Source organism: Sciurus vulgaris (assembly GCF_902686455.1).
Source record: "Sciurus vulgaris genome assembly, chromosome: 10".
Lineage (NCBI taxonomy): Eukaryota > Metazoa > Chordata > Mammalia > Rodentia > Sciuridae > Sciurus > Sciurus vulgaris.
In genome coordinates, this window is record NC_136470.1 from 59031588 (window position 1) to 59175766 (window position 144179).

The 144179-nt window shown below is 36.6% G+C and overlaps 1 pseudogene across 1 annotated transcript; it reads right to left on the minus strand.

Moving 5' to 3' along the window:
- Positions 1–14451: 14451 nt before the first annotated feature.
- On the minus strand, positions 14452–65679 carry LOC306637632 (myosin-15-like; annotated as a pseudogene). Its single transcript has 7 exons — positions 65578–65679; positions 57371–57486; positions 32930–33049; positions 31322–31454; positions 17736–17991; positions 15638–15876; positions 14452–14620 (listed from the first exon to the last, which is right to left on the minus strand). The product of its transcript is annotated as a myosin-15-like (transcript).
- Between the last annotated feature and the right edge of the window lie 78500 nt (positions 65680–144179).

A 144179-nucleotide genomic window follows, 5' to 3' on the forward strand; every position in this document is an offset into this window, starting at 1 on the left:
AATTCATACAAGATTGGTTGAATTGATAATGAACCTATCAACAGTTTTGGAATTTTATTATTTCCTACTAATATTTGCAGAACAGAAAAGTTCCTAAGAATGAGAAGCACAGTAGAGGATGGAGAGAGTGGGGACTTCTAGGGCCTCACTTGAGATGAGATAGGATACACAAGAAGCCTATAGGAGCTAAAAAATGTTCAGTGCTCAGGGAAGGACAGAATCCTTAGGAAATACAGAATACAGAAGAGATAGAGAATAAAGAAAGGTCTCAATTCTCATTAGATTTATATTCTAAACTAATTGGGGGAGGGTGACAGGGCACTGTTCTGAATGTGTTTCCCCAAAATTCATTTGTTGAAACTTAATTGCCAATGGATAATAAGAGGCACACCTTAAAATAATTTCCTGTGCTTCATGTTTTCACCAACATGACTTTTATTATTCAAGAAAACTAGTCTTATCGATATGGAAAGAGCTAACAACAACATAAAGAGAGGGATCTTTAGTAAATGATAAGTTGTGAATGAAAAGTCCCCATGAATGCGATTATTGACCTTTTTATAAAAGGGGCACAAAAGAACATCCATTCATTTTCAACTTTTGCCCTTTTGCCATGCAAGAATATGCATAGTAAGGAACATCATTAAAGCAGAGATTCCCTCACTAGACACCAAAGCTACCATGATCTGATAGATTTCCCAAAATCCAGAACTGTCAGAAATTGCTTGTATTTATAATGACTCAGTCTCGGGTATTTTGTTTTAGCAACACAATCAGACTAAGATACAAATTGATACCACAGTAGGGTTCTCATGAAAAAATACCTAAGAATGTGAAAGTAGTTTAGAAACCAGTGTAAGCAGAGGCTGGAAACAAGTTTAGAAGTATATACTAGAAAAAGTCTACATTACTACGAATGGAGCATTAAGAGTGATTCTGGTGAAGGTTCATAAAAGAACTGCAGAGAGAGAAACTTACAGATTACTGAAGTGGTGTGATCAGAATGCTGGTAAAAATAATAGCAAAGCCCATTTACAATGTCTAAATAGAATCAAGGAATATATTTTAGGAAACTGGAGGGAAAAACCATCCTTGTTACAAAAGGGCAAAGATTTGGCTGAATATATCCCTGTCCTAATACTTGTGTAAGGCAGAACTTAAGAGTAATGAACTAAGATGTCTCCAAAGTATTAAGGGTGCTGCAGGGTTTCTCTGTACATCTTGTAGTTAAACACGAGGAAAGAAATGAATAAAATACAGAATTTATAATCCAAAGGGAAGCAAATTTATAATCCCAGTCACTCAGAAAGCTGACATATAAGGATGCCAGCAAGGCCAGGCAGGGTAACTTAGCAAGACCCTGTTTAAAAAGGGCTGGGGGTGTAGCTCAGTGGTTGAGCAGTCCTGGGTTTAATCTTATACAACAAAGAGAAAGAAAGAAAAAAAAAGAGAAAAAAAGAAAGGAAGGAAGGAAGGAAGGAAGGAAGGAAGGAAGGAAGGAAGGAAGGAAGGAAGGAAGGAAGGAAGGAAGGAAGGAAGGAAGGAAGGAAAGGGAAAGGAAACAGAGTTTACAGATTTAAAAAAATATTCTCTGCCCATACAGATTATAAAAGGTAATACAATGTGAAAAACACCAGTGATATGACCAAGGAATCATTCAATAAGATTAGAATGAATACAAAGAAGCTAGATGCTATTTAACAAGACAATGTAAAAATGACCCCCAAATGCATGTCTGAGATCTATGTAGCTGCCCTACCCAAGACAAATCCAGAATGCCAGGGCCCAGAGGGCGGAACACTTTCAAAAGGTCCGGGTTGCTCCTGGTGCTTCACTCCCAGGGTTGTCTTGAGCTTCTGCTCCCTGAAGGCCCCCAGTGCAGCGCTCCTCAGCCACCCCAGCTGTGGCTCATAAAACTCTTCCAGAAAGCACAGCTGTAAACCTTGATGGCATCCATGTGGTGGTAACTGCAGGTGCACAGAGTAGAACTGCAGAGGCTTGGCTATATCCACCCAGGTTTCAAAGGATGCATTAGGGAGACTTGAGATCCAGTCAGAGAACTGCCATGTGGGCTGGACTGTTTCTGAGAATCCCCAGTAGGGCAATGGGCAGGGCCCAGGGCCCACCCACACCCACACTCCCAGACCTGCTGAGCCATCAGTATTCAATGCCAGCCCAGCCTGGAAGAGCCACAGGCAATCAACTCCCATCCCTGAGAGCTGCTGCACGGGCTGTATTCAGCAAAACCAGAAGTCGAGAACTGCCTCCAATACTCACCTTAGTGTGTCCAGAAGGCAGGATGTGGGGTCAAAGAAGATGATTCCAATTTTCAAGATTTAATGTTATTTGCTGTGTTATGTTTTGGACTTATTTTGGACCTATTACCCCTTTCACCTTTCCTATTTCTCCCTTTCAGATGGAAATGTTTGTTCTATGCCTGTCTGACCATTGCATTTGGGAAGGGCATAACTACTTGTTTGATTTCACAGGCTGGAGAGAAAACTTGCCTTAGAAAGAACTGTAGTTTGGGTCTACAGTTCATACCTGATCTCGTATATTATTTAGATTAGACTCTGTACTTTAGACTTGAATTAAGACTATAGTGAATTAGGGCTGTTTGGATGGAATGAACATGTTTGGCTTATGAGAACATGAATTTTGGTAAGTCCAGGAGTGGAATGGTATGGTCAAAATTCGTATGTTGAAACTTTAACTGGCAAAAAAATGCAGGGTGACAATTTCCTTCTACTCAATAGGGACTTTAAAAGAAATTAATATTGAACATTTTAGAAACCATTATATATCACTGAAGATAATCTACATCTTTTCTGTCCATAGTCCATGGAGATCAAGTTCCCCCCGCCACCCCATGGGTAATGTCTTTTGCAGATAAACTTATAAATCAGATAACCTTATAAATTTGGTTCAGAAGGAATAGGAGTTATAGCAACAATCTTTTGTTTTGCTTAACCTAAAACAAATCTCCTTTCACATGACAGAAATTAGGATTGCTATTATCTGTGATGTTAGTACCCATTTGAAATGGAAGCTTACATCATGTAGATTAGTAGGCTCAGCTAAGAAAGAACGTGTGACAAAACTTTCTTCTAGTTCTAGTTGGTTAAAGAGATGCCAGAGAACATAAAGAATAAAGTTTCCTCTTCTCAGCAAGACATTTGTGTCTACTGTTCATTCAGAAAAGCTCTGGAATTATCTGGGTCACCCCTAAAAAGTGCTCCCAACACAGTCATTCTTCAAGAAAGATATGGAGTGCTTTGTTTTCTATCCCACTTACTTATACCATCACCAGAAAGATTCATGAAGAACATGTACTAGAATTCCTATAACATCAGAAACCATTTCAGGTCACATTCAGATGATGCTGTGTGATCTTAACAATGACCAACTGAGGTCAGGCCTGATCTAGTCAGTCTCAAGAACGATAGCATTCATTATCCAACACCTCTAGTCATCATTCTGACTCTTTTTCCCTCCCTTCTCCCACCTACTTCCATGTTCCAAAGTCCACAAGAGACTTTGGACTTTTAAGTCCACCATAAATCTAGTCATCTGCCCAATATGGGTCAGGAGGTCATTCATTTCTAATTACAAATCACTCTTATCTTTTTCCAGTTTCTATTTGATATTCTGTAGGTTTTCTGCCTGGCCTTGGAGCTCAGTCAGGTTATCTGCTTGTCTCTTTTTTCAGAGAGATAGAAGTTGCTTCAAAATGCAGTGTGGCCTCCTCTATGTCTTGGCAAGGTTTCAGAAAGAAACCTTGCTTCCTGTTTCTTGGTCATGTCCCACTGAGCCAAACCAGCCCCTCCTGACTCCTCTAGCCTCTCATTTAAGTCCTCTAGGTCTTGGGTGAGGTCAGCTCTCTCTTTCCACCTTGACTCGAGTCACCATCTTCCAGTTCTTTCAAATTCTGTATGAGTCTGGAGCCATAAATAATTTGGGCTTATAACAGATACTTGGAGCACACTCTATATTATATTCAAGAGCTTTATAATAGTCATTTTTTTTTCTTTGTTCTCACATTCAAAAAGCTAACATGACATGTTTGGTTCCCAATTTATAATTAAAAAGGTACATAAAAGTTATGTGATTTTTACCAAATCATGATTAGATCTTATAGTTCTTTCAGGTCTCTCAGTCCATAATGATGGGCAACATCACTAAATTATACATGTAGATGAAAAAACCCTGATAAAGATCATTTCACAAAGGAATAGGAAACTATCTTCATATAAAAAGAAAAATATTTAAAACAATTTATTTTAAAAAATGATGAATTTTACATATACAATCTTATTCATCTGGAATTCATTTACCTGACAATCTCAATTATCAGGAGCTCTACAAAATCTGATCAATAGAATAAACATGAAGTTCAAGCAACTTAAGAAACATCATAGGTTTACTTTTACACACATTTTACACACACTTCTAATGAGTTTGGTTACTTGGTTTCCTAGTTTGTGAGAGGTTTCAAGAAGTGGGAGATTTGCAGTGAAAAGTAAAATTGATGGAGGAATCATAAATACTAAAGTGAATAGATGTCTGATACCATTAGAATTAGGATTATTAGGGGGGGAAACTAGAGATAAGAACCCTCAGAGTCCCTACCCCTTTTAGTATAGGAGAAAAATGGCTCTATAAATCTTGATAGCATCATTATATTATTGTACAGTGAAGCCATTGATATTTATTGATATCACCTTAAGTAATTAGGCTAGGTTACCATATGGGAGAAAAAAGGATAATCTAGTTTAGAATGTTTTCCTTTCTATTAAATAAGTACCATGGCTTAGAGAAAGCTAATATCTAGATCACACAAACTAAGTAGTCTATCAATTCTGTAGATGAAGTGTGAAAGCAATGAGACTGGTATTCTCATTTGGCTCAAAATGTTTCAGAAGAATTAAAAAGGGTTCCAAAAGTAATTTGAGTAATGTCTACATTACTGAGATATTGGCTCCAAAGGGAAAACATTCATCTGCATAAATATGTTCATGTGCATATATGTGTTCAATTACTTTATATGTCTTTATTTTATAACATGGTGACATGGTATAAAATAGTCACAAGGCCCAAGATTTATAAATAACTATCCATTTTCAAATAATGTTTTCAGCCCACAAATAGCTATAAAACATGTTGATTTTCAACGTAACTGCCTTTTAATCACAAAGAATAATCATAAAAATTATATTGTTAAAATTCATTAACAATGAATGCATACTATCAGTCATGCAATGCGCTTACCACTTAAAAGAACTCTTGCATTTAATAATATTAATTCAAAAGTTTTCAGGATTAATGAGAAAAAAAATTTCAGAATTTTGGCACAATGCCTATTCACAGCAAACATCCAACAAAAAAAGTTACTGATTGCTATCATCTTCATGATAACGGAATTTAAGCTTAAAAAGTCATTTTCCCTAAGGTCACACCAACTGAGGAATGCAATATACCTTCTTACTCATTGCTCTTTTCTGTCTGTAGTTGGATAAAGGTATGAACACCTTGACAGACATTTGGTCATTGAAACATCCATCATCATCCAAGGATTTAAATTCAGGTACACACAGGTATTATCTGAAGCTCTTTAAACATCTTCCAAAGCTGATTCATCAGGCTTTTCCCATTCTCCACCTTTGAATTCATCTGACCCATTTCTAATTCTTTCTTATTTACAAAAAGATACAAATTAGAATTGTTCAGGATAAAAAATATTTTTTAAGTATTCCTTAAAGTATAAAAACAACACACAAATTTGTTCTTTTTAAAAATTCAACATAAAATCTACTTCTGAAGCCTTCTTTGCTATTAACAACCAATCACTGTTTTCTTCCAAAAGGGAAAAATCTATTACCCCTTTGGTGTGAAACTTTTCATACTTTTTTCTAACTACCAACATATGTTTGTGTTTATGCATGTACATGTAGTTGTAGAAATAATTTCATTTTCTTTATTGTGAAAGTTTTAATATTGCATACCCTATAACTTGTTCTTAACATAGTAGTACATTGGGGCTATTCTATATAGGCCAACACACAGGTTGCTTCATGTAACATGTATTTCATGACTAAGACATCCTGTAGTTGATTTTGTAAATTTCCATATTAATAAGTACTTAGGCTTTTCCCATTATTTTGTTTTGACAGTTAGTACTGCTCATATATATGCTCCCTCGAGAATGTTTCTCTGGAGTGGATACTGTGCAGGGAATTGCTGGGTTATGTATAAGTACATGCTTAAAAGCATGTAGTAACCCTGCCCTTTGCTCTCTAATAACAATGTAAGATCATTGCTTCTCTCCATTTTCTCTCAATATCAGTATATTTCTAAATTTTTATTACAGTATAGATTAATATTTTATTGGTTTATTCTGAATTTCTTCACTAACTAGTGATGACAGCATCTTTCCAACTATTACTATTTTTATATGACCAAGAAACCAAAGGAACTGCCTGTTTGTACTTTGCCCATTTATTCCACCAGATTGCTCAGCTAGTTATTCAATTATAGATTTTCTTTCAATTCTTTTTTGTTTTTTGGCACTGAGTTACCAAGGGGCACTTGACCCCTGAGCTCATCCCTAGTCTTTTTATTTTCTATTTTGAGACAAGATTTCTTTAAGTTGCTGAGGGCCTTGCTAAATTGCTGAGGCTAGCCTCAAACTTGGAATCCTCCTGCCTCAATCTCTCAAGTCACTGGGATTATAGGCATGTACCACCAAGCCCCACTCTATTAATATTCATAATATTGATTTTTGATAATTTGCTGCAAATATGCCCCTCATTTTATAATTTGGCTCTGCTTTATTTATGTCATATTTTGCCACATAAATGTTTAAAAATTTGATGTAGTCAAATTTAACAACCAGTTTCTTTTATGTCTTTGGACTTTTGTGAGAACTGATCAACTCCCAATTTCCTGAGAATTATCACCTATATTTTCCCTATTATTTAGCCGTAATAAACACAATAAGTATGAGATCTACCCTCAACAAATTTTTAAGTGCAAAATACAATACTGTTAACTATAAATACAATATTGTTGAATAGATCTCTAGAAATTAATCTTCTTGCATAACTGAAGTTTTATATCTGTTGAATAGCAACTCCCCATTTCCCCCTACTCCCAGCCTCTAAAAACCCCCATTTCCATTCATGTTGTTTCAAAGACAGGATTTCATTATTTTTATGGCTGAAGAGTATTCCATTGCATAAAGATACCATTTTTTAATCCATTCATCCACTGAAGGTCATCCAAGTTAAATTATGTTTTGGTTATTGTGAATAGTGTGGCAATAAACATAGGAATGCAAAGATTTTTGGTATAATGATTTCATCTCCTTTGAATATGTACCCAGTAGAAGAACTGTTGGATCCTCTGGTAGTTGTATTTTTAGGGTTTCTTGAGGAACCTCCATACTGTTTTTCCATAATGACTGTACTAATTTACATTCTCATCCACAGTGTGCAGGAGTTCCCTTCTCGCTGTATTCTCACCAACACTTGCTATTGTTTGTCCTTTGGTGACAGCCATTCTCACTGGAGTGAAATAAGTTAAGATTTTATTTGCATTTCTGATGATTAGTGAAATTGGCCATTTTTTTCATATACTTGTTGGCCATTTGAATGTCCTCTTTTGAGGAGTGTATGTTTAGTTCCTTAGTCCACTTTCAAAATAGATACTTTTTGGTGTTCAGTTTTTTAGTTCCTTATGTATTGTGAATATGAATCCCTTGTTGCATGAAGAATGTATAGAATATATTAAGTATTTTCTCCCATTCTGTAAAAATTCTTTGCACCAAGGATTAAACCCAGGAGTGGTTTAGCACTGAACCACATCCCAATTCCCAGGCCTTTTATTCTTTATTTTAAAATAGGGTCTCACTAAGGTGCTTAGGGTCTCACTAAATTGCTGAGGCTGGCTTTGAACTTACGATCTTCATGCCTCAGTCTCCCAAGCTGCTGAACCGTGCCTGTCGATTACTTCTTTTGCTATACAGAAGAAGCATCTTAGTTGGTATAATCCCATTTGTATTTTTTACTTCTGTTACCTGTGTTTTTGGGGTCCTAGCTAAAGATTCATTGCCTACACCAATGTCTTGGAGTATTCTTAATATTATGTTCATATTCTGATAATCTACTAAGCTGGTCAGAACGTTCCAGTTTTCTCTGCATTTGTGTTGCCAAAGTGATACAGAGGTTAGTGTAATAGATAACAGATATAATATGGCTTTTTTATTGATAAATTTACTTTATAACAATAAAATACAGTTTCTCTAACTAGCAAAAGATAAGAAATTCAAATCTTGTTGGGGATATTTCTGGAAGGTATAAGTAAAACCTGGCTTTAGTGAACTTAGGTGCTACAGAACCTAATGTATATTTCCTCCCAAATTTTATATGTTGAAATCTTAACCTTCAAGGTGACAATACAAACAGGAGGGAACTTTGGAGGTAAATAGGTCATGAGGACAGTCCTCACGAATAGGATTAGTGTCATTATAGGAGACCCCAGAGAGGTCCCTCACCCTTTTCATGTGAGGACATAGCAAGAAGATGTCTGTGTATGAACAGTAAGTTGATCCTAAAGCAGATGCCAAATCTACCAGTGCTTTGATCTAGGAATTTCCAGTCTCTGGAGCTGTGAGAAAGAAATTCCTTTTGTTCGCAAACCACCAAATCTATGATAGTGTTGTTACAGCAGTTCAAATGGACTAGAAAGCTAAAGAGAATGTGTGTGTATATTCACACATGTGCACATATAAACCCATAATTTCTTTTTTTTATTTAATTTTTTTGTATTTTTACAGACGGTATTTTGATTCATTGAACACAAATAGGGTACAATTTTTCATTTCTATGGTTGTACACAATGTAGATTCACACCGTTCATGTAATCACACATATACATAGGGCAATACTGTCTGTCTCAGTCTACTATCTTTCCTTCCCCCACCCCCTCCTACCCCATTTTCCTCTACACCATCCATAGTTTCTTCATTCCTCTCTCCACCCCCATACCACCCCTTGTTATGTATCATCTTCCATAATTTCTTATATTGAGGCTTTGTGAAATAGGCAATTAGTGGAAATGGAAGGTAAAGGTAAAAAAGCAACAGGTGATAGAGAAAACAGAGACAGCAACAAAAAGCAGATTATTTTTAAAAAGACCTAACCATCCATGTCAGTCATTTTATAAAAACTAAGCTTTGGGGCCTAATAAGAAAATGATAAATATACTCTGAGAGCGGAAAGGGATAAAGAATCATCAACCTACACACTGAGACTGTTATGAAATATTTTTATTACATGTCAAGACAAGAACAGGCTGCTACCTTTAGAATCTCATATTTTTCAATAGTGTAGGTAAAACACAGATTGTGACTTATATATCTTTTAATGATAAATAAACCTCAATACACCACCCAAGATACAACATGGTCTTTAAAACCAACCTCTTAACACTGGTGTTTTAATCAAGCTGTTGCATAGCTCTGACCAAAATACCTGACAAGAGCAATGTACAGGAGGAGAAGTTTATTTTGGCTCATAGTCAAAGGTTCAGTCCATGGTCACTGACTCCTAGTTCTGGGTCTGAGATGAGGCAGAGCATTAGGGTGGAAGGATGTGGTGGAGTGAAGTAACTCAGAACATGGCAACAAGAAAGCAGAGAGAGTTCCACTTACCATGAACAAAATACAGTCCCAAAGTCATGTACCCAGTGACCTACTTCCTCCAGTCACACCCAACCTGCCTGCAGTTACAACCCAGTTAATCCATTTGTGGATTAATCCACTGATTATATTACAAATCTCATAATCATTTCACCTCTGAAAATGCTTGCATTGTCTCATATGTGAGCTTTTGCGGGACACCTCATCTCTACACACAACAGGTATCAAAGAGTACCAGCAGACGTATGAAACAAAAACTAGCTTCTGTGGGAGTATGGGAAAAAACTAGCCACTCAGAGCCATGACCTTTTATTATTCAATTCAATGTTCTTCTCCCACCACCCAGAATTGTATGAAAGCTGCATTTTTAAAAATTGACAGATGGAGGCCAGGGATGTAGCTTAGTGGTAGACCACTTGCCTAGCATATATAAGGCCTTGAATTAATTCCCAGGACCACCAAAACAAAAACAAAATCAAAAAATTTACAGAGTATGTGTTGGGCCTCACACTGTAATGATTCAGTTTATGCTAAAAAATAAAAATTAAAAAAACCTTCATTTCTAAATAATGAGGTAAACACATGATGCTATTAAGTTTTCCTGAAACTTTTAAGAGGAATTAACTGGCTGGAGTCAAGATGGCAGAATAGGGGAGGTTGATTTCCTGGCTGTTCCCTGGCATGAAACCAGAAAAGCAGATAGGCAGCTTCTCAAGGAGATGTGTGGTAAAAAAGAAAAAAGGAATGACTTTACAGGGAATTAATACTGGATATTCAAAACAGATCTGTGACTCAGGAGGTTGGATATAATAAATAAGGAAGAAATCCCCCCACACTACTAATGCCACTGCCAATCAGAGCAGACCCCTAAAGTCAAAATGGAGGGATAAGGGAGATAAAAGAATCCTTAGGAGGCCTGTGGCATGTCTTGGTATGGAGCCATCAGAGATCAAAGACACTGCTGAACCAACCTGAAAGCCATGAGAAAGAAGCTGTATCTCTCCTAACTTCCGGTGGAGGACAGAGGAAGAAGCCATCTTGTAGTTGTGCCATGGAGGCAGGAAGCCATGGGAACTGATTCCTGGCAAATCCAAGTTGAGCTCAATAGTCAGGCTGGGTGATCCCACACTGCATTACATAGAGGGTGCCCAAGCAACCAGGAGAAAATCAGATGTGAAGAGAGATTTATGCAGGGGGATACAGGTCATGGAAACCCACCGGCTTCTCCCTCCCCCTTGAGTCTGGCTGGTGCAGGACTAGCTGGGAGGAACTCACCCAGCAGGCAATTTGAAAGGGTGTGGGTGGGAGTGACTGAGTTTGGAGACAGAACCCAGGAGACTAGAAAACACAGTGTCTGTAGCTGATCAAGGAGAAAAAGGATTGGCTCCTCTACCACATGAGTGGAACCCATGGGAAATTCCTGGGGTACAGTCTCCCAGCATGGACCAGAAACTGCTGGGCTCTGAGGTACACTTATTTAAAATCCTCAAACCAACTGCCATTCAGTGAAGAACCTGGAGCCTACCTAGGCCTAAACCCCACCTCCAAGGGCTCTATCTACAGGATCTCCTCTCAAAGAACACTCCAGCAACCCCACCCTAAGGATGGAGCAGACCTTACACTCCAGCTCACCACCCATAGCACTGCTGAGAATTGAAGCCAAGAATTTTTTGAACTCCAGTGGAAACAATTCTTTAACTTCTCATTAAGAACTTTTTTTTTCCTGTATTTAATTATGAGCTGAGTGGTTCATAGACACTCATACATATTTGTTTCTTTTTCTCATTTTGAGCATTTTTTGAATGCAGTTATTTTTCATGACTCAGTCTTTTGAGGGCTAGGATGATTAACATGATTTCAGTTTTCTTTTGTATTCTTTTTATTTTTTGATTTTTATTTTATATATACATATTTTTCTCACTTACCTGTTTCCCTTGATTCTCTTTCTCACTTTCCTTCTGCTCACAGCCAAACTATTGTTCTCTCTTTCACTCTTCCTTTAATTTTTTACTTGTGCTTTCTCTCCTCCTCCCTCATAATCATCACATCCTACATCTGTTCTGCTCTCTCCCTGTTCACCATTCAAAATTATAAGCCCTTTAGCAGACTGTTTTTAGAGTGGGCAATAACCAATCACATCGTTTCTGTTTATTGTGAAAATTAACATTGTAGATGTCATAGTAGGAAGTATTTGTTTTAATGTTGTATGTTGTTTGTATTCATTGTTGTTATTAATTGTCTTCCCTTAAACTGTGAGGTACTGGAAACTTTCAGGGACACTATAAATCCACAGGGTAGTCTACTGCCTCAGATTAATACTGTTAGATGGGTAGACACACAAACATGAAAAAGCAAGGGAACAAATCACCCCAAACCAAAATACTTCAATAACAGAATCCATTGACACCATAGTGGAAGAAATGTCAGAAAAGGAGTTTATAAAATTCATAAGGTGACCTGTGAGGTAAAGGATATGAAATTAGAGAAAAATACAAGAAGTAAAAGATCACTTCAGCAAAGAGAGATTCTGAAAAAGAAAATCAAGCAGAAGTCCCCCAAATGAAGGAGTCAATAAACCAAACTAAAAATTCAATGAAAGTTATCACCAACAAACAAGACCATTTGAAAGACAGAGTTTTAGGCAATGAAGACAAAACATATAATCTTGAAAATAAAGTTGGCTATGGAGAAAAGAATGGAACTTCCAAAAAATATGGGATAACATGGAAAGACCAAATTTAAGATATATCAGGATAGATGAAGGCTCTGAAATATATACTAAAGGAATGCACAATCTTTTCAATGAAATAATATCTGAAATTTCCCAAGCCTTAAAAGTAAAATAGAAAATCAAATACAGGAGGCATTCAGGACTCCAAATATACAAAATTACAACAGACCCACACCAAGGAAAATTATTATGAAAATGCCTAACATACAGAATGATAGAATTTTAAAGGCTGCTGGAGAAAAATGACATTTAGAAGTAAATCAATTCTGATCTCAGCTGATTTCTCAACCCAGACCCAAAAAGATAGGAAGTCTTGAAATAACATATACCAAGCTCTGAAAGGAAATGGATGCCAACCAAGAATATTTTGCCTTGCAAAATTAAGCATCAGAATTGACAATGAAATAAAAATCTGCCATAATAAACAAAAATTTTTAAAAATGCACAACTAGAAAGCCTGTACTACAAAGCATAGTCAATAAAATATTTCATGAAGAAGAAATGAAAATGATAGGGAATAAAAATCATTTCTCAATAATAACACTGAATGTAAATGGCCTAAAATTAATCAAAAAACAGACTGGCAGATTACATTTAAAAACAAAATGCAAAAATATGCTGTCTCTAAGAGACTCACTTCATAGGTAAAGACATTCACAGACTGAAGGTGAAAGGAGGTGCTGGAAAAACTGAAAATCCATACACAGAAGAATGAAATTAAACCTCTATCTCTCATCCTGCATAAAATTCAACTCAAAGAGGACTAAAGATGCAGGCATTAGACCAGAGGCCCTGTACCCACTAGAAAAAAAAGTAGACCCAACTCTCCATGATGTCAGCTTAAGAACTAACTTTCTCAACAAGACCTCTAAAGTGCAAGAAGTGAAATCAAGAATCAATAAATGGGATGGTATAAAACTAAAAAGTTTCTTCACAGAAAAGGAAACAATCAAGAATGTGAAAAAGAGCCTACAGAATGGGAGAAAATCTTTGCTACTTTCACTTCAGATAAAGCATTAATCTCCAGGATATAAAAAGAAATTAAAAATTTAACACCAAAAAAAATCAAATAACCTATTCAATAAATGGGGAAAGAAATGGAGCAGGCACTTCACAGAAGAAGAAATGAATATTCAACAAATATTTTTTAAAAGTTCAAAATCTCTAGCAATTAGAGAAATGCAATTAAAACTCACTCCAGTCAAAATGGCAACTATCAAGAATACATGTAACAATAAATGTTGGTGAGGAAGTAGCAGAAATGGTACACTCATACATTGCTGATGAGCCTGCAAATTGGTGCAACCATTATAGAAAGCAGTAAGGAGGTTCTTCAGAAAACTTGGAATGGAACCACCATTTGACCCAATTATCCCATTCCTCAGTATTTACCCAAAGGACTTAATATAAAAGCAGTATACACAGCACACATCAATGCTTATAGTTGCCCAATTCACAATAGCTAAGCTATGGAACCAACCTAGGTGCCCTTCAACAGATGAATGAATAAAGAAAATGTGGCATATGTATACAATGTAATATTATTCATCCATAAAGAAAAATGACTTTATGGCTTTTGCCATTAAATGGATGAAACTGGAGACTATCATATTAAGTGAAATGAGCCAATCACAAAAAAACAAAGATCAAACGTGCTCTCTGATATGTGAAAGCTAACACCCAAAAAGGGGTGGGAAGAGAGGAATAAAAGTTCAGTGGATTGGATAAAGTAGAATCATTGGAAGGGAGAGGGGATGAGAATGGGAAAGACAGTGAAATGAATTGGACATAACTTTCCTATGTTCATGTATGAATATACCACAGTGAAACAACACATCATGTACAACCCCAGGAGTGTGGTCCTAATTAGAATAAGATACACTCCACGTATGTATATGTCAAAATATCCTCCAATGTCATGTACATATAAAAAGAACAAAAAATGATAAATTAAGTAAAAATTAAAAGTAGGTATGTATGTACACAGATTACTAACTAGCTACATCCAGCATTACTTACCTCATCAATGTGGTGTTCCAAGTTCAGATTTTCTTAGGTTGCTCAGTTTCTCCTCTGCCATGTGCAGGCAATTCTGCATCTGCTGATATACCTCCTGCAAAGCACTGATTGCTCTATTAAGTTTGCTGATTTTTCTCATTTAGAGATTCCACCTCCCCAGTCAAGTTCTTGACCTATGGGACAAACACAAACAGAGCTTCATTAGAGTCAAAACTAGAAAGTTGGGCATAGAACTAACAGTCTTCTTCTTTTGATAGTCCAAAAACTCATGAGGTATCCAATGTCATCGAGTTTCATTTAACTAAATTAATGATATACTTTTTAAAACTGAATTCCCCTTTTCCTTCAGCAGCAAAACCTGATCTATTATCTGACACGGTCAGGAAATGAAGTGTTCTGGTCAAATATTATCAATATTGCTTATTGGATGAACAATTTACAGAGTATCAAATTATTGTAAAGCAAGAACACTACCACTAAAGGTAACTGAGCTTTCTTTTGAAGATTCAAGGGGCATGCACTGATCATGTTGTGCCTCAATGTCTGAGAAAAGAAATAGCACATGTGAAAATGGAATTTAGCAATATCTAGCACATGTGCTTTTGATGAAAGATGATCAACAGAAGCAAGAACTGCTTTTTAATCATCAAAATAACAGTTTCACTTTGGAGATCATTATCAAATATTATTATTATCATTGTTTGGAGATTATTATCAAAGATTGATAAAGACTCCTCACTAATGTCAATTCACAAATAGGTGCAAAAGCCAAAGTCCTTAACTGAAATTTAAGCTAAGCCTTCAAGGTCCATCTCCAAATCATTAGCAGAGGTAGGAATACAAACATGTTCCAAATCATTTTTTATTAAACCACATTATGTTTGCTACTTGTCCAAAAGAGATACTTAGAGGTCCTGTGAAACCATTTTGCCCAATCAGATTTTACATGCATTATGAAACAAATGAAAACATTCCATGTGGTAGATTACCTGGGGTTCTGTAAATCTGAACAGCAAGTTTGCCTTGGGATAACATATTTCATCAGAGTCTTCATTTTATTTGGGTTCTGGCACCCACCACTGTAAAGTTGCAGGTCACTGTGTTAATTAACTTAAACACAGCACATTTCTGGTACCAAAGCCTGATCTGGGAGTGAAATCCAGGTATCTAGGCCTTCTTAACATCTTAACCCTGCTCTCTGAAGCACGCTTCTCTGTCTCTGACTTCGCTAATATTGTTTCCAGGTCATCGATTTCTTTCTTCAACTCAGAACATTCATCTTCGAGTTTCCGCCCCCTGGCAGTCAGTGCAGAATTTATCTCCTCTTCTTCCTCCACCCAGACGGCTCCTAGACTCTGGCCTCCAGCTGGATCTAGGATTTAATCAGCGACTCGCACTGCTCTTCAACATTTGCCAGGGTCTCTCGCTCCTGCCATGATGAGGAGAAAATTGTTGCCAACAGCTGGAAGTAATTTATCAGTTAGGCGAAAATGCTGCTTAACACATAGCAAAGAGATAATTGCCTGCCCTCCGCCCAGCACTTTCACCTACCTTTCCTAGGCAGCTGAAATAATATTCCCAGGTCCCTGATGCTGTTGTTGAGAAGTGGAGCAGCTGCTTGTGTTTGGAGGCAATTTCCATCTTTCAGACCCATTCAGTAGATTAAATGACCTCTTCTAAAGCACTTAATAGAATCCTGTGGCCTAAAGGAGCTCGCATGCCTCCAATGATCAGTGATGTGCAGCTTAAATCACAGCTTCTGGAATTGATGATGTAGGCACATACTTTGAAGTTGATACCCACTTAGAATATGGGAGGTTTTTGTGGTTGGTTGTTTTGTTGGTACTGGGAATTGAACCCAGGAGCTTTCAACAACTGAGCCACATCCCCAGCCCTTTTTATTTTTTATTTTGAGTCAGGGTCTCGCTAAGTTGATGAGGCTGGCTTTGAACTTTCCATCCTCCTGTGTCAGCCTCCCCAGCCTCTGTGATTATAGGCATGTACCACCATGCCCAGCTTGAAATATGGTTTTTAAGGATAAATGTTCTTAATATTTATATTATTTGATAAATGCCCTAATGGACTTGTTTAATATGTATGAATATATATGCATATATATGTGTATATATATATATAATTTATATATAATTCAGCTGTTGGGTAGTTTTTATACATAGGCTGAATTTAGAATTCATAAGGTTACTTGTAAACAACTAGATTTCACAATTTGCTTTTATGTTAAATATGTCTCAGAAATGTGGGTTTTGGCATAAAATCTTACATGAAATATGGTCTTTGGGACACTGGCACAGCCCAAAATAAAAAAATAAATAGTTTGGACCATTCTAAAAGCACCAAGTTTTCTGTTTTCACAGCTTAAAGAAAACAAGAAAACTCTAAAAATAACTATTTAAATGTAGTATTATTCAACTTAGTACTGTGCTAAGTGGAATAGAGAGCGTAGTAAAGATAATGTTTCAATTCTACCTTTTAAGAGATTTTGGAACCACGTGTTCCAGGTGATTAAAGAAGGATGTGAAAGGGAGTGGATAATGGCACATAGGCATCAGATTGGAGATGGAGACTTGATTACAAAAACTAGTAGTTAGAAGTCTAAAATGTACATATTGCAGGATCCGAAGGTTGCTCATCATGGAAGCAACATGATTTCTTTAAGACCTGATTGAATATCAGAATCACTCATATAGATTCTTAGACCCACACATGGTCTGCTTAATCAAAATATTTGAGTGGAATCTAGACATTTCTTCTTTTCATTTTTTAATACTTCACAAATGTAATTGCTACAAACTAAAGTTTGAGAACTGTTCTCTTAAGAACTCAGCTCATTAGTGATAATGATTTGGACTAAGAAAGAAGTATATAAAGCAGTATATATAACTTGGAGTACACTGCAATAATCTTGAAGACATCAGTCAAGTTTTTCTCAGAACCTGCTAAAATCCTGCCTGCTGATTTGCTGATTGGTCACTCTTAGTTAATGTCCAGAACTTTCTGGCTGCATGATAGATTATGGTGCTGTTACACAGTAAACACAAATCAGAGTTTCTCTCCTTTTCAAAGAGAAATTGCCAATGGAATTACTTCATTATGAAACAGGGTGTTTTTTTTAAGTGTTCCTATTGTTTATGTTTGATGGCAGCCTGTGTTATTCCAAAAGATCATGCTTCTGTTTTGTGTTTTTTGTTTTTCAAGTCCACACAGCCAGTAAAACAAGTGAGTCTAATTACAACCTGGATGTAAAGACCAAGTGGTGGAACCACTCACAGCCTGCAGCTGAAGAAGCAGGTCATGCTTTTCCTAGATGAGGGAAACTGGCTTTGCTTTCAGTTCCTCTGTCTGAGACTCTGAATTCTCCAAGGCTCTCTGCAGTTGTGCATACTCTTCCTTCAGCCCAGCTACCTCCTACCCCTCTCCCTTAGATTTAACAATAGGCTTGATCTTGAAGAACAGCTTCAAGCAAGACCAGTTCACAACAATCATGAAAGCTCTTGTGTTTCATTGGATCAAAAGAAATCCATCCCTAGATCAAGAGTGAAGAAGAGAATAGTAAGTTAACCAAATTATAGGAATGCATTTACATAATAAAAATCCTTAATAAGTATACCTTTATAAGATTATAACACATTTTCATTTGTGTTTAATGCATCTCTGTATTTGGGTTGTCATTTGATTCTGACAAAAATTCTATGAAGGATTTCTGGGGTTAGCAGCATTGTGTACTAGAGGTCCTGAAAAACTCACACCACAAATATCTTTTAAATGAGGGATCAGACTGAAAGATAATAAGAAATTCAGGGAAAGCCAAAAACCTTAGCAATAGGTAGATCCATACATAGTTTGGTTATAGTCATGGTTGGAGCACCCAGTCTTGGTATTGTGATGGTTTGTATTTTCCTATTAATAAAAATAGAGAGGCAAGGCAGAGACCTTCAAAGATTTACACCCTTAATGAAAAGGAGGACGTAAAGTATCTACCCATAGTAACCCCATTGTCAGTGGAGGAACATCTATATTTGAAAGGAAACTAAATAGAATGCATAAAACTGAAAAACACAATAATTGAAATCATTAGTGAAATAATGAAGCAGTTGAAAAATAATTCTAGGGTTCTAAGAAGAGTAAACCCCACAACTCCAGGGTCAAGGTTAACCACATGGCCCCATGTTCCAGGATAGCCCTTACAGTTCCATGTGCAGGGCACACACCAATGCCAGACCATGTATGCTGCTCCATAATGCAGGCTTGGCCCCAAGCACCCAGGTTCCAGGTTTGCCCCTATGGATCTGGGTATTAGGTCTACCACAATAAAATTAGGCAGCAAAGCAACCTCCACAATTCCAGGTTCCAGGTTCATAACCATGGGCTCAACTACAAAAACTTGTAAACCATGCAAACCCAAGCTCTCAGCCTGTCCCAGTGGATACTATATCCTGGCTCACCCTCAAATACCCAGGTACTGGTGACTGAGCAGTAAAACTGGCACAAGGTTACTACGACCTAGGATTCCAGGAGCAATCACACACATTCAACACAATCAACTGACCTGCTCAGAATGTCTAACTAAGATCACTAGTGAAGGTTTTTCCAGCTGAAGCCAGCCTGTGAAGAACGGAATAGGTATATATTTTTTTCATTTGTGCAGACACCAATACAATGTCACAAGGATCATGAATAATCAGGAAAACATGATACCAACAAAGAAAAAAATTAAGCTCTAGTTCTGAACCCTAAAAAGGTGGAGATCTCTGATCTGACAAAAATCACACACAGGGACCAAGAAATTACAAGGTCTTGAAATGAATGGAAAAAAAAAAAAGTGGACACATGAGGCAACTTGGAAAAATATGACCTAAGATTTCTAGCCAGCATATCTGCTGAAGTTCTTTCCCAGTCAAACCTAGCCTTTGAATACAGGAAGGGATGTTGTTTTTTCAAATGTGTAGGTACAAATGCAAAGCTACAAGAAACATGAAAAGTCAAGAACATACAATAAACAATAAATAAATCTCCAGAAAAGGAATTCAAGGTGGCAGATTAGAGGCACGCAGTACCCTCCTACTTCTCCATAAGATAGAATCAAAACAATTGAAGAGCAACCGCACCTCAAGTGGGTGTCTGTGAAGAATGCTGAAGGTCAACAGCAGACAGAGTTGCAGAAACTCTGAGATCTTAGGTAGTGGAATAGAAGTGAAATAGAGCACTCCAGCACTGAAGACACGGAAGCACAGCAGAGAGCAGGGTAGATGTGAAAGAAAAGAGAGCCAGTGAGCATTACTAGCACAGGAATTGGCACCTTGCAGATGTATAGTCTAACCAGACCGTAAACCTGCTTAGCAAACTGGTTCTCAAGAAGTGCTCTACACTTCCAAGCATATTATCACAGTGCTATAGCAGAAAGAAATCTTGAGGTCTAGTCTGAACTTATTACATCAGGAGTCAAAGGCCCCTGCATTTTCCTGTCTCTGAGTCTCCACAGCAATATCACTACCCTGACTCAGCAGGCAGCTGCCTTGAGAATCAGTTTGGCTACAGAGCCTCTGACACAAACCCACTGAGAATTCTATGTGGTGGAAAACAAGACTATGGTGCATAAAGAAATGGAGGACATTTCCCCGGAAAGAGCTTCTGAGGCTAACTTCAGAAGTCTGGTGGAATGAGCAGTCACCTGTGAGTTCACGTGGGAGCTAAGTCCAGGAACACCAGCATCATGGACTGCAGCACACCATCTGCCACCCTTTTCCTCTGCACCTCAGCACAGAAAGCTGGGATTCTGTAGCTTCTTCCTGCACTCAGAGTACACAGTAAAAAAGGTGCTGAAGGTCTCGACACTGCAGTGTCTAACATCAGCACTGTCCTTTGGGAGCACAGCACAAAGAGCACTGAAAGGAACGTGTACCAGATGAGGTCCACATTCAGTGCTGGCTTAGTGACATTGACATCTGCCCTGCTCTCATAGTACATGGTCCAAATAACTTCAGAGTAAATCTTTGCCTTGGAAGCTCTGACTTCTACCCTATCTCATCCCTGGCATGAAAGGCAGTTGAGAGGTATTCCCACTAATGCCAGTTATAAACCAAGTGATCACCTGGTGAACACTGCAAAAGAAAGAAGAAATGGGTGAATAACTCCCAGGCTTTGCTGTCTCCAAGGACAGACAGGCTAATAAAACAAAGAAACTCTGACAGACAAAGGATGTGAAAATTCACTATTGCCTTTGCATTCGAGCACCTGCATAGAAATAAAATTATACTTGTTATTACTGGTTTTTTCATTATGGCTACTTTGGTTTGTATACTTTCTTTTCTTTTCCATTTAATATTTAATTTTTTTCATTTCTAATTTTTCACTTTTTCCTTTTCTTGTGTTTTTTTACTTTTTTTAATCTTTCTTCTGCTCTCCCCCTTTTCTTTGTGTTTCAAGTTTTTAATATTTCTTCTTTTTTCACTTTTATTTTTCTTTTCATTTTAAATTAATTTTTATTAGTTTTATTTTTATTCATTTTAAGACTTTCACTTTATTCTATATATGTCATGGCTGGTAAGGTGCAACCAAGCTCAGAATAACTGCACCTTACTAGCCATGACCTAGCCCTATTTGCATCTTGGCAGATATTTCAACTTACAGAGTAAGGAAAATTAAAGCCCATAGCCATTGACTTTGTCCCTAGCAGGCACATTTCAGGGGAGGTTGAAGTTCCACTTCTGGACATTTACTCCCACAGCAACAGTAGAGAGAAATAATAATGGTTATGGATGCCACATATATAAGGAACATTGGTATAGGTCACTCCCAAACTCCATCAGACCTCACACTGCTGACAAGACCAAAAGAGTAACCACAGAGTGTGCACCCCATATATTCTGCTGTCAGATATTCAACCATACCTGCCTGAATGACTAGAGGGACTCTCACATCTTGTAAGACCCAGAGAGAAAGCAGGTCCCTCAGAATCTGACATAGTATCCACTGTATCAAAATCTACTAATCGCCACAAAAGAAGTCACAGGAAAACCATATTGTGAAGTCTAACTGGAATTAAACTAAACACTGTGTAACAAATCAGTATCCCAGGGCACATCATTATGAGAAGGGTGCTTACTAAAAAGTCCATCACATAAAAGTGGAAGAAATATTCATCCCAGTCTCAAGATAAAAACACAAGAACTATGAAAAAAAATAAAATGTGAAACATTTTAAAGCTTATAATATCTGGTAACTGATTACAAAGATAACAAAGTGGATGAAATGCTTGACAAAGAATTTTAAACAATGATTTTTTAAAAGTTCAATGAATTCTAAGAGAATACAAATAAATGATTGTGTTAATAAGGAAGATAATGTGGGATATGAATGAGCAATTTAATAAAGAGAAATTTTGAAAAAAATTTTGGAAATGAAAAACTCAATAAATTAGATTTAAAACAGTTAAAATCCTTACCAATAGACTAGATCAAGTAGAAGAAAAAATATAAGGGCTTAATGACAATGTAGAGGAATTATGAAATTTAGACAGTAATAAAGAAAAATGAGTACAGTTGGGGGCAGTGATACATGTCTGTAATCCAAGTAATTCAGGAGACTCACAAGTTTGAAGCCAGCCTCAGCAACTTAATAAGGTCCTAATCAACTTAGCTAGACCCTATCTTAAATTTTAAAAGTAAGAAAAGTGTTCAGGATGTATCTCAGTCATAAAGTACCCCTAGATTCAATCCTGAATACTAAAAAATAAAACAAAATAAAAAGAAAAACCGAACAGAACATACGTGATCTGGGGACACCACTAAAAGATGAAACAGAAGTATAGATAAAGTTGAAAACATGAAATAACTATTCAGTAAAATAACAGCAGAAAATTTCCCAAATTTGGGGAAAGATATGGATATCCAGGTAGAGGTATTTAGAAGCCCAAATAGACATCACTGGAGGAAAAAAAATTATAACTAAACTGCCAAAATACAAAGCAAAAAAAGAATATTTAAAGCTGCAAGGGTGAAAATAAAAGTCACATTTAAGTGAAAACACATCAAAATAATAGCAGATTTCTCAGAATAAATTCTAGAGGTAGAAAAGCATGTAATGATGTAATTCAAGTTCTGAAAAACGTAATACCCACCTAGATTACTATACTTAGAAAAGTTATCCTTCTGAATTGAAGAATGAAAGGTCTTCCACAAGGACTAAAACTAAGAGAATTTGTGACCACTAAACCATCAATACAAAAGATACTTAAGGCAACACAACACCCAAAAGAGAAAGAGAGATTAAACACAATCACTAGAACACAGGAAGAAATACATATCATTAGAGGAATAGATCAACAAGTTAGAATTAGGGAAATATCAAACATTATTAATATAGAAACCATTAAACTTCTAAGATGTAATAGAGAAAGAAATAAAAACAACCAAAAGAAAAAACAAAATGTTAGGAAAAAGTACATACTTTAATTCTCTAATTAAAAGATGTAAATTGACTGATTGGACTATAAAAAAGATCCAACAATATGCTGCCTCCATGAAACTCATGAGCAAAGTCTCACAATCTGAGAAGGAAAAGATGTAAAACAGCATTCCAAGCAAATGGACTCTAAATGCAAGCAGAGGAAGCTAGACTCATATCTGATGAAATAGACTTTAAGTCATATCAATTAGAAAAGAAAAAGTTATTACACGTTCCTAAAGGAAACACTTTATCAGAAAGACAACAATTACAAATACATATTCACCGAATGTTGGAATATTCAATTTTATAAAACAAAACATATAAAGGAAGAGATGGACACCAACACAATAATGCTGGGTTATTTCAATATCCCACTCTCACCAATAAATAGATCATCCAGATTCCCCACCACCAAAAAAAAAAAAAATCAACAAACACCAGAGTTAAATTACACTATAGATCAAATAAACTTAGTAGACATCTACAGAATATTCTATCCAACAGCTGCAGAATATATATTCTTTTCATCAGCACAAGGAACTTTTCCCAAAATAGATCATAAAGCTCAACAATTTTTTAAATGATGTAATTTCTTATGCTTTATCAGATCATAGTGGAATGAAATTAGAAATCAACAGCAAAAGAAACTACAAAAATTATACAACAAATGGAGATTGAACAACACACTTTTGAAAAAACAGTGGGCTATTGAAGTAATAAGAGGAGACATTTTTAAAATTCCTGAATCAAACTAAAATGGAAACACACAATACCAAAATCTGTGGAATACAGCAAACAGTACTAAGAAGAGAGTTTACAGCAGTAAGTGCCTACATCGAGAAATAGAGATCTTAAATAAATGACATAATGAGCCACTACAAAGTCTTAGAAAACAAAAACAAACAACCCAAAATCAGTAGGAAGAAAGAAAAAATATGGATCCTGGCAAAAATAAATAGACTAAAAGAATAATACAAAGAATCAATGAAATAAAGAGTTGGTTCTCTGAAAAAAGAAACACAATTGACAAGACCTTCACTAAACTAACCAAAACTAAGAAAGAGAAGACCAATTTCATACACTTAGGAATGAAAAGGGGAATATTAACAACAGATATTACTGAAATTCATAGACTTATAAAGAATATTTTGAAAAATTATATGTCAATAAACATAAAAATTTAGGAGAAATGGGCACATTTATGGACACACATGACTTGCTAAAATTGAAACATTAGTATATAAAAAGTCTAAAAATATATTAATTACAAGCAATGAGATTGAAGAATTTTATAAAAAAAAGTCTTGCAACAAATAAAAGCCTGGGATTAGATAAATTCACTGTTGAATTTTGCCAGACTTTTAAAGAAGAACTAATGCTAATTCTGCTCAAACAATTCTGTAAAATAGAAATAGAAGGAAACCTTTCAAACTCATTCTATGAAACCAGTATTACCCTGATACCAAAATTTCAAAATGATACAAAAACAAAGCTATAGACCAACATCCTTGATGACTATGGATGGGTCAATAAAATACTTGCAAATCAAATTCAACAGTACACTAAAAACATCATACACCATCAATAAAATACTTGAAAGTCAAATTCAACAGTACACTAAAAACATCATACACCATCAATAAAATACTTGCAAGTCAAATTCAACAGTACACTAAAAACATCATACACCATCAATAAAATACTTGCAAGTCAAATTCAACAGTACACTAAAAACATCATACACCATAATCAAGTTGGATTCATTTCAGAATACCAGCATGGTTCAAAATATACAAATTAATAAATATAATACAACACATAAATAGAATTAAGGATAAAAATCACATGAACATTTCAAGAGATGTAGAAAAGGTCTTTGATGAAATTCACCATCCCTTTATGATAAAAGTCCTAAATAAATTAGGTAAAAATTATCATACTTCAACATAATAAAGACTATACATGAACAAAACGATAACATGATACTGAATGAGGAAACTGAAAGCATTTTCTCTAAAATCAGGAGTAAGACAAGGCTGTTCATTCTTACCCCTCTTAATCAATATAGTACTTGAAATTTTATTTGGAGCAATTAGACAAGAGAAAGAAATGAAAGTGATACAAATAGGAAAAAAGGAAGTCAATTTATCCTTGCTTGCAGATTATATGAATCTGGACTTAGAAATCTAAAGACTACAAAAAACAAAAAAATTCTTAGAACTAATAAAATCAGTAAAACAGCAGGATACAAAGTCAATATACAAAACTCAGTATATTTTCTATACACAAATAATGAACTTCTGAGAAAGAAATCAATGCTATTCATCATAGCCTTAAAAAACTAGGAATAAACCTAACCAAGGAGGTAAAAGACTTCTACAATGAAAATTAAAAACCTAAAAAAAGAAACTGAAGAAGACACTAGAAGATGGAAAGAACTCCCATGTTCATGACTGAGAGATTTAATATTTTTTAAATGGCTATACTACTGAAAGCAATCTACAAATTCTATGCAATTCCCATCAAAATACCAATGATATTCTTCACAGAACAAGGAAAAACAATCCTGGAATTTATCTGGAAGCAGAAAAGACCCTGAATTGCCGAAGAAAACGTGAGCAAAAAGAACAATGCTGGAGGCATCATGATACATGATTTTAAAACACACTACAGAAGTATAGTAACAAAAACATAATGGTACAGGAATAAAAACAGACATACCATGAATAATTGAGATTGGCTTCTAGGATGCAAGGATGATTCAACATAAACAAATTGGTAACGTGATATACCATTTCTTATTCCATTTTATGTTGCTACAACTGAATGCCACAAATTGGGAATCAAAAACCACAGACTTATTTAGCTTATGACTCTGGAGGCTGAGAAGTCCAAAAGCATGACACTAACATTTGATACTATAAGAGCTTTCTTGTTGGTATCACAACATGGTGGAGGGCATGACATAGCAATACAGAATAAGCAGGCAACTCAGGTTTCTCTTCCTCTTCTTATGAAACCACTAATGCCATCATGACATCCCCACTCTCATGTCTTAATCTAATTAGATAGCAAGTCTCTACCTCCATAAAGAATTAACCTGTGACTCTGGGAATTAAGTTTCTAACACTTGAATTCTGGGACACATAACCATACCACAGGACATTACATTATGACCAGAATGAAAGATAAAAATTACATAGTCATCAAAATAAATGCAACAAAAGAATTTGAAAACATTCAATATTCTTTCATGATAAAAAATACTATCAGAAAATTAAGCATAAAAAAAGCTCCTTGCCATATGAAGGCTATTGTATAACAAGCACACAGAATAATACAAAGTGATAAAAAAAAAAAAAACTAAAACTTTCACTCTAAGATCAGGAAGAAGACAAAGATGCCTGCTCTATTTCTATTTAATATAGTAGGGAAAGTTCTTGCTAGAATATTAAGCAGAAAAAAGAAAACATAGGTATCTAAATAAGAAAAGGGATCTCTGTTGCACATGATATGATCTTATGAGCATAAAATGCTAAAGATTTCACCAAAAAACTGTTATAGCATGAAGTGCACTGAAGTGCAGGATATAAAATCAACATGCAAAAATTAGTAGCAATTTCGAACATTAATAATGAACTATCAAATCAAGAAAACAATCCCATTCACAATAGAATCAAAAAGTAAAATAAAATACTTAGTAATAAATATGACCAATGAGGTAAGATGTCTGTATAATGAATATTAAACCATAAGTGGAAGAAATTAAATATGATACTAATATAAAAATACTCCATGTTTATTAATTGGAAGAATTAATATTGTTAAAATGTTCATGCTACCCAAAGTGATCTAGAGATTTGATATAAACCCTATCAAAATCCCAAAAGCATTTATCACAGAAATAGAAAAAAGGACTCTGAAATTCTTATGGAATAACAAAAGGACCTAAATAACAAAAGCAATTTTGAGCAAAACAAATATATCTGGAGGAATCATATTACCTGATTTCAAAATATAATACAAAACTATAGTAAACAATACAGCATGATAGTGGTGTAAAAACATATTAACCAAAGGAATTCAATAGGGAGCTCAGAAGTAATTCTTTGCTCTTATGGCCAACTGATCTTTGGCAAAGGTTATAAGAATATACAATGTATAAAGGACAGTTCTCAAAGGATAGTTGTTGATAAAGTGGTTATGCCCACACAGAAGAATAAATGTGCCCTTATATCACACCATATGCAAATATCAACTTAAAATAAATAGAAGACTTCAAAGGAAGACCTAAAACAAGAAGAAAACACAGGGGAAAAGCTTCTTGACTTTGGTCTGGGCAACAAATTTTTTATATGACCACAGAAGCACAGACAACACAAGCAAAAATGAACAAATGGGATCACTTTAATTTAAAAAGCTTCTGTACAGCGTAGATAACCATCAGCAGAATGAAGAGACAATCTGTGGAATGGGAGCAAATATTTGCAAACCAGCCATCTGATAGTGATCTAGTTCACAAAATATCAAGGAACTAAAAATCTCAATAGCACAGAAATGAATAAGTCCATTTAAAAGTAATCAAAGGACCTGAAAGCATTTCTTAAAAGACATACAAATAGCCAACAGGCATATGAAAAATTGCTCAACATCACTAGTCATCTGGTAATGCAAATCAAAACCACAGAGAAATATCAATTCACACCTATAAATGTAAACAAGTATCTGAAATAAAGGGAACACCTGTACACTTGGGAATGCAAACTGGTACAACCATTAAGGAAAACTGTATGGTGATTCCTCAAATAATTACACATAGAATTATGACATGTGCCAGCAATCCCACTTCTGGATATATATTCAAGGAAAATGAAATAAGTATCTGAAAGAGATATATGCTCTACCATGTTCACTGCAACACTACTCATAATAACCAAGATATGGAATCAACCTGTGTCTATCAATGGGTGAATAAATAAAATGTAATACACACAAAAAATGAAATATTATCCAGTCTTTAAAAAGAAGAAAGTACTGGCATTTGTATCAACATAGATGAAACTTGAAGACACCATACAAAGTGAAATAATTCAGGCACCAAAAGACAGATACTGCATTATCTCACTTAGGTGTGGTATATAAAAATGTCAAACTCATATAAATAGGATGGTGGTTATTGAAGGCCAGTGAGTGGGAAAAATGGGGAGATATTGATCAAAGAGCAATAACTTTCTGCAAGGTAGGATGAATAAGTTCTTGAGCACTAATATAAATGGTGGTTACAATAGTTAACAAATGCTATGTTGTATACTGGACTTATGCTAACACAGTAGATCTTAAATTTTCTTACCACACACAAATAGACTAAACATGTACCATGAATGATCAAGAATAAGGAAAAAAGGTACAAGTATTGTAAGAGTCCAGGAACAATTGAGGATTACTCCCTGGGAATATAATTATAGATGCAGTAGAGACTTAAAAATCATAATCAATTGGAAAATTTGGAAAAAATTATAATTTTTTTTTAAAAAAGAAAATTTACCTAAATTAATTCAAGAAATAATAAAGTCTCAATAGGTCTAGAAACTTAAAGTAAACTGAATCAAAATTGTGAAATGTATCACACAAAAAAATACCATATTCCTATGGTTTATTGGCAAATTATATCAAATATTCAAGGACCAGGTTATTGCAATAAAATGTTTCATGTTTTTAAAAGAGAAAACATTCTCCAACACTTTTGTGAAGGTTAGAATAATGATCAAAATGAGATAATACAGCAGAAAAAAATTAAAATACAGACAAATCATTTATGAATATTGATTCAAAAATTTTATAACATTACAACAAAACTCATCAATGTGAACCAAAAAGGGTTGAATATTTTTTAAAAGTTATTAAAATTTAACACATTTCAATTAATTCAGAAAAACCATCTGATTATTTCAATAGATGCAAGTAAAGAACTTAATCATTTTCATCATGAAAATGCTTTAAAAAAGAAAACAGAATGTTCCCCCTACAACAAACATTTTTTAAAAAACTCTTCAGAAGAATATCATTCTTTAAAGTTTTCCCCAGTGTCAGAAATATCACATGTGGCAAAAGTTTTTAAAGTATAAAATACCACAAGTTGATGAGAATATGGGTCACTGGGACTCTTACACCTACTGGTGGAGAGTAAATTGAAAAACATCTTGACAATATCTTACAAAGTTGAAATTGCATGTATTCATGTATGTACATATGGAAGTTATGTCTAAGTCATTCCACTCTCTTTCCTTTTCCTATCCCCCCTCCCTTCCCTTCATTCCACTTTGTCTAATCCACTGAACTTCTATTCTTCCCCTCCCCACCCCGTGCTTACAGTGGGTTAACTTCCATATATTAGAGAAAACATTCAACTTTTGGATTTAGGGGATTGACTTATTTCACTTAGCATGATAATCTCCAGTTCAAACCCTTTATTGTCAAATGTCATAAAAAGTCATTCATCTTTAAGACTGAGTAATACTCCGTTGTGTATATGTACCATATTTTCTTTATCCATTCATCTGTTGAAGTGCACCCAGATTGACTCTATATCTTAGCTATTATGAATTGTGTAGAATCTCACCATTGTGTATACCCACAAGAAATTAATTTTAAAAAATAAAAATAATTATGGGTAAATGGCAGAAAGATCAATAGAGGGAAGGGTGCAGGAGGTAGAGAAAGAGAAAGATAAGGAGATGTACTTGGGTCCTAATTAGAATAAGATATATTTCATGCTTGTATATTTATATCAAAATGGATTCTACTGTCATGCATAACTAAAATGAATCAATAAAATAAAATACAGAAGAAATTGCATGTAACTTATAATCTACTAATTCATGTCCTACAGAATTGCTACTCTAAGTGTGTGTCGTGGATGAACTGCTGTTCATAAACCGTTATCACAGAATTGAACATTTTATTATGCCATCCTCAAGAAACTCTTTCATATATACATGGGGAGACAATATAAAAATGTCACTGGAGAACTATTTGGGACAGTAAAAAATTGGAAATAACATAAATTTGTTTCAGCTGGAAAACGGATAAACTGTGATATACTCAAATAATGGAATACTATGTATCTGTTAAAAATCAATAGTCTAGACCTAAATTTATCATCACTGATATAATTTAAAGAACAATACTGAGTATAAGAGATAAACTTCAGTATAATACATAAAGATTATTCACATGAAGACAAAAACTTGCAAAATCATGTCACCATTAAAGATGTCTGTATATCTAATTTAATATAAGAAAACACATCTTTCTATTATTTACACATGAAATGTGGAATGATTACCATAAATTCAGGCTCTGGAGATGGAGGGAGAGGACTGGAATAAAGGGAGAAATACACAGGGGCTACAACCGTGTCAGTTAATTTTTTTAATTTGTCAGCAATTACAGGAAAAAAAAATGGTAAGAATTGATATTCCTTGATTCAGGCTCCATGAGCATGTATTATCATACTTTCTGTATTTTTAGTGGGTTTGAAATATTCCATAATAGTTTTTGAAGTCACAATTTAAAATGAATGAATCATAATATCTTCATTTTAGAGATAAAGAAAGTAAAACATGGGGAAATTGAGAGCTTTATTCAAGTTTATATAACTGGGTTTAAGTCATATTCCCTGATCCCTGAACTCCCATACCACACTGACCACTAGGTGAGAGTCACAGAAGACCTTTAGATGTTGCCTTCTTTGGGCAAACAGATGAAATTAACAAATTGTAATTGCTTATACCAAGACCTGTGAACTTCTCTCTAGAAAATAAACTATGCTAGGAAAAAGATAACATAACCACTGCAGAATCTGTGCTCATGATCCCTTTGTTTAGAGATTTTGCTAGCTTTCCATGATTCTACAAAATAATAGACAAAACCAATACCAAAATGTCCAAATGTAAGGATAAATGTCCCTAACTGAACCTGCCTGAAACAAAGTAAGTTATGATTACATGTCACAAAGAGCCACAGTTTCTGACCAAGAGAAGGCAATGAAGTGGTCATAACACCTACCCACTTTGAAGCTGGCTTCTCTAGAGAGTTGGCTGTGGAATGGATGTGCAGGCCTTTGCATGTCTGCTTCTGTTATAAATTATAAGTCACAACACCTTTGGAAGTCCACACTTCTAAACAATCCCTCCCCAATGGAAAGCTAGAAGCAATGGAAATATCTGAATTACAATTATACTTGTTTGGATAGGCAATGAAGTCCTTCACTCTTTTTCTGATGTAATGATTAAAAGAAATTTAAGACTCAGCCTAAGCAGTGTAGCCTATTGTAAGGCAATGAGATAATGTCACATTGTTTACAACAATCACTGTAGTGTTGGGGATGTAGGGAAGAGATATAATACCTTTCTTCCTGAATCTTCTGGAATTTGGTTCATATCAGTTTGCCTGTAGCTCTGGCTTGGAATGATGTAAAGACTTTAGTCTCTCATCTCTTATTTCTTCCAATTGGCCCAGAAAACCAGCTTTAAAAAATACCTAAAATTAGTCAGATATTATTTTCACTCATAGATATTCAATAAATGTCTGTTGAATGACCCTATGAACTACTGAAGCATTCTTTGGGACAACTTTATCAGTCCTATTTCTTGTTTTTAATGTGTAAAATCAACATGCTAGAAAGTTTGCAAAGGATATTTTATTTGCTCCGACGGTTATATTGGTTGATTAGTAACAAACATTATTCTTCCCCTTATTTATTAATAATGTTTACAGAACCTGGTTTAAGTTTTCAGCTAGGCCCAGGTATGCAGTGCTCCAGAGTGCCTGGAAGGAAGACTCACAAACATTTTTCTATAAAGGCTAGAGAGTAAATATTTCTATGCATTGTGGACCATATACAATCTCTGTAAAATATTCTTATTTACTATTTTTAAACAATCCTTTAGAAATGTAAAATCACTTTCAAATAGTGGGTTACATTAAAAAGCAGACCATGACCCCTGCTCTAAAATGAGGAACTTTTAGACCTCAAAGATGCAATATAAATATTTTTCAAGAATAATTAATAACAACTAAGGTAAGGTTCTCACTTAGAATGCCTTCTTAAAAGCACTGTATAAAATTCTGAGAGTGGATGTCTTCTTAAAATATACACAACCCTGAAAGTGAATGTCTCTCAACTTCACTTGCACAACCCTGAGAGTCAATGTCCCCTTAAAATGTGTGTCTTAGGAGCCTCACTTGCCTCATGTGAGTTCTGACCTAAATGAGTGGTATATAGCAAAAATAACTAGACACAAAAGGAAGCAAGGCCCTGTTGGTAAAACTCAATGTAAGAAACAAGCAGCAAATAATTGTGTCCAGTACTTGAATGTTACATTTTCTAAATACATCCTACAGTGTTCTTTTTCTGTGAGTTCTTCAACCCTGGATCCTACTACTCTCCTTCAAATAATTTATTCCTCATATGGGTGTCATTAGGAGCAATGTGATATTTACTACCAGATAAGACTGAATCTATTAGTCAAAGGTTTCCCAAAATATGTAGGTCTCTTAGATCAAGTAGATTTTAGATCATCATATTTAAGGAAGTTGGTTTGGGTCAATTTTAATTTTGAATACTGGGGTTGACATTAAAGTTGTTAAATGTATCGCATAAAGGAATATAGTAGATGAATCAGTTTCATAAAAACAGTTAACTCTAGAAAGCTCATTCACCTTTTTCTTGCTGTGATTTGCACACATATTTTCTACCACTGTAAGGTTGATTCACTATCATATTTGGCACAAAATGCTTAAATAGCAAATTATGAAAAAAAGGAGTCAAGAATGAGGTTTAAGAAGCATTGAATTTTCCTTGTTAAACAGCACTGAAGCTTTGTATTATATCTGATCATCAGAGCTGAAGAATGCCTTATATCATAATTGAATGTCCACAGATATTTTAAGACACACATTTTATGCCCTTCGATACTCTTCTCCAAATGCAGTCTTTGCAATTTTCTGGTTACATTAGTGACTCCAAATTGGTACTGGGTGTGGTCTACAAGGAGCCAAAAAGTTCTTTGAATGCTTTTATGCTTCTCACAAATTTGCTCATTGGAAAGGTGCCTGGGTTCAGAATGCAGTATCTAATTGGATACAGGATCAGAGGAGTGTATGATTCATCTGGTCAAGTGAGATAAAATGAGATACAGACATCCATCTCTACTGCAAATATGTTCAATTTTCATAAACTCTTGGTAACAAAAATGAAGGTTCAAACAATCATCCCTGCCCTTGGAAAAATAATTTGCATTTTTCATAGTGCTTTAGAGTTCAACATAATTTGATTGTATGCTGATTAAGAAGGAAGGGACTGAAAGGAAATAGAGAGGGAAGCCAGTGTAAGTGTCTCTATCATATGTATCAGGAAACTGAAAAGCAGAGACATTAAATGTCTTTTCCAAAATTTATTTACCCTGTGATGAGTTAATAGAAAAAAAGAAAAATGCCTTTTAGTTTCTAGATAGGTATTTTATCATACTTTTCTCAAATTGGCTTGATGAACTATAATTTACACTTTCAGAATTCAGCAAATAGAAATGAAATATGCCTCTCCTGCAATGGCCTGCTTAGATAGCGGCTACCATTAAGTATATATATAATGTTTCAGAGATTCAATTCAGGCTCTGTATCTTTCTCCTACTTACATTGCTTCTCAGTGTGGGTCTATTATTCATTAATAACATTTTGAGGATATTATAACTATATGGATATCAGATTTTTTCCATAGTTTTATTGAGGTAAAACTGAAATACAATAAAATGCACATATTTGAAAAATGCAGTTTGATCAGTTTTGACATGTAACAAATACAACCAATATAAAAAGCATTTCCATTGCTTTTTTTAAATTTGAAATCATGCAGACTGTGTTTCCTGCATGATTTATTACATTAGAAATCAATCACCTTAAGATACATAGAATCCCACCCCCACATGTCAACTATCTCAAAATTAAGTGGCACACTTATAAATATCTCAGAGGTCAAAGAAGAAAGTACAAGAAAAAAAAAAGTGCTTTGAACTAAGTGATAATAAAAGCTTAAAATACTGGCATCACTGGGATAAAAAAGTACTCAGATGAACATTTATAACTTAAAGTACTTGTATCAGAAAGAAGCTAGAATAACAATCAAATTATTTTCAAATTATATATAGAAAAAAATAAGAGTAGAAGCAGAAATATATGAAATAGAGAAGAAATAATACAGCTGAAATTTGATAAAAATCAAACAAGTCTAATCAAGAGAAAAGCAAGAGCACAAAATTTAGTATCAATGGAAAAGGAGCTATCAACATAACCCTACAGATGCTAAAAATAATCAATGTATTATTACAATTATGTGCCACCATATATGATAGTTTACATAACAAGGTCTAAATTAAAGAAGGATCTGTGTGCTTCTGAGAAGAAAGTGTATTCAATCATTGATGGATGAAATATTCTATATATGTCTGCATTATCAAGTATATTTTTTACTTCTATAGCTTCTTTAATTTTGTTTGGAGGATCTATCCTGTGGTGTCAGAGGCATGCTAAAGTTACCCAGTATTATTGTGTTCTGGACTATTTGATTCTTGAAATTGAGAAGGATTTGTTTGATGTACATAGATGCTCCATTATTTGGGCATAAATATTTACGATTGTTATAACTTGTGATGTTGTTGATGTATAATTCCCTTAACATGAAATGGTCTTCTTTTCCCTTCTGATTAACTTTGGCTTAAAGTCCACTTTATTTGAAGTGAGAACAGAACCCCTGCTTGTTTACACAATCCATGTGAGTGGATGTCTCTGCCTATGAGGTGAGTCTCTTGGAGACAGCATATTGTTGGGTCTTCTTGTTTATTTTTTTGTTTTGTTTCATTTTGTTTTTGCAGTGCTGGGGATCTAACCCAGGGCCTTGTGCTTGCAAGGCAAACACTCTACCCACTGAGCTATCTCCCCAGCCCCTAGGTCTTGGTTTTTAATCCAGTCTGCTAGTCTTTGTCTTTTGATTGATGAGTTTAGGTCATTGATATTCAAAGATATTGAGATATGATTTGTATTCCTGGTCATTTGGGTTTATTTCTAGTTTTTTAATTTGAATTAGTTTCTCCTTTGGTTGATTATTCCCTCAGTGTAGTTCCTCCCTTTGCTGGTTTTCACTTTTTTTTCCTCACTTCATCCTCATGGAATATTTTGTTGATAATGTTCTGTAGTGCAGGCTTTCTACTTGCAAATTCTTTTTTTAAATTTTTTTTTATTTTTACGGACTGCATTTTGATTCATTGTACACAAATGGAGTATATCTTTTCATTTCTATGGTTGTGCATGATGTAGATTCAGACCATTTGTGTAATCATACATGTACATAGGGTAATAATGTCTTTAACTCTTGTTTATCATAGAAGTTTTTAAGCACACTCTAGTTGTGCAGTGTGTGCTTACTGGGCCTGTATTTTGGGCCAAATTTGAGTTTGCCAGGAATTGGCCCCCTCAGCTGTGGGCCTCCACACAGTGGCTGCAAAATTGTTCCTTCTTTTGTCCTCCACACAAAGCCTGGAGAGATGGTGGCTTCTTTCCCTGCACACAGATATTGTGCTGCAAGTCTTTCAGGTTTGCTGGGCAATGTCCTTGATCTCGAAATGCTCTGTACCCAGACACACCTTGGGCCTCCCAATGTAGTTCCTTGACTCCCTTATCCCTCCACTATGCTCATGGCTGGATGACTCTGGCTGGTGCTTCCAGCCCCACCATGACAGTGGCTATACTACTGGGGATTTCTTCCTTATTTTATTATATCCAATTTCCTGAGTCCCTAATCTGCTTTGAGTGTCCAGTTTTAAATTCCAGTCAAGTCCCCCTGCATATTTTTATTCACCCACCTTGCTGAGAAACTGACTGTCTGCTTCTTTGGTTTCACTCCATAGAGCAGCCAGGAACGTGACCTCCTCTATTCCACCATCTTGAAAACCTGCTGGATATTAGATTTAAGGGGAAACAATAATGGAGCTTTGTTGTAATATATCTTACCAGCACTCAAATACATGTGTCTGCATAGACAAATGATGTGTACCTAAACACTTGGAAAGAGAGGAAAACAATGGACAACCTCAGGCTTCTTGGATATTGTAGAATAAAAGTATACCTTTGTTTAAAATCACCATATACCGGTGGTTCACTTTATGCTTTGACTATAACCCTTGCTGCTCTGTCACTACAACTTATTTTTTAAATAGACATGTTTTTTTCTCTTCCTCTCTTCCTGCTCCTCCCTAAATCTCACTCCTCCCTAATCCCAGGGAAAACAGGATTATCTTTCTTTCCCATCCTATGCAGAATTATATGTCCTTGAGCACACACCAACCATAAGAACAAAATAATTCAGACTTTCAGGATGGTACCAGAAGATCTCAGAGATTACTATCTCCCAAATTAACAAGTGAATTACAACTCCAACAAAGAACATGTGAAATGTAGCCTTTGAATCACCTCTATAAAAGCCTGTAGTTCCTGCTGATGGGTAGAACCACAGTCTTTGGGACAGGAGTCCCCTGTATTTCTCTTTTGCTAGCAAAGCAATAAACCTTTTTCTTTTCCTCAGAACTGTGTCCTCATTATTGGATTAGCATCAGGGACAAGGACAGAGCTTTTGGCAACAACCAGATAGCAGTTTGTTTGGAAAACCTTCACAGCACATCTTAATCCCTTCCAAGACACCATTACAGTGCAGCTGCTGTAAAACCAGGAAAGAGTCCATTACACCCGGAAAAAAGGATCAAATTGGGTAAGTGCCTCAAAACTATTACCCAGATTTTGTCCTAATTACTGCATCATAGATAAAGAGAGTTCCATATGGTCTACATGATAGGTCATAGAAGTTCACTTACTCACAGTCTGATGGTGCTCACACTACCCATTCTACTATGTAGGAGTCTAAATACGATTTACCCGAAATTTCTTTAACATGGAACAAGTCCTTGAGTTCACAATTAGATAAAATTTTATCAACAAATACTCCTAGAAGATGGAAAAGATATGTTTTTTGCTATGATGCAAAAGGCTTGTATCTTATCGATTTGCCAACCAAAAGTGAGCTAGAGAGGGCAACAGGATCACAAAAGCAAACTTCCATTTTCAAGTCAGAGTGGGAGAGGACTAAAAAAGGGGGAATGGAAAGAAAGGAGTGAAAGGAAATGAAATACAAAAAGAAAAAGAAATGAAGACAGACCTCAACAGATCAGTTGCTGCTATATTAAGCAACAGAGGGGCATATTTTCAAGGGAAAAAATGGCAGTGGGGTACAACAAGGGTCTGAGTTTTATAGGGTTAGCAGGGCCAGGTCATGGGAGGAGGTGGTCAGTCACTTTTGGCTGGCTTACTTTCAGCAGGCAGGGGGATTTGGGCAGAAAGGGAGATTGCAGCAGGTTAGATTCCTGAGCTCCCTTTTTTCCTGAGCGTTTTGTTTCCTTCAAAGAGAATATGGGTGAAACCTCAAAATTCTGTTTATAATTTCGCTGAGAAAGGACTTAGCCACATCTTGGACTTCATTGTTCCCTTACTATATTGACAGTGCCTAAGTTTTATTCTGATGTTTAAGCATCCTCCTATCACCTCTTTGTTCATCCAAAGAAGCCACATTAGAGCCATCAGCTTCAACCTCTGATAGAAGCCTTTGAGAAACCTTTTACCAAGTCTTCTGGGAGAAGCCAAGGAACACTCCTAACACAAAGGCCTGCTGTGATGCCTATGACTAGGATTACAGAAATAAGCTCTGTACCTGTACCCTAATCCCTTACGTGGACAGAAACAGTTGATCTATAACAAGTGTGGGAAGGTAGACACCTTAAGATCAAACACATCCATCCCCTTTAAGTACAAGTGAAAAATTGTTTTATCAAATCAAGAAGCTTTTCATAAAAACCTACTGAAATCAGAGTTCAATCATAGAAAGCAATAGTTAACAGAATTGCTTCAAATTAGAGGCAGCATATTAGATTCAATACTAGATGGAAATGGTGCATCCCTAGATGCATTCAGAAATTCAGCTGAAGGCTGGGTATGTAACTCACTAGCAGAGTGCTTGCCTAGTGTGCATGAGATCATGCATGCAAAAACAAAACCGAAACAAAACAAAAAACCTAGAACATGACCGATAAGAAATAATGGGGCAAAAATGATACAACCATGAATGAATATGAAGGTCTGCATTATTAAAATATGTAAATATTGTTAAAAGACACCATGGAACCTCAGAAATCAGAATCAGCAACATTTGGCCACTCATTCCAGGGTGGTTTTTGCTATGAGGGCATAAGTCCTTGTCGGATACGTTCCTTTAAGTCTGGCAGCCTCCAATCAAAGTTCCACAGAGGACTTAACTTCCAAAGAGAGGGCTGGGAATCTTCAAATGCAATATAAGTAATGTGATCCATGTAGTTAATGACAGTAAAAACTTTGTTCTGAAAATTTAAATATATATATATATATATATATATATATATATATATATTCACCATCACTTACCTATTACATCATTATCCTACCACAATTCATTCATCTAAAAAGTAACTATAGCTCAGAGGTACATAACTAAAGAAATAGATATCATTAGGGAAAGAGAAGATATTAATATTGGGAAGGAAGATTACGTGGAACTTTAAAATTATCAATGGATTGAGGGCTGAGGATGTAGCTCAAGGGTACAGTACTTGGCCAGCAGGCCCTGGGTTTGATCCCCAGCATTGCACAAAAAGAAAAAAGAAGGAAAGGAACAAATGGATTGAAAACTATCTTCATGGTCAATTTGTATAATTCAGATCAAAAACATGCTTTATGTTAAACTATCTCTCTCAATACCCCAATTGATCATTCAATTCCTTACTATACTTTGTCCTAGAAAACAGCTTAGAAGTGTAATGGTGGTTCACTTCACCTTTTGAATATAACCCTGGCTGCTTATTTTAAAAGGGACACATTTTTCCCTCTTCCCCTTCCTAATCTGTGGGCTAAAAACAAGAATGAGATGTCACCGGGAAGATCAGGGAAGTGACTATTTGCCAAATTAACAAGTGAATTTCAACACACCATCAAGGCAGGGTGTACCTGGAACCCCCTGTCAGGGCGCACACAGAATATGACCTCTGAATAGCTTCTTTAAAAGTCCTCTGTTTTCCCTGATGGGCAGAATCACAGTCTGTAGGTCAGGAGTCCCTGTGTTTCTCCTTTGCTAGCAAAGCAATAAAACTTCTTTTTCTCAAAACCGTGGCCTAGTTATTAGACTGGCATCAGGGCCAAGGACCAAGCTTTTAGTAACAGGAGCTTATATCCACATTTTAATACGATCTTCAGGGAGAAATTTCAATGTAATCTCAAACATTCTGCTATTACCAAATTGAGCCAGGTTTGTGAAGTCCTTCCACATGTCTACTTGAATCTCAATTCAAAGGCAGCTTTGCAGAGGTTTCAAAGACCTCACATTTAACTTATTTTCATTTTCCTATCTGAAAATATACCCTTATATTAAAGGAAACAGAAAATGGTTCTTAAAAGATATTCAGCATAGCTGAAATAAAATGTGCTCCCTAGTGTGGATTACAAAGAAGTCTAGTTCTTACCTGGCAATTTGTTCACATTGGGCTTTATGAATCTCACAAAATGAAGTGCTATTGATTTCAGACAAGTCAACAATTTATTTAGGTTTTCCTAAAATAACATCTAATGAACACAAAATCACTTCTCAAGTCACTAAAAATCCTCAGAAATGACTCCAAATCTATCAGTTTAATTGAATACATAACATCACACCAATAGTAAAATGAGGAATGCATTATTTCTTGCTTATCGAACATTATTTCTTCCCTATGGCAAGTAGGGATTTATCTGATATAGTTCAATTGTGAGTCATTTCCACATGTTTTGAAGTTGATGGCAATAATTTATAAAAGAGCAACAAAATGGCTTGTAAAAAATTCACTTCTCAAGTTTTTATGTTTTTAGCAGCAAAATCTAAGGATTCTGATTTGAGAGATTTATTTGGAGAGTGAGTGATACAGGGTAGAGCAGGGTAATTAAAAAGGCAATGGTACTGACTCAGCTTTAGTCTTATCCCTGCGGAACCTGTGAGCAGCAATGCACCAATTGCACCCAAATGGTTCATTTTTGAGGCAAGGTAGGGAACAAAATCTGTCACAGAGCAAGAAGATAGCTTAGCTTCCCATTTGGTCAAGAGCAATTTTGGCAATTTGGATATATTATGAGCCAATATTAATATCAGTTGGAAGATGGGTACTGGCTGATAAAGGTGACCAAGGTGAGGCACCAACACTGAGTGTTCTTCTAAAGCTTTAAGAATGCCAAGATAAACTTCAACTTTTCAAACTTGGTCAAATTCAGATACTTTATCCAAATCGGAGTTGTAAAATTTCAAATGAGTAATAACATATACAGACTGTGAGGCAGTTAATATACAAGTAGATACAATAAAAAATTACTTTATAGAGAGATTCAATCTATTGGAATGAAGCTCCTTTCTTGTGTTTCTTCTCCCTGGACTCTAGAGCTTAAAAAAAAAAAAAAAAAATGAAGAAAACATTTTTTAAAACTCTATTATTTTCACAGTGTCAGACCTGTTGATTGAAACACAAATTGATCAAAGTTCTAGAAATTATATGGCAATATATACCAAATCATTCAAAAATATTTATTTCAAAACAAAACACCTATCTATTGGCACAACTGTGCAAAGTTACTCACTGAATCATTTAGTCCCTGCAAAATATGAAGCAAAAATTAAATTAATCAACAAGTGTTCATCAATAGGAGATTGGTTAGTTAAAATTTGAAGAAATGTGCATACAATGAAACACTCTAACTTTTAAAATTATGATGTACTTCCCTATAATTAATATGAAAAGAATTTCAGGACTTAAGAGAAAAAGTAGGTTACGAAGCCACATTTTGTACATATGATTATGAGGGCAGAGATGTGTTTTTAAGAATAGCCGTACCATGAGTGACTATAAACATAAAAGAAATCTTGGGAGACATATTTACCAAAATATTAACAGTACCAATCTATGTGAAACTATAGGTAATACTTATATTCCTCTTTCTAGTTTTTTTTTTTAATATTATCTACATTCTTGGTAATACCTATGAATCACTTTCATGATTTATTAAAAAGTAAATTTATTTTCATTTTTGTTTTGAAGCAAAAGAACCTATGCTATGCCAAACTGTCCTATAAACATTTGTGTACTGATAACTCACTAATATATATAACCACAGCAATGATAAATCCATAGGAAACTTGGAGAAAATGGGCCTGCTATGAACATGAAAAACTAAATAATTATTCTCTGAGCATAAGTAGCAACAATGTATCCAGAAGCATAATCACTAATTTCCTTTGTAGAGGCCCCAAGTCCTCTAAGTCAACCCTTGACCTTTTTGTATTATAGTTTTTCCATCTACGAAGAATAATATCACTTTCCATTGAATTTTTTTTATTTTTTATTTGTTCTAATTAGTTGTACATGACAGTAGAATGCATTTATACATTTTGACAGATCTTATATATAAATGGAGTAAAATTTCTCATTTTTCTGATTGTACATATTGTAGGATCACATCAGTCATGCAGTCATTTATGTACATGAGGTAAAAATGTCTGTTTCACTCTATTATCCTTCCTAACCCCATTCATTCGTCTTCCCCTCCCTTCACTCCCCTATACCTAATCTAAAGTAACCCTATTCTTCCCTAGCACCCCGCTCCCTTATTGTGAATTAACATCTGCATATCAGAGAAAACATTTGGCCTTTGGTTTTTTGGGTTTGGCTTATTTTCCTTAGTACTCGGATCCTTCAGGAGAAAATATGGTTATGCAAGCAATTAAAAATGTAACTGAATTAGAAACGTGGAGGCAAATATTTACAGTGCTTAAAGAATAACAAAAAGAAAAGAAAAGAAAAGGATATTGTGGACAATTTTTCTCTTCTAGTTACACAGCACATACCCCAAAGAGTTAGAAAATGATTTCTCTAATTCTCTGCCTAAACTACTCTCTGACCTCTTATGATTAGAAAATTACTCAAATGGGAGCCATAAGCTTATGTGGCCACTACCTAACAGACTTCTCAGAGGCACTTGAGAAGCTATTAGAATTGGGCAAATGCACTGCCTGAAGACTAGCAGAGTCCAAACACAAGAGCTTCCATTTCGTAATCACCTCTCAAAGCAGGCCCAGAGGATTTCAGGCATTCTCCTGAATTATGTCATCATGTGCTAATGAATCTAGAAAGTGCTAACTCCTTTCTCCATTCCCTGACCACCATGGCAATCAAGAGTCCCAAATTAGCCTGATAAGAGGCTGGGAGTTCACAGGAAGCTGGGTATAAGATAATAGGAGGGTGAGGACACTAAGACGTGAGAGTACAAGCCCCTTTTAAAGAACAGATGGTGTACTATGCCCCACTCTTACCATGAGGGAATTTGAAACCAAGCTAGTCAGATTTTCTATTATCCCAGAATTTCCATTTTAAAAAGGAGGAAGGGGAATCCACAGGTACAAGTGAAATCTTTTGAGTTTTTAAGCTGTGTCAGTCAAAGGAAACTTGTTTGAAGGACAGGTTCTGTTTAGAAGCTATCAATCTCTGACCTTTGTAGAGCTTCTTCCTGTGGTTAGTGTTACTCCATCTGCAAGGTTGGCATTAGCAATTTGGGCTCAGTATCTTCAAACCCATTGTATAATTATGCAGCAGTGTTCCTTGAATCATAAATGCATGTAGCCTGTCCATCTCTCTGTTGTCTTTGTTTCTGGGAAGCAGGGAATCAGACCAAATTTGGGATACCTCCCCTGAATTGGGAGCAATGTTCTCCTACTGAGATTAGAAACTAAGTGCTGTCTGTCCCTCAAAGTCCCCAGGGATGTCAAACTGGCAGCAAAGATTGCCCCTTCTTCATGTCTGTGTAGCACAAGCCAATCAAATCTGCATATGTGCATTTCCTGCCTTTTTTCTCATTTTCCTGCCTCTGTCACTTCTTCCCTATTTCTCCTTTAAAAGGTCTGCTCATCTTTTGGGATTTCAGAGATGCAATGTTTAAAACAATAAGTTTCTTCCATCTTCCTTCAAAACTGGCTTTGAATAAAAATCACTTAACGATTTTACTGTGAATATTTCTGAAGCAATGAGCATTATAGCCTAGCCCCTTCCTCCCCTGGGCATGTACTGATGATACCTAGTAACAACAGTCAGTGGAATAGACAGTAGATTAGGAAACAGAAGTCTTGCTTTCTACTTAGACTTGCCATTTAGTAGACTCATAAAATTGGAGATGCCATTCTTTTCTCTTCAGATCTTATTCCTGTAAGACTGGGAGAAAGTCTTCTCTGTTTATATCTGAAAGGGTCATTCAAGGAATAAGATAATTTATCTAAGAGTATATTGTAAATGACAAACTACCAAACAAGATAAGTTGTCAGTGGTCAATAAATATTTATGGAATGTCTCCTAAAGAGGCATTTGCTACTTGCTAGAGGCTACAGTTGAACAAATCATAGTCCCTAACCTCAAGCTTAAAATAACCTCAAGTGTACACAGTTCTGTGAAAAAGAATTATAAGGTTCTTGAGGAATATATATAAATATATATATAATTTGACTGGTCCATACATCTTAAGTTTGGTTTAAAGAATTCTCCATACATACTGAACTATAACCTAATTTGATATATAAAGACTGCAACCTACTCTTTTAACAAGTAGTTGAGTCATTTTGTGAAAGTTGAGGCACCCATGAGTTCTACTCTGAGGCTGAAAAGACAAGAGAGATTGGCTCACTACAGTCAATACTGATGCCATTTTCAAAAAGGCTTGCCTGTAGTCTATTGGAAGACTTCTGAAATATTGCCACCATTTCATTAAGAAAGATTTTGTTCTTTTTAAGCCAACCACCTTTGGAAAGCATCCATTTCAGTAACAAAAGGGGAAATTACATGAATTAACATGGGAAATTGTACATTACTTTAAAAAAACCCACAAATTGTATAATTTTAAATCAGTTTGATATAACAGTACTGAATAATGATCCAGAATTCCATTGGCTGCCTAAAGATTTTCAAGCTTTACCATTTACATTGTTAACAGAAAAAGGGAAACAAAAAGAAAAGGAGAGGAGACAGAAGATAAGTAATGGAAGAGAGAGAGGGGCAAGATAAGAGAAGGAAAAGGAGAGGGAAGAAGAACTAAATGTTATTTCCACTATAAACAATTCACACCATCAGTTCTTCATAGATAGACTAAATAAAATGATCCAACCATCCCTGATCACTACATAGTGATCACTCAGAAAAATTAGCAATTACAATGGCACTTTACTGTAAATATTATCACAATTAATATTCCAGGCTATCAAAGAGGAGAACCATAAGCGTATCTAAGGACAGTTTGCAGGACAGTTTGAAGCATTATTTTATTCTTTATCAGTTCTCTTTCTGTTTCACCAAGAATCACTAGCCAAAAGTAGAAAATGGGGGTATGGGCAGTCGTGAAGAAATGACAAGAGGCAGTGGGGGTCATTAGAAACCTTTGTTGGCCGAAGTTTGGAGCTCACTACTTCACACTGACTATTTCTTTATGGAAGGACAAAATACTCTTCAATAAAAAGTTTGATTGAAATCACTCATTCACACAATGTCAAGTTTAAAAAAAGAACAAATAAGAAAAGAAAAAAAAAAAAAAAAAAAAAAACACCCAGGTCTTTCTGCTGCAGTCTTGCTTTGAGTTGGGCTGACAGAGTGGATTTTGAGATTTTTGACCTCTGTGCACATGGGATGCTATTGTAGTATGGGTATTTCATTTCCTGAGTGCTAAAAGTCTACAATACCTCAGTTCCTGCAGAACTGAGATGTACTTTGTTTTTCTCTTAATTCAACCTAAACTTTAAATATGATCTGAAGATTTGGGCTGAGTGTAAAGTCTTTGTTCTTTTCAAGCCAACTGCTGAAAAGGCGGTTTTGGAAAGAGAAACATTTCAACAATAAAAGGCGGAGGTTATAAATTAACATAGAAAATTGTACATTACTTGAAAAAAATCAGAAATTGCGTGGGTACTTCAATTTTAAATCAGTTTGATGTAACAATATTTAACAGTACTGAATGATACTCCACAAGTCCATAGTGCGTCTCAAAGATTTTCAAACTTTATCATTTATACTGCAAAAGAAAGAGAGAAGCAGAAAGAAAAGAAGAGAGCTAAAGAGAGAAGTAAAGAGAAAGAGGGGGAGAAGAAAGAAAAGAGAGAAAAAGGGGAAATTCAGGGCTGGAGGTATTCTGGTAATACCTACATAATGGATGAGTTCAAAGTGAGCTTCATAGTTCCCTTTTTTATCAGACTGGGCTTCTGGAAATAAGTCAACTGTCCAAAATGGTTATCAAGGAGTTTCTTCTTGAAAGTCATGTCTGTAGCCTTAGGAAACATGCATTCTCCTTCAAATATGGAGAGGAGGCCCATGGGCCCCTGGAGATAAGCAAAGACAGCACGTTTTTTAAAACTCCAGGAAACTGTGTGTCCAGTGGGGAATTAGTATGAATTCATTCCCTAATAATTGAAAAAGGAAAGAACATTCACTGCATGTAACTAGCCAATCATTCTTTCAACAAGTATGTACTAAATACCTACGATCAATACTGACACCAGCAGGAGCTGCTGATGCTGCAGTGACCACATACTGTCCTCAGGGTGCTTACGTTCTGGAGGAGCAGACAGATCACAGCCAAGTAAACAAAGATAGAACAAGAAAAAATAAATAACTTAGTCTCATATAACTTCTCTGAAGATGCAAAGTAAAGGGAGACAATACAGGAGGAGCAGGCTGAGTGAGTTCTATTTCAGATGGGGGTGGTCAGGGAAGACGTTTCTCACATGAATGAGAAGAATAACCTGAAAAAATGTGGGCACAGGTATTCCAGGCATAAAAAAGAAGAGCACAACAGGCCCAAGGCAGAAGCACACTTGATATATCTGTTGGAACCAAATATGGACAAAGCACAGCTAGCTAGACAGAGTTAAATACAGCTGAAATCCAAAGAATTCATAGGCTGTGGTAAGACATTTGGACTTTAAATGTAATGGGAAGCCTTTGGAGACTTGTAACATGAAGTGATGTGATTTTATTTGTGCTTAAAAAGAACCATTGATTTAAAACAGGAGTGGGCAAAGTTCATTGGTAAGTCATTAACTGACAATGTTTTTTATATTTTTAAAGGGTTATAAAAAACAAAAAGAATGTTGACAGAAAACCTTATGACTCTTTTAAGGAAATTCTTCTCTAAAGGGTCATTGAGTCTCTTTTACATCCTTGCATTCACTCAGCCACTGTGGCACTAAAAGCAGTAGTTAACATGTACAATAAATGAGTGACAATAAAACTTTATTTATCAAAACAGATGGCAGGCTCTATCTGACCCACAAAGTCATAGTTGCTGACCCCTAATCTAGACTAGTCGAAGTGTGGAAACTCATTAGAAATGTGATGAACTTTGAAGGTAGAACTTGCACAACTTCCTGATGGATAGAATGTGGGGTGTAATAAGAAGCTTTGGGCCTGAACAACTGGATAATGCTTACTGCCATTAGCCAACATGCACATACATATACAAAAGGAAACATGCAGAGAGAAAACAGGTTTGGGGGACAAGGAAGGATAAAGGAATCTTATATTTGCTTATGAATTTTTATATCTATTGATTCACTTATCTACTCCACAAATATTTTTGAAGTACCTTTTATGATCAAATCATTGAATTGGATACTTTGGTTTAAATGAATCACACATGGGTCTTGGTTCCAGAGCATCTAACTGAGAAGACAAGACAGACAGCAAAACAGACAAAGAGAGGCACAGATAAAATTTCATAAGCATTCCAAGGTATAACAAGCAAGACAGGACATGACCCCTTGCTCCAAATTTCATGATTTTTTATCAACTCTTTGTATTTAAGAACCATAGACAGTCAGGTTCAGAAGAGACATTAAAGGTGTGATTGAACTTTCCTAACAGAGCCTTTAACACCCTTCAATTCCCTTCCAAAAGGCTTTCTGGAGAGAAATCACACTGACTCTTAGTCAAGGCCCTGGATGGGTAATGTATTAAAACAAAATTTGTTTGAGTTTAAAATTATTTGTTCTAAATTATTCCATTGGAGCCATATAAGTAGATCTAATTCTTCTATATGGTGGTTCATCAGATATTTCAAATCATATTTTCTATCTGTCTGAGTCTCTCACTCTAATATATATATACACACACACACACACACACACACACACACACCATGGCTTTCTACCACTTTTGTATTTTCTTGCAGACAAAATAATGGTACAAGATGGACTCCAAGCCTCTAAGAGCTCACACCAGCGCATCAGCTGTTTAATTTATGAGAGTCCTTCTTTCCCTTCCCCTCTCTCTCCTTCTTTCTTGTTCTTCCTTCTCCTTCCATTCTCCCTCCTCCTCATTTCTTACTTTGCCAAGAAACTACAAGGTGGTCAGAAGCAGGATAGGTGTTTATTTCACTTGGAGTACTTTGTCTTCACTTAGAATAGTTCACCTACTTGCTCCCTGCATCATTCCCCACTTAGAAGCTTGGGAGGCAGTATGGTACTCATAACTCATCAACCACTATTGCTAGAATGTTGTTCAATACACTTTGAAAAAATGCTTTTAGAGGCTTAGAGGCCACCTTGCACCATGTATTTTACTACAGATCTGTATCCTCCAGTGTAAAGTAGAATGAATAATTTTAAAATTTTAGCATCTAGAAATGTACCTGTTAACAAGAGGGTAGTGGCAAAACCTCACAAGAAGCAACAGCTCCCGCCTCAAGCAAAGTCACTTCCCACACATGAGAATTTCTATTTTCCTGTTCCTCAGTGAAGCCAACTTCCCCTTTGGGATGAATGGAAGTTTTATATGAAACAAGCATATTTCATACTTTAAAATATAACAAGGACAACAACACTGAAAAGAAAAAAAAAACTTCTTCAAGCTCTTCTGTACTTATCAAGTTTTCAGAAGGTGTAGCTTATAATAAATATGGGGTTCTATAGCAAATTCATTTCCAAACACATTGGCAAAAGAGTAATTATGTTCTGCCCCACAGCATCAGTTGTCCTATGTCCTCTCTCTCTCTCTTCAAATATTATCAATTCTGCCTTTCCTTCTTTCTCTTGGTCACTTTCTCACAACTTGCATTTCTGCTGTCCTGGATCATGACCTCTTGATTTCTCACCCATACTACTATACCAGCTACCTACCTGCTTATCATTAGACTATCTTCCCATCCCAGATATCATGTACAAACATACCAGATTAAACACAAGCAGATCTGACTTCTCCATTATCCAACTCAGACCCTTTTAACACCCATCGCCTTAAAATCAGGTATAAATTAATTAAAATCCCTTCACAATCTGACCCTCCATTTTTCTTACAGGTACTTCCTCTGCATGTTCTTTGCTCCAACTAAACTACCTGACATTTCAGAAAATGTCTTTGCTTTCCTGTTTCTTTGCCTTTGCTCTGACTTGTTTCCCCAACCTTCACACTATCTTCCTATCTTTACCTGCTAAAATTACATCCATTCTTTAAGATCTAGGCTAAATTTAGCACTTCTCTGTACCAGGCCTCTCTAGATTCTTATAGGCAGAGGTGACCTCTGCTCATCTCTAGGCCTTTCTTTTGTCTATGCCTTTTATTGCATTTCTATTACACTTAACAGTTTTAAATGCATTTCTCCTATTATTAGACTTATTTAACTGCATACTACCTAAAGGCAATCACTACTTATAACAAATGTTACATTTTCTATAGTATTTAATTCAAAGTTTCTATAGTATTTAATTCAAATTGATGTGGGTGCATCACTGCAGTATGCTGATTTTAAGTCCTTTGGGTATAGACCGAGGAGTGGGATAGCTGGGTCAAATGGTGGGTCCATTCCAAGTTTTCTCATACTAGACAAAGGGGCCAAAAATATGCAATGGAGAAAAGATAGCCAGTTCAACAAATGGTGCTGGGAAAGCTGGAAATCCATATGCAGCAGAATGAAACTAAACCCCTATCTCTCACCCTGCACAAAGACCTACTTTTGGGAGACAATATTTATACAATGCCAAGATGCTATCAAGGTTTAAGTATTTCAGAACTTGATTTGTAATAGTTTACGCCAGGGACTACTGACATGGAAAATCCCTACTGCCTGATGGCATATCACTGTATAAAAATTATCAAAAGTTATTCATGCTAAATCAGTCAAAAAAAGGTGAATAATATACTTGGACACAAAAGCAAGTAAGATAAATACTGAAGTGAATTTTCTCTTAAGGATGGTATAATTCTAAACTCTTAACTTAAACCCAATCCTGTGAAAGTATTTCCAAAAGAGTTGAATTATTGGAAGAAGGACATAGCCTTTCAAAGTTGCTATACTGAAGGAGTAACAAGTTTTTAAATGTATAATTTGGGGTGTATTTGTTAAGAAGTAATAGTTATGATCATATATAAATATAAGTATGTAATCTTTTAGATTTGTAAATTATTGACAAAAGTTCCAAACAAACTAGAATATTTCAAGTAACAAAATAAGTATAGATTTACAGCGTATACATGAAAGAAGGTCATTATTAGCTTGTAGACCAAATTAAATATTAAAATTGGCATTAAAATATATTTTTATTTCAATATAAGATAGACATCTTGGTAAACTTAAAAATATAAAACTTTTATGCGTGAAAATTCCTTTTCCTTTTACACAGAATAGGCATGCTATAAGACATTTTGGACATATTAATTTTTTTAGTTATTTTGTAATTTAAAAAACTTCCCACTAATTATTCTTTTATAAGAACTAGGTATCTAGATCATTAATATTAACTATAAACTTTCTTCATAGATCTCAAATCAGCATAACAAATCTTTTCAAATTATAGGATCTTTTCAAGAAAGGTTTTGCTATTAATATTCCTGAACTGAATTTCTACTACGTTGTGTTTTTTTTTTTTTTTTTCCATTTTATCATATCAGTAGAAAATATAACAGGAAATTACATCCACTTTGGAATAACTGATGTTAGCATAAATGAGGAAAGAACCTTCAGGTCAACTAAAAATAAACAACATTCTCAGACATATCACAATCTGAACAAACACTACATCCCACCTTTGTGCTTGAAAATAGTATCTTGTCATAATGAAAGTTAAATCTGTCCTTCTGAGGAACTCCAACTTTTTTGTTTAATTTCTAATCAGAAAACTACAGCTTGTAATGCCACAAAATATTTACCAGATATTGGTTCGTTCGCTACTATTTTTAATGAGCTAATAATAAATTCATTATCACTTTTTTCAACTCTGCCTGTCCTCCTCCCACTAAGTTCACTCGATACAAAATAAATAAAATCAACGTAGTATCCACTCCTGTTAGGAATAAATTATTTTAAAGGAAGATTTAGTCTCATCTAAAGCCTAATAAATAAAATTGATAGGGTGCTGACTGATAAAATCTGAGGCCTGCAAAGGAAAACGAGAGACCAGTCATCCTAGATACTTCTTGACAGGGTAATTGAGAACTAAATGTGACAGCATAGCTAAAGAATTTTCAGAAGGTCAAAGGCTTTGGACTGCCCAGGTCTGTCTCCAAAATTCATTGCAGATCTTGATTATAGCAGAAAACAAGGGGCATGTAGCTGCTAATATGCTACTGTGCTTGCTCGTGTGGACAAAGTCATGAAAAAGACCACCAGAACTTCTGTAGCAAATCTCCTTAGTCTTTCCCAGAGCATGGGGAAATTTTTCAAAGTCCAGGGACACACTGAATTTAGAAACTGCAGCTAATTTACTAATAAACCATAAAGTACTGTCATAAATTACTTAAACTAATTGGTACTTGTCCAATTAAATGAACAAACTACATTCTGCAAGGTAGTAGCCTTGAGGATTTATGGCAGTTGTTTGTTTGCATGTTAATTTGCCAAATTTTGCTAAGCCTCTTTGAGTCCACACATTCACTTTATGTTAATCAGCCACACTCTACAGTGCTCATATTTTCAGTTCTATGTTTTTTCCAGTCAAGAATGTGGCCACTTTTAATCTCAACAAGTCTCCTCACATATTAGTGGTGGACGTAATGCACAAGCTGCAAATAGAGAGCCACAGTCTGCATTAGAAATAACGGAGTAATGGGAACCAATGTGAGAGTTTAGCTAGAATGCCTTGAGTGCTACACACAAGGATCATTAAGAGAAAATGTGCAGGATTTTCTGGCCCCATTTCCTATTCCCTGACAGAGGCTTATGCCTGACATGGATCAACATGTCAAACAGAGATCATTCTTAATGGAAATGGACAAGGGAAAAAAACATACATTACCTTCTCAATAAGATCTATGCAGGCTTGCAAATCCAGACCAAAGTCAATGAATACCCAGTCAATGCCTTCTTTCCTGTATTCTTCTTGCTCCAAAATAAATGTATGCTGATTGAAGAACTTTTGGCATTTTTCATTGATAAAATTAATGCAAAGTTGCTCAAGGCTACTTCAAAGACATGAATATGGAAGAAGAAGAGGTAAAAATAAAATAGAGTTCTAATTCTGAGAATACACATTAAAGAGAAAATCATAACCATTATCATATGATGGGAAAAAGACTTAGACAGCAATAAATGCTCAAATAAAGTCTTACCTCTTCAGTCTTATATCTGCAAACTAAAGATTATTACAATAAAATAATACTTAACATGATTGTAACTTAAAATCACAAAAGATCTCTTTATCTGTTTACCTTTATTTAAGACTGAATTAAGACATTAAATTCTTGCAATAATTTTAGTAATTCTCATTATTATTAATATTGATTGCAGCTCTTTTCCAACCAATATAGCTTTTAAGGTTTACAAATGATAATTCTTATCATGCTTTGACCGTATTTTCCCATGTTTGAATCACATTTTCTAATCTATTTTAAATATACATTGATTTAATTCTTACCATATATACTTCCATCAAGGATTTCAAAACTACTAATGTCAAGCATGTTAATGAAGAACTGCTTTGACAGTTTAGCCTCCAGGACCCTGTCAGTACATGCCACCAGTCACTTAAGCATCCTTTCATATATTGACTTCGACAAGGCACCAGCAACACAGGCTACCTAGAAGTCATCTTGAAAACACTTCTTTACCTGACAACAGTGTTCATTTTAATCCTGGGCATCTATCAGAAAATATGATCTAGTCAAATCATTATGTATTCATTGACCTTCTGTGGTTCTACCATTACGTGGCATGCAATAAGAGCAAAAAGAAGCAAAGAAGGAAGAAACAAAAAGGAAAGAAGGGAAGAAGAAAACAGTGAACTAGCTTGTTGCCTTCCTACCAAAAGCACAGACCAGAGACTCATATTTCTATTAATAAAGAATTATCTGGGACAGGGTGTGGCAATGTGCTCTTAAAGACCAGCAACACCACATTATTTGGGAGCTTGTGAGAGATGTAAACTCTTAGTCCCAGTTCCAGACTCATTGAGTCAGATTCTGTACTCCAATACTATCCCTAGCTACTGCCTACTGTCAAAAACTCTCTCCTTGAGCCAACTTTAGTTAGGTAAGCTTACCTTACTTGCTCTGTCTTCAGCTTGACTAGCCCAGCTGCAGCAAGAATCACTTTAGGGAAATTTTCCCCAACCTTGATATCATGTTCCTCATAGTTCAAATTTTATGTGTAAATTCTTAGCCTACCTTCAGCAGGAAACCACAGCCAGCTCAGCAAGAATACTCATATCCTTGAGGTCTCCTCTTAGTAATTTTCCATCCACTTACCTCTTCCCACCATTCTTTGCCTACAAATCCTCATTCATCCTGGTTGTATTTGGAGTTAGGTCCAATATCTCTCCCCTATTACAAGACCTGGATAAAGTTTTCCTTACCATATTTTTAACACAACACACAATTATAGTTGAAAAGTAGTTTTATGGTGAATTAGAAATCTGTGATCCCTAGACTTTGTTCTGTTGCTACTGTTGCTGCTGCTTACAATTTGTATAGCTTTTGGCAAGCGACTACCCTCTCTGGGATGCAGCACCTTCTTACGAATGATGGATTTGAAGGTTCTTTCTAGTCTTTGCTTCAACTCTACATTATATTAGTTTCCATTGTGGCCCTCATCTCCCTAAATGGAGAATGGTCTTTTGTAGCATCCTTCTGGCTCAGATTCTCCTACTGTCAAAGTGAGGCTGCATGTCCCTCCTCTGGAGGGCTATGGCAAAGGCTCTCATGCAGCCTACAGGGCACAGATTCAATTTCTGTGCCTGGATGATGCCATATAAATGCATATCCTGCTTCCATAAGGAAAAAAGTGCTACTGTAGGAGCAGGTTTCTGATAGACTCCAAGTAGGAGTGAATTTCAGCTGGACACCCTCCAAGCCAGGAAACAGAATTTGCCCCAAAGTGTAAATTGCAAAATAGGCCTATCACATAAGGACAGCACCCACAGTAGGGCCAGTTGGTGTCTGATTGTGATTTAATTGTGAGTCACCTCTCTAATCAGTTATCTTGAGTCATTGTCATAGGAATCCATAAGTTGGGCAACATCAGTTCTTAATTATGAGTGTAAAGAGCCCAGTATACAAATAAAATATAAGGAAGATTTTCATCTTCTGTTAACACCAAGGAAATCACCCTGTCTACAGCAGTCAGCTTGAAACTTAAAAAAAAAAAATGACCAACTTGTTTATCCCTTTTTATTCTCTAAATAGTCAAGAAGTTGTTTGATCAGGAGTGAGGAGTAATAGAGAAACACAGGAACAAAGTCTGGAGAGATAAGCAGAGGAAGACTGTTATGGATTGGATATGAGGTGTCCCCCAAACTCCTGGGTTAATTCAGGAATATTCAGAGGTGAATTATTATTGTATGAGTGTTGTAACTTAATCAGTCCATCCTAGTTTGAGGCAGGCACTCTACCAACTGAGCTATAACCCCAGCCCCGTCCTAGTTTGAATGACTGGCTGGTAACTGTAGGCAAGTGGGACATACCTGAAGAAGGTGGGTCACTGGGAATGTGAATGGAAAGGTACATCTTCCTTTCAATCTCTCAGTCTCTTTCTCTCTCTCTCTTCACCCCCCCCAACCCTTCTTGGAAAAAAGGAACTGAGCAGATTTCTTCTGCAGCTGCCCTTCCAACATGATGTTCTACTTTGCCTTAGGCCCAGAGAAATGGAGTTGACCAAGCACTGGACTGCAAACCTCTGAAACTGTGGGCCAAAATATACTTTTCCTCCTCTACCTTGTTCTGGTAGGGTGTTTAGGTCACAGCAACGAAAAGTTAACACAGAGACATAGTATAATGTCTGCTGAGTGAATTAATGAAACTTATAGACCAATATACTTCTGGATAAGTTATCATTCTAATCATTTCCATCTTTTCTGACCAACAGGGGAGGAAAGAAGGAGATAAAAATACACCTCCACATTTCAGGATTAAATGGACAAATTTCTTAGCTCTTTTAAACATAACTGCATAGAAGACTTTGATTACTGCAGGCAATAATGCACGATAGAAAACAAAAACAAACAAAAATGAAATGGAATTGAATAGTCAAAATTTAACCACTTTGATACTTAACATTCACCTGTAAGAAAACAACAAAATATACATCTCTCAGGGTTGCTGTGAGAGCTCCAATAAATGAGAGAATGTAAATTTCTTACCATAACACTTGGAATTGGTTTCCAATAAATAATATTTTCACGTTCATCCCTTTTCTATTTGTTATCACTTCTTCATGCTTACCTAAGTATTTACTAGCAGTCAATCAAAGAGTCTAAGCAGTCAATCAGAGAGTCACTATCTTTATATATTGGAAGTATTAATAAGGTCTACTTTCTGGCTTGTTATTAGATTGAATTAGGTTCACCATACAAATCCCTTAGTCCAGCATTCATAATAAGTAGTCAGTGTTTACTGATCATTGTTATTGTTTTGCCATCATTTTTAATCCTTTTAAAATTATATTTACTTATTTCTAATAGAGTTATAAGTATTATAGAATCATTAAATACTAGACCTGAAGAAACTTAGTTCTTGATAATTAGGTATAGAATTTCTCATCTTGGGAGAAGCACATTTGGAATGTGGAGGGCATCTTTTGACTGACACAGTGACTAAGAATGCTTCTGTTATTTAGTACATGGGGGTCAGGGATATTAAGCATTTACAAATATAAAACACTATAATCCATGAAAATTGTCCCATCTTAGTTGCCAAATACCTCTCCATTGAGAAACAAAAAGTCATTCAACCTCTTCACTGCAGAGTTCAGAGAAATGAAGATATCAAAGTAAGGTAGCATTAAAATTAGAGCTAAACTTTGTATAGATTGTTAATACTGCAGGAATTTTCCCCATCTTTTGCAAATGCCATCAACAAAGCATACATGTTTCTATTTTTAGTAATAGCAATTATCTCTATGAATAAGTCAGCAAACTTCCTAAGAAAAGAAAATCTTATAGTATTCTTTCTTATTCTGTCTCCAGGAAAAAGAAAGAAAATGAGATTCATATTGTATGTTGAATAATAATATATTAGCTTACTTAGTGTGATTATAAAGGCTGGAGTGGTAACTCACTCCCCTAGACTACAATATTAAAGGGGTGAAGGTTTGATTTTAGACCTCTTATGGGCTCATTAGTTTTATAAAGAAAAAGACCCTGTTCTATAATCATGAATGTCATGCATATGCATGTTACGTGAATGTCTAAGAAAGCAGGAAACTGCCAAACACCTCTAACCTCAATGCTGAGAAATAGCTCAATTATTGTCCTGCTGAACATGGTTCAATTTCCACTCAATTCAGTGTATTTTAACATTTAGCAATTACTGATTTCAGGGAACTGTGATAGATGCTGAGATACTCGGATGAATTAGACAAAGTTCATGGCCTCAAAGTACTTAGGTCACTGGGAAGGACAAAACTATAAAGAGATAACTTCAACATAGTATAATTAATATTACAGTAGAGGTTGAATTATTGGTTTTACAAAGTAAGCTAAGCTATAAAATTGATTTTGTTTAGTTGTCTAAATGTTTTAAATGACAGACAAATTAGATACCTCAAATATAACAAGGGAAACAGTTCAATGAAGTCAAAATAACTGTCTTCTATTACAAATTTTTTCATTTGTCAATTCCTTTTCAGATTTAAGACATATGTACAGTAATACAATCTGGAGTGTTTCATGACTACTAGCTGAGTGTCCTTTGGAATGTTAACTATATTTCCTTAGCTTCAGTTTCCTCAGATGGAAAAACACAGTATACCTGCCCTACTTACCTCTGAGTATTATGAGAATGGTAGGATACAATACCTAAGAATGCTTTATACATGTTACAGATTTCAAAGACAACTGTCACTTCACCATACCATTCCCTCTTTCAGAAGATAATTTGATCAATTCTTACCTATGGAAAATGAATGAAAGCGATATTCCCTCTACCCCGACACAGTGGAGATGGCTATCCTTCCTCCACAGATTATCTTTCCCCCTGTACAGCAACTTTGGAGGCCCCATGTATTAGTTGGCATAACTACAAAATAGATGAAAGTTTTGCCATATGTATTGGACTTGGTTGAGTAAAAATAAATCTTATGTTGTCATTGAGATTTTAGTATATGTATATTAACTGCAGCATGGCATATAATATACTAATACATTTAGCAGATATAAATTATTATTTTGAAATATATCAGCATATAGGACTGATCATATTACCCAGCACCCCCTGCATTAAGAAAAGGCCTCAGGATCAGCAGTCCTCAGAACATTTGATATTTTTTCATCATAATAACCTTCTGTATGCCAAGTAAAACTTACATAACCATCCATCTCTCATGTCTGTTCAATTCCCTGTTCCTTCAAATACTAACTTCAATATATGTTCTGAAACACTTTCTCAATTAATATGTCACCATGTTTCTGTTACTCTAAGTAAGTCAATATGCCAAATGGTTAAGGAATGCCAATGTATCAATTTTATTCATATCAGGAATCAATAGCTATGAAAGATTCTTAACGGGACAACTAAGATGTTGATTACAACACATGAGGGGTTTGCTTACATCTGCAAAGAGACTTGTTACCTAAGGAACAACTATCAAAACATATATTGCAGAATAGAAAGGCTCTTAATTGAAGAGTTTATGATATGGTGTGCATAATAAATCAAAACCTTTGGAATACTCATCACAGTAGTTCTCATGTTCTTTTTTTATAGAAGCCCTTATTGCAGTCATTCCCGGTAGTTGGAAAACATACAAGTACTACGATTACTATAAGATGATGTGATTATAACGCCCCTGAAATATCATCCTACCTGTTCTGTATTTGGCTTCTAGAAATATATTCATTACCTACTTTGACTTTAAGATGGACCAAGCCCTTCACCAACTCCAGAGTCACTGCCTTTAAGGAAAGCAGTTTTGTCAGCACCTGGTCATTAGAAAAGAAAAAAAGAAAGTAAGAGTGAGAAGGAAGAAAGCAGTATAAAACTTCATTACACGATAGCCAACAAAATACCTGCAGTGCACAGTCACCACACTCTGTGGCCAGCTGCTCACACGACTGTCCCCAGGATGCCTCTGGCTTCCTCTCCTTCCCCGGGGAAGCCCACAGGGACATTCACCTCCTGGGACCTCCGGGTCCCTTGCAGCCCCACTGCAGGGTGGGGTCACTCTACCCAAAGGACTGAAGGATGGGGTATTTAGATCACTGTATCAAGACAGATTACATCTTTGAAATAAATAATTAAATTGTAAATTTAAAGAAAAAGTTGTTTTGAGGATGCAAATGAAGCCACTTAGAATGGCTATAATATCTAAAAAGAACAACAATAAAAAAAGAATGGTTATAATTAAAAAGGCATAGACAATAAGAAGTGTTGGTGAGGATGAAGAAATTTGGAACCCTCATGTGTGCTGTACCCACAATAGTTTGATCGTTACTCAGTAGTTAAACAGAAATACTACAGGACCTAACAATTCCATTCTTAGGTGTATACCCAGGAGAAATGAAAACACATATTTACAGATAAAAATATTATACATAATATTCCTAGCAGTATTATTTATAATAGTCAAAAAGTGAAAAAATGCAAATCAATTGGTGAATAAGCACAATATGATATATTCATACAACAGAATAAATTCACTATAAAAAGGAAAAGGTAAATCTATGATGTGGCTGCAGTTTGAAAACATTACACTAAGTGAAAGAGGAAACAAAAGGCCACATATTATATGAACTCTCCAGAATGAACTGATCCCCAGTGAACAGCTGGGGAAAGGAGAGAATAGGCAATAATTGCTAATTGGCACAGGGTTTCTTTGGGGAAGTTGAAATCTTCTGAACTTAGACAGTGGTCACAGTTGTAAAATATTGTGACTATAATAATTCCCCTGAACTATACACTTTTATTGAATAAATTTTGTGGTAAGTGAATTATTTTTCAATTTTAAAAAGAATCTATTTCTTTATAGTGGTCCTTTTTTAAAAAGAACTGTGTGTAGGACATGGAAAATCTCATCTTTAATTATTTGCTTTTTCCCCCTCCTGTGTTTATGCTTGTAGATTATTTTAGAGAAACAAGGATTTGGGCAATGGAATTTGATCTTCCAGGCAACCACCAATTGACACAAGTCTGGATACCTGCCCAGTATGTATCAAAAACCTTTCCTTTTCCTGTGAAGTCTGTTTACTTCATAGTGCCCTCTGCTGCCCAACAGTAATACATACACTCCCACAAAACTAGTTTTATAAAACAAAGCTTTAATTTTCTTAGGAAAGAAGTAGAGAAAAATAAGTGTTGCCAGAAGAAAATGTAAACGAGCTTCTATTCTACTAAGAGTTAAAAATGACAATAATAAGAAAAGAATGCCTCAGGCAAAAATTATAAACATATTTCAAATTGTTGATTATTTCAATTATTGCACAAAATAAATATTACACTCATCTGAAAACTCTCTGCTATGTCTTCAATTTTAAATAAGTCCTGAGATACCCCAGTTTATCTATAATAGTCATTCTATACAATGTTTTACCATAGAAGCTAAACGGTCTTTCTTCACACACAAACACACACAAAATTTCTTGAGTAATAATAATAAAGAAGGAATAAAGTAAAAAACAAAACAATTGGGAAATCACATATCATTTGTTATCATTTGTATTGGCAATATCAATTTCATTTTGGAGGCCTTTACAATGTTTCACAGAGGCTTAAACAGCTTTTAATGTTTGAATTGCTTATTAACTAAAATCAATTTATATTACACATGCATTTTTATAAGCTACATACCTATTTTATATTAGCTAATTTATAGTGGCAATGGCTTGGGAACTTGGTAGCTATGAAACCTTTCAAAACTCAAACCTTATTTGGTAAGAAATGGAGAATCAAAAATGGAGCAAACATGCCCATCCTATGCTGAGATGTCCCTGCTAAGAGAGCCAGATCTGGAGACAAATCCTGCTTATCTAAAGTTGAGAATTCAGTTGGTCAGAATCATATACATTTTGAACTGGAAGAGATTTTAGAAAGCATCTAATCCAATGTGAAAATATTTTAAAAAGAAGGAGAAACACACGTGCCTGGTCAATCTGAATGGAGATGGAGTAACTGATGATGTAAAAAATGAACAATTCCAATTTCTGTTCAGGCATAAAAAAGAAAAGAGTTTGGTTTTCTAAGCTTTGGAATCACTCAGATGAGTAACACAAGTAACATCAGTCTTGAAATAATAGTTTCCTTCATTGAGTGTCTCCTACATTCTTTTTCAAGTATTAAGGGCAAAACTTTGAATTTATTTTTATCCACTAACAGAGGAAACCCAAATTCTCTATAGAATATCCTGCCTTAAGCTTTAACAGAAATAATAACACATGTTACAGGATTATTTCTCATCTGTTCCAGAAACAGCTGAGCATCTAAAGACAGAACTGCTGTGCCTTGGATTTATCACAGAGGTTTACACTGTACTTCCATATTTACTTTGTCTTTTCCTAGGGAACAGAAAACAATGGTGGTCATCATGTGCCAAAAAAATAAACACTTCATTTGCACTAAATGTTTACAGTTCCACAACAAAGATGAAAACAGTATAAATCTATGAATAAGCATCCATCTGGCCTTCAGGAAATACTACTGTAAACACAGCAAAGTCTATACAAACACTTTATGTTCTCATAGTGGCTTTATGAGATTCCAGCCAATAAGATGGGTTCCCTCAAGATCTTATAAACAAAACTTTGGCTTTTAATTAGCCAGCATGATCCTATCCAGGAGCATTAACATTTAGTTGAAGCAGAGGTTCTCAAATGTTGGTGTGTATCTGAAGAGCCTGAAAACATATTAAAGGACCTAAGGACTAGGTGTACTGAAATGGTTTAGGGTCTAAATCTCTCTAGGTTTATCATGTTACTCAGGTCATTCCCATACTCAGAAATTTTTGAGGAAAAAGTCTCTATTACAGTGATCTTTGACCTTGCCAGCACATTGGAATAGCCTGGCAAACTGTAAAAACAAATACTAATGACTGCATCCACCTCCAGAGATCTGTTTTCTTTGGTCTGGGCAAGGCCCATGCTTCAGGAATTTAAAAATTATTCAGGTTGATTCTGGTGCACAGCTAAGTTTGCAAAGCAGCATCTAGAAAATGGTAACCAGATTTGGCAAGCACATTTATTAAATCAAGAAGAGGGAGAGAATAAAGTTCATGTTATGGTTTGGATATGAGATCTCTTAGCTTTTTTACTGCTGTGACTAAAATGATCTGACCAGCACAACTGTAAAGGAATTTATTTGAGGGATCACAGTTTCAAAGATCTTAGTCGTAGTTCACAGAAAGCCGGTTCCATTCCTTGGGGCTTGAGGTGAGACTAAACATCATGGCAGGAGAGGGTGTTAGAGGGAAGCAGCTCACATCATGGTGATCAGGAAGCAGAGAGAGAGAGTCTCTATTTTCCAAATACAAAATATATACCCCAAAACCATGCCCCAATTCCATTCTCCTCCAGCCACACCCTACCTCTTCAGTTACCACTCAGTTAATCCCTATTGGGGGATTAAATCACTGATTGGGTTAAGACTCTTACAACCCAATCATTTCTCCTCTGAACCTTCTTGCACTGTCTCACACACGCGCTTTTGGAGAATACCTCATACCCAAACCATAACATGAGGTGTCCCCCAAAACTCATGTGTGAGACAGTGCAAGAAGGTTTAGAGGTGAAATGATTAGAATGCAAGAGCTGTAATCAGTAAATTAATGCACTTGAACGGATTAACTGGTAACTCCAGGCAGGAAGGGTGTGGTTATAGGAGGCAGGTCAATAAGGGCATGGCTTTGGGGTTTACATTTTGTCCCTGGTTCTCTCTCTCTCTCTCTCTCTCTCTCTCTCTCTCTCTCTCTCTCTCTCTCTCTCTCTCTCTCTCTCTCTCTCTCTCTTTCCAGGCTGTCATGAGTGAACAGCTTTCATCTGCCATGCCCTTCCACCATGAACTTCTGCCTCATCTCAGGCCCAGAGTTCTGGAGTCAGCCAACCAACCATGGACTGAATCTCTGAAATCCTAAACCAAAATGATGCAAAGCTGACTAAAAGAGTACAACTTCACCTAAAATCAGATAATGAGGCAGAGAAATCTGACAGGCATTGTTTTCCAACTTTACAATTCTATACCAGTGCAGTCCCATCTGTAAATAACCAGACATAAAAGAAAGGAACAAAAATCAATTTTAATATAAAATATGACTAATCTGAGGAGGGGTTATGGTAATAACATTAAAGTAAGTGTTCCATGAAGGACTAGTGATTTCTGAGCTGTTTGCATTTTATTAATTTATTGAACAAAGTTTTGCTGGACACTTGCAATATGCAAAACCTGATATTAGATGCTGAAGTAAAAAGATAGATAAGCCAGACAAAATTCCCTGGCATCAAAGAGTTTATCAGTCATAAGAATAAATAAAACACAGTTATAAGTTACCTGTCAGTGAAACAACTGCATAAGAGACACATGAATTAAGTGTCTTGAAAATCAGCAACAGGGAAATAACTCCTTTGGAAAGCATGACCACAGAAGTTAAGAAAAGAAGCAACATATGATCTGAGAATGAGCCAGAGAACAATAATTTTGAGACAGAGAATAACATAACCCAAACAACACAGGTGAAAGAGTTCAAATTATGGTCAAAGAAAGATATTTAGTCCAGACAAATTAGACCATGATAAACGGAGAAGTCAGTGATTTCTGGTTGTATAAAACATCTGATACCACTTTCAAGTATTAATTAAACAATGGAGGAAATGTTAAAGGAACTTTGAGCAGAGAAATGGCATAATTCATGTTATGGGACTATGGGACAATTAATTTTAAGGAAGTTGTGTAAGGCAGACCAGCATGGAAAGAGTCTAAAAGTATAGACTAAGTGAACCTATTGCAGGATGCCCAAGTGCAAGATGTAAAGGTTTAAACAAGTAATAGGGGTGGGAATAACAGACCTAGAAGCATGACTAACACATTTCCAGTCTGTGAAGTACAGAGAAGAGCAGTATCATGAACATAAATAGAAGCAAATAGGGAGATAACACTTGGAGAATATGATGCCCTAAATTTTAGCCATGGAGAATTTAGGATATCAGATAATATGCAGTAGAAAGTTTATAAATGTGGAGTAGGACGTTGAGAAAGAGGTAAAGGTTAGAAGTCCCCTTCAGGTTTGGGTGCCCTCCCCTTTCCATTTACTTCTCTATCTGTGTTAGTCATGGTTATGAACAAAACCTGACAAGGACAATTTAGAGGAGGAAAAGCTTGTTCTGGCACAGAGGTGATCAGTCCAAGGTGGTCCAACTCCATTGCTCAGGTCCAGAAGTAAACATCCTTGCAGAAGGGCATGGCCGCGGGAAGCTGCTCAAAAGCCCAAAATCAGAAAGAGAAGAGGAGGTGGCACCAGGGGACAAAATGTAAACCCCAAACCCACACTTGCTGTGACCTGCTTCCTCCAGTCATACCCCACCTGCCATAGTTACCACCTGGTTAGTCCATTTAATTTATTAGTCCAAAAAATGGATTGATCCATTGATTAGGTTACAGATCTCATAATCTAATCATTTTTATCTGAACATTCCTGCATTGAACAGGAGCTTTGAGGGGATACTTCATATCCAAACCACAACACCATCTGTCCAGATCCTTCAATTCCATCCTAAATAATTAATTGTGAAAAAAATCACAGAATTTTAATAAATTAAGAACCCTGAGACATCAATAAGAAAATGCATCACCTTGATTTCTAAAATGGGCTACAAACAAAAATTCATGAAGAAACAATACAAACTGCTAACAATATATAAATAAAGTTGAAACTGAAAACATAACCTGTCTGATTAAAAATAGGAAAAAACTGCCAATAATGATGAAGATAATGAAAGAATTACTCTCATGCTGCTGATAGAAATACGGTAAGACAGGGCAATTTGAGAAAAAAACTTACTTCTGGAAAGTTATTCTAAGAAATTTTTACATATACATATCTATGTACCTATATCTTCAAATCTATAATATGTTCACTAAAACTTTGTAATAATGCAAAAAAATGCAAATAGGCCCTTTTGGCAACTGATTGCCAGCAATCTTCTCATTCCTTTTTTGATTTGGGCACAGGAAGTTGAACCCAGGGACACTTTGTCACTGAGCTACATCCCCAGTCCTTCTTATTGTTCATTTTTGAGGCAGAATATTGCTTAGTTGCTTTAGGTCCCCCTAAATTGGTAAGGCTGGCCTTGAACTTGTGATCCTCCATGCCTGGCTTCTCACCCCTTAAAAGAAACATAGGAAGGCACAAGATTTGCTTATTTAGTTTTCGGCAATTTTAGAATTTTTCCATCAGAGCCAGGTGCAGTGGTACTTGCCTGTAATCCCAGTGACTCAGGAGACTGAGGTAGGACAATCACGAATTCAAAGCCAGCCTCAGCAACTTAGCCAGGTCCTAGGTAACTTAGCGAGACCCTGTCTCAAACTGAAAAATAAAAAGGGCTGGAAATGTGGCTCAGTGGTTAAGCATCCCTGTGTTCAATCTCTAATATCATAAGAAAATAAAAATAAAAATCCATCAGTACCATGCTCCTTTCCTTTCCCTTCTAGCAACAGATCACTAACTTGCTATATAAAATTTTTTTGTCTTTCATGATTATGGCAGCAAGCACTATATCTATTGGGTCACTCATTCTTGTGATCCCATATGCTCTTCCAGAGCGAACTCATTTCAAGGACTGGCAAAAGGAAGTGCTTAGGAAAAACCACATCATCACAAAATTGTATCCAAAGAAGACACTGTATGTCATATGATGTCGTGAGCAATATATAAACCATTGCTTTGAACTATGTAAACCTTGGACAGTGAGAAGCTGCTTCTGGGAACTCGGTGGTGCAAAAACGCCAGGGGAACACCCATTTGCAAGGTGACTCCTGCTGATAGGAAGATTCCATGCTTGTTGTGGAATTCACTATTTCAAAAACCTTGATTTCAAATCCCAGCTGCCCCAGAGGTAGAAGAGATGGACGTAAACTGCTAAGCCCCCACCAAGTTGTTTTTCTCAACTTCATTCTGTTTACCTCAAGAAATTTTTCACACTGAAACACTTTAATGTTCACACCTATATAATAAATGCACAGGTTTTCATTCCGTTGTTAGATCCATTCTGCATCAGAGCGTGGATCACCCACCAGATAATGCTGCATCTTCATTTTCGTGTCCTTTGTCTTTATTTCTTACTATATTTATATTGACTTTTATTTTCTCAAGCAAGCTCACAGCCTACATTCGGTTAACTGTTCACCCACTGTGCGGGTGGCTGCAAACAATATGATGTGCATTCTCATATATTCCAGGAGGGAGAAGGTTGCTACAATCTTTCTAGTGATTAATTTAGAATATGCATCATGAGACCATAAAAAATTCATATTCCTTGCCTAGTAATTTCACTTTTAGGACTCTAGCATGAGGTGAATATGATATGCAGAGAAAGTATTCACCTACAAAGATTCACCAGAGTAGGGTAGGGGGCAAAAGACTCAAGTTAAATAACAGGAGAATGTCACAATAAACAATAGGACAAATCCCTGATAAAATATTAAAATAAATTTCAATGTTTCTAAAGAATTTATAACAACACTTGGAATGCTTATCAGATGAAATTAAAAAGGCAATCTCTATAAACCAAATAGTATATATGCAGTATGAGCATAAACTTCCATTGAAAAACAAATAAAAAAACCATAATGGTCATACAAAAGTAAAACAGACTAAATACTACAGTATTTTAGTATTATATACTATTTCTTACCATGGTTCCGAAGTTACTCCACTGACAATGTGCACTTTCAGTCAGTAAACTTCGAACAGAAGCAGCCCTGTACCATCAGGGTCACTTCTGCAAGTCCCTGAAGAAGAATGGAGAATTAAGATGCTTTCTGTTATTCCTAGTTGTCATCAATAGTCTGCTTTGATGATGAACAAGCCTTACTTCTGTGGCCAGCAATTCTTCAGCATCATCCAGGCTCTCCACAGCAACTACTGCACAGGAACAAACATGAAAGTCAGAGGGATTTGCAGACACCAGGAGCATGGCTATAGGGGGAAACTATCATTTAAATAATTTAGAGAAATCTAGAAAGTCTGAGAAAAAAATTTTTTTTTTTTTTTTTTTTTGCGGTGCTGGGGATCGAACCCAGGGCCTTGTGCTTGCAAGGCAAGCACTCTACCAACTGACCTATCTCCCCAGCCCTGAGAAAATTATTGACCAATATTTACAAATTACTCTTATAACTTATAGCATACTTGTAAACAAGCCACATAAAATTCATGTTCTAGACCCAAACCTCTTTAATCAATTTTTGTCCTCTTTTGTCAGTTATGTTTTAATGCCTCACAAGAAAAGACAAGGCTAGCCAAATCCAAAAATTCAATTGCAGCAGCTTGAATTGGTGTTGGGGTAAAAAGGCAGATAATGTGTGTTGGTAAAACTTTAAAAACAGGAATTCAGCCTAGATTCATGGCTGAGGGCCAGAGGACAAAAAAAAAAAAAATGTTTTGTAAAATTATAAGTAGAACAGACCTGAGCTTCAAAGGCTAGGAAGCAGCCAGACCCTGGGGTCAGTATCCAGGGAACATTAGCAGTATAGCCTGTCACATCACATCCTCACTCTTAGGAGGCTGAGTCTGACTTTCAAGGGATTCATAAATCAGCTACCGTGTTTAACACTGTACCACTGACATGTCTGACTCCTGATGTGACTCACTTCATCAGGAAACATAATGCAGGTCAAAGACAAGGCAGGCTGTCAGCAGCGCATCATCAGCTGACTTGGCAGAATCCCTCTAACCCCACTACCCAACACTTGCTCCTGAGATAGTTATTTTGAGCTGGTCACGTTTTCCTGTTTATCACTCATTGAAGTGAAGATCTATTATGCTGAACTTCAAGCTCAGAAACAAGAAATTGGGCTACAGGAATGCTCGTGCAGATCTATTTGGAAACAAGCCAAATATCTATAGCAGTTGAGTGAATTAACAACTGCTGTAATATCCACACAGTGAATTGTTATTCAGTAAACAAAGAAATGAGCTACAACATGGAAGAATGTCAAAATAATTATGCTGGTAGAAATCAGCCAGATGAAAAGAGTACACACTATATAATTATGCATTATAAAATGCTAGAATATACAATCTAGCCTATAGTGACAAAGAGCATAACAGTAGTTGCCTAGGGATTGGGAGTGGGAAGAGAGAGCTCAGTGAGGAAGGTCAGCAGGGAGGGATTATAAATGATCCTGAAGAAACTTTTCAGTCCATATGGGCATTATTTTTATTTTGGTAATAGTTTCTCATATGAATACATATGCCAACACTTAGCAACTATAAACAAAACGTACGAAGTTCATTCTAGGTCCAGCTGTTTCATAAAACAAGTGTTAAAAAAGAAATTGAAGTAGCCCAAAAGAACTCAAGCAATGGCAAATACAACATTTATTTTTAATAAAAATGCAATGCATAAAATTTTAAAGTATTTTAAGTATTTATATTTTAAATGATTTTTCTTTCTTAATTGACAAAATTCTATTTATGTTGTCAATATGGTGTTTCAATATATGTACATATATACATATGTACACACACACACACACACACACACACACACACACACACACACATACATGTATCACTATTTAGTTTGGCCACTATCTTACATACATACTTTTTTTGTCAAGAGAATATTTAAAAGCTACTCTTTAGCAATTTTCAAATGTATAATACATTGTTATTAGCTCTAAACACCATATTGTACAATAGATCTCCTGAACTTAATTGACTGAGATACCACCAGTGAGATTACACTCCATTTATCTTTCTGATAAATGCCTGATTTATTTCACATAGCATAATGTTCTTTAGGTTCTTCCAAGTTGTTGAAAATGATAGGATAGCATTTTTTTACTGAATAAATAGTATTCCATTTGTGCATAAATCACATTGTTTAATAGACTCATCTTCGATGGACATGGGTTGGTTTAGTGTCTTGGTTATTTTCACAATAGCTGCAATTTCATTGCCTTTGGATATATACCTGTAATTGAATTACTAGATCATATGGTAGTTCTACTTTAATTTTTTTGAGGAACCAACCTAATCTTCCATGACAATTAAACTCATTTACATTCCCAGCAATGGTGTGCCAGGTTGATTTTTCTCCACATCCTCACCAGCACTTGCTATCTCTTATTTTTTGATAATAGCCAATGTAACAGATGTGTGGTGATATCCAATGTGAGTTTGATTTGTATTTCCTTAAGAATCATTTTTTCACAAACATTTTTTTGCAAACCTATTGGCCATCTGTTTGTCTGCTTTCTGGTCTTTACCCACTTTTAATTAGTTTGTTTTATTGCAACTGAGTTGTTTGAGCTCCTTATAGATTTTGAATATTAACCCCTTATTAGATGTATACTTTACAAATATTTTCTCATATTCCATAGGTTGTTTCTTCACTATTTATGATTTTCACACACTGTAAGTAGTGAGAATTATGGTGCTAGCAAAGTTTCAAAGATTCCATAAAGCCAGGAATTCTTGATCACTGATCTCTACTCTTAGAACGTATTCACAAGTTAAATAGCAAGAATAGGTACAATGAATATCTAGAAAGGTAAAAGGTATCAGAGAGTGGAGAAGTGGGGAGAAAGATATAGGTAGAAGATAAACAGATGGTAGTAATAGTAAAGGATTTTGAAGGAGTCATATTTGAGAGAACTGAGGCAGTGAGTCTTAGTCACACCTGTTACAAGGATCAGACTTAACTGAGAGTCAAAGAGAGAAGGGGCATCCATGACCATATGGTCACTAGATGGGGGCTATCCCTGGGTAACACATCACCTCATTTTCTAGTTTCCTCCAATGAATAGGCTGTGATTTTCTATACCAGATTCTTTTGTAGTACAGACAAATGCTTGCATTTTAAGAAATCTGGACATAATCCTCATATTGCTAAAATGTTCCTTATTATATCAATCCTTAGGATTCTCTGAAACTATTATTTTGCAACATGGATGGAAAGATTACCTAATAATTTTTAAAAATATTTCTCAAAATTACAGTTAATGCACAATGAATATTGAAAACGAGTGACAATACTCAATTGCGACCACCAGATGGCAGTCATTGCACAGTAATCAATCTGAGCAGCCCCAAAAGACACAAGATAAATGGTTTCAGGACAAACATGAATGTTTCAGAGTTCAAAACATCTGATGGTTCTACATATCAGTAATCATAGATACGCAAAGAAATCTTAAGGTCATAATTGTTCCTACTTAGACCCTATTTTTCAGATTCCCTGTACAGCATAGAAATTCATGTTAAGAAAGTTATATTTGACAGGGCTAATTTAAATATATATATATATTTCCAAGTTTAGGTGGAGGAGAGGCAAGGAAATAGGTACTGCTTACATATCACAAATTATACCCATGGCAATAGCAACTTTCTAGTTAGCAGAACTTTTCCCATCTGATGGGGTAATCAGGAGTTGAAGACCAAGCAATCAAAATGCTGCCAGATTTATACCATTCTTTATCTAAACATAATGAACTTGGGGAACTGTTCCCCAAAATTTGCTAGCCTATATCTGCAACCTTAGCCCACATCCACTCCTGTGGGAACATTGCTGTCTTCAATGGCTCACCTCAAATGCAACTGAATCAGCTTGTCTTTTCCCCCTTCCAATGATGTCCCAGAGCACGTAAAACACTATGTAAATCCTCTCTGTGATGACCTGCAAGGTGCTACATGATCTGGCACCTGCCTATTTCCCCCTCCCTCTCCACTACCCACATCAACTATTTCGCGAGTCTGAAAAGAAGTCAGATATATTCCTGCCTGGAAGCTTTCATACTCATCATTCTCTCCTCCTGGAATTTTATTCCTGGAAATCTTTGCCTCCTCACTCCCCCACTCATTCATGCGTCTGCAAAAATATTGTCTTCTAGAGAAATTGCTTGACCATTCTATCTAAAATAAAGTGACCCACAATCTTACCAAATCCCATTCTCCCTAGCCCTCACCCTACTTTTTCTTTATAGACCTACCACTCTCTGAAATTTTATTATTTATCACATTGTTGCTTGTTTGTTGCCTGTCGTCCATACTAAAATGTGATTTCACAAGGGCAAGGCACTGTCTATAACCACTCAATCCGTCATGTTTAAATCGTAGTGCCTGCTGCACACAGAGCAGACCCACAGTACAAATATTTGTTGACTGAATACATGAAATTCATTGTCTGGCACCATAATTTGTTTATTTTTTTGTTCATAGCAGTTATCCTGGTCAAATTGTAGAACTTGATAATAATTTTTGAATAATCATTCCACCTCATTCTTATATTCACTCAGTAACAAGATTTGTCAATTTTTCTATGAAGTTGTCTCTTTTCCCCCCATTCCCACAGACACTACATTGGGTAACTGTCTTGTCATCTCACACTGACTCTATCACAATCATTTCCATCTAATGTTTTTGCTTCCTGGCCATCCTGCCCATCACTCTAGCTCTTGATAGGATCAGTGACCTCATATTACCCCATAAACCCAGACAACACACAGATATATGCACAGCCTCCCAAGTCCCTGCACGCAGAGCCCATCAGAATAAAATCTTGCTGTTCCTCTATGTAAATCCTTTCTTCCAGTCAACTTGGTCTCTGTTCCTGCTCTTGATTTGCCCTGTACTGGTATTGTTTACATTGTTCCTTCTTCCATAGATACTCTCTCCTCATAAATCCTCTTCCCCTTTTTCATACCCCAACCCAAATTCCCTTTCTTATACAATTCCCCCTGATCACCACACACCATGGGAATATCTCCCTTCTCTATCTTGTCTATCCCCACCCATGTGACTCTAATCATTTGAGGTCTTTAATTTTCTAACTTTTAAAACACACACACACACACACACTCACACACACACACACACACACACACACACACACACATTAAACTGTGCTGGGCATATTTTCTACCTCTAAGCACTCTTCTTTCTTTTACTACCACATTGAATAATAGTGTTGCCATTTACTTTGTACCCATATAGAATTATGGAACATTGATTCTATAATTGGTTTAGTTTCCTAATTCATAGTATGAAAAAAATGAGATTTAAAATGGACAAGAGAACCAGACTCAGTAACTCATGCCTGTAATCTCAGTTATTCAGGAGGTTGAGGTAGAAGGATTTTGAGTCAGAGGCCAGCCTAGGCAACTTAGCAAGATCCTGCCTAAAGAAAAAGGAAAAAAAAAAAATGTTCCTAAAGCAACATTTTCCAGACCCTGAAACCTGCTTTTTCTTTATCTTGTTCTATAATGACTCTCAACTCCATGATCTTGCCATGAAGTTTTTTTCCAGATAGAATTTGATAGAATATGTGGTAGTTCCTCTCTTCAGGCTGCTAGTAAATCATGGGAGATTTCTCAAATAAATCAGGGTGGGTGGAAAATGAATAAAAATGCATATTTAGATGTTTCTGCAAAACTTAGAAAAAAAACTGAGACTATAGCTCAGTGGTAGAGTGCTTGCCTAGCATGTACAAGGCCCAAGTCTTGATCCCCAGAATTTCAAAATTTTGAGAAAAAAAAGAGGGGGGAATAATTAGGTAACACTATAGTGACTTACAGATCTTGACGTCAGTGAATGATAGTGCACCTCTCATATCAAAGTGCATCCTGATGAATTTTCCCTAGTTGAACACAGAACTCAATCTCCTATTCAAACTTCCAAACAATCACAATGGTTTCATTATACATATGACTCTCAAAGTGACTATTTATTCCCAAAATTAAAAAACATGCAGCACAGGCGCACCATGGTGGCTCACACCTGTAATCCCAGCAGCTTGGGAGGCTGAGGCAGGAGGATCATGAGTTCAAAGTCAGTCTCAACAACTTAGCAAGGTTCTGAGCAACTGAGCAAGACCCTGTCTCTAAATAAGATACAAGAAAGGGCTTGGGATGTGGCTCAGTGGTTAAGTACCTCTGGGTTCAATCCCCAGTACAAAAGAAAAGAAAATGCAATATGAGTTTGAGAGGTTATAGAACCAGTTAATGTTTGGAGGGAGCTAGAATGACTGCCAGAACTAGCAGTGGTCCTGACTTCTCCTCAGATCTGCCTGTTGCTACTGTGTATTCTTGAATGCACTGTGGAATTTCTAGGTGCCTCAATGTTCTTATTTAAAAACTGAGAAATGTAATATTTGTTCCGCATACTCCTTCATTCATTCATTCAACAAACATTCATTGAAAATCTGCTACAATCCAGAAAACCCACTAAACACTGGAGATACTACATAAGAGAAACCAATGTGATCCCTACTGTATTTAGTGTACAAATAGAGTAAGTAGCTACTACAACAGTTCTAACACAGAAATATTTGCTATGTTTTAAACTCTAAAGAAAAACAAGTTGTATTGTGGTTTAGCCCATAAGAGAAAAGGGGATATATAGTAGTCTGAGAGATAGACGAGAGCCATATTTTATAAAACACATAGGATACAGGAAAGGGTGGGGTTTCATTTCATGTAAACTCAGATATGAAGAGGTTTCCAGAAGAGTAGTTATGTGACATGACTTATGTTTCAAAACATACCTTGGCATAAACAATAGTAGAGCACTATTCCTTCCTTTACAAAAAGCCATCAGACAGGACCTAGCAGGGAAGAAAGGCTGTTCAGAGGTGACACACACACCTAGATGCCAGATGCAGTTGAGAAGGCAGTCTAGTGGCAATTAGAGTCTGGGATGAGGATGTGGAAGCAGCAGAGAAAGCAGCCTGATGGAGGCCACCCCATGCTGGGACGACAAAGAAGAGGAAAGCAGTCTGCAGCTACATGATGAGAATCGCTACATGCAAGGGGATTGAGCGAGTAAGTTAAAAAAAATGTAGGACAGTGGGAGCCACACACACAATCATACACAAGTATACTGGAACACATACAAGTATGTACACATGTAAATGTGTATGTACCCACATTAATTAAAAGAATTTTACTTTGATTTCCTGATTTTCTCTTTCCTTCTCCCTTCCTTCATTGCTTCCTTCCACTCATCTATCTTTCTTTAGTTTTTCTACTACCTTCAATCCTTCCAACTTTGTTTTTTTTTCTTCATTCTCTTTCAATTGCTTTCTTCCCTACTTTTTCTTTCCTTTCTTCCTTTTCTTTATTTTTTTTTACCTGTGACCTTCTTTTTTTAAATTTTTTTGTAAACAAATGGGATACATGTTGTTTCTCTGTACATGGAGTAAAGGCGTACCATTTGTGTAATCATAAATTTATATAGGGTAATGTTGTTTGATTCATTCTGTTATTTTTCCCTTCCCCCCCATCCCTCCCACCCCTCTTTTCCCTCTATACAGTCCTTCCTTCCTCCATTCTTGCCACCCTCCCTAACCCTAACTCGAACCCTAACACTAACCCCTTCCACCCCCCATTATGTGTCATCATCCACTTACCAGTGAGATCATTCGTACTTTGGTTTTTTGAGATTGGCTTATCTCACTTAGCATGATACTCTCCATTTTCATCCATTTACCTGCAAATGCCAGAATTTTATCATTCTTTATGGCTGAGTAATATTCCATTGTATACCAATTGTATCCATTGTGTGTATATATACCACAGTTTCTTTATCCATTCATCAACTGAAGGGCATCTAGGTTGGTTCCACAATCTGGCTATTGTGAATTGAGCAGCTATGAACATTGATGTGGCTGAATCTCTGTAGTATGCTGATTTCAAGTCCTTTGGGTATAGGCCAAGGAGTGGGATAGCTGAGTCAAATGGTGGTTCCATTCCAAACTTTCTGAGGAATCTCCACACTGCTTTCCAGAGTGGCTGCACTAATTTGCAACCCCACCAGCAATGTATGAGTGTACCTTTTTCCCCACATCCTCGCCAACACCTATTGTCACTTGTGTTCTTGATAATCGCCATTCTAATTGGGGTGAGATAGAATCTTAGGGTGGTTTTGATTTGCATTTCTCTTATTACTAGAGACGTTGAACATTTTTCCATATGTTTGTTGATTGCTTGTAGATATTCTTCTGTGAAGTGTCTGTTCATTTCCTTAGCCCATTTGTCGATTGGGTTACTTGCATTCTTGGTGTAGAATTTTTTGAGTTCTTTATAGATTCTGCAGATTAGATTCTGCTCTATCTGAAGTATGAGTGGCAAAGATTTTCTCCCACTCTGTAGGCTCTTTCTTCACATTGCTGATAGTTTCCTTTGCTGAGAGAAAGCTTTTTAGTTTGAATCTATCCCAGTTGTTGATTCTTGCTTTTATATCTTGTGCTATGGGAGTCTTGTTAAGGAAGTCTGATCCTAAGCCGACATGTTGAAGATTTGTACCTACTTTTTCTTCTATACGATACAGGGTCTCTGATCTGATTCCAAGGTCCTTGATCCATTTTGAGCCTATTTGCCGATGATATGATTATATATTTAGAGGAACTGGGAAATTCCACCAGAAAACTTTTAGAACTCATAAGTGAATTCAGTAAAGTAGCAGGTTTTAAGATCAATGCTCATAAATCTAATGCATTTTTATACATAAGTGATGAATCTTCAGAAATGTTATTTGGTTCTTTTTTTCACAACCTTTAAAATTCTGTCTTTATTTTGTATGTTAGGTATTTTCATTATAATGTGCCTTGGTGTGGGTCTATTGTAATTTTGTGTATTTGGAGTCCTATAAGCCTCTTGAACTTGATTTTCCATTTCATTCTTCAGATTTGGGAAATATTCTGATATTATTTCGTTGAATAGATCGCTCATTCCTTTGGTTTGTTTCTCTAAGCCTTCCTCAATCCCAATAATTCTTAAATTTGTCCTTTTCATGATATCCCATAATTCTTTTAGATTCTGTTCATGATTTCTTACCATCTTCTCTGTTTGTTCAACTTTGTTTTCAAGGTTAAATATTTGTCTTCAATATCTGAGGTTCTGTCTTCCAGGTTTTCTATCCTACTGGTTATGCTTTCTATGGAGTTCTTAATTTGGTTTATTGTTTCCTTCATTTCAAGGATTTCTGTTTGTTTTTTTTTTCAATATCTCTCTTTATTGAAATGATCTTTTGCTTCCTGTATTTGTTCTTTTAAGTGTCGATTGGTGCGATCATTCAATGCCTGCATTTGCTCTTTCATCTCATCATTCAATGCCTGCATTTGCTCTTTCATCTCATTATTTGCTTCCCTGATCATTTTAATTATGTACATTCTGAACTCCTTTTCTGTCATTTCTTCTGCCATGCTGTCATTGGGTTTTATTGATGTAACGTCTAGATTTGTTTGAGGCATTTTCTTCCCTTGTTTTCTCAAATTGTTCAGGTATCAGTGGACCGCGGAGATATTGCAGATTTCCTCTATTGACTTATAAGTCCTTGAAGATTTCTAGTACATCCCCTCTTAGCCTTCAGTGGGCTGAAGTCTTGGAGGAAGTTGATAATGCGGTGCTTCACAAGGAAGCTGCCTCTCTAGGGGTGGTGGCCTTCAGGTGGGGTATATTCCCTGCTAGTGGGAAGAGGTGCCTCCACTTGTTGACCAATGGTCATCCAAAGGGGAACTAGGCTGCGGGCTGAGGCAGGCCTGTTTGGGCCTGTGTCTCTGGTTTTACCATCCTTGTGGGAAAACCTCACCCGGCAGGGAAGACTCACCTGGTGGGGAGGTCTCGCTGGTCAGTTCCCCTCCTAGAGGTTTCCCTCAATCTACAACTACTGCCTTGGCTGGGCTGCCTTCCTCTGCAATGTTCCCAGGGGCCCGGCCCTACCTCCTGGGCCTGGGAGCCTCACCCTTCGCAGACGAGTCTCCTTAGGCTGCCCCTCCTCAGAGAATCTGCCCACAGTCCTGGAACCTTCCTCCGCCCCTCAGCTTGTCTCTGTGTGGTTCTTCCACCAAGAAGCCTCCTAGGTCCTGGGACCCTGCTCTGCACCTAATCGCCTGGCTATGCGGCCCCTCCTCTGAGCAGCCACCTGGAGCCCCATACAGTTGCTCCAAGCCCCAGTGACCTGCCGCATACCTCTTCCTCCAGGCAGCTCCCCCGTGGTCCAGTGCGGTTGCTAGGAGTCCAAGCAACTCACTGCACACCTCCTCCTCCCAACAACTGTCCATAGCCCTGGTGCAGTCACTCCGAGTCCAAGCGACCCACTGCTCCTCCTCCGGGCAGCCCCCCGGTGTTCAGGAGCGGTCACTCTGAGTCCAAACAGCTCACCACGCAGCTCCTCCTCTGGGCAGCCGCCCGGAGCCCTGGTGGGTTGCTCCGAGTCCCAGCGCTGTGCTGAGCGGCCTCCTCTACGATGCTCCCAGTTGTCCGAGTTCACTGCTCCAGTGGGGGGAGGGGTATCTCATTGAGCAACTCTACTTCACAAAATTCCCTGCATTCCGGGATGCCTCCCCAACGGGAGAGACTCACCCAGCGGCTTTGAGTTGGTCCCAAGTCTCTCAATATCTCCTCTTCTTGAATCCTGAGTCCTGGAGCAACTTGAAATGCAGCCTCCCTCTAGGCCGCCAGCTTGAAATGCTCTTCCTTTTCTTTAGTTTCCTAAAAATGTTTCTCCCCCTTCCTTCCTTTCTTACTATTACTTGTTTCAGCTTTCCGTCTTTCAGCAGAAAATTTCTTAGCACTCCAACAAATTTCAAATTTAGCAGTTGTTTACATACCAGTTATTAGTACCTGAGGTGACCAGACAAATGCTGCAAGAAAATGTAAGTGTGGAAACAGCCTCTCTTAGACTGTAGATGGCAAATAGGCAAATCAGCATGAGGTCATTGTTTGATTATGCCCAGAGACTCAAACAGAAAGCCCTCTGAAAATTTCCTTGTAAATTATCTGGTGACTCCTTGCCTCTCATTCTTGGCATAAAATAGGTTTGTGAAACTAGATTTAGAAATCAAAATTCTTCCTCTGTCATGGAATTTCTGTTATCAAAAGGTACATGAAAATATTTTTCCCAATTAAAAATTCCTCTGTGAAAATATGCAGATATAAGGCCACAGGCAAGAGTAGAAAGAACAATCATGGTAAGAAAATTAGAAAGCACCTACTAAATTGACTTGTACTGAGGAATATAGGAAATTATGTAGAATTTACAAATCTATACAATGTGATATGAATTTACTAAATACATAGGATGAGCTTCCCTCCTGGGAGGGGAAAGATAGTTCAAACCATTAAGATAAATACTTTCTTCCTGAAATTGACCAAATAGGAGTTTCTCAAACACATAATTATAATAGTGTTTTCTTAGCAATGAAGAAGGTTATTTTTTGAGTAATCTAATCCTATTATAGACTAATCTAAAAGACTTTCTCTGAAATTCTAGAACTGTATTTTCATGTGCTCAGACATGAGTTTTACCATTGCTTAAAAATTAAAGATTCTGATATTATGGTAATCATGTTACTTACAAAAAAAGAGGAAATGTCATTTCTCAGGGTTTTATTATTTCAAAATGCTTCCAAGATAGGATTCATTTGCATGATTCAATCTGCTAAAGTCCCCAAGATGCATACAAGAGAAATGCAACTAATTAACTTTTACCAGAATTCTATAATATGGAAGCCTTCCATTTTCAGGTAAATCACCATTCTTGCTTTAATAACCAGTAGCTAAAAGTTCCTTTCAAACTTGGTTCTAAAATATTATTTTGGAATGGGGTTTCAGAAAAACAGATGGATGAACTGGGCATGGTGGCACACACCTGTAATCCCAGTGGCTCAGGAGGCAGATGCAGGAGGATTGAGACCTCAAAACCTGTCTCAGCAAAAGCAAAGCACTAAACAACTCAGTGAGACTCTGTCTCCAAATAAAATACAAAATAGGGCTGGGGATGTGGCTTAGTGACCGAATGTCCCAGAGTTCAATCCCTGGTACCCAAAAAAGAAAATAAAAGAAAAACAGATGGATGAAAGAGACTAACATAATGTATAATGCTCTTATGAATACATATGGAAGCTTATTAATTGGTAATACCTCCATTTTAATCATTATCCTGAGTGGGAAGATAAAATGGTTATTTATCAAAACAAAACAAAAAAAGAAACAAACAAAATACCACATTCTAGTTCCACACAAACTTCATTCTATAATATTTCCCCATTGTTAATTTTCCTCTCTTCCCTCCTAACCCTCATGTCTGGAAATTTATCCTAGGACAGTACAGCAGACTTTCACCATTATTGAATTCTATTTTTGCTTTCTGCTGTTCCTAAGTAATCTAGAGGTTTACACCAAGCAGTGACTTGTAATGGTACTGATCCTGAATTTGAATCAGGCACATTCAGACCAATGGGCCAAAACAGGTCATCTACACAGAGACCCTGAATGACCAACCAGTGGCCACACTGCATCATGTCTTGTGGTTTCCCCTTCATTCTTAAAGATCCATTTTATGAAAATAATTACATAGTATACAGTATTCAAGAATATGAAGAGTTACAAATATTAATTCCCTTTAAATAATATGCATTCATTGTCTTTTAAATAATTAAAAGGGTTATATGAGCAAAGACTTTAATAGACATGTTAGGTATTGCACATTGTGTTATGTACTATCAGAAACTCAATGGCCAGTCCTAACCAATTAGTGCACACACACACATCCAAAGAAAACCTAAAATGCATGCTATAAGAATTTTTACCTAGAAAATAGTAGAGTTCAATAATTTGTTAATTTTGAGTTATACTCAGTATTACCTAATTTTGTTTGTTTGTTTGTTTGTTTTTTACTGTGCTATTTTATTTATTGAAAAATCCTTTATCTCACAAGTTATAACAGTTAATGAGAAAACACTGGAATTGAATCCATTTTACTTCAAATACAAGAAAAGAAAGATGAAAATCTTTTGTTAAAGGGAAAAACCAGTAAGACTATTTACCATTCTCTAAACTGTTTAAATTTAATAAAAAATTATTTAGGGGCAAATCCTAAAGGATTTGTGGGTAGATTAAAGAAACATTAAAACTTTAAATTGTTCTGATTACTAAAGTCATTAAGGCTTGGAGGATACCCCTTTCATGATCTTTAAAATGTGGCAGTTGAACAGGAGTTCTCTACGGTTTCCTCAAGGACTACAATTTTACTGAGTAGTGATGTCACCCTGCTCCTGAGTGTTGACCCTTCTTACCTGTCCCTCTCCCACTAGCATCCCCTTACTCAGACACACCAGAGCAGACAGAGTGATGGCCCTGGGAAGCTGCGTGGGTGATAAGGAATCCAGGCTTCAGGCAGATAGACCTGGCCAATCACAGCTCTTCCACCCAGGGCTGTAGCAAGTCATCCAACCTTTCTGTACAGTTTTTCCAACTGTAAAATAGGAAGAGAAATACCAAACCCCTAGAGCTGTTTGGAGGATTAAGTAATGGAGTTCTGCCCAGGTCTGACACTTGAATACACCCAATAAGTGACAGTTGTTAAAATCATCTTCAATCTAGGTTAGTTCACTCAATAGCTAATGTTAACTCAAATGAAACAATTCATCAATCAGTAGGATAAAATTTGGGGACTCCTTTATAAAGTCAATGGACTTTTCATTACATACAACTTTCAATTATCCATGGTTTGGTTACCAACATTATTGGTTATTTCTAAGAAAATCCTGAATTGTTAGTCATCTATTCATCTTAAATGACACAAACTAGTCTTTACTTAAGTGTTTTCTATGAGAAAGCAGAAGAGAAGGCCTTTTATGCCAACATATTCTGAGAGAAGGCATGAAACTATTGTTTTTAAACAGAGGTAAACTACATAATGATGCTGTCTCTTCCTGGTATTGAATGAGGGGCAGAGATAGAGGGAAGGAAGCAGAGGTTCAAGAGGTTAAGAGAGGCTCGTGAGAAGCTAGGAAAGAACAGAGCTAGGACCTCAACCCAGGTCAGTGTGACTACCAAAGTCCATGTTCCATGCCAGTTGTGGGCCAGCTGGGCCTGTTTACTTACAGATGGTGATGTTGTCATTTGGGGTCAACACTCCACTGGGCCATCATATTCAAATAAGAATATATTCAAGTATAAAAACACAGTCCCCATTTGACAGGCAGATTTTGGCTTATCTTGAATTTAAGATTATATAGGTGGAGCTGGGGGTGCTGCTCAGTGATAAAACACCTGGCTAGCAGGAGACAGGCACCGGGTTCTATCCCCAGCAGTGCACTCACATACGTACGCACGTGTAGACACAACTCTCCAATTCCACTAATATAAATAGAAAAATGTTTTCTTACAATGATCCTTCCTCCAAAAACCACTTAAAATACCAAGAATAAATTTTAATTAAAGTAATTTTATAATCCTATACATTCATCTAAACCCCAAAGAGTCATGGTCTTAAATAGTCATGCAATACATACACTGACAGGTACAAAAACAAAAATTTTAATAATAATTTTAATAATTTTAATTTCAATTTATTTTAAACTGCTCTGATATACTGTTAGGTTGACCACCACTAATTGCTATTATGCTATGTGGCTCGTCAACATAATTGCTCTTAATAGGTTTTTCTTACAAAGTTCCATTTTAAATAAGTGACACACCAGACTCCTAACCTTGACTAATGCCTATTATTGCTCATAAAGGATAACTAAAAGCTTACACACATTATTTCATTTACCCCATTTTTAACTTAATGTAGGAAAGTACAGTGGTTAGAAACATCAATTCGTCTTGCTGTTCTGTACTGAAATTCTGGCTTCTGTCGCTTACTTATTAAGTATGTTATCTTGGGCACGCTTATTCATCTTTCTAAAACTCAGTTTTTCATCTTAAAGTGATAATCACTATAGTGTCTACCTCAGAAGGTTGTGGTAAGGACTTAAGATTATATAAAGTGCTCAGCATGGTGTTTAGCATATAGTAATTACTCAAATGTTAACTATTACTATTTTGCTATTTTTAGTTTTATCATTTTCTCTACATTAAACATGAAATACCTAAGGATTAAAGAAGCTAAAAAACTTTCTTTGGGATTTTATCCAGGGTATGCTGGATTCCAAAGCCCAAAGCTACTTCCACTCACCAAGCAATTCTTGTTTAACTAATGATATCTGTGTTGGTCACTGGTATTGATAAATGTGTACAAGGCTGGTAAAATCTTTGAAAATAGGCAACATAAACAGGAGATTTTAAAATTTACCTTTGTTGCCTTTATTCTGTGGACATGTAAGAAAATTCAATGATCATACATAACCCCACGTCAGGTCTACTTTCAATTATTCATTTTACTTAATACTTCAGGGTTGGGGTTGAAAAAAGAAAAGTCTTAAGGTTTATACTAATATGTCAATTTCTACTCATTGTCAAGGCATTTCCATGAGTTGCAGTGGCCTTTATCCTTTCCTATCTGTGTAAAAGACTAAAATTTAAATGAATGCTAAGAAAGTAGAAATAATTGTTAAAAGCATAACAATAGTTGACACACCTGTACTACTACATTAGCTAGTATGGTCAAATGAAGTAGCAAACCTAGAGGACAAAATAGCAAACCCAGAGATTTACAGTTTTATGATTCAAAATGTAATAATACCACCATTATCATCTCTAGTTACTGAGATGGCATTTACTTAGGTGCAGCTATAGTAATATGCATATCCTGCATCTCATGTAACCCTCATAAAAGCAAAATGCCCAATTTCACAAGAGTCAGGATTTGAATTCAGGTTCGACTCTACAAGCAATACTATTTATTATTTTTAAAGTTCTTAAAAAAAAAAAAGTTCTTATAAGACGGCTGACTTTGATAAATGTTTATCTTTTCATATCTCTGATCCACAATTCATCAAAACTGGTTTAAGAACGTGGGTCCTTCTGTCAGATGAAATCAGTGACTAATAACTGAGCCTTTTCCTGCCAGAGGTAGTCTGAGGGACTGGTCTTCCTTACAGTCTGATAGATGCAGAGGAAAGGTAGACTGCAGTTATGAACCTAATCTGATGGACTTCTCTCAAATTCATAATGGCTATTAAAACAATGCCACTGAATTTCTTAAGATCTCAAGATGGTGATGAAAGCAAGAGTATCATGTTTGACTGACTGAGGGTTCAGTTGCCAAGTTACTAGTACATGATGGTATAATGACTAATTGCTGTCAGACAATATCTCTAATAATAAACATTTCAAAATATGAAGTATATCTGTGGTCTAAGTGACTTGGCTTGTTTGCTACTCCTGTAATCTCAAGCTTGGACAAGTTACTCTCTCAGGGTCAGTTTCTCATTCATGGGTGATAATAATACCTGCTAGATCTATGTCACAGGTGTGTTGGGAGGAGAAAATAAAGTGTAAGTGCTTTCAAACCTGACAAGTTGTACATAAGAATAAATAATATAGTGATAAAATGATTTGTAAAATGGAAATAAGAATTGAGTTTCTGTATCTACTTAACTTGCCAATATTCAGTTATCGATATCAGAATTTCCATTCTACGTCTTTCTATTTTAGCATAGCTAAGGGGGAAAAGAAAGAATCAAGTTAGGCAGAAAAATGTGAGAGCTGCCATCACTATTTTCAGCAAAACTAACTTCCCTAGGTAAGATTTATTGGTAATAGATCTACTATAGCTCAAATCTATATTTATCATGTGGAAACCTCAATATTTTGAGGTTACGTTAAAACAGAGAAGATCACTTCTATAGGCTAGGGAAAGGACCTTTGAGGGGTTCTATGGATGACACTATGAATATTGAGTTGCTTTTTCAGAAAGTTTAAACAAATTTTCAAATCAACCAGTCAACAAATATAATAATCCCAAGAGCCATGAAGGAAGAGCAGAGTCATAAGGACATAGACCACATTCTTTGGCAACAGGACAGAGGTCCTGGCTCCTACAAAATGGCAGGATCTATCAGTTTCTCTGGATGGACTCTGAATGTCTGATTTACTGACAAGGTAAACATCTGTGCTATGTGGAGTTACGTTCTGCCCTAAACCAGACAAGCATAGAGGCTCGGGCTAAGATCCTCAGAATGAGTTCTAATCTTGTTAATGCAGAAAATGGAAGGAATAAGAGATGCTACTCAAAGTACTATAGATAGCCATAATCCTGAATAAATGCAAGAATGGCTCTTCAGAAAGAAACTTGAGTCAGGAGTCTTTCTATGGGCCTTGCTATCCTCTTAAAGCAGGGCCATGATTTTACATGCTCTTAGAAAAATGAGTTCTGTGTTTTCCAGGTATCTAATAGCACAAAATATTATACAGTAGACTTGATAATTAACAAAAACATCACTTCACTATTTAAAATTACAGATTACTAAGAAAAAACTGCCAGAGATTAGCACAGTTAATACAGAGTTTAAGCTATGAATTTTAACATCTTTGAGTATATGGGGGGGGGGGGGGGGGCTTGATTACAAGCTTATGGTTTCCAGAACTAAAATAAACTTTGTAACCTTATAACAAACATATTTCCATTAAGTTATGGGTGATTTACATCCAGAACACAGATACAATTGCTGGCTTTGTTTACCTGTGTTTTTCACTAGGACTTTGTTCAGATAGTGCCGAAAATGATAAACTGCTTACTTTTTCATGCTTGTGTTTCTCCTTGTCTTTTTCTCTCTTCTCTGGCTCTCTTTTCTCTTTCTCCCTTCCCTTCTCTTTCTTCTCCTTTTCCTTCTTTCTTCTTCTCCTTTTTGTCTTTCTTCCTTTCTTTCTCTTTAGGTTTCTCTTTCTCCTCAAACAGTTTTTCGGGGAGCATTGGTGACAAGGAAGGCACATGGAGGGGACCCCTACTGCTGCAGCGGGGTGAATCAAAGCCCCAGCAGCACGGAGCGCGCCAGCCTGAGAGCCGCCATTTTGGACTCGCTCCGCCTCCCACTGGCCCTAATTTTGTTTTACATACCAAATTTCATGGTCTAGTTATCCTTAAATTATTATACAAGCCCACTAAACTATCCAGGGCTAAACGAAGTAGACTAAATTAAAAATTGTCAAGGATCAAAAATAGAAAAAGAAGGTAAAGTTTTTCTGAATATGGATTGAGATTAGAGTTGAGACTGTATGCATCAGGTACACAGGATTTGGTATAGGAGTTACAAGTGAAGGAAATATACTTCTATTTGTGCATATTTGTGGAAATCTGGCATCACACTGTAGCAAATAAGGTTAAGTAATATCAAAAGTGGCCATTCAAGGAAGTCAGATAGCTTGGATCCTGAGGGTATAACTAACACAGGATTGAACCAACAGAGACCAAGCCAGTAAATGGCTTGAAGCAGATCTGAAATTATATGAACCATGTCTTTAGGTTATTGGAATAGGACACGTGAAGATCTTCTCAAGGGGTATGGGAAAGATATAAAACAAGACTGTTCTCAACTTTACTAATTGTTCTGTGGTTGTTTCCACCTCCCCTCAGGTGGTCCTGGCAGAGCCACGGTGATCGGGTGGTTCCAGTAGGGCTGTGCAATGGATATCTCAAGGACACAATTTTGACTTGAATAATGTCTTCTGACTGGCATACCCAGAGCCTAGTCCCTGAATTTCCCTTACAAAATCCCTTTCTTCCCCGTTGTAAGGGGGATGGACAGTAGTTCCTAAGACACTAGATTGTTACTCTCCTCATTTACTGGCAAATCAATAAAACTTCTTTTTCCTTTTTCTCAAAACATGGTCCTCGTTATTTGGAATGGCACTAGGAACAAGGATTGAGCTTCCAGTAACATCACTACTTACAGTACCTTGCCCTACCCCATACTGGCTGCCCCATATTTTCTGTTCTGTGCTCCCATCTCCTGAACTTTCAATCTGTCTTCTTTATTAGTCAGCTCAAAGATCTTTGAATGTGATCATTTGGGAGAGTAGAGTTTTTTCCACCAAGAAGGTGCACTGTAGCTTGTGCACTATGGTTTCTGAAGTGTCTGTTCAAATGATGGAACCAGACGACCTGATACTACAATTGAAGTAATCACTGACTGAAGCATTATGATAACTTGCTGAGTATCTTATTTTTGCATAGAATGTATTCTGTATCCAAAGAGCAAACAATTCACAGGTGTCAAATTTAAGTTTTATTCTCAGTGAAACACTTTTCTTTCCATTGAAACTTAGAGCAATCCCAAAACAAAACCAAAAAAAAAAAAAAAAAAAAAAAAAAAAAACATGGTAAACACTTTTATAAAGAGTATAGTTCTCTAGCTCTACAAAAAAAGAAAAATTTCAAAATATTCTTATGCTCTAGGTTCTTTTATGTGCATGAATTTATCCACAATTTCCTTGGCTGCAGTTTGAAGTCAGACACAGGGAAAGTATTTGTTTCATTTATTTAGTAAAAAAAAAAAAAAAAAAAAAAAAAAAAAAATATATATATATATATATATATATATATATATATATATACCATTTAAATAGAACAGAATAAAATAGATTTCCCTGTGTACATTAGTTGTAAGAATATATAAACCAGGCCTATTCTCTTTTCTAAATATAAATTGAAGGATATGGAAAACAACAACCCCCAGGGGAAAAGGGGAACAACAACCCCCAGGGAGAAAGGAGAACAATGGTGAGACCGAAAACAATGGGCTCTGGACTTTTCACTATTTCCCACCAAAAGTGGGCTTTGAACTTTCACAACTATTTCCCTGACTGCGCAACTGACACATTTTTCCTACAATGATTAAGTCTCACTTAAACCCTATAAAAATCAGACTCTTTTGTAGCCAGTTGTCTCCTGAAAATGTGTCATTCTGCTGCTTAATAAAGAAAGCTTGCCAATCTGTTGAGGTTGGTTCCCCATTTTGGTTATTTTTTGCTTTCATTATGGTGCTGAAATCCAGGAACAGGAGTAAGGGGTCTTAACCCCTTTCCTTCCTAATGAACCTCTTCCCCAACAGTCACATTAAACAGATGATGAGACCGGGGAAGTGACCATTGATCATCAGGCACTCCTGTGGTTTTCTGAGATCCAGGAAGCCCTCAGTCACAGCTTATGCAGCTACAACTGAATTCCCAGACTGACTGTTTTCCCCCTCCCCCCCAGCAGCCTGGTACTCCACTCGAAACTGACCCCGGCCTGGGCTAGGTTTTTGCTGATTTATTGCTACTTGGACGGAGCAAGGATCTGTATCGGGTCCTTTATTGGTGTTGGAGGCATCCTCCTCCTAACCCTTTCCTGCCCCATCCCTCCCTTCCCTAACACACTTAAGACCTCCGGATTAGGGACCACTTTTTGCCATTTTGTTCCTGCATGCAACACTGACTTTCTTATTATTCGGAGAGGTAAGATCCCTTCTGGTCTCCCACAAAGGTGCCTTGCCTGAGCCCTCCATCATTGGTTTTCTAGACCTCAGGGGTTCCCCCACCACAGATATTGTAGCAGGGGACACCCTCTCATTCTCTGGTGGAACTCCGGTGACGATTAGACATCAAAGACGCTTTGATCTCAAATCGTCATCATGGTCAAACCTCTCCAACACTGGAGCTCCCATCCTGCAAGACTGCTCCTTAGGTTGTCTCATAAATAGTTTTAAGAACCTCTGCCTCATTAGGCTTAGTACTCAGATCTGGCTACAATATAAATTAGATAACCTAAGTCAATAGTCCAAATTTGGAATTCAGGACCTTCAATCCAAAAATCCTCCAGGATTTAGATAATTTCCTCTAACAAAATGGCAAATGGTCTGAGGTTCCCTATCTCAGAGCGCGCATTTACCTTTGCTCAAAGCTCTCATTATCTTAGCCCTGCTCTGCTCTGTAACTAATTCTTACTGATCTCCTGCCCCCCAGATCAGATCCTGAATCCCAGGCCTTTCCTTCATTTAAGGTCAAGAGGTGGATTGAATTCCCCTTCACCCAGGTGTTGGAAATGTTGATCCTGACTTGCTTCAGTTTCTATTCTGTGGGAGAAATTTGGTGCCTGGGACAGAGGAAAACTTGAGACAAATGAAGGTAGCTGACCAGGGTCACTCCCTGCTGTTGCATGAAGGTCTCATGTCCCAAGTCTGACCCCGACCGCCCTTACGGGTGCCAAATACTGACCACTATCTGCCTGTTTCTGATTGCTTCTGTTTCTGATTGACAGAACCCCAGTTCTGTCATACTGTCTGCCTCTTAAACAGGGACCCATTATGAGAGATTCTCAAGATAGGGCTCCCCTAATTTTAAAATTAGACTCCGCTCATCTGGCAAGAAAAAGACCAGAAAATCTGTCTTACATAATTAGAGTAAAACTACACCTCATCTGTCCTAGTTCAAAAATCCAAATTATTTGTTTTCTGTAGTGGAGATGTCACCCAGTGCACTGACAGGATGGCCTCCCACTTTGAATTGAGGAACATAATATGAAATCAAGGTCCTGTGAGTATGAGCACCCCGGAGGACAAAGGGAAATTGTCAGGGCACAACTAGCTGGCAAATGTTCTCCCTTAAATTAATCACAGTTGAGAATAATTTTCTGCTACAGACAGCCGCTGCTTGCCACCGGGGCTGCTCCAAGCGGCTCCACTTACGGAAAACCGCGGCTTCTTTGACTGGCTTGCTCCAAGCGGCTCGGCGCCACTTCTCGGCTTATGGCCTGACCAGCGGGACAGAAGACACATACACTTCAGAGGTTCATGAAGCAGCTTCCCGTTTATTCAAATAAAACACCCTCAATATATAAGCAGTCTCATGCATAAGCAATTTAACCAGATATGTCCATCCAATCCTGTTAAAGGTCAAGCGATCACTCACTCAAGCATACATGTAAAGTATATCTGTCCACGCGCTAGGCAGCAGAACTGATTGTCCTACAGCCAATTGTAAATGCTTCCTGCCCTTCTCCAGGGATAATCAGGACGCCACTTGCTCTCTGCCAGTCGCCATCTTTAGATGCACATGGTGTAACCCTGGGCCCTGGGTTTCGCCCACCACATTCTGCATCCAAAGCTGGACTGATTACTAACTGGGAAACCAACTTGTGACCAAAAGGGAAAAAGAGTGCCACTTTTAAATTCAAGCAGATTATGGGACATAAATGGCTTGGCTCTCTTATCTCCTCTTGGAAATCTACCACACTGCTTTCTTAACAAGTTGCTCCCTAAATACTACAGCACAGGGGGTAAAGATGGAACGATCTCATGTATGCAAGTTTTCTTTACCCTGAGAATCTTTACCTAAGAACTTTGAACTTGCACAACTATTTCCCTGACTGTCCAACTGACACATTCTGCCATGCTGATTAAGTCTCACATAAATCCTATAAAAATCAGACTCTTCCTGTAACCAGTTATCATTTTTCTCTCCTGAAAAATATGCCATTCCACTACCTAATAAAGAAAGTTGCTGATCCATTGAGGTCTGCTCCCCATTTCAGTTATTTTTTGCTTTCATAAATAGTGAAAAACTAACGGTTTATATTTTTGCCATTCTAAGCCTTTTAAGAATCATTGTATAATAAGAGCTATAGAATAACTTCTGTGTGTCAAATGATTAGCAGATGCTTTATGTGATGAAAGCTGACATCTAAAGGGTGTTTACTCTGGGCCAGTCATGAGCCACAGCACTATAAATACATTATTTCACTTTGAAGTCCAAGCTAATTGTCCCAGTAACCCTAGGAGGTAGGCACTATTTTGCCCACATATTATTCAGAAGGAACCAGGACTTCACCACATTAGATTCCCATAAAGGCCATGCTCTGCACACAATGCTTAAGTGCCACTTGGTGACAGAGAAATTGCAGCTCAGATGGTTTTAGTTTTCATTTTCTAGGACAGCTACTTACTGTTAAGCATACCTGAAAGGAATTATTGGCAACAGTAGAGATGTGAGGGGGAGCCTCTGAGAGCCTCTTCCCTTTGTAGACAGTCACGACTTCTTTCTGATACATGGAAAGTTGCTTGTAAGGGTTTACAGCCACTCAGATGAAACCTGAATATGTCTGAGAGATGATCAGAACAGATTTCAGAAAAGAGATTAGAAATACTTTCAGGCTTGGCAGTTCTTCCCCTGTCAGGTAACATTCACTCAAGTATTTACTTATAAAGGAATACAAAAGAAGAGAGCTTTTATATTCTTATAAAGAAGGGACTTCTAATAGGAAGAGGCAGAACCAGGTTAGACTAACATCAGGACTTGGGATTAGCTCTCCTGTGGGAGATCTGCTGTTATGTATGGATATGAGGTGTCCGCCAAAACTCCTAGGTTAATGCAAATATATTCAGAGATGAAATGATTATGAGAGTTGTAACATAATCAGTCCATCTTAGTTTGAACAGACTGACAGTAGTAACTGTAGTCAAGTGGGGCATGACTGGAGGAGGTGGATCACTGGGGGCATGCCTGGAAAGGTTCATCTTCCCTGTGGCATTTGCCCTTTCTCTCTCTCTGCTTCATGACTATCATGTCCTAAGCTACTGTCTTCTGCTATGCCCTTCCATGATCATATATTGCCTTACTTGGGCCCAGAGCAAAGCTATTGCTCCACTATGGACTAAACCTCTTAACCATGAACTCTAAGTTGCACTAATTTGATATTTTGGCCACAGCAAAGCAAAACTGAGTAAAATAACTACTGCTAACATGTTTAATACATACAGCTTTTGAAAACAAAGAGAACACTAACAGCAGGCTTAGGAATTTTGATAACCAGCCATCAAACGTTTGAGGCTAGAAGGGAATATCTGGCTCAGCAAGATTAAGAACCTGACTTTAGAACACTGAGGGAAAATAAATAGCTCCTGTGGGTCAATCAATCACTGAAGTGGTTGAATTTTGACTCCCAAAAAAAGATGTTCATATTGTTTATATTCTAAGCCCCAGAACAGGGTTTAGACAAAGGTTTGATGAACACTGTGGTGTTCATTTAATTACCATTGAGCCTATACATGAAGCATGTTATCTTTTTCATCAAGTGATTCATTAAACAAGTGTTTATCGCACATCCGGTAGGTAAATCAAAGCATGACAGAAACCTGGTGTGTCATTAGGGGGCTCCCATTCTAGTGTTTACTATAATGCATAACCTTTCTGATCATCAGGATGGATAATTGCTATCATCAACACATGTGCACTTTAGGGGCTCAGCTCATTTCTTTCTCTAATGTCCAGACAGAGATTGCCATGGAAGATACCCAATAACTGCTTTTAGGAGTGTTGAATATATGATTATCTATCTGTATGCACGCATGCATGCATGTGTGTATAAACATGTTGTGTGCATGTGCATGAATACAAGCAAGCCCTATCTTTATCTTACAAAACTGTGTCAAGAGTAAAACAGCTCAAATATAATTTCCACTTAGAAAAATTTCTTAAAAAGAAGTTAAATTCTTAATTGATAAGGAACAGAGTTTGCCTGTCTATCAGGATCTGAACCTTTTAACTTAAGCTTTTAACTTATCTAAATGACCTGTGGGGAGAAACATGAAAGCTGACAAAATAAAATTGAGGAATTGCTAAGCTAATTCCCTCCCAAGTGAACGTTCCTCAAAGACAGTTCCTATGTAAGTATGCATGAATTAAATGTAAGGTATCACCCAGGAGAAGTGAATGTCAGCATGATACTTTACCAGTAAAGCAGATATACACACATAGATGATTCAATGGTCATAGTGCCTCTTCAGGGTATGCAGCACAGATGCTTCATTGGAGTGAGTCAGTATTATCATGTCTTCGATCTTTCAAACTTTGTAGGGTTCCATCTGCTAGATTTCATCCTCCTTGACACTTAGATTCTGCAGAGAGAAGACAAATATAAGATCTATTCCCCTCTCTCATTTGATTATTCATTTTAACTTGCACTGGAAAGAATATTCAGAGGAAAAAAATGCCTCCTCAGGAGATAAGACCAGAAGAAATTAAACCGATTTCTATGGGAGAAACAGGTGTTCCCCTACCAAAGCCCCCTTCTTGCCTGAAATAAAGAAAAGCATAATAAAATCAAATTTTTCTATCTTACAATGCCCTATTCTTATGGTTCTTCACTGACCCTGAGGAGCTCTGAGAGTACAAAGAGCACATTATGCATGATCTGGCCCCACTAGTCATATTCCAACATATGTTAGAAGTTTAGAAGAAGCATTCCGAGGACAAGATCAAAGATGTAGACCTCATCCTTCCAGATATAGTTCAAGACATATTGTCTCCCTCTCATCTTTATCAAGTACCCTAGCTCATGATTTTTTCTTTGTTCATTCTTACCACATACTATACTACTATCTTGACATCAGTAACTCTTGCGCATGTTTGTGTTAGACTATTTTAAAGCTATATTATAACTGCAAGAAAGAGTTTAGATGTTGTCTTCTATAGCTACTATAGGCACCTATTACAATTACAGGGACATTAATCAATAATAATTTTTTTTCAGTACTGACAATTAAACCCAGAGCCTTGTGCATGCTAAGCAAGGATTCAACCACTGAGCTACATTCCCAATCCCTTCTGAGTTTTGTTTTAAGACAGGTCTCACTAAGTTGACCAGACTCGCCTTGAACTTGCAATCCTCCTGCCTCAAAAGGTAGAGTAATGGCAATCTACAACACTTGATGGAGAAAGCTCTACAAATCATGAAAAGTACAACCTGAGAGAATAATCACATGGTCTGTGACAAGCAAAGTCATAGAGGCAGGGCTGCACAAAGTTTGTGGAGATTGCTGTAGTTTGGATCTTGAATGTCCCCTAAAAACCCATGTGTTAAGACTTAGTTCTTAGGGTAGTGCTATTGGGAGAAGGAGGGACCATTAAGATGTTAAGAGGTGGAGCCTAACTATCAGGTCTTCAGATAATTGAGGGCATAACTTTGAAAGGGATAGTGAGACCTCAGCCTCCTCCTCATTCCTAGCCATAAGGTAAGCAGGTTTTACTCTGCCACTTCTTATTGCCATTTTGAGTTGCCTCACAACAGGCCTAAAAGCAACAGGGCCAACCAATCATGGAGTAGAACATCCAAAGCATACTCAAAATAAACCTTTAATTCTCAGTTAATTATCTCAGATATTTTGTTATAGTGACAGAAATCTGACTAACACAGTCTCTTGCCATAACAATTTGAACAGAATGCCAGACTTAATACTTTAAGATTTAATGTCTGCTCTACAGTTTGAGGCATGCTTTGAATTGACTACTTCTTTCTACTTGCCTATTTCTTCCATTGGAAATAGGAATGTTTATCCTATATCTGTTCTTCCACTGTATCTTAAAAGTATGCAACTTTTTTTTCTGTTTTTACAAGTGCTCCTGACTGGAAAAAGTTTGTCTAAGGTCTCAGATGAATCTTTGGACTTGAACTTTTAAGTGAATATGGAAGTTAAGGATTTGAATTACTGGCATGGAATGAATACATTCTGCATTATGAGACAGATGTGAATCTTATGGGCCAGGCACATAATGCTATGGTTTCAATATGACTGTGTGTGTCTCCCAGTGGTTCATATGTTGGAAGCTTGATCCCAGTATAGAAATGTTGAGAGGTAACATGGAACATGAGGTGGGATCTAATGGGGGTGTTTAGGTCACTAGGGGTACTACAATCAAGAGGGAATAGCTAGCTCTTAAGAGATCCTGGATTAGTTCTCAAGAAAGGGTTGTTATAAAAGAACAAGTCTGGCCAGTCTCTGGTGTCTTTGACTTCCTGTCAACTATGTGATCTCTCTCTCTCTCTCTCTCTCTCTCTCTCTCTCTCTCTCTCTCTCTCTCTCATATGTACTTCCACCATTTTGATATTATCCACCATAAGATCCTCACCAGAGCTGAGTTTACCCTGGTCCCATGTTCTTGAACATACAGAACCCTGAGTAAATTAAACCCTTTTGCCTCATAAAGTTACCAATACAGACTCAGAAATTTCATTATAGAAAATGAACTAATACATAACTTAATAACAGAAAGGCAATAACCAAATTAAAAATGAGTGAAAGTCTTAAATAAGATATATAAAGCTATACATATATATATATAAAGATATATATCTTAAAATAAGATCTATAAAAACAAGTACATGAAAAGATGTTCAACAACATTACTCAATAGGGAAATGCAAATAAAAATTATATCAAAATACCTCTTTGCACCCACTAATATGAATATAATCAAAAAGGTACTACCAACACATGATAACAACGATAAATTGTACCACTGATGCATTGGTGGTGGGAATGCAAAATGGTGCAACTACTATGAAAAACAGTTTGACTATTCCTTGGAATGCTACACATGGAGGTATATCACTCAGCAATTTTACTTTTATATCTATAACCCAGACAAATGAAAACATATTCACACAGAAACTTGCACATGTATGCTCATGACAGCATTATTCATAGTGGCAAAAACATGTAAACAACCCAAATGACCATCAATTGATAAATGGTAAAGCAAAATAGGGTGTATTTGGCTATAAAAAGGAATTAAGTATGAATATGTGCCACAAAATTAATGCACTTCAAAAAGCTTGCTAAGTGAAAGAAGCCAGACACAAAAAGATGTATGATCCCATTTATCTGAAATGGTTAGAACTGGTAAATTTTATAAAGGCAAAAAGCAGAAGAGTCGTTGTCTAAGGCTACTGCGGGAGGCAATAAGGAGTAGTGATTGCTAATGGGCACAAATCTTCTTTTGGGGATGATAAAATAATTCTAAAATTACATTATGGTGATGGTTGCCAAATTCTTTAAACGTCCTTGTTAAAACTACTGAAATGTAGACTTAAAGAGGTGAACAATATCGTATGTAAATTTTATCTCAATAAAGTCTTTTTTTAAGTTGGCAGATGGGCAAGGCACATGCCAGGTGGTAGAGTGGTAAGTGGTAAGGTGGTAGAGTGCTTGTGCGAAGATCCTCTGCTTGATTCCCAACACCAAAAAAGAAAAAGGAAAATAAAAAAGCACAAACAATGATGGAAAAGACATTAAAGATATTTAGATCTTTTTGTCTTGTTCTTTTCTAATAAGATATTGTCTCAGAGCTAAATGTCCCTTTGTGTCCAAACTTAACTGAATTAGGACGTTCTGAATTTTCCTTTGTTTACCTAGTTATGTTATTGGCAAAATTCCATTAATTCCACTAATTCCTTAATTTCATTAATTAGTTATATAAAATCTACTACATATGGGATTATTTTACACACAGATATTGACTTTTAGGAAAACATATTAAAGAACCATAATGGTATTTACAAGTGTTCTCCAGAATTTTACAACTCAAAAGGTACTCCATTAGATTATAAATTGTTTAAACGCAAAAATAAAAGCATTAAAAAGACAAACGTTCTTGATAACAATTATCTATGTTCATTATAGGTTTTGACTTGATATGAAGTTGGGATGGAAAAGAATTAGAGTTCAAAGAAGGCCAAAGAAATATCTATAAAATCCACAAAGAAATGCTTATCGAAATCAAGGCAGAAATGGGACAGAGTTCACTCTGTGGGGCTGGCAGGTAACCCCAGGTCAGTGATAGAGGTGAAGCTTTTGAGAGTGAGTTGTCTTCTCAATACTATACTGCTGCTTTGAGTACTCTGATGATAGGCAGAAGGGCTTGGGGACTGTAATGGCTTCATTTCACATTTCTCCATGAACTTTACATTATTATGTCACAGTACTTGACCTAATCTTCTCTTTCCGAGGTATAAAAGACCTCCTAATTCTGAAATCCAGGCTTTCTTTAAGTCCTTAATGTCATTCTCTAGCATTTGACATAATCGTCCATTTTTCTGTCTCTTGGCTTCTCTGACACTGTGCTATTTATTCAGATTACAAACCTCTTTCTCTTTTTTTTTGTTATTTTATTTTATTTTTCTATTGTAAACAAATGGGATACATGTTGTTTCTCTATTTGTACAGGGAGTCAAGGCATAACATTTGTGTAATCATAAATTTACATAGGGTAATGTTGTTTGATTCATTCTGTTATTTTTTCCTTTCCCCCCAACCCTCCCACCCCTCTTTTCCCTCTATACAGTCCTTCCTTCCTCCATTCTTACCACCCTCCTTATCCCTAACCCTAAACCTAACCCTAACCCTAATGCTAACCCCTCCACACCCCCCATTATATGTCCTCATCCGCTTATCGGCGAGATCATTCGTGCTTTAGTTTTTTGAGATTGGCTTATCTCACTTAGCATGATATCCTCCAAGTTCATCCATTTGCCTGCAAATGCCAAAATTTTATCATTCTTCATGGCAGAGTAATATTCCATTGTATATATATGCCACAGTATCTTTATCCATTCATCAATGGATATGGTGAATTGAGCAGTAATGAACATTGATGTGGCTGTATCTCTGTAGTATGCTGATTTTAAGTCCTTTGGGTATAGGCCAAGGAGTGGGATAGCTGGGTCAAATGGTGGTTCCATTCCAAGCTTTCTGAGGAATCTCCATACTGCTTTCCAGACTGGCTGCACTAATTTACAACCCCACCAGCAATGTATGAGTATACCTTTTTCCCCACATCTTCGCCAACACCTATTTGCTTGTGTTCTTGATAATCACCATTCTGATTGGGGTGAGATGGAATCTTAGGGTAGTTTTGATTTGCATTTCTCTTATTACTAGAGATGTTGAACATTTTTTCATATATCTGTTGATTGCTTGTACATCTTCTTCTTCAGTGTCTGTTCATTTCCTTAGCCCATTTGTTGATTGGGTTACTTGTATTCTTGGTGTAGAGTTCTTTGAGTTCTTTATAGATTCTGGAAATTAGCGCTCTATCTGAAGTATGAGTGGCAGAGATATTCTCCCACTCTGTAAGTTCTCTCTTCACCTTACTGATAGTTTCCTTTGCTGAGAGAAAGCTTTTTACCTTGAATCTATCCCAGGTGTTGATTCTTGCTTTTATTTCTTGGGCTATGGGAGTCCTGTTAAGGAAGTCTGATCCTAAACCAACAAGTAGAAGATTTGGACCTACTTTTTCTTCTATAAGATGCAGGGTCTCTGGTCTGATTCCAAGGTCCTTGATCCATTTTGAGTTGAGTTTTGTGCAGGGTGAGAGATAGGGGTTTAATTTCATTCTGTTGCATATGGATTTCCAGTTTTCCCAGCACCATTTGTTGAAGAGGCTATCTTTTCTCCATTGCATATTTTTGGCCCCTTTGTCTAGTATGAGAAAATTGTATTTATTTGGGTTTGTGTCCATGTCCTCTATTCTGTACCATTATCTACCGGTCTATTTTGGTACCAATACCATGCCGTTTTTGTTACTATTGCTCTGTAATAGAGTTGAAGATCTGGTATTGCGATACATCCTGCTTTGCTCTTTCTACTGAGGATTGCTTTAGCTATTCTGGGTTTCTTATTCTTCCAGATGAATTTCATAATTGCTTGCTCTATTTCTGTAAGGTACATCATTGGGATTTTAGTTGGAGTTGTATTGAATCTGTATAGCACTTTTTGGTAGTATGGCCATTTTGACAATATTAATTCTGCCTATCCAAGAACATGGAAGATCTTTCCATCTTCTAAGGTTTTCTTTAATTTCTTTCTTTAGTGTTCTGTAGTTCTCATTGTAGAGGTCTTTCACCTCTTTTGTGAGATTGATTCCCAAGTATTTTATTTTTTTCGATGCTATTGTGAATGGGGTAGTTTTCCTAATTTCTCTATCTGAAGATTCATCACTTATGTATAAAAATGCATTGCATTTATGAGCATTGCTCTTGTAACCTGCTACTTTACTGAATTCACTTATGAGTTCTAAGAGTTTTCTGGTGGAATTTCCACGTTCCTCTAAATATATAATCATGTCATCAGCGAATAGGGATAGTTTGAGTTCTTCTTTTCCAATTCGTATCCCTTTAATTTCTTTGGTCTGTCTAATTGTTCTGGCTAGAGTCTCAAGGACGATGTTGAATAGAAGTGGTGAAAGAGGGCATCCCTGCCTTGTTCCAGTTTTTAGGGGGAATACTTTCAGTTTTTCACCATTTTGAATGATACTGGCCATGAGCTTAGCGTAGATGGCCGTTACAATGTTAAGGAATGTTCCCACTACCCCAAGTGTTTCTAGTGTTTTGAGCATGAAGGGATGCTGTATTTTATCAAATGCTTTTTCTGCATCTATCAAAATAATCATGTGATTCTTAACTTTAAGTTTGTTGATATGGTGAATGACATTTATTGATTTCCAGATGTTGAACCAACCTGGCATCCCTGGGATAAAACCCAATTGATCGGGGTGCACTAATTTTTTAATATATTTTTGTATGCAATTTGCTAAAATTTTGTTGAGAATTTTTGCATCGATGTTCATTAAGGATATTGGTCTGAAATTTTCTTTCCTCAATGTGTCTCTGTCTGGTTTAGGTATCAGGGTAATATTGGCTTCATAGAATGAGTTTGGGAGGGTTCCCTCCTCTTCTATTTCATGGAATACTTTGAGGAGTATTGGAATGAGCTCTTCTTTAAAGGTTTTGTAGAATGCGGCTGAGAACCCATCAGGTCCCAGACTTTTCTTTGTTGATAGGCTTTTGATGACGTCTTCTATTTCATTGCTTGAAATTGATTTATTTAAGTTGTGTATGTCCTCCTCTTTCAGTTTAGGTAATTCATATGTCTCTAGAAACTTGTTGATGTCTTTGAGGTTTTCTGTTTTGTTGGAGTATAGATTTTCAAAATAGCTTCTAATTATGTTTTGTATTTCACTTGTGTCTGTTGTGATATTTCCTTGTTCATTCCGAATTTTAGTAATTTGAGTTTTCTCCATCTTTCTTTTTGTAGTGTGGCTAAGGTTTATCAATTTTGTTTATTTTTTCAAAGAACCAACTATTTATTTTGTTAATTTTTCTGATTGTTTCTTTTGTTTCAATTTCATTGATTTCGGCTCTGATTTTAACTATTTCTTGTCTTCTCCTGCTTTGGGGGTTGGTCTGCTTTTCTTTTTCTGGGCTTTGATCTGTAGTGTTAAGTCGTTTATTTGTTGCTTTCTACTTCTTTTGTTGAATGCGCCCCATGAAGTAAATCTTCCTCTAAGTACTGGTTTCATAGTGTCCCAGAGGTTTTGATATGATGTGTCTTTGTTCTCGTTTACTTCTAAGAATTTTTTAATTTCCCTCCTGATGTCTTCTGTTATCCATTCATCATAAAATAGTGTATTATTTAATCTTCAGGTATTGGAGAAGTTTCTGTTTTTTATTCTGTCATTTATTTCTAATTTCAATCCATTATGGTCTGATAGAGTACAAGGTAGTATCTCTATCTTCTTGTATTTGCTAACAATAGCTTTGTGGCATAAAATATGGTGTATTTTAGAGAAGGATCCATGTGCTGCTGAGAAGAAAGTGTATTCGTTCTTTGTTGGATGGTATATTCTATATATGTCGGCTAAATCTAAATTGTTGATTGTGTTATTGAGATCTATGGTTTCTTTATTCAATTTGTGTTTGGACGATCTATCCAGTGGTGAGAGAGGTGTGTTAAAATCGCCTAGTATTATTGTGTTGTGGTCTATTTGATTTCTGGAATTGACAAGGATTTGTTTGACGTACATGGATGAGCCAATGTTCGGGGCATAGATATTTATGATTGTTATGTCTTGCTGATTTATGCTTCCCTTAAGCAGTATGTAATGTCCTTCTTTATCCCTTCTGACTAGTTTTGGCTTGAAGTCCACATGATCTGAAATGACGATGGATACTCCAGCTTTTTTGCTGTGTCTGTGTGCATGGTATGTTTTTTCCCATCCTTTCACCTTTAGTCTATTGGTATCTCTTTCTATGAGATGAGTCTCTTGCAGGCAGCATATTGTTGGATTTTTCTTTTTAATCCATTCTGCCAGTCTATGTCTTTTGATGAGTTCAGGCCATTAACATTCAGGGTTATTATTGTGATATGATTTGTATCCCCAGTCATTTGACTCATTTTTGTTTTTTGACATGATTTGGTTTCTCCTTTATTTGGCTATTCCTTTAGGCTAGTTCCTCCCGTTGCTGATTTGCATCGTTGTTTTTCATCTCTTCCTCATGGAATATTTTGAGAATGTTCTGTAATGCCAGCTTTCTTTTTGTAAATTCCTTTAGCTTTTGTTTATCATGGAAGGATCTTACTTTGTCGTCAAATCTGAAAGTAAGTTTTCCTGGGTATAAGATTCTTGGTTGGCATCCATTTTCTTTCAGGGCCTGGTAAGTGCTGTTCCAGGCCCTTGTAGCTTTTAGGGTCTGGATTGAAAAAATCTGCTGATATTCTTATTGGTTTCCCCCTGAATGTAATTTGATTCTTTTCTCTCACAGCCTTTAAAATTCTGTCTTTATTTTGTATGTTAGGTATTTTTATTATTATGTGCCCTGGTGTGGGTCTGTTGTAATTTTGTATATTTGGAGTCCTATAAGCCTCTTGTACTTGGTTTTCCATTTCATTCTTCAGATTTGGGAAATTTTCTGATATTATTTCATTGAATAGATTGTTCATTCCTTTGGTTTGTTTCTCTAAGCCTTCCTCAATCCCAATGATTTTTAAATTTGGCCTTTTCATGATACCCCATAATTCTTGTAGATTCTGTTCATGATTTCTTACCATCTTCTGTTTGGTCAACTTTGTTTTCAAGGTTAAATATTTTGTCTTCAGTGTCTGAGGTTCTGTCTTCCAGGTGTTCTATCCTATTGGTTATGCTTTCTATGGAGTTTTTAACTTGGTTTATTGTTTCCTTCAGTTCAAGGATTTCTGTTTGTTTGTTTGTTTTTTCAGTATCTCTAACTCTTTATTGAAATGATCTCTTGCTTCCCATATTTGCTCTTTTAACTGTTGATTGGTGCGATCATTTAATGCCAGCATTTGCTCTTTCATCTCCTCCTCCAATGCCTGTATTTGCTCTTTCATCTCCTCGTTTGCTTCCCTGATTGTTTTAATTATGTACATTCTGAACTCCCTTTCTGACATTTCTTCTGCTGTGCTATCATTGGGTTTTATTGATATAGTATCTAGAAATGTTTGGGACATTTTCTTCCCTTGTTTTCTCATATTGGTCAGATGTCAGTGGGACTCTGAGATATTGCAGATTTCCTTTATTGACTTATAGTGTCCCTGTAGACTTCCAGTGTATCACCTCCCAGCCTTCAGTAGCCTGAAGTCTTGGAGGAACTTGATAATGCAGTGCTTCCAAAGTAAGCTCCCCCTAGCCCGGTACTGGTTGCAGGGCTTGGAGCTGGCTCTGTGATGAAAGGCTCTCATTGGGGGGCCTGCTCCAAGAAACTGGCCATGTGGGACGAGCCCCCTGCCAGAGTGAGCAGGCTACCTAGGGAGGACTCTAGCTGCCCTGCCCTGCTCTGATAAGCCGCCCCTATCCAGACCTGCTGCCCAGGCCGAGCTTCACCCGTTGGGGGACACTCACTCCGTGGCTCTATTTTAGACCAAGTCTCTCAATGCCTCCCCTTTTTGAATCCTGGGTTCTTGAGCGACATGAGATGCAGTCACCCTCTAGTCTACCATCTTGGATCACCCCGTGGAAAGAGCCTGTGGCCGGAGGGGGCAGGGCCGCCTGGAGAAGTCTCTGGCTGCCCTGCCCTGATCCCAGAGGCTGCCTGCTGGTCGGAGCTCTCCGCTGGCTCAGGGACTTGTGGCTGGCTTTGTGTAGACAGGCTCTCACTGGGCGGTCTGCTCTGAGAAGCTAACCTTGAAAGGCACCTCCCGCCGGAGGGAGCCGGGCTTGGGGAAGCCGAGCTTGGGGAAGTCCCTGGCTTCCCTGTCCTGGTCCCTGAAGCTGCCTGTGGGCCAGAGCTCACCACGCTGGCTCTGGGACTTGGAGATGGTTCTGTGCAGAAAGGCTTTCACTGGGGGGCCTGCTCTGAGAAGCTGGAGAAGCTGGCCATGTGGGAGGAACTCACCGCTGGAGTGAACAGGGCTACCTGGGGAGGACTCTAGCTGCCCTGCCCTGCTCTGATAAGCCGCCCCTATCCGGGCCTGCCGCCCAGTCTGAGCTTCACCCGGTTGGGGAGACTCACCCTGTGGCTCTATTTTAGTCCAAGTCTCTCAATGCCTCCCCTTCTTGAATCCTGGGTTCTGAAATGACTGGAGATTCAGTCACCCTCTAGTCTGCCATGTTGGATCGCCCACACCTCTTTCTTTATACAACAAATGCAGTTGGTTAATAGCTCCATAGGTCATTATTTACTTCAAGGGCAATCTTTAAAAAAAAAGAAGAACTTGAACAACTGATGAAAGAAGCAGAAATGGTTCTAGAGCCAATGATGTTTGCTGCAGCAATTGTTTTATTTATTCAATTTCTTCATTAAATCTTTGATGATAAGTGGAGAAGCACCAAAGATCTCCCATGTTCTTGGACAGGCAGAATTAATATTGTCAAAATGGCCATACTATAAAGATTCCCTTATACAGAAACCCCTATCTCTTACCCTGCACAAAACTCAATGACTTAGGAATTAGGCCAGAGACCCTGCACCAAATAGAAGAAAAAGTAGGTCCAAATCTTCATCACGTCAGCATAGGATTAGACTTCCTTAACAAGACTCCCAAAGTATAAGGAATAAATCAAGAATCAATGGATGGGATGGATTCAAATTAAGAAGTTTTTTCTCAGCAAAGAAAACAATCAACAATGTGAAAAGAGTGCCTACAGAATGAGAGAAAATCTTTTCCACACACACTTCAGACAGAGCATTAATCTCCAAAATTTATAAAGAATTTGAAAACTTTACACCAAAAATACAAAGAACCCAATCAATGAAAGGGCTAAAGAACTGGGCAGACACTTCACAGAGGAAGATATACAAGGAACCAACAAATATATGAAAAGGTATTCAACATCTCTAGTAATTAGAGAAATGAAAATCAAAACCACCCTAGGGTTTCATCTTATTCTAATTAGAATTACTATTATCAAGAATACAAGCAATAATGGGTGTTGGTGTGGATGTGGGGGAAAAGGCACACTCATACATTGCTGGTGGAGTTGCAAATTGGTGCAGCCACTATGAAAAGCAGTATGGAGAGTCCTCAGAAAGCTTGGAATGGACCCACCATTTGACCCAGTTGTCCACTCCTCGGTTTATACCCATAGGACTTAAAATCAGCATGCTGCAGTGGTGCAGCCACATCAATGTTTATGGAGGCTCAATTCACAGTGACTTGATTGTGGAAGCAGCCTAGATGCCCTTCAAAAGATAAATGGATGAGGAAACTGTGGTGTATGTGCACATTGGAATACTATGCAGCCATGGAGAAGAATGGAATTATGGCATTTGCAGGTGGATGTATGGAGTTGGAGAGTGTCATGCTTTGTCAGGCTGGTCCCAGGGAATCAAATATTTTCTCTGATGGGTGAATACTGATGCACATCAGGGGGTGGGAGGGGTGGTAAGAGAAGAATGGAGGCACTTTGGATTGTATGGAGGGAAATGAGGGGAGGGGAGGAGGCAGGAGAGGGAAGGATAGTGGAGACTGAGATTGACATCATTGTCCTAGGTACATGTATGATTGCACAAGTGGTGTGAATCTACATCATGTACAACCAAAGAAATGAAAAGTTGTACCCCATTTGTGTACAATGAATCAAAAGGCAGTCTGTAAAAATAAAAATAAATAAATTTTTAAAAAATAAAAAGACAAGTGAGGTCTCTGACAGATAACAGTGGCATTTCCTACCCCATGTTTTTAGTGAAAATATTAAAGAAAGGAGATATTTAATGATCTGATTAAATAGAGAACATTACCAAGATGAATTAGATGTTCTTTTACCTCTCCATCTCTAGTCTCAACAATTATTTTCCATCATCTTCACTTCCTTTAACTTACGCCTCCGTGTATGCGTTCTTCCCATCATGAACCCAGCATTTTTTCTTCCCTGAAGAAAAAAATTGTACTATAGCTGTAGTACTCGCAGAAATATCCACTGGGCACATTTACCCTGATTGACATGATCTCATTTCGAGTAAATCTGCTTGTTTATTTGGAAGCACCAAAATGTGGAAAATTGTAAAAATTATATAAAATTGTGAATGCTTATCCTGAAAATGCACTCACATGATGATACTATAGGAACAAAAAATGTCTCAGCGAGCAGAGACTTGGCAGCACCCTAGAACAGCTAAACAAAAATGCAGGTCAGTGGTCTTCTTAAATCTTTGACAGTAAGTGGAAGAGCACCTTAAAGACAAGTAAGGTCTCTCAAGGGGGTCAGGGGCATCTCCTACCTCAGGTCTTTAATGAAAATATTAGATAAAGGATCTTATTCAAGCCATATTTTTAATCTTTTAATGAAAGTGTGCAAAGAGAATGATGTGCTAGAATTGGATGGGGAGATTGAAGAGAGAGAATACAGATATTTTTGTTGAATAATAAAAATGACTCATATTTCCTCCCATACATTACTTTTCTCTTAAGCCTCCTCTTAACAACCATGCTCCATTCCTAAGCAAAGCAACCCCTCCACAACATGGTTAATCCAGAAAAGATTTTAGGTGAAATGGATCAGGACTCTTGTGAATACCCGAGGCAGATTTTCCAGGCTCACTTCAATACTTCCAGAGTTCTCTCCACCCAAGGCAGATGGCCAGTGAAGATAAATAAGAAATTAGCTTTCAAGGGAAAATGGGTCTTAGCAGAAGATCATAGAAGTCCTCAGATCACAGTTCCTCATGCAGATAGCAGGAAGAATGAGCAGAGAGCATTGGCTGGAAGGGGGAAAATCCTAGCCCAGGGCCAAGCAAGACACAGTGAAGACCCCACTGCAACTATGGTACCAATGGCTAATGCCAACTTAGTCACCACCACCACCTCTAATATGGGAGTCACAAAAGCTAGAGAAGCCTCACAACTACAGCATAGATGGTGCCCCCTAGATGTTTTTTTCTTCCAGAGTGGGCAATAGAACTGGGAAAAGAGTGCGTACAAAGGAAGCAATGAAGTTGGGCACCATTTGTCATTTCCTCCACTATCCTTGTCTCTGCAAATAATTTTGTTGCTTAATATTCATTATTACAATCTACAATGTCCTACCTTCTCTGTTTCCTTGACTACAAACAATCTGCCACTGAAATATTCTTGGTAAGAATATTTCATATTTCCATCTAAGTCATTGTCCACTGGCTTTCCACTTGTTTGCGTTTTAAATACTGGGTTTGCTTTGCATTTATTATTTTGGTCACTTTATGCAAACACTGATTTTGCTTTGTGTTGTGTGTATAAAAATATGCTTGTTTTTGGGAAAATTCCCATTTATCATACATTGTTTGTGTGCTTTAAGTAAATGCTGTGCATTTTAAAACAAATTTCAAATATTATCAATTGAAAGAAATTTGAAGATAACCTGGAAAAGTGTCTCTCCCCTCCCTGATCTTCTTAGTAAATAATCAAGGTAGAGAAATAAAGAGAGATGCAAGTAGTACCATAGTCACACAGCTAATTAGTGAGAGTCATTAGAATAATGACTCTAAATATTGGATCACCCATCTCCTAAATCAGTGTTACTCCATTATAGCATGCTTCCTCTAGCAAATGCTTAGCTTTTCTATATCCAGTTTTTATCTTAATGAGCAGGTTCACCACCTACCCCATGACACACTTTATTTCATCACCCCAGGAAACAGTGGAAGAAAATAATTTTTGGAAAACCTTCCCAATGTAAAATTCAGTCCCTAACAGGGATATTTTAAAAGATGAAGTATATGAAATCTGTCAACTTTTAATTCCTTGTGGTTATAAACAATGCAGAGCTGGAAATGCAAAGCAATATATGTGAGTCAAGCAAGTACTGACTTTGTAGTACTGACTTTGGTAGTTATGAAAGATAAAGCAATCATCTCATCTCTTTGAGACTTTATTTTCTCATATGTAAAGGGAAGCTTTTGCTTATATGATATCATAAATTTAGATGATTAAATATTTTACACAATATAAAGATGACATCATTTATTGGAGAAAACTTAGAAATGTATTAAAAAATTTAATAAGCCACCCACAATCAAACAACCCAGAAGTAACCATTGTTATCTCTCTGAATAATTTCTTATGAGTTCATTTATGTGGTATTGAACAAAATTAGAAGGACTGTTCAAAACAATTAAAACTGATGTTGATTGGTATATATTTGAGTAATTATTTACAATGCTGATTCTACTAAATGAATCATCCAATTATCTCTAATGCTTTGGTCCAATTTGGATTTTCTCCCTGGCACCACTATTGTCTTGCCCTTGGTTGTCTAACTACCTCTGATAAGCCTGTGCAAATCCAGTCTGACGTTAGGGATGCTTCTGTTATTGTATTTGACTTGATGGATTATAATTTGGTACTTTCAAATCTAATCACAATAATAAAATCCAATGACTGAAACTGGGAACTGATCCAAGTCTGGTTGATGTGATGGAAATATAACGTCTTAAATAACTAGCTTTAATTATAATTGATCATATTAAAGTCTAATTTTAACTAATTCTGGGTACTAAGACAACATTCAGTTTTTATGGTGCACTGTAAATGATTTTGGAATTAAAATACACAGGTGACCTGATTGTAGATCACATTGTGAATTTGATTTCTCATCTCCAATTTGCTGAAATTCAGAAGATGACTCTGCAGCCCAGACAAGTAAAGGGAGAGGAGATAAAACATAACAGGTATTTAGAGATTTTAGAACTTGGCCATTTTTTGGAGGCTACCTCCTTATTTGCCTTTGTCCTTGCCTGAAAGGACAAGGAATTATGAATCACAGTGTGCAAGTCTCCTAATCACTTTTCCTGTAGTGTTGGCCCAGTGACTCTGCTGACCTAGGGGATCACCAGAGAGCCAACTTCCAACATTAAGAAATTTCTACAGCTTTGCCAGAGTCTTTTCCCTTCTTCTTCCTCTCAGTGTGCAATCTCCACCTCTAGCCTAAGTCATTCTTCAGTCTCTTTCTCCGAAAGCATTTACTCACCTATAACTAAGGCTTCTAAGAAAGTCTTTATTGGTGGCCACTCTTGTGTCATAAATATTGTAATAGTGGCTCCTGAAAAAAACAACTGTCTGAGGGCCAAGTGAGTAGGGCCTGGGCCTGGTCCACCTCCCAGTCATCCTCTTCCATTCCTAATGTCAACACTCCATTGCTCAGAGTCAGAGATTCATACAGACTGACTGAACCCCAAGCAAATATGTTTGACTCCAGAATGGATGGCTCATCTCAATCAAATAGTGGCCACCTTAAAGTAGTAACATGATTGAAACCACAAGTCTTACCATCAAAGGTCATGGTCTGCTGTAGAAGCAGTTCAACATCATTTCTTCTGAGAAAGGTTGCAGCTTCAACCAAGCTCTGTTAGATCCATGCTTCTAAGGAAATCCTCTGAAAAAAGGGTTGGCCTAAAAGTCAGCTGAAAGCATTCACTCTGCAGAAGATAGGTAAGGGGGAGAAAAAAGTAGAAAAGATGCATCAAGCTCTAAAGTGAGAACCATTCACTGCAGACACACAAAAGAGGGTTACTTTTCTTTTATCTACCTGTGCCCCTTCTTTCTCTCTGGCACATCTCGAGTTTATAAAACAACTGAACTCAAGAACATCTGACTCTCACAAAGCTGAGTCACCTTCAAGAATGGAAGGCATAATGCCAAGAGCCGCAGTGTTCTCAGGAACCCATGAATATGTTTTGATTTGTCTTAAGAAAAATAAGAAGAAAAATATGAGTGCAATATTAATGACAGATAAAAATAAACTGAGCCCTGATTATATTTGTCTTTACATCAACACAACTATAAATCTATTTTAATATTTCCTTGTGGAGAAAGAGTTCCCAAAAGATAAAAGTGCTCACCTAGGATCAGTGAAAGTCACAATGTAACTTTTAGCCACAGAGTTTGAACCTTGGCAGATGCTAGAATAGACCAGAGCAAGAAAACGTCAAGCTGTGGACACTAGGGTCCTTGAGACTAGTGAAGAAAGGGCTTAGAAATATCTACCTGTATCTAGGTAAATAGAGCATCATAGCCAGAATATGATGATAAATGGAGGAAATTATTGAGATACACGTTCAGCTGTAGAGAAAAAAGGAATGAAAAAAATGAGTATCTTGGCAAAGATGAGTGTCTGGAGCAGATGGTTAACAAAAAGTCCATGCAGGAAGTCATCTAGGAATGCTGGCAGAGGGGCAGAGGGTAGGGGTGAGGAAGCTGGAAGCAGGAGCAGGTTGTGGGGAGAAGGACCTGGAGCAGGTTTGAGTGAGGAAGTTCATTGGCTTAGGCCAGTATTGCAGGGATCCAGTTGCTGGGTAAATAAGTAAGGCTAAATTTGTTGCACATTCTCCCTTTACCATACACTTTACGTTGTTATCTTTCATTTTCATACTTTATATTTGGTAACAGGAAGAAGAAGAAATGGAAAATGGGCCATTGTGATCCTAAATGAAAGCCCTTTTTCTCTGTTTGGGCAGAAAAGTCTCCCTCTCCACTCAAGCATGCAAGGCAAGTATCGCTGCCCCATTGACAGAGGAGAAGGTAGAGAGAGACTCACCAAGTTTGCTTAGCTCAGCTGCTGCACTTGAGGACGGCTCAGCCCCTGGCCTGCGCACTCCAGAATGAACTGTGATTACTTCCTACCTTACGCACAGGTAACAATGAAGAAACCCAATAAACTAATGCATTTCACCACACTTAACTCTTTACTTCATGGCTGTTTGATACCATTTCTGGAATTTAGTTTAAAGGAATGTAGATTAGGGCTGGAGCTGGGGCTCAGGGGTGGAGGGCCTGCCTTGCATGCCTCAGCACCACATAAAAATAAATAAATGGAATAAGGGTATTATGTCCATCTACAACTAAAAATATTTTTAAAAAGAAAGAAATGTAGGTTAAAGCAAAAACTAGTGGTCCGGGGTAAAAATTACTTCTATCTCTTCCTGAAAATAGGTAGGAACAGTTTTCTCACCCATGCAATGCAAGGTTTAGGCATCATGTATAGGAACATTCCCTGAGCTGGAAAGGAAAAAAGATCCTCAAATGAAATAACATAAGCAAATATCCAGGAGAAGGGACTGAGTTGTGATATTTCTCAGTGGAAAAAGATTAAATTGATCTTTTTGCAGGTAAGCATTCGCATTTAAGATTTGTGATTATAATAATGTTAGGAACATTATTAGACATTTGAATAAATTGAACAGCATGATAAAAAAACAGTTCAGAAACTTAGCCAGAGAAATTGAGAAATAGATTATAGGAAACATTATTTGACTCTTGGAGCAGAGGTATGTGAAAAGCTGTACTTTAGGATAACAGCTATGGCAGCATATCTGGATGGACTGGGAGAGGGAGAAGCTATAGTCAGAGAGACAAGCTGTATGTCTGAATTTGAACAGAATTTTACTTTATTCAATTCTGCTCTCTGTGGTAACTTCCAGGTGGTTTGGCCTCAATAGACAGTAGAGTTCAGGGAGTACATATGGGATATTGAAGATATCTAGAAGCATGTGTGTGTGCACCGTGTGTATACAAATTTCTAGAACGTACCTAAGAAACAAAATGGAAATGAGATATGTGGGAAGAGAGAACTAAGTTTCATTCAATTCCATTCCAGTCTCTTTCTATGTATGCTGTATGCTTATATTTTCATACTTAACAAATATTTTAAAGTACTTCTGTCACTTAGAGGCATAGAAAAAAAGCTAAGTAAATCTATTTTAAAGTTTGAAACACTTAGCACATTTTCAAGGTATACAAGGAACAGAATGTGTAGGAGCAGGCACTATGTGGTAGGAAATGGCAGGTGTCGGGAGCAGGGAAGAACTAGCAACCATTTGGAAGAAGGCAACTGAACCCAAAAGAATGAGCCACCTGAGCAAGGAAGGATTGGAATCCTCCCTCCTCTTTGGCCTCTTCCAGTATCCATTCACTCCCTAATATCCTTCTGGTCTCTAGATCCCTTTAGGTTTAAAGTAGCATTCAAGGCTTTAGAACCTTATAGAATAATATAGTCATCGCAGCCCAGTCAAATCAATACCTTAAATGGGAAAAAGAACAAGCCCCAAAGCCCCAAAGAATAAGCAAATTAACCTGGTAAACCAAATATCAGTCAAGTACACATACTGAAGATAAAGAAACATGGGTGAATGTAGAAGTAAAGGTATTTCTTTCAGAAGAAGAAGAGAGAAATCATATTAAGGGCTAATATTTTGGTGTATTGGTCATCTTTTTTTGGGGGGGGGGGATGGGTAGTAGGGATTGAACTCAAAGTCATCATATGAATATCTACCACTGAGCCACCCCTGTACCCCATCCTCTTTAAATTTTATTTTTTGACCATGCTATTGTGAATTTTTGCTGCTACTGAAAATATTTAAGAGGCAGAAGGAACACAAAAGCTGTCTGAATGTTGCTGTGACTACCTTACTGCTAGAGCCTAGTGATTCCTTTGAACTTTGAGGAATTTGATTTTCAAATGCTTTAGGAATGGTTAGGTTCTGGGAATTACATGATATGCTTATAGGTGGGATAAGTGTATAATTTAGCACCCAAATGAAGGTACATTTTTTCATATTGAGCCACTTTTGAAAGTGAAAGAAGGTGCTATTAATTACTAAACCAGGACAACAATCTGAGACTATCCAAAGTAAATAAGAACATAGAGACACCCCACTCTCAAGAGAACTGGTGACTAGGAATGACCATTTATAAACTGACAATGAGGGTACCCCTTTTTCATAATTACAAAGTCCAGATTACTTGTCTCCATGATTCACATGGTACTTAAACAATACTATGAGTATCAAAAAATTGGACTCAGAGAGGCAATATTTAGTTGTTTTAGTTAGCTTTTGCATTTCTGTGACCAAAATATCTGACAAGAACTTAGAGGAAGAAAGTTTGTTTGGGTCTCATGGTTTCAGAGGTCTCAGGCATCAGACAGCCAACTCACTGCCCTGGGCCCAAGGCAGGGCAGCACATCATGGGGGAAGGGTCTGGTGAGGAAAGTGGCTCCCCTCAAGGCAGCAAGTAAGAGGAGGGAGGGAGGGAGAGAGAGGGATTAGGGAGAGAGGGAAGGAAAGAGCAAGAGAGGGAGAGGGAGAGAGAAAGACGGAGTGGGGGGAGAGAGAGAGAGAGAGAAAGTGTGAGGAGTTGGGAAACGGGCCAAAGGGAAGATGTACCCTTCCAGGGCATGCCCTGAGTGATCCACCTTCTCCAACCATGTCCCACTGCCTACAGTCACCACCCATCACTACGTTCAAATTTGGATTGACTGGTTAAATTACAGCTCTCACAATCTAATCATTTCACCTTCAAATAGTCCTGCATTAACAGAGGAGCTTATGGCACACCTCATATTCAAACCCTAACAATAATTGTGTACATTGTATCATTGAGTTTGTGATACAGCCAAAGACCTCATCCTGTTCTGCTCCAGAGTTCATCATTTCAGGAGCTGGGTGCCATATAAACCACTACCCATTGGGTTGATTCAATTTCCAGGTGTCTTTGAGTGAACTCTTTATCTAGACCTGGAAAAGATCATGTTGGTCAAAACCTAGCTACCTTTGAAACAAGTTAGTGCATTCTAGCCAAGTTGTGACAACTCACTGTTTTCTGGAGCTGAGGTTTTCCCTAGAATTTGGAACCTTTAATGCAAAAACCAGGGAAGTTCTGGGCAAGCTGCGGCAAGTCAGTTTTTAAGTATAGACCCTGTAATTATTTCAAGAATACAATTTCTATTTTGCAAATTAGCTATTTTTATCCTGTTTGTATTTTGATTATTTCCCTCTCTTTTCCCAGCTACCTTGTAAACATCTTTTTGGATAACATCCATTTATTATCTCTTTCAGTATAGATTGATTGATTGCCTATAATTTGCTGCAATAGGCCCAGGGAAGGATACAATATTGGACAGAAATAACATTTTGCCCTTTTAGAATAATGGATTTAGGTGAAGGTAAGAGTTCCTTCACCTTGAATTATGGTTATATTTTACTCAAATTTTTAGACCAGAAATCTTCATCCCCTGGAGAAGAGTGGTTCTGGTGACAAGCAAGGGTCAGAGTGAAGGAGCTCAGAAGACAACTCTGGAAATGAGAGGAAGAGAAGGGCTGTGTAGCACGACTCCCAGCTCACTGTTCTGAACAGAAATTTTAGATAGGGTTATGTTTTTCATAACAAGAAAAATTTTATTCATGATCTCTTACTGGTTTCTTCCCTCCCTCATCATTCTCTACCTTCTACTCTACTGGATGAGCCCCCTTCTTGCCTTTCCATTCCTGAATACCCTGCATAAAACCCTTGGAGTCATTTCTGACTCTTCCTTTTCTCTCATGCCTGCATAAGTTAATCACCAACTTCTATTGATTCTATAATTAAAGGATTCTTTTCCACTTTTAGCTGGCACAGTTTAGAGTACCTGCTGAGCCCACACTCTTCTTTGAGAAGTGCTTGGGATCCACAGACATGAGCCACAAGCAGCTGTCTGTAATGTAACATGGGTGTGCTGGCCCAGCTTGTACGACCAGGCTTGAGCACCTGACCAAGAGACAAGGTGTCTCCCATAACACAAAATTGGAGCTTAGGTGCCACTCTTAGTCTGAGCTCTTTGACTGAATGGAGTAAAGCAAACTTGAGGGCTGAGGCTGGCTCTGTGATGTGATCACATGGCACCACATGCATGCTAATCATCAAAAGCATCAAGAAAGTCAGAAGAATGAGGAGAACCCGTAATAAGACACCAAGAGAGGAAAGAGATTGTTTTTATACCAAATAGTTTTCCAGGTGACCATACCTGCTGAGGTTTAGATTCAGTCCCTGCATTTGTTTCTCTGAGATTTTACAATAACCTTCTTATCAACTCTTATTGTATTCCCAACTTCAAGTGATTTTGAGGGTGGTTTTGTTATTTGCAATCAAATTATTTTCAAGACATTGTGTTTCAGTCTTTGTCCTAACACAGGCTCCTACTTTCTCCCCTAATATGACATGAAGATTATATATTGAAGTCGGCAAATTGTCTGGTGTACAGTAAAATTTCAATTAATATTAACTATTCTTGCTACTATCCAATAAGCATGTCTCTTGACAGCTGTGCTAAATATGTAGAAGGATAATTTTGTTTTCTAAATTGATTAGTGAGTCTGGAATGCTGGACAGTACCAAGGGACATATCTTAGTCTGTTGTTGTAAGTGAATACCACAGCATGGGAAATTTATAAAGAGAGGTTTAATTAGCTAGTGGTCATAGAGAAATCTAAGAGTATGGAGGGAGTATCTGCTAGCATCTAGCAAGGGCCTTCTTGCTAGGTCCTGAAACATCAGAGGATATCTCATAAGACAAAGTGTACCAGAGAGAGCCTGTTTTTTAATAAAGCCACTCCCTCAATAACTCATTTGCCCATGAATCCATTAATGGATTAATCCATTCCTGAGAGAAATTAGCTTTCCCAAACTCCATTTCCAAATATCATTAACATGTGAATTCGAAAATTGTTTCAAATATATGACCTTTGGGAAACACATTCAAACCACAGAATTTAAGTAAAGAGGAACATCTGAAAATGGGTAATCATAGCTGGATAGATGCAAGTGAGACAAGGGAATCATCCATATCGATGGAAATCTCTCTTGGGAGTCACTCTTACTTTAGTCCTCTCACGGTTAGCCACAATAAACCTGTCACTCAGCAATCTTATCTCTTTCTATCAGAGTTACTTCTATCAGAGTTTCTGGGGAAAGGGGTACAAGGCTTTATACTGCTTTGACATATTAGTACCTTAACTCTAAGCAGAAACTCAATGGATGCCTACTACATAAATTGTTAAAACAGTTAAATTATTTTCACATTAGTAACCCAAATATTTTTGTATTGATTTCATCATAATTGACTATATTCCCTTGAATTCTTCATCTAGCTAGGTTATTATGTTTGTTTACTTTTAAAGACTTCCACTGACAGGAAACCATGATGCAAGTTATAAGAAAAATATTAATATTCCTATAAGGAAATAATCACTAAATATCTCTTGACAAAGCTCTTTCATTATTAAAATCAGAGACGAAGTGCTGGAAAATAAGAATGGATTTATCCAGATGTCAACAGAGGAAGGGGAGAATTACCAAGCACTTAAATGATTCCAAACAAGCTGGAACTTATATAGACATTATGTCTGAAGGCCGTAAATGAAACACTCCTAAGTTACAAGGATCATTGAATGCGGCAAGTCTGGGGAAATGCTGCAAGATGTTCCTAATTAGGGATACTACTGGGTAGACAAATGATGTTGATGCCTCCTAATATTCTTGTTGCTGGTATAATCCTGTCTTCTTCCTTAACTCAGAAAGCTTTACTTTGTAGAAAATTTCTTCGTGCTTAGTCTTTATGTGCCAATCTCCCACCCCCTAATCAGCTATTTTACTTGTATTTTATTTATTTATATGCATAAATATATACTTTTATGGATCTCCATAAAAGTAGGGACCTTAGGCAAGCTTATCTCCTTAAATGAGGACTGTTAAAATGTTGAATTAAATTACAAATCAAGAGTGTTGCACAAATTATTGATCATTTGAAGTCTTCCCTTCAAAGGATGATTAGTTTTAGGACTCCAGGTCTCCAGGTCTCCAGGAAATAGTTTACACTCCAAAATTCTGCCTCAGCCCTCATCTTCTCCTTAGCTCACTGTTCCCATCACACCATAGAAACTCTTTATGATAATCTCCTAAAGACAATTCCATTGGTGAACTTTTCAGTCTTAAACCTACCTTCCCTCTTCAGTACCTGACACTCTAGTAATCCCTGATTTTCTAGAATTCCTTCAGTTTTTGTTCTCTTCCTCTGTGATTCATTTACTAATTAAAAGCACATCCCTGGCCAAAATTATGGACATTTCTCTTCAGTTGCCTCTCCACTGATTCCTCTCTTCTAGTTTCTGCTGACTGTTCTCTTCTGTCTTGTACTACCTCTTCCTGCACTTCATCATCTCTCAATCTCTCATCAAGGTCCTGGGTGTCTGAACTGAAATATCTTTACTTATCTGGAGAAAAACTCCAGAATAAATTTTGCCATGCGTTCATTTTAAGGTATGCCTTCTTAAGATCTGTAATCAAAAGACTAGGAAGACCTCGAGAAGCTCCCCTTCTAAGTGATTCTGGACTACAAAGATACATATGAGTGGTCATAATCCATTATGATAAATAGTGAGATAGAGTCATGTACACAGCGATACAAGAAAATATAACCTCTCCTCTAGCTGTACTTTTAACAAGAACAGTACACGGCTCAAAACAAAGAACATCAATGTCCCTGAAATGATATGTACAATCAGTACCATGATGCCCATCTGTCTGACTCCTGAGTCTATATTCTTAATCACTATATTATACCATATTATACTGCCCTCTGGCTAAGCTCCATCTTAAAGGAATCATGTTCTTGGTTATAAAAGCATCTAAGATAAAAAAAAAAAATGTTCTTGCAGGCAACAAGCCCTTGATTAAAAAGACATCAACACCACATTTTCTAAGTTGAATGAGGAATGAAAATCTAAATTCATGGTTTAAAATAAGTATGACAAGGATAAAAATCAACTGCTTGACCATGCCAATACGGTCCTGTATTCCTGGTAGGGAAATTAAATAATCAGTTTATGTTTTAAATAAAAGTATTTAAGTCAAGAAATATAATGAAATAATCCCAAGATTTTATAGACATGGAATTTTAGTACTAAAAACTCTTTAATATCAACTAGTTCTGTGTCTCATAATTTAAACATGAGTATAACAGAGACCCAGTAAAACAAATAATAGACCCAAATTCACTAGTCAGTGACAGCACAGCCAAGCTGAAAAGTATGAACAGTTTCCAGAAAAGTTTATAAAAAAATACTGATGCTAAATCTCTACAGAGACACTGAAAAAAAGTAAGATTGAGGTTTTACATTTGCGCTTCAGAATTGAAGTCGATATAACTTTCTATGAAATATTTTCCCCATAAAATAGTTAACAGAGTTAATATTAGCTGGAATACAACATTATCATGATAATACTCCTAAGAGTCAGTGATCTATAATCCACATAATAGATAGATACCTATTTTTTAACTGCTGGTGTTATTATTTAGCACAAAAGATATGTATTAAGTATATTTAGTGATTGTAAAATGTCATGTATATTACCTCTTTGGTATTATTTGTATCATTCTTGTTTTTATGTTTTCTGCATTCTATGACCTTACCCCAGAATAATTATATGAGTTTGAACTGTATACAATTGCAATCAACAGTTTCGCAGATAATCAAATATTATAGTTACTTAAAAATAAGAGTATTACATGCTTTAGTTCAGTTAATTTCAATACATTTTTAACCACCCAATAAGTGCTAATAATTGGTAAAATCCCAGAATTACAGAATTATTAACACCTTGCTTTTGAAGATTCAAGATTAGTAGGGAATAAGACTTGTCGACAGATAGTTTCCAATATAAGTACAATAATGGACATACATTCTTCACAACATTACAATAACTGTAAAACAAATTGTATTGTTAAAATCCTTACCTCAGAGCAACTATTCTATTCCACAAATATATTGTCTTTTTGTTAAAACATTTTATTTTATATAATGCATAATTCCCATGGAAAAAATATCAGTAAAAAGAGCAAACTGCCTTTCAATATGTTATTGGGAAGGGAAGAGGCAAAAATCTACCTTGAAAAGACCTAAAGAAATGAATAAACTAGTGTTAAGTCAAGGCTTTAAACATTCTTGTCAAGGTCAATGATGACAACCTCAGTCATTTTTTACCGTTCTTTCTAAATTTTTCTGCTTGCTTTTGAGAAGCTGAATCCATGGATCTGGATTTGGCATCCAAAATGTCTCTGAGAGAGATGTGATGCCAGAAAAGTATTCCATTCCTGTACCTGAAATCCAGATTAATTTCACTTATTCCCCAAATGTGTGCTGCATAATAAGATTAGACAACAGCAATATGAGATGCAGCAACATCCCCTGTGGTGGTATCAGTTTTGGAATCTTGAGCTCTAGTGTATCTCTTCCAGTATCTTGAGCAATTAAGTCAGGGTCTCAACATTCTTTGTATTATAAAGAAGAGAGTTAATAGTAGTTACCTTATATTTATTTAGGTGATTTACCTAGGAACACTAAGAAAGAACATTTACTAAGGGTACACCATGTTCCAGGCACTGTTCTGATCACATAATGAATGTGAATTTATTTAAGCCCCATAACAACCCTATAGATTTTGTTATTTCTATTTTACAAATGAAAAAAAAAAACAGAGGAAGTAGTAATGAACTAAGTAATATTTAGAGATAAAATCTGAACCTAGAATGTTGGGCTTCAAACAATTTTTATATTCATTATGATGTACAATTATTAGCTCATAATTCTGATAACATTCTTCAATTTTCTCATCAAAAAGTGCAATTTTGGGCTGGGGAGATAGCTCAGCTGGTAGAGTGCTTGCCTTGCAAGCACAAGGCCCTGGGTTCAATCCCCAGCACTGCAAAAAAAAAAAAAAAGTGCAATTTTGAAAGGTTTTGTTTATTCAAGGAAATGTGTTGCTGTTTGCCTCTTCCAACATTCAGGAAATTTTCTTTCTCTGAGTCTCTAGGTGAAGCAAGTGGCTGTTTACTATGAAGGAAGGGAAAAAAAAAAAAAAAAAAAAAAAAAAAACTACTCAGTCAAGCCCCTTGCCTTTGAATCACTTTTCTAGGACTTGAAAGCCTGAAAATGACTCTCTGGTGCAAGAGGCTTTCAGAACTGTTTAAATAACTTTGGTGAAGTGGTGTTAAAATAAAATACAATTCTGAGTCTCATGTAATCAGTTTTTACTACTAATGGCCACTTTTGTGTAACTATTCTCCCAAACCGATTAATTCGCCATTTCCAATGGGGGAAAAGAGAAGATAGTACAGATTCCTATACTGAACCATCTTACACTAACATTGAGAGTAGAAATAGGCTAACAATAAATTCCAAAGCAGGTACTACAAAATGATAACTAGTTTTACTAGAATAATCAAATATGATAGTCTAATTGAGATGATCTTCATTGCTTCTTATAAGAATGTGATTTTAATTAGAATGTGCAAACTGACAGTCAACAGTAACCTCACAGAAATCCCAGGTCATATGAGATGAAGCTAGAGAAACATCATCCTGACTGGCTTTTGATTTGTATGACATGGACATTAAAACTTGCCATTTGATCTTAGGGATACTATGAGTCTTTTTCATATGTGCTTATGGCCCAAGAAAACAGGTGTGTTGTGTTTGGACATTTTAAAAAGAGTAAATCTAGATAAGGCAGAACAATTTAACTTGCATTTCAATGAGCTCTGAGGATTCAAAATATCCAAATGTAGAAAAACTAACTAGACTGATCTTCAGAGAGGTTTAATTTGGAATGAATGCTAGGCAAATTTAAAAATTATAAGCCTGTTTCCATTTCTGACTAATCTGGAGACATGCACTGGCAGGTTCTGAAGGCATGTGGTGGGGAGCAAGGGGAGATGTAAGATGGTGATTGTGGTGTGGGTGTTATGGCTGTGTCTGAAAAATAATAAATCCCAAGAAAGGACAGAATCAGTGAAATGGTGATGTGACTTAGTTAATGGGTGGAAGATGCCAAACGTATAAGGTAGATAGGCAAGGCAATTAGAAATTCATATTTGACCTATGAGATCATTATATTACTACTTCAGGTATATTACCTCTTCTCTATGCTGAATAGAGAATGGGGATTAAAATATGGACCTGAATATTAAGTAATGACTTTAAAAAATCATGTAAGCCAGACATGGTGTCACATACGTGTAATCCCAGCAACTCTGGAGTCTTAGACAGAAGGACTGCAAGTTCAAGGCCAGGCTCAGCAATTTAGCAGAAACTAAGCAACTTGGTGAAGCCCTGTCTCAAAATAAAAAGGGCTGAGGATGTGGCTCAGTGGTCAAGCTCCCATGAGTTCAATACCTGGTACCAACAACAACGACAAAATTCAAGTGAGAATCATAATCTGCCAACAGCTGTTATCCTCAAATGATCAAATTCCATAGATAATTGACTTAAGAATAAAATTAAAGAACTATTCTTAAACATTAAAGACCCTTTGAGGATCTCTTTTAAATTGATGAACGCAATTCAGTCCACTTAAAATGTAGTTGATCAAATATTCTAATACACAGAACCAAAAGTCAAATCTCAAATCTTATAACAATTGCTGAAGAGGAATTGTTGGGCAGCACTGACTGCACAGACATTAATCAATTGTTTGGGAGTTAAGGAATTTATATTTTCTCTTGAAAAACAATTCTTAATAGTTATTCTTTTCTGTTGCTAACCTAGATAGAAGGGCTGATACCATAGAAGTTGTTAGAATACATTACATACTGAAAGGAGAAAAAGAGGATGTTTTCCACACAGTTTTGCCACATATTCATGATGAAGTGAAGAACAGTGCTTTCAAATCCTCTCATTTCCATGCTGTTTATCTTCTTCTCATCCCAATTTCTGTAGGATTAAAGAATTAGAACATTTGTGAAAGAACTTAATATGTGGATATGAAGAAATAATTTAATATTTGTTACTATATAAGATCATATACTTCTGAGAATTATTAAAGATGTTTGTAAACTTAAATAAGAATGAATTGCAAAACAGTATGGGGAATATATAATGTGGAATTATGGATTTTTAAAAAATATTTTGTATTTCTTTATTTTCTACTCCTCCTACATGAAACATATTTTTATGTAACAAGATGCTGGTATTGCCAAACTTGGTGGTACATGCCTGTAATCCCAGCAACTTGGGATATTGAAGCAGGAGGATCACAAATTTTAGGTAAGTCTTAGCAACTTAGCAATGCCTTAAGTAACTTAGCAAGAACCTGTCTCAAAATGAAAAATAAAAAAGGGGTTGGAGATATGACTCAGTGGTTCAATTCCTGGTACCAAAAGGCAAACAAACAAAAAAGGTGATGTTTTTTAATCTAAAATAAGGTTTAGAATTAAGTATATGTCTACAAACATGTATATAAAACACATATAATTCATTTTACATATAAATAAGTCAAACATATTCTAAAACTTGGGGTTTTCTTGGCTTGCCTTTATTTTGCTGCCATAACCCATATTTGTTCTTGCATTCTTCTACCTTTCCACTCACAATATTCCTCTTGCTTTTATCCATCCCATATCTGATCCTGATTAGCAAGTTTTTATTTTATTTATTTATCTGCATGTGTGTGAGAGTGTGTGTGTGTGTGTGTGTGTGTGTGTGTGTGTGTGTGTGTGATGCTGGGGATCAAACTCAGAGTCTTGCATATGTCAAGCATTCTACCAGAAAACTACATGCCCAGCCCTTGGTTAACAATTTAGAATGAATTCTTCAAAATTTTTCTCCATGTTTATATGCTTGGGTAAACATGTTGACACATCTTACAATGGTGTAAATTGTTTAATTAAATGGGGTAAATTATATATAGGTCCTTATGTTCTGCTTTTTCTCACTCAAAAATACTTCATTTAGAAGATGGCCGACTAGAGGGTGGCTGCATTTCATGTTGCTCCAGGACTCAGGATTCAAAAGAGTAGATATTCAGAGACTTGAGACCAACTCAGAGCAGCCGGGTGAGTCTCTCCCGTTGGGGAGGCATCCCGGATGGGGTGGTAGTCCCGGAACGCAGGGAACTTTGTGAAGTAGAGCTGCCAGCGAGACACCCCTCCCCCCGCTAGAGCAGTGAACTCGGACAACTGGGAGCATCATAGAGGAGGCCGCTCAGCACAGTGCTTGGACTCGGAGCAACCACTGGGGCTCTGGGCAGCGGCCCAGAGGAGGGGCTGCAAGGAGAGCTGTTTGGACTCAGAGTGACCACTCCTGAACACGGGGGACCTGCCCGGAGGAGGAGGAGGAGGAGGAGCGCGGCGAGGCGCTTGGACTGGGAGCAACTGCACCAGAGCTACAGGCGGTTGCCAGAGGAGGAGCTGCACGGCGAGTTGTTTGGACTCACAGCAACCACTCCTGAACGCTGGGGCCTGCCTGGAGGAGGAGGAGGAGGAGGAGTGTGGCCGCTTGGATTCGGAGTGACTATACCAGAGCTACAGGCGGTTGCCAGAGGAGGAGCTGGGTGGCGAGCTGTTTGGACTCAAAGCGACCTTTCCTGAACACCGGGACCTGCCCGGAGGAGGAGGAGCAGGAGCGCTGCGGGTCGCTTGCACTTGCAGTGACTGCATTGGAGCTCCAGGTGGCTGCTCAGAGGAGGAGGCGAGTGGTGAGTTGTTTGGACTCAAAGCGACCGCTCCTGAACACCGGGGGGCTGACTGGAGGAGGAGGGTTGTGGGTCGCTTGGTCTCAAGTGACCGCACCAGAGCTCCGGGCACTGCCCGGAGGAGGTGTGCAGCGGGTTACGTGGACTCAGAAAAACTCAAAACGACTCAGAGTGACCACTCCTGAAAACCCAGGGGGCTACCTGGAGGGGGAGAAGGAACGGGGTGGGACACTTGGACTCGGAGTGACTGCCCAGGGCTACGGACAGTTGGTGGGAGGAGAAGGCGCGCAGTGAGTTGCTTGGACTCCTAGTGACCACTACCCATTTCCACTGGGTGGCTGTCTGGAGGAAGAGGAGTGCGGTGGGTCACTGGGACTCGAGCGATTGTACGGGACTCCAGGAGGCTGCTCAGAGGAGGGGCTGCATAGCCAGGTGATTAGGTGCAGAGCAGGGTCCCAGGACCTAGGAGGCTTCTTGGTGGAAGAGCTGCACAGAGACACGCTCAGGGGCGGAGCAAAGGTTCCAGGACTGCGGGCAGATTCTCTGAGGAGAGGCAGCCTAAGGAGACTCGTCTGTGAAGGGTGACGCTCCCAGGCCCAGGAGGTAGGTCCAGGCCCCTGGGAACATTGCAGAGGAAGGCAGCCCAGCCCAAGTGGTAGCTGTAGATTGAGGGGAACCTCTAGGAGGGGAACTGACCAGCGAGACCTCCCCACTGGGTGAGTCTTCCCTGCTGGGTGAGGTTTTCCCACAAGGACGGTAAAAACAGAGACAGGCCCAAACAGGCCTTGCCTCAGCCCGCAGCCTAGTTCCCCTCTGGATGACCATTGGTCAACAAGTGGAGGCACCTCTTCCCACTAGCAGGGAATATATCCCACCTGAAGGCCACCACACCTAGAGAGGCAGCTTCCTTGTGGAGCACCACACTATCAACTTCCTCCAAGATTTCAGGCTACTGAAGGCTAAGAGGGGATATACTAGAAATCTTCAGGGACATTATAAGTCAATAGAGGAAATCTGCAATATCTCAGGGGTCCACTGATACCTGAACAATATGAGAAAACAAGGGAAGAAAATGCCCCAAACAAATCTAGAGGTTACATCAATAAAACCCAATGACAGCATGGCAGAAGAAATGACAGAAAAGGAGTTCAGAATGTACATAATTAAAATGATCAGAGAAGCAAACGATGAGATGAAAGAGCAAATGCAGGCACTGAAAGATGAGATGAAAGAGCATATGCGGGCATTGAATGATTGCACCAATCGAGAGTTAAAAGAGCAAATACAGGAAGGAAAAGATCATTTCAATAAAGAGTTAGAGATATTGAAAAAAAAAACCAAACAGAAATCCTTGAAATGAAGGAAACAATAAACCAAATTAAGAACTCCATAGAAAGCATATCCAATAGGATAGAACAACTGGAAGATAGAACCTCAGACACTGAAGACAAAATATTTAACCTTGAAAACAAAGTTGAACAAACAGAAGATGGTAAGAAATCATGAACAGAATCTACAAGAACTATGGGATATCATGAAAAGGCCAAATTTAAAAATTATTGGGATTGAGGAAGGCTTAGAGAAACAAACCAAAGGAATGAACAATCTATTCAATGAAATAATATCAGAAAATTTCCCAAATCTGAAGAATGAAATGGAAAATCAAGTTCAAGAGGCTTATAGGACTCCAAATACACAAAATTACAACAGACCCACACCAAGGCACATTATAATGAAAATACCTAACATACAAAATAAAAACAGAATTTTAAAGGCTGTGAGAGAAAAGAACCAAATTACATTCAGGGGGAAACCAATACAGATATCAGCAGATTTTTCAATCCAGACCCTAAAAGCTAGAAGGGCCTGGAACAACATTTTTCAAGCCCTGAAAGAAAATGGATGCCAACCAAGAATCTTATACCCAGCAAAACTTACCTTCAAATTTGACCATGAAATAAAATCCTTCCATGAGAAACAAAAGCTAAAAGAATTTACAAAAAGAAAGCCAGCATTACAGAACATTCTCAGCAAAATATTCCATGAGGAAGAGATGAAAAACAAAGAAGCAAATCAGCAAGGGAGGAATTATCCTAAAGGAATTGTAAAATAAAGGAGGAACCAAGTCATGTCAAATAAATAAATAAATAAATAAAATTTTAAAAATGAACCAAATGACCGTGAAACCAAATCATATCTCAATAATAACCCTGAATGTTAATGGCCTGAATTCATCAATCAAAAGACATAGACTGGCAGATTGGATTAAAAAGAAAGACCCAACAATATGTTGCCTGCAAGAGACTCACCTCATAGAAAAAGATACTCATAGACTAAAGGTGAAAGGATGGGGAAAAACATACCATGCACATGGACTCAGCAAAAAAGCTGGAGTATCCATCCTCATTTCAGATCATGTGGACTTCAAGCCAAAACTAGTCAGAAGGGATAAATAAGAACATTACATACTGCTTCAGGGAAGCATAAATCAGCAAAACATAACAATCATAAATATCTATGCCCCGAACATTGGCTCATCCATGTATGTCAAACAAATCCTTCTCAAGTCCAGGAATCAAATAGACCACAACACAATAATACTAGGTGACTTTAATACACCTCTCTCACCACTGGACAGATCTTCCAAACAAAAATTGAACAAAGAAACCATAGATCTCAATAACACAATCAATAATTTAGACTTAACAGACATTTATAAAATATACCATCCAACCAAGAGTGAATACACTTTCTTCTCAGCAGCACATGGATCCTTCTCTAAATAGACCATATATTATGCCACAAAGCTATTGTTAGCAAATACAAGAAGATAGAGACACTACCTTGTATTCTATCAGATCATAATGGATTGAAGTTAGAAATAAATGAAACAATAAAAAACAGAAACTATTCCAACACCTGGAGATTAAACAATATGGTATTATATGATGAATGGATAACAGAAGATATTAGGAAGGAAACTAAAAAATTCTTAGAGGTAAATGAGAACAAAGAAACATCATATCAAAATCTCTGGGACACTATGAAAGCAGTACTTAGAGGGAAATTTATTTCATGGAGCGCATTTAATAAAAGAAGTAAAACTCAACAAATAAACGACCTAACACTACAGCTCAAAGCCCTAGAAAAAGAAGAACAGAACAGCACCAAAAGTAGTAGAAGACAGGAAATAGTTAAACTCAGAGCTGAAATCAACGAAATGGAAACAAAAGAGACAATACGAAAAATTGACAAAATAAATAGTTGGTTCTTCGAAAAAATAAACAAAATTGATAAACCTTTAGCCACACTAAGAAAGAGATGATGAGAGAAAACCAAAATCACTAAAATTCGGAATGAACAAGGAAATATCACAACAGACAGGATTCAAATACAAAACATAATTAGAAGCTATTTTGAAAATCTATACTCCAAAAAAAGGAAATTTCAAAGACATCAACAGGTTTCTAGAGAATATGAATTGCTGAAACTGAAGGAGGAGGACATACACAATTTAAAAAGACCAATTTCAAGTAATGAAATAGAAGAGGTCATCAAAAGCCTATTAACAAAGAAAAGTCCGGGACCTGATGGGTTCTCAGCCGAGTTCTACAAAACATTTAAAGAAGAGCTCATTCCAATACTTCTCAAAGTATTCCATAAAATAGAAGAGGAAGGAACACTCCCAAACTCACTCTATGAAGCCAATATCACACTGATACCTAAACCAGACAGAGACACATCAAGGAAAGAAAATTTCAGACCAATATCCTTAATGAACATCGATGCAAAAATTCTCAACAAAATTTTAGCAAATCGCATACAAAAACATATTTAAAAGATAGTGCACCATGATCAAGTGGGTTTCATCCCAGGGATGCAAGGTTGGTTCAACATCAGGAAATCAATAAATGTAATTCACCATATCAATAGACTTAAAGTCAAGAATCACATGATTATTTCAATAGATGCAGAAAAAGCATTTGATAAAATACAGCACCCCTTCATGCTCAAAACACTAGAAAAAATAGGGATAGTGGGAACATTCCTTAACATTGTAAAGGCCATTTATGCTAAGCCCATGGCTCATATCATTCTAAATGGTGAAAAACTGAAAGCATTCCCCCTAAAAACTGGAACAAGGCAGGGATGCCCTCTTTCACCACTTCTATTCAATATCATTCTTGTGACTCTAGCCAGAGCAATTACACAAACCAAAGAAATTAAAGGGATACGAATTGGAAAAGTAGAACTCAAACTATCCCTGTTCGCTGATGACATGATTATATATTTAGAGGAACCAGGAAATTCCACCAGAAAACTTTTAGAACTCATAAGTGAATTCAGTAAAGTCGCAGGATATAAGATCAATGCACATAAATCTAATGCATTTTTATACATAAGTGATGAATCTTTGGAAAGAATAATCAGGAAAACTACCCCATTCACAATAGCCTCGAAAAAAATAAAATACTTGGAAATCAATCTCACAAAAGAGGTGAAAGACCTCTACAATGAGAACTACAGAACACTAAAGAAAGAAATTAAAGAAAACCTTAGAAGATGGAAAGATCTCCCATGTTCTTGGATAGGCAGAATTAATATTGTCAAAATGGCCATACTACCTAAAGTGCTATACAGATTCAATGCAATTCCAATTAAAATTCCAATGACGAACCTTACAGAAATAGAGCAAGCAATTATGAAATTCATCTGGAAGAATAAGAAACCCAGAATAGCTAAAGCAATCCTTAGCAGGAAGAGTGAAACAGGAGATATCGCAATACCAGATCTTCAACTCTACTACAAAGCAATAGTAACAAAAACGGCATGGTATTGGTACCAAAATAGAAAGTTAGATCAATGGTACAGAATAGAGGACATGGACACAAACCCAAATAAATACAATTTTCTCATACTAGACAAAGGGGCCAAAAATATGCAATGGAGAAAAGATAGCCTCTTCAACAAATGGTGCTGGGAGAATTGGAAATCCATATGCTACAGAATGAAACTAAACCCATATCTCTCACCATGCATGAAACTAAACTCAAAATGGATTAAGGACCTGGGAATCAGACCAGAGACCCTGCAGATTATAGAAGAAAAAGTAGGTCCAGATCTTCAACATGTCGGCTTAGGACCAAACTTCCTCAACAGGACTCCCATAGCATAAGAAATAAAAGCAAGAATCAATAACTGGGATATATTCAAACTAAAAAGCTTTCTCTTAGCAAAGGAAACTGTCAGCAATGCGAAGAAAGAGTCTACAGAGTGGGAGAACATCTTTGCCAATCATACTTCAAATAGAGCACTAATCTCCAGAATCTATAAAGAATTCAAAAAAACTCTACACCAAGAATGCAAATAATCCAATCGACAAATGGGCTAAGGAAATGAATAGACACTTCACAGAAGAAGATCTACAAGCAATCAACAAACATATGGAAAAATGTTCAACATCTCTAGTAATAAGAGAAATGCAAATCAAAACCACCCTAAGATTCCACCCTAAGATTCCATTTGACAATATTAATTATTCCTATCCAAGAACATGGGAGATCTTTCCATCTTCTAAGGTTTTCTTTAATGTTTTCTTTAATTTCTTTCTTTCGTGTTCTGTAGTTCTCATTGTAGAGGTCTTCCACCCCAATTAGAATGGTGATTATCAAGAATACGAGGAACAACAGGTGTTGGCGAGGATGTGGGGAGAAAGGTACACTCATACATTGCTGGTGGGGCTGCAAATTAGTGCAGCCACTCTGGAAAGCAGTGTGGAGATTCCTTAGAAAACTTGGAATGGAACCACCATTTGACCCAGCTATCCCACTCCTTGGCCTATACCCAAAGGACTTAAATCAGCACACTACAGAGATACAGCCACATCAATGTTCATAGCTGCTCAATTCACAATAGCCAGATTGTGGAACCAACCTAGATGTCCTTCAATTGATGAATGGATAAAGAATGGATAAAGAAACTGTGAGATATATATATATATCTCATATATATACACACAATGGAATATATATATATACACACATATATATACACATATATATGTATATATATATACACATATATATACACACAATGGAATATTACTCAGCCATAAAGAATGATAAAATTATGGCATTTGTAGGCAAATGGATGAAATTGGAGAATATCATGCTAAGTGAGATAAGCCAATCTCAAAAAACCAAAGGTCGAATGATATCACTAATAAGTGGATGAGGACACATAATGGGGGGAGGGAGGGGTTGGTGTTAGGGTTAGAGTTAGGGTTAGGGAGGGGGGCAAGAATGGAGGAAGGAAGGACTGTATAGAGGGAAAAGAGGGGTGGGAGGGGTGGGGGGAAGGGAAAAAATAACAGAATGAATCAAACAATATTACCCTATGTAAATTTATGATTACACAAATGGTATGCCTTTACGCCATGTACAGAGAAATAACATGTATCCCATTTGTTTACAATAAAAAAAAAATTCATTTAAAATCTGCCTAATCAAGTTGTCACTTCAATTCATTATTTTAATGGCTGTATACTTTTCCATATCATATAATATCATAATTTATCAGCAATTATCCATTGATGTTTCCAGGAGTTTTGTTGTTGTTACTGTTGTCGTTATTATTTGTTTAGTTTTTTGTTTGCCACTCTGGAAAATATTGCATTCTTGCATCAGCATTCTTGCATGTTTCTCACCATGTTTACTTGGAAATGTGCCCCATAAATTGGAATGTTAAATAAAGAAAAAAGTGCATTTAAAACTTTGATATTGTCATATTGTTTTCCAAAATGCAACTACTAACAACTAATAATTTCACAAGCCATGCATGAAATTACTCCTCTTCCTGAATTACTAACAATAGGCATTCTCATTCTTTTTAACTTTTGATGCTCCTATAGTAATATCTTATTGTTACTTTAATTTCCCTATTAAAAAATTTGAGAACCTTTTTAAATGTTTATCAGTCATTTGTACTGGTTCTTGCCTGAGTTGTTTGTTTGCGTTTATTTTGTCTATTGTTCTATGGAGGTATTTGTTTTCTTTTTCCAAACACAATTGTTCTTTATACATTTTATATATCCTAATGCCATGTCTGTCATTAAAGTTCATTAAACTTACCAATTCTTTTTTATTTTCTGAATTTGTTTATGGTACCTTTTAATACTTTGATATAGTTAAATATATTTATCTTTTTTATGATTTGCAATTTTTCGTCTAGTTTTGGAGGATTATATTTTGTTGTATTTAGTCAGTATTTCTTGATAGTTCCAGTATTAGGTGTCAAGGAAACAACAATAACAAAATTGCTCTTTGAAAGTGGATATTTTAAAAACAGAAACTCCAAAATAACAATGACTTAACACAGAAGTTTATTTTCTCTTATAAAGTCTGGAAGGAGTTAATCCAAGGCTTTCATGTGTATCCCAGTGTAAAGGATCAAATTTCTTCTATCTGGATGACTCTTCATCACTTCCATTCCCTAGATGAAGTTATGATTCAAATTGTTAGAGACCCAACCATTTTGTCCATTTACAGTTGGAAAGAATAAAAGAGGAGAAAAGAAGAACCATATCCTTTAAGGATTTTTTTTTCCCAGAAATGGTCCACCATTGCCATTTACATCACATTAACAAGAAGTTGATTATAACTAGTTGCAAAGGATGCATTTATTTCCCTAGCCACTAGAAATAGTCTTAATTCCAGGAGCTCTTGTGACCAAGTCAAAACTGGGGGTTTCCAATAGTTTGGAAGATAAGGAAAATGAATATTTGGTCACTGCAAGAGAGATTCAAAACAATAATTAGCTGGGCCTGCCTGGCATGGGCAGGGTTCCTGGGTTCAGTTCCCAGAACTGGAAAAAAAAAAAAAAAAAAAAAAAAAAAACCAAAACCCAAATAATTAACTGAGATATTTTGAGACTAGTGATTTTTGGGGAAAATATAACGTTCGTGAAAACTTAATGCTACTTTAATAAATATATAAATAAACAATGAATGAATGAACTCACTTCTAGTATTTTTCCAGAGCTCATCAATTTCTCCTAACCTCTCCCTTGCAACATGAATACCCCCAATCATCATTTTCTTCTATAGCTAGGTGGGTGCAGATATTTTAACTGATGTCTACTTGGAAAATTGTTATAACCAGAAGTGACCCAGTACCACCACATACAGACTTTTCTCCTATCCATTGCTGAGTTTCATCAGTTGCTCACCCTACACACCTAATAGTCTCAACAATCTGGAAACTTCTTTGTGTGCTTGGTAAAATCCAAGAAAGAAGACACTGGAAAAAAAAAAAACACTTCACAGACAAAAGTCTTAAAGCCAATTGGCGTTTTGTAATGAGTGCTAGTTTTAAAGGCGTAACTTCTGTTTATACGCTCTTATATAAAATGCTTATTTTTTTTTCTATGTACATTTTCTTTTATTTTGTACTGTACATTGAACCCAGGGGAAATATACCACTGAGCTACATCCCTAGTCCTTTTTATTTTGAGACAGGGTCTTGCTAAGTTGCTTATGCTGGCCTCAGACTTAGGATCCTCCAGCAGAAATGAGCCACAGGCCTTGGTTTATTTATGCTTGTACTTTTGATGCATGATGTTGTGAAGTTATTACTTATTATGGGTATTTGTGTAGGCTACTAAGTTTGTGGCAATTCTTTTAACACTAATGGAAAAATGATACATTCTAGAAATATACCAGATCTTAGAGAGCTTCATTATTTTAAATTAATTTTTAAATTTGTTCTAATTGGTTATACAGAATAGTAGAATGCATTTTGACACATTGTACAGACATGGAATATAACTTCTCATTCCTCTGGCTATACATGGTGCTGAGTCATGCCAGTAGTGTAATCGTACTGTCTATAGGATAATAATGTCTGTCTCATTCTACTGTCCTTCCCATCCCCACTGCCCCACCCATCCCCTCACTCCCCTCTGCATAATCCAAAGTTCCTTCATTCTTCCCTACCACCCCCTGCCCCATGGATCCGCATTGGCTTATCAGAGAAAACATTCAGCCTTTGGTTGTAAAATATTTGTGTTAAATAAGGTTACACATTCAAATGAATATAATAAATTTTATCTGTAATAGATAAGTATAGAGGCAAAGTCATGGATTACAATGTGGATTATAAACCTGTCTGCCTTTTTGGACTAGAAAGATGCCATAATACATTTCACCAACGTCTGCTGTGTATTAAAAATACTGTAAACTTCTTGAGAAGATTTTGTCTCAAAAATTTAGTTATGTGTGTTATTAAAGAAATGGTCTATAATTAGAATTAAGAGCACAAGATAAGCAACAAATCTCTCTCTTTTTTTTTTAATCATATATAGAAGTAATGAAAAAGAGGAAAGAAATATCTGGTACCCAACTGCTCATTTATAATTCCAATATATCTGAAAACACCTGGGGCTGTGATTCAGCAAGACAATATCTTCCCTCATGATCAAAATTGAACACAAATATACAAAATGGGCCAATAAAGCTAGACTCTTATTAAGGGATGCTTCAATAAACAAACTCTCCATGATGAAATTTATTAATCAATTTATGCCACCAACGAGCACTTTAAAATTATAACCATGCAAATCAAAGCTACCTGATTTGGCAGCTGCTAGTATATACTTTTATATAGAGCTTCTATAATCCTTCACTAAACTGAGAAGATAAAGTTGTCAAGTCCGAAATTTATTTCCTTGTTCCAAGTTTCCCTTTTACACTTCCTTTTGCTATTTCTGTTCTCTTACTTGTGAGGTTAATGCACTCTGATATTTTTTTCACTCCTTTCCAGTCAGTTCAACTCATGATTAGTTCATTGAGCAGTTGACTCTTTGCCAGTCACAGGGGGAACACCAGTGAATTAAGAAGGTGAGTTTTGAGATTTGGAGGGGGTAAACCTTCAATCCATAACAACGTACATTGTAAGATTTTCATTTTAAATAAAATTTTGTACTACCTGTACAAAACTATTCAGAACATTATTCAGAACAGAAGAGCATTCAATAAACGGGAAAACAATTATTATAAAAGTACTGTAAATTATGTTGAGTGCATAAATAAGTAGAATTTGTTTTACTTTCTCACTAAGAATCGCCATATCCTGGCAAGACTATAGGCATAAGATTTGATGAATTTCTTTGGGTCTTAAACATCTTGCAATAGTCTTCTTGGTAAAGAAAGTTGAGATAAGATACACTAAAATCTTGATGATACCTGGGTTTTTCTGTACTCTATCATGGCTAAGGATTTTGAACAATTTGGTAAGGAATTTTTGCTCTTAAAAGCAATGACCTGATTTAGGTGTGTGAGCATACATATTAATTCAGTTCAAAAGCATTACACCGATTGTGGCAAGTTCTAAGTTTCTGTTTTACACAGAACTCTGTGTTCTTGGGTACCATCATTGTCCCCTGTTTATAGATGAGGAATTGAGGTTTGCAGGAGAAATGATTATACAAGGCCATAGTGCAGATCCAGTACTCAAATGCATGCAGTATGGCACAAAGCCAGGCCCTTAAAGATCTGGGCCATGCTCCTAAAGATCTGGCTTCTTGCCTCAGGCTTAGTCCCAGAGATACTCTCAGTGAACAATTAGTACTCAGTTTTGGTGTCAGTGAAAATAGAGGTGATTCTTCATAAGCCGTCCCACTAAGTACACAGAAGAGAACTGTAGAGTGGACCATTGGTGTCTGAGAAGCTGTGTGTTGTGGATTGGACACAAAACATACAAAGTAAAATCACACAAAGTGCTTGGTTGTTTAAAAAGTAAGATGCCTAAATTTATTATATCATATAATGACCATTTAGAAACCACATCAAAGCATATTTTTATACTTTAACAAGGTATTTTGTGTACTGCTGATTAAGACCAGAATGAGTAAAACTCTAGGGTCCTCCTCCCAGGCTACTGAACATTCCATTAAAGGAGGCGGGGGGTGGGGGTGGGGGGGGAGTGAAGGGGAAGAGAGGGCTGCAGGGAAGATGAGCCCTTCCAGGGCACATCTCCAGTGACCCACCTCCTTCACTCATGCTTCATCTGACTAAAGTTACCACTCACTCAGTCCATTCAAACTAGAAAAATTGAAGCTCTAATAACTTCATCATTTTACATCTGAATATTCCTGCGTTAACAGAGGACCTGTTAGGGGAGACCTCATAACCATAACAATATAAGACAGGTTCAAGTAATTGGTTAATAAACAGAAAGGACAATGATCTGAAAGCAGGGAAATAAACATGGTGAGCACCATGACTGCCCCAGCTTGCTGCCTGGATACTTTCCAGACCAGGGCATAGGAAGTTTTCAGGCCATGCTCCACAATCTCCTTGAGTTAAGGTGGCAGATTAGGAATCTGTGGTGGCCCAGATGGCTAGAGTTCAAAGAACAGAGTACTAGAAAGAAGAGAGCTGCTCAGAGAGAGCAACTAAAGAAGCAAGACTAAAAAAAACTGGAGGGAAAAATACCCCTCAAAATTTAGTGAAGTGTTCAGCAAAAACTTGCAGAATTCAACAAGCCCTTTAAAAGTTTTGAAAACATGGACCCAACACAGAAAGATTTTTAGGAACACAGAGAAATAGTCATGGTTCATTATCTTATAAGAAAATCTATAATGAAAAGAAAAGAAACAAACCAAGTACACTGCATGGACATATTTCTGAAGAGTCACAACTCCTTGAGACACAGGTAGGTCCTTCGGAGGGTATTCCAAAAAAGGCATTAATTAAAGATGAAGTTTGCAATGAATGTCATTTCTCTGAAGACTTTCCAATAGAACAAGATATGGAGGTGGAAGACAGTGATACTGATGATCATGACCCTGTATAGGCATAGGCTAATGTGTTTGTGTCTTAGCTATTAACACACAAGTTTAAAAGGTAAGAATATTAAAATTGAAAATCTTTTTATTCTTTTTTCATTATTCTTTTTTTAGAATGCATTTATACATTTTGATAGATCATACATGGAGTATAATCTCTCATTTTTTAAAGACAGAAAAATCTTATTGAAGGATATAAAAAAGAAAATACTTTTGTAGTTATACAATATGTGTCTTATGGTGAGAATTATTACAAAAGTGTCAAAAAGTTTTTAAAAAGTTAAGTGCTTGCCTGGCATGCACAACACCCTGGGTTCAATTCCTAAAGGAAATACAAAAGGGAAAATAATTACAAAAGAATAAGAAAAAAAATTGTAGTAAGGTTGTTAGTATTTTATTAAGAAAAGAATAGCTTTTTGTAATTTTAGTAGAGCCTAAATGCTTATAAAGTCTAGGGAATGTAATGTTCTAGGTTTTCACATTCATTCACCAATCATTCACTGACTTCTAGTCCTGAAAACATCATTCAGGGTAGATGCCATAGCGAAGTGTTAACATTTTTTAACTATCATATTTTTATCTTTCCTATGTTTAGATATGTTTAAAGACACAAATATTTACCATCGTTACAATTGCCTATAGTATTCAATACAGTAACATGCTATGCAGTCATATAGCCTAGGAGCAAGACTATGCAATATAATCTAGGTGCATAATAAGCTATTCCCTTTCAGTTTGTATAAGCACATTCTATGATGTTCACATAAGAACAGAAATCACCTAATGATGCATATCTCAGAACATATCCTCATTGTTAAGTGATGCATGACTACATACTGTCAAATAGATTGTTTTTCTATTTTCAAAGTAAATGAATTAATGTAACTGCCATTGTGTTTATCATCATATGCAACTAGAATTCTCTGTTGTCAGTATTGGTGATTAATATCGTTCTGTTTCTTAAGAAACCTACGAATCTTATTAGTATTCTGTTAGTGATCATTGCAATGATTTGTACAATAGCTGAAGGATATTACACAAGACTGCTTACATTAATGACAAGAAATATTCTGGTAGTGATCTGTATATAGAAAGTAGGAATCTTTTTAAAAGTTCTTCAGATTTACAAGTCTATCTTTTTCAGAATAAGTAGTTTTTAAAACATTGATATCAAAGATTTACTTGGTTCGATCTGGTATCTCTCTTTACCTCTAAACCTGGAATATATCAGTAGATTTAGCTTCTTGTAAGATTCTGAACTCAGTCCTGGTTTTGACTAGGAAGCACTTAAACAGCAACAACAACAGCAACAACAACAACAAACAAGCTTTAGGGGAAGTCAAGGCAGAGGTTACATGTTGTTGAAATCAATGATGATCCAGGTCTAATTCTATGTCCAGATTCTATTACTTTGACTTTTGTCCTTTAATTAAATCCTAAATTATAAGTCTTATCAAGTACTAATAAATGAATTCCTAACATACCACATGTATTCTGCTTTCCTGCACAGAATTCCAATTCCTCCAAGATTAAAGAATTGATTAGTCCCCGGGTCTTTTAAGAAATACAATCCCAAATCCCTCCTTATTGTTTGACACTCCACCCTCTATTTCAAAAGATCCATCTTCTTGCAAATGATCATATATAATTATAAATAATAGTGGGCAAAATCAATATTTGTATAGGACTTTACCTTTGAAAAACTACCGTTATCTTTTAGTAAATCCTGATTTGAACATCAAAAATGATGAGGTAAGTATGGTAGTGGTATTTCAATATCATTTAATAACAATTTAATTTCAAAGAAAGCTCAGGAGGACTAAATAAATTGCTTAGGATCCAGAGCTAGGAAATAATAGTCGATTATAAAAAAATCAGATTTTAAGAGCATAGTTTATACTTTTTTTTTTTTTCCATTCTCATCTTCCTTTTGAAATTCTGGTACAAATTTCTGCCTGATGCTTTTTCTACTGCTATTGGAACCTTCTCTAGGGCAGCAGCCTGCTTTCCAGATCAAACTTGGTCTTGCTTATTGTGTCTATTCCTCGGCCCAAAACTAATAATAAGAAAAACATCTCTATTGTCCTTCAAAATATTTTACTAATTTGAAAATAGGAAAAAACACTCACCAAAAATAAATTTATCTCTTAAAGAAGGTTCCTGGCTCGTAGAAAACTTTGTTATGACCATGTCATTGAACCAAATACCATAAAGTTATGAAGTGTTGGAACATTTGTGAAGTGGAACTACAGCCTCAATAGCCAATATGTTGACTTGACAGTACCTATTATTCTTGATGAATTAATCATTCAAAAGTCCATGACCTGGTGCTTTCTGATTTTCTTATACACATCAACATTTAATTTTACCTGAATTTTCCTAAACAGTAAAGGGTTATATACTCTAGATTTTATCTTAAAGGATTACAGAATTTCTGAAATCCTCAGAGAAAAGCCCTCATAAGATGACAGACATGTAAGTCATTATGATGACAATCAATTCAGAGTGTGTCTAGAAAGAGATTGTTTTTAAAAATTGACTCCTGATTATACAGACTGAGCAGTCTCAAGATCTGCAGTTGGACAGTCGGAGACTCAAAAGGGCTGGTGCAGAGTTCTAGTCTCAGTCTAAAAGCCTAAAAGCTAATGGTATAAATTCCAGCCCCAAAGTTGGCAGAGTATAGAAAAAAGAAGACCCAATATTTGTTGAGTCTTTACAGTTTGAATCTGTAATGTTCTCTAAGTCTTATGTGTTGAAAGTTTGCTTCCCAGTTGGTGGTGCTATTAGGACATGGTGGAAACTTCAGGAGGTGGGGCCTAGTTAGAGGAGGGTCTTTAGGAACACAGCCTTGAAGGGTTTTTGTCTCTAGCACCTTCTTCGCACTTTCTGGCTACCAAGGTAAGCAGCTTTGTTCCACCAACCCCTTCCTATCACAGGGCCAGAAATAGTGGTGCTGGCTAACCATGAACTGACACTTCGGAAACCATGTGCTGAAATAAATATTTCCTTTTTTAAAATTTTTTCTTGGTGCATTATAAAAATAATGGGATTCATTGTGATATACTTGTTATCACAATGACATAATTTGGTCAGTTTTATTGTCCATTACCTTCCCTTTCCCTCTTCTTCCCTCTCCCCCAATTCCCCACCCTGTACTCCATTGGTCTCCCTTCTTTCATTCATAAAAATTCTTCCGTTTTTCTATCTTCCACATGTGAGAGAGGACATGTCTCATGACATTCTGAATCTAACTTGTTTCATTTAATATGATGCTTTCCAGTTTTATCCCTTTTCCTTCAAGTAACATGATTTCATTCTTACTTTCTGCTTGTCTAGAACTCCACTGTGTATATATAACCACATTTTCTTTACCCATTGTTGATGGACAACCTAGACTGGTTCCATAACTGAGTTATTGCGAATTGTGCTGCTATAAACATGACTATGCATGTATCATTAGAGTAGGAAGACTAATTCTTTTGGATAAATACTAAGAAGTGGCATTGCTGGGTCACATAGTGGTTCCATTCCCCATCTTTGGAGAAACCTCCATACCATTTCCAGTGTTTGTACTAATTTACAACCCCATCATTAGTAATATGTGTTATTTTTTCTATACATCCTCACTGGCATTTATTTTTATTCTTGATGGCTGCCATTCTAACTGGAGTGAGATGAAATCCCAGTGTAGTTTTTACATGCACATCTGATTGCTAAGGATGTCAATTTTTTCAGTATATCTGTTGGCCATTTGTATTTCTTCTTGAATAGGTAGAATTAGTTTTGTTAAAATGGTCAGATTACCAAAATCAATCTACAGATTTTTGCAGTACCCATGAAAACACCAATGACATTCTTCACAAAACTAGGGAGAAAACAAAAAAAAAGCCCTAAAATTCATGAGAAAGAACAAAAACAACGAATGAATTGTTTTCCTAATTTTTCAATGGATTAATTATTGATGTATAGACAAGCTAGATTTTTGTGTGTGTTGTTTTTGTAACCTGCTACTTAGGCGAACTTGTTTCCTTCCACCAGAAGTCTTTTGGTGGAGTGTTTTGGGATCTCCTAAGTATAGAATAGTGATAATTTGACTTCTTCCTTTCCTAGTTGTATCCCTTTTATATCCTTCTCTTGCCTAATTGTGCTGGTTAAAATTTTGAGTACTATGTTGAATAGGAGAGATGAGAGGGGACATCTTTGTCTTATACATGATTTTATTAGAAATGCTTTCAGTATTTCCCCAACCAGTATGACATTGGATGTTGCTTTGTCATATATAGCCTTTATGGTATTGAGGTAAGCTGAACACCATGTTTTGAGTATTGTTGCTTTTTACATGAATGGATACTGCATTTTATTGAAGGTTTTTTATGCATCTATTGAGATGATTATGTGATTTTATTTCTATTTATGTGGTGAATTACATATATTCATTTGCATGTGCTAAACCATCTTTACATCTCTGGAATAAAACCAATTTGATCATGATATAATCTTAATTGTGTTAATTTGAATTGATAATATTTTAAGAACTTTTGTATCTATGTTCATTAGGAATATTGGTTTGTAGTTTTCTTTCCTGGATGTGCTTATCTGGTTTTGATATTGTCGATATGGGCTTCATAGAAGGAATTTGGAAGTTTCACTTTACCACTTCTACTTTATGAGTTAACTTTAAAAAACAATAACATTTTTTCATTTTTTAAAAAGGTCTGGCTGAATCCAGCTGGGAATCTGTTTGATCCTGGGTTTTTCTTTATTGGGACACTTTTTATTACTGATTCAATCTCTTTGCTTATTATTGGTCTGTTTATGTTTATGTTTTCTATATCCCATTGGCTCAATTTAGGTAGAGTGTATTTGTTCATTTCTTCTTGATTTTCCAACTTATTGAAATCTAAATTTTCAGTATATTTGCTAACGATCCTCTGGTTTTCAGAGATGCCTATGGTGATATATCATTTCCTTAATTTTATTAATTTGGTTAATTTGGCTAAGGAATTCATCAATCTTCCTTATCTTTTCAAAGAATCAATGTTTGCTTCTTTATTTTTTTTTTTTACTTATTTAATGTTTGCTTTGATCTTAATTTCTTTTTTCCATTTCTTTTGAAATTGAATTATTCTTGCTTCTTTAGGAAATTGAGATTCATAGTTAGGTTATTTGAGATTTTTCTAAATTTTTTTAAGGTAGGAACTAGTAGCTATTAACTCTCCTTTTAGAACAACCTTCCTAGAGAGTCAGAGATTCTGGTGTACTACTCTATTTTCATTTACTTCTGGGAATTTAACTCCCCCTTCACCATTTCATCTGATATATTCATTGTTCAAAGAAATAATGTTTAATCTTCATGTGTTTATGCAGTTTCTAACATTTTTCTTGCTGTTCATTTTAATTTCATTCCATTACAATCTTGTAAGATGTAGGGAATTATATCAATGTTTTTGTATTTGCTGACTTGTTCTGTGACTTAGTATGGACTAGTTTGGAGAAATTTCCATGAGCAGATAAAAGCAAACTCAGCTATTGTTGGATGAAATACATTCTATAGATGTGTATTAGGTACATTTGAGTTAAACCACTTTTTAGGTCTGAAGTGTCTTCACTAGTTATCTCTGTATAACCTTTATGGGTTCGAAGATGTGTTTAAATCATTCAGTGTTGTATGTGGGTCTATCTGGGCATTTATGTCAATGACTTTGTGTACATAGGTGCACTGACCTTTGGGGCATGGATATTTGCTATCATTATTTCTTCTTGTTGGAATGGACCCTTTATCAGAATCAAGTGATCCTCTTTGTCTCTTCCAATTAATTTTGGCTTGAATTCAGCTTTCAGAGTAGCTACTCCTGCTTGCTTTCAGGCTTCATTCACAATATCATTTGTCCTTTTTTACTTTCAGCCTGTGATGTCTTTGCCCATAAGAGAAGTTTATGTTAACTAAGATGATTTACATTCAGTGATATTTGAGAATTTATTTCCTGTCATTTGTCTCTTTGTTTAACTCAGTCAGTCTGAGTACTCATTAATCTTCTCTTCAAATGAGATTTGTCTATTTGTGACCTATAGAGTTTATTTCTAATTTCTTCTATGTGCAGTATTTAAGTATTTTCCGTAATGCTGGCTTAGTCTTCTTTCTCCTCCTCCTCCTCCTCCTCCCCCCCCCCTCCTTCTTCTGTACTGGGAATTGAACCTATGGGCACTTAACCACTGATCCACATCCCCAGGCCTTTTGTTGTTTTATTTTGAGGCAGGATCTTGCTAAGTTGCTTAGGGCCTTGCTAAATTGCTGAGACTGGTTTTGAACTCCCAATCCTCCTCCCTCAGCCTCCCAAGTTTCTGGAATTACAGAAGTGCACCACCATGCCTAACTCCATGAATTCTTTTAGTTTATTTATCTTGAAAGCTATTTCTTATTAGATTCTGAAGAATAGCTTTTCTGAGTATAGAAATCTTGGTTGGCAGTTATACACTTTCAAGGTTTGAAACATCATTCTAAGCCCTCTTGGATTTCAGAGTTTCTGCTGAAAAATCAAATTCCTGATTAATTTTGGTCTTTTAATGTTGTCCCAAAATTCTTGTATATTCTGATCATAATTGCTTATTTTGTTATCTTTATTGCTGAGTGCTAAAGTTCATAGATCTCATTTTCAAGAATTCAAAATCGGTCTTCTACATGATTTAATTGCTTGGAAAGACTTTCAACTGACTTTTATCAAGTATTCTATCTCCAACATTTCTATTTGGTTATTTTTCAGAATCTCTCTTTATTAAAATGTTATTTCACCTCCTGAATTTTCTCTTATTTCGTTCCACAGATCTTCTTGTAGTTCACTGATTATTTTAACCATCAACTATTGAATTACTTGTCAAGGATTTCATTCACTCCCAAATCAATGGATTCTATTACTGAGGTGTTGAATACTTAACGTTGTTTGTTTCTTTGCTTTCTCATGTTTCCCGCATTTCTATATTGAGATTTGCCATACACAGGAATGGATCTCTTTCTCACTGGTATTGGGAGGACTCTAATTGGCTGCTTTCACTTTATTATGTGTCCCAACCCAGGGGTCTATTTTTATGTCAAAGGATCCACTCAATGTGCCACCATGCTTTGATCAATCCTGTATACCACTCTGCAGGGACATGATGATCCCTTTACCTGTCAATATTTGAAAGTCAACCATATACTAATAAGTCATAAAAATGTATTTAAAATGTTTTTTTTATAACTCCAATAGTTAGAAGTGGAAAAGGGGAGCAACATCTTAATACAGGGTAATGAATTAGTCTTGAAGGAAGTGGAATGGATATTGCACTTGATAGGGTATTAAAAAAAGAAGAGGCATAAAGGAAAAAGAAAATATAGGTAGTTGAAGGAAAGACAAAAAGCAAGTAGAAAAAAGAAAGGGTAAGAGTATAGAAAAGAAAAAGATGGAATGTAAAAACAATTAACTAAGTGTACAAAAGAGCAATAAAACTGACAAAAACAAAGCAAGCAGGTCAAAAAAGTAAACACAAAAAGAATAAAATAAGTGAGAGAAAGAGAGAGAGGAAAAAAAAAAAAAAAAAAGAAACTGAAAAGAAAACCTAAAACCAACCCAAAACAAAACCAAATAGGGAAACAGGTAGAGGGTAGGGAAGGAAACAAAGGGAAAAGTGATAAGAGAGATAGAAAATAGAGTGAGCACAGAAAGGAGTAATAATAAAAATAGAATCATTAAGCCCACTTAATACACTACATTTTTTACACCCACACACAAAGCTGGGCATCGTGGCTCATGTCTGCAATTCCAGAGGACTGAAAGTCCAAGGTCAACCTTGGCAACCCACTGAGAACCTATCTTAAAACAAAACAAAAAGTGCTGAGGAAGAAGCTCAGTGGCAAAGTTACTCTCTGTTTAATCTCTCCACCAAAACAATAAAAAAAAAAAAAAAAAAAAAAAACAGCAAAAAACAAAATAAAACAAGCCTACAGGGATGGGGAGACAAGGTAGGCAGAAGATGTAGCAGGGATAGAAATAAGAGGAGAGAGTATAACCAGACAAAATAGTAGTTTAATACCTCCAATTAACACATCATAACATTAAAGAAAAAATGTATAAAATCAAATTAGGAAATGCAATATCAAAGAGTCAATAATTCTTGCTTAAGTATCTCAAATGGAGGGAATTTCTGCTGGGGATTCCTCCTTTGGATTACACCACGATTGGCAGTGATAAAAGATATTTGAGCCTTGATTGCATAACTTGTGTCTCTGAACATGGAGGCAGCAACCACATCAGTCAGCTCCCCTTGAACTGTTTAGATCAATTGTCCACTTCAACACTCAGGTTCATGTGCCTTTCCATCCCAACTTCCACCTGTTCAACTCTGTTAAACCTCACCGACCCTTCTTCTGGTTAGTAGGCATCTCTAAAAGCAACACAATGAATGACAGCAATTGGGCTATGTGTATGTGCACTTGTTAGTACAGTGTTAGTAACAATTATCTTGCCTGCCCATTTCCAAAAGACCACTGATTCTGTGGCTGAAGTGAATGCCTTACACTTCTTCAGAGCAGTGAGGAAGGGTCTGAAATTCCCCTGTACTGAAATTCTCTAAAATAAAGACTATGTAAAACAGTGTGTATATAGGGAAATTCTCAATTAAAATATTGGGAAGACCACTGCTATAAAATGCTAAAATATTATCAAGTAGTAATAAACAGTTGAAAAGATTAAAAAATTTACAAGTGAAAAAAATCTTCATAGAAAAAATACATCATAAGCAAAAGCAAGACTATCAACTGAGTGGGAAAAAATATTTACAACTTATATTACAGACAAATGAAAAATTTACAATCCAAAGGTTGCTTTCAACCCAGTATGAAAAAAATAACTACAGATAATTTGCAAAGTAATTAAAATAGTTTTACAGGAATTAGTCACATAGCTTTACAAAAAGGAAACAGAAATAGTTTTTATATATGTGGCAGCTAAGAAAATGCTGGGTCACAACAGAATGAGGAAATGAGGGAATAAACATTAATGGTGGGATATTTAAAAACTGATACACTTCAAGTAATTCTATTTTAAATGACATCTGTATAAGGATGTTAACTATAATGTCTACATAACAATGAATAATAATTTAGGTGTTCATTGATTCGGGTTTAACAAACATGAACCTGTCAGAAATTCATCAAGAAATTCTATGTGTACTGCCATTCTGGAACAATTTCCCAGATATTTGTAGTTTAGATCCAGATATTTGGATTTTGGCAAATGGGTGTTATGTGTCGTCCACTGTTATAGTGTTGTGCAGAATAGTTACCATTGCCTTAAAAATCTCCTTTGCTCCACCTCTCCACCCGACTCCCCACTGGTTTAGCCATTGTCGTAGTTTTGACTTTTCCAGGTGGTCATATAATTGGAATCATATAATACTTAACCTTTTCAGATTGGCATTTTCATTTAGGAATGTACATTTGTTTCCTTTATGGCTTTATCATTTATTTTTAGCACTGAACAACTGTGATGTTATCCATTAAATCATACTTGATTAAAATATAAAAATTGTTATACAGTATGGAATTTAGTTTGATATTACTTTGTTGGTCTGAAACATCCCTTTATTGTCATATCTTTTAGTGGTTTTGGTATTTGGGCACTGCTGATCTCAGAATGTAAGGAAGCAAAATTTCTACTGTCTATAGTACCATTTCTTTCTTAAATGTTTGCTAGAAATCACCAGTGAAACTATGTGTGCCTGGTGCTTTCTTTCTTTTTTTAAATATATTTTTGGTCTTTAGGGTTTTTAAAAATATATATATTTTTAGTTGTAGGTAGAAACAATACCTTTATTTTATTTTTATGTGGTGCTGAGGATAGAACCCAGGGCCTCACGCATGGCCAGGCGAGCTTGCTACCACCGAGCCACAACCCCAGCCCATGCCTGGTGCTTTCTTAAAATTTATTTAACTGATACATTAAAACAAAAATTATACATATAAATGGGGTAAATGTTGTTTCAATAATTGTATATACTGTGAAATGCTTATTAAATCAGTTAAGCAAACTATCTCTTCCAACATTTATAATTTATGGTGAAAACTTTGAAAACTTTCTTCTAGCTGCTTGAAATGTACATTACTATTACCTATAGTCACCCTACTGTGAAAGAGAACACCAGAACTTCTTGATTCTAACCAATTCTAACCTAATAGCATTGATCAATCTTTCCCCATCCTTCCCTTTCTGTACTCTAGTTTTGGAAGGTTACTGATTGATCAATTCTTTAATAGATATGGGCTTTTCATATCATCAGTTGCTTCTTGTGTGCACCTTGGTAGTTTGTCTATCAAGATATTGGCTCATTTTGTCTAAGTTACCAAATCTGTGGGCAGAGTTGCTTAGAAAATTTCTTATTATTCTTTTAATATTCATGGGATCAGTACTAATGGCCACATTCATTTAGCAGATCTGTCACTAGGTTGTAACTTTACAAGTTATTTTAATTAATTAATTTAAAAAAATCGCCTTCAGTGAGCCTTGAAGGGACTGAAATTAGGTAATTTTCCCCCTCCCCTGTGATAAGGCACTTTTTTTTTCCTTGTTAGGTAGACATTCTACAGAATATCTGGGCAAATTTTAAGTTATTCCCTTTGCTCCAACTTGGGTTAAAAATGAAGGGAATTTTCTGTGATGGTCACAGAGAACCTGATGGGGCTGTCAGAAGAAAAGCCTGAGCAAGCATCAAGGTGGAGTGAGAACTTATTACAAACTCCCAACAGCATTTCAGGGTTTCTTTTCAATATCCCATTCTTCAATTTGCTCAGTCTTTTTTGCTCAAATGCCAAAGTGCTGTGTACTGACAGAAGACATGCCAACTCTGGCAAATTTCCTAAAGTTCTCAGTGACTACTGACTTTCCTTCTTATAGACATTTCACACGGGCATCACTCACCCTATCAGCTGGGAATTCAGAACTTACTCCTTTTTTCTGCACTGAGAGATTCCTAAAGTTGAGCTTGGAAAGTTACCACTTCAATACATTAGCCAGCAGGGACCTAGTGGGTTTGTTCCCTTTCCTCAGACTCAAAGAAAATCCAATGACCTGGGCCAGTTACCTAACACTTCCTTGTCAAAGCCATCTTAGATGTTACTTTGGTGTTTTTTGGCCACTCTGAGGCATTTTACTTTTGGTTTGATGGGTTCAGAAGCAGGACACTAGGCAATATATGTATTTTTCATGCAGGGCCTTGAGTCCGTGGATATTTCAAACCAGCTGGTTGAACCATATAATCATTTTTACCACCAATCCTTGTGGAAAACAGGTGTCAGGATCATGGTGTTCTAGCTGAGTGCCCTAGCTGCCTATGGTCCTGTAAAGAAAAGCTGATGGAAAGGTCACCAGGAGTTTTAAACTTTCTAGCTAGCTCAGCTTCTAGCAATTTGTCAATGTTACTGTTAAAAGTGTTCCTATCAGTGCTTCAAGTAAATTTATATATGTATATATGCATGTATGCATATTTATGTATTCATCTATCTACAATTTTCAGGAAGATTTATCTGTTACTTCAGTTATTTGATGGATCTAAGATAAACACGTTTTCATTTTCTTCAGTTTTCTTCTTGTTGTGAGGATGAAAGACAAGTTCTTTGCATGTCAAGTTGAAATTGGCTATATGAATCCTTAGTTTTTAAATTTGGCATCATTTACTTATAGTCAATTCCTTACTACCCTCCCTCAGTTCCCCAAAGAGAAAATCTCATTTATAACTTATAAAATTAAGGTGATACTATTGCCCATATGAAAGGACCAATCTAAAAGGGACAAAAAATTTAACCATATATAAGGATCAATGAACTAACCTTACAAAGAAATACAGACTCTGAAAATATCAGCAGAATGATCTAAAGTTAAATATACATCCAAACAACCTAGCAAATCACCATTATATTACTTGGATCAACCTACAATAGCAATAACCCAAGTCTCTTTCTCAGTAGCTCAAAGATAGCAGCAATTGGAGTCATGGCTTCAATCAGTCTAATAATCTCATGGGTATCTACATAAAACGCCATTCAGATTACATGGTTCAAGGTGACCTTGCTTACCATTCTCTTCAGTGTTTTAAGATAGCAAGCCCCAAATATGTATTACCAAATTGTTGTTCTATATTTTATACAATTTTCAAATACATTTGTAACTCTTCCTTTATATCATAACCAGAGATTTCAATTTTTTATTATTTTTGTAAATACCATACATAAGTCTTTACTTTGGGATATCAAGGAATAAATACTTATGGACTTTTAAAAAGAGGATAAAAATGACAAAATAGGAAAACTAATTTATATCAAGTTGAAAATTGATGAGGCCATTACACATATGTAGCTTAAGTGGTCAAGTACCATTTAAAAACTGGTTTGTTCTTAGTGTTTATAAATCTGTCAAGAGCTAGAAATACAATGGGATCCAAGTCCTACACATATTGTTTTGTTATTAAAATGTGGCAAACTCTATCTAGGCTTTTAATCCATAATCTCTTCTAGGAAGTTCAAAACAAATCAGTGTGTAACTTCAGAACAAATTTTACAGGCACTCATTAAT